Source organism: Heloderma suspectum, chromosome 2 (genome assembly GCF_057233095.1).
Source record: "Heloderma suspectum isolate Gila_16-S chromosome 2, 16-S_ref, whole genome shotgun sequence".
NCBI classification, from domain to species: Eukaryota; Metazoa; Chordata; class Lepidosauria; order Squamata; family Helodermatidae; genus Heloderma; species Heloderma suspectum.
In genome coordinates, this window is record NC_139459.1 from 47,433,752 (window position 1) to 47,553,203 (window position 119,452).

The 119,452-nt window shown below is 43.3% G+C and overlaps 1 protein-coding gene across 3 annotated transcripts; it reads right to left on the bottom strand.

Moving 5' to 3' along the window:
- Positions 1 to 1,423: 1,423 nt before the first annotated feature.
- PDE8B (phosphodiesterase 8B) lies at positions 1,424 to 102,182 on the bottom strand. 3 transcript variants are annotated; one of them, XM_084833405.1, is made up of 22 exons: positions 101,971 to 102,182; positions 61,809 to 61,868; positions 58,126 to 58,316; positions 57,134 to 57,193; positions 51,204 to 51,261; positions 41,474 to 41,562; positions 38,801 to 38,879; positions 38,435 to 38,575; positions 33,490 to 33,578; positions 31,611 to 31,671; positions 30,706 to 30,757; positions 28,848 to 28,925; positions 28,405 to 28,481; positions 27,471 to 27,635; positions 25,006 to 25,051; positions 23,823 to 23,958; positions 18,654 to 18,852; positions 14,770 to 14,987; positions 13,499 to 13,634; positions 7,268 to 7,435; positions 4,750 to 4,879; positions 1,424 to 3,516 (listed from the first exon to the last, which is right to left on the bottom strand). In XM_084833405.1, exons 1-22 carry the CDS (start codon positions 102,013 to 102,015, stop codon positions 3,395 to 3,397), a joined length of 2,400 nt encoding a protein of 799 aa, XP_084689531.1. In that variant the 5' UTR covers positions 102,016 to 102,182; the 3' UTR covers positions 1,424 to 3,394. The 3 variants fall into 3 exon arrangements, with proteins under 3 accessions (XP_084689531.1, XP_084689529.1, XP_084689530.1); XM_084833403.1 differs by lacking the exon at positions 101,971 to 102,182 and adding an exon at positions 91,597 to 92,491; XM_084833404.1 differs by lacking the exon at positions 101,971 to 102,182 and adding an exon at positions 91,597 to 92,291 and having other exon boundaries at positions 61,809 to 61,865.
- Positions 102,183 to 119,452: the final 17,270 nt, after the last annotated feature.

Sequence of the window (119,452 nt, forward strand, 5' to 3'; positions counted from 1 at the left end):
GTTATTTCTTGCATTGCACTTCTCCAACACATAGCATCTTGAGCTATGCCAACTTCTGCCAAAACCTAGAACTCAGGCCAAATTTTGGGATTCTGTCCAAGCAAAATCTGCAGCGAATATTCAGGTTAACTCACAATCATTCCATATTCTGCCTGGGTACGGAGGGTGCTCAGTTGCCAGGAAGCCTCTGCAAAAGCATGTAGACTGTGAAGTACAGATAGAGTTCTTCTTATCCCAGCAGAAGCTACTCCTATATACAAAGAGCCAATTTATCTGGCATCTCATGGGACTGAACAGAAGAGGGCAAATAATTTTGGGAAAGGGCTCTGCAGAGTGGCCACTGAAAAAATTGTCTAGGACAGCCAAGTTATTTTGATGAAGTAGCTTATGCTCCATTCATTCTTGAAAGTCTGCATTTATAGGAGACAATTCATGTGTATAAAAAAATGCCAAGCAATAGAGGCATCCACAAACTTCGAGGTGCAAAGCCTCTCTAAGGGAGGAGTTGAATACACGGGGCTTCTTTGCTAATTCAGTTCTACAAATGTAGAATACTCTTGAAGCCCAAGGCTTTTGTTGAACCTGTGATATTTGCATTGTTCCAGTCTCCATCACTGCTTATTTTGTGACTGATGAAAAGCTGCATTGAACAAACGCATGAACAGAAAATACAGTGTGCATAAGGGTTGGATCCAGCTTTTATTCTGCAAGCAGGAGCAGCTCCTGAACTGAGTTCTGCCCAGAACACTCCCAGTGGTGAAAATGGGGAGGCAATCTTTGCCGATTTGCCCCATCTCTCTGAAACCTCCATTGGTATCTCTTCTGCTGTTCTTAAGGGTCCCCCCAAACCTCCAGAGCAGACTGGGGGGCATAGAGACGTGCAGGAGGAGGGGGAATTGATAAAAATAGTCTTCCTCCTTCTAACAGTGATATTCCCCTGCTGGAACAGAAGCCTCCTGAGGATGGAAGGAGCCTTTCTTTCTATGGGAGGCTTATGCTGGATCCAACCCAATACAAATAAAACTAGAGCTAAGGCTATGTAAATAAAAATTAATTAAAATTTAATCAGATATAGGCCTTGATAGTAATACATAATGGATATGATGAATACTGCACTGAACACACCATTCTTTAAACTATACAGTGTAGCATTATAATACATAGCAACGGAAGTTAGGTTCAGTTAGAATTCTAACAAAAATATAGCTTATATACATTTCTCTGCGTGGAAATTATATTGAGTGTTTTACATTATTTTACATAACTTGATACAAAACATTGAAAAAAATGTTGGCACATTATGTAAGCTACAATCATTGTCATTTTTCATCAGTAGTAATACTCTGTATTTACTTTATCTGGTTTACCTTCCTAGACTCAGCACAAAACATAGAGCCAAAGTAATTTGCTTTTTGATGGGCAGTGTAATACTTTACGTTAAATTATATACATTTCAGCCTTTGAAGAGCCTGTTCTAATGCACAGTGTTAAATATTAGTCAAATAATTAATTTTGTGACTAATCGCCAATAATTTGATGATTGTCTAAGCCAGTGAGCTTATTTAATGAATACTGCTGGTTCAAAACCAGAAATCATGGCACTCTGGGGGAGGGGGAATAGCACAATTTGCTAGGCATACCTCCTACGTGGTCCCTACTGAAAAGAATGGCAGTTGTGTAAGAGCACAACATCTATTCATTGTGATGGGACTTGCACAGGACAATCCCTCAATGTGATTAAAATGAGTATAAAAATATTTGTGCTTTGGCAGCTGAAACATAAATTTCATACTTTAATGCAAAATTTACGTTCAGTTTCTTCACCACAATTAAAATGAATCTTGTTAGGTTTCTTTATATTATTTTTTAAAAAATTATATCCTGCTCTACTAGCCCTATTGGGTTTTTGAAGCAGCTTACCTCAAATAGTAATACAACTGGAACATTATTTTTCTGTTTTTTAATGTTCAAGGACTCTGTATTTAGCCTAGTTTTTGTGGCCAATTACTGTTAAGGTCAATGCCTTAAGAGTAAGTCCTATGGCTGCAGTCCAGGGCACCAAGGCACAAGGGGTTTCCTATCCTTTATTGGGGAAATGCTATGCATGAGCAGCCATTATGCATGAGCAGCCAGTTCCCTTCTCCTAGAAAGAGAACAGGAGGCATCTGCATGGGTGTGGATACTGGAGGCCTTGTTAAATATGGTGTGTGTGTGTGTGTGTGTGTGTGTGTGTGTGTGTATATATATAAGTAAGCAGGGGTTCTTTTCCTTATGGCTCAAGTGTAGAAAGCATCTGTCACACTTCGCTCCTAAGATCTGCTATACTAGCAATCCCCATTCTAGGCATGTAGATGTAAAACTGGAACTTTACAACATCACAGAGCATGATGTTATGCTGCTGTAGATGCAGACAGATGTTTTAGGATGGGGTGCCAGTCCTTCGTTTCAGTTGCTTTTCACAATATGGCTCACTTTCAGCTATTTGAAGGCAGAAAAAAGTATGGATTTACTCAGCTTTGTGAACTTTAGGATCTCCTACTATAGTTTTATAAAATGTTACTTTAACAAGCAGAACAGAAGCAAGGACTCTTTGCGTATGTAGAAACCACAGTGTGCACAGAGTCCTCACTTCACCATAGGCTTTAATGACAGAGCCGGCTCTGTGAGTGCATCCCAGTTTTGCACAAAAACTGCCCCCTGACATTGAAGTGCACAGGGAAGCCCTGCTTATGGAGGAAAGCGGTGTGCACAGACAGGTTTGGATCACAGAAATTGCATACCTATCAAAGATAACAAAGCTCACAGTATTGTCTGACAGAACTGAAGTTACATTTAAGTAAAGTTTTGCTATTAAAACAGTCAATTTTTCACAACAAAGGACAGCTGAATTTGCGGCTTTCCCCCTCAAATTACTTTCTTTTTTGTTTTGTTTTAAAGTTCTTGCATCAGGTAAACGATACTTGCTGTTAACAAGCCTTCCCTAAAATGACAAGTTTTATCAAATATTGTTGGTTGTTATTCCAAAGAAGTTAGCTTTTCATAGCATGATGCCCTCTTGTATGGGATTCATACAATCAATTTTGGTCTGCAAGCAAAATTATACCAATTATACATTTGACAAATTATAACAATTTTATAAAACTACCTTTAAAAGGATATATTGTGCCATAAAAAAGAGGATAGTTTTATAAAGTGTTTATTGGTCTCTAGATTATCACCTTTATAAAAACAAAGCTTTCTAGAATTTAGAGCTATTTAAAATTGAGAAACAATATTTCTCTCCTCGCTGCCCAGTTGGTTACTTCATTGTGAAGGAAATTCTGCCCCTTTTGGGTCCATACCAGTAAATGGTTCACAGTGTGAGTGGTAGGCTATGATGTTCTGTTTCCTCCCTTCAGCTTCCATTATTGTTCTCTGAAGGAAGCCGAAGGCTCCTACACTTTGACTCATCTAATGTTTTCCAGTGCTTGTAGTTATTTGCCAAGTGTTGCATTAGGACAGGCAGATGTGCAAATGCTGAAAGGAAGAAATAAATAAATTATAAAAGTAAAAAACCAAGTGTCAATCTCAGGAAATATTTCTTAATAGTGAGTATTCAGCCTTTGTTTTATTACAATGGTTAACTTTCTGTTAGTATTATACAAAGAATAATATATACAAAATAAAATAGCCAGAGGTAAAGCTGGGCAGCTTTGTAGAATGTTTTTAATGCTAGAAGAATACAAGTGCTTTTGCAACAAAATGTTGCAGTGGGAGTGCTCCTTTTTTAGGGTGCCAGCCTGCCATGCCTTTTCCAGGATGCACCATTTAGGGATAGGCAGATCAGTCTATTCCAGACAATGTCAGTTTTGTACACGTTCATTCATAAACACTTTCCATCCTATTTCTCCATTAATCTGCGATTTTAAAAAAAATCTACGTGGTATTTTTGAAAGTATTCTCTTGCAAAATATGCATTTCTAAACATATGGTCTGAAAGTATACATTTTAAAAGAATTTTATCTTAAAATATGCATTTTAAAACACATTTTGGAATATTCTTTGAGCTGAGAATTGTATTGTGAAATTTGGAGAACCACACAATCTGATGGGTAATTCTGTTCCAATCTACGCTTTAGTGTGCAAGGTGAAGATCAGGTCAGTTCACATCAGGATTCACAAAGACTGAGTTCTTCAACTAATTTCATTCCAGCCCCATCCTGTTTTCTTCCCCCTGCAATAGTCAGTCAGCATGCTCAGTTGCCCCCGAATGCTAAGTCCTCCTTGGGCTGTTTTGCTCCCTATTCTGCAAATTCCCCCCCCCCTTTTTTTCGTTCCTATGATTGTATGCTGCCTTGAGTGCCTTTTTCTTGGTTAAAAAGTTGGATTACAAATAAAAATAATAAACATCTGCAGGGCTACACATTTCCCATCCCTTATCTTAAGCAATGTTGTAGCCTTTACTGAACAGCCTTACGGTATAGTTAGCTCTTAAGCCTATACAACATTTGGGGAGACTCTTTTTCATCTGTATTTACCATGAGTACTACACAACCAGCAGGAATGAGTGATTCTCATGTCTCCTCCTGCATGAACAGCAGTGTTCTCCTCACTAGCATACTTCTCCCAGGATGCTGGGTAACAGAGGGGGAATATTCTTTAATGCACAATCCCTAGTCAGATGGATTTGGACTTGCACACGCTGCTGTCATTTGGGTGAAATAAAGAATTTGTTCCTCAACATAGAATACAAAAAGTGGAAGTACTCACCATCCCAAGCATCAAACATGTCCATTATGAAGTAATCAATGAAGGATATCTGAGACTTGGGGATGCTGCAGGTGTTTCGATCAAATACTGGCATGACAACTGGGAGACCCTGTCTCTTTTCTTCATCAGTCTATAGGAAACAAAACTAATTTTAGTTAAATAGTATAAAGTGAAGGTTAGGCAGTTAGATAAAAAGAATAGGGTTACCGTCCTATTGTTTAGTCAACTACTGGACTGTAAACTGGCCTACCAACAGTGTGCAGTTATGGTTCAATGAAAAAGAACAACTTTCACTGGCAATTACTAGTATTACCCTAACTGAAACTGGAGCAGGAGAAAGGAGCTTGTATCCCCATTTTTATGAGGTGGGGGTGTGTGTGCAAAATTATTTGGGATCTGTAGATCAGTTTCTCCTTTAAACCAAGTATCCTAGATGATAAACAGACATTTCACGGATCATGTGCACAAGTAGCAGTATTTGGTAAGTCCTATTAAGGATTATGATGCTGCTGATCACAGGAATAAGAGTCAGAGGGAACCCTTAGCCTCAGCACTAAAACCAGCTGGGCAGGGCAAGATGAGAGGATGTGGCGGCTCTGGCACTGGAGGCTGGTTTACTTACAAGATGGCTGAGGGGCAGATTGAACCACCAGAGCAGGGAATGGCTGTACACCAAGAAGCAGCTATGATATGGAGGCAGGGAGAATTTCACTTATATCCCACTGCACTGGTGCAGCTTTTCACTGACTGTTATATTATAACACTGACTGTTTATTATAATAATAAATAATATTATTAATTCACAAACTGGTTTCTTCTTCCACTTTTCTCCTGCTGCTGCCAATACGCAGCTTTAATTCTTGGCTGTTCAAATAATTAACCCAACTTCACTCATTATTCTCATGTTGCACTTCACATCCCAGGTTCCACCACCCAAGATTCATGACTCTACGCAAAAGTAATCTAAGTCTGAATTCACAATTTACATGATTTTCTCAAGTGTATACTATACTCTAGTTAAACAAGATTGGTTTTCTACTGAGTTTTTTCTGTTCAAAGCACTTCTGAGTCACTCTAATACAGGGGCACAGAACTTCGGGCCCAGGTGCCAAATCTGGCCCGCCTGGGGTCCCCAGACAGCCATGTCCTTTCCCCCAACCACCTGGAGGCTTCCTGCCTTTTGTGCAGTTTTTTCTCCCATTCTAAAACATTGAAATGCCTCTCTTAAGGCTTAGTTATTGGCAGAAGATCTTTAAGCTAAACTAGGCTGGTATTTTTGGCCCCACCCCTTTGCCGCAACCACCCCTGGAATGCAGCCCCTGAATTTGTCCCTCGGGCTGAAAGAGGTTCTGCACCCCTGCTCTAATAACTTTACATTAAAAGAACGTACATGAGTTATATGCTAGCTTAGACAGGTTGATTGATTTATTATGCATCCTGTTGAACCTTTTGGGCTTAAAGAAGGGATTACACAACTTCATAGATAGGTCTATCAATGTCTGTAGCCATGAGAGCTGCGTGGCACCTCCAAATTCAAAAGTGTACCTCTGTGTACCAGATACCGGAAGAAAAAGGTGGAAGATCTTGTCCTGCTTGAATGCTTCACGGATATATCTGTCTGGTCACTGTGGGAAACAATGCTGGACTGGATGGATCTTTGGTTTGGCACAGCAGTGCTCTTTGTATGGGATGACATAAAGGCCTGGTTCACACATAATGCTACGTCATGGTGTGGTTTGTTGAAATCTAGCTTGTCATTGTGTCTGAACCTCCATCCCCACAAACAAACCATGCTTTGTTAACCAGGTACAAACCACAAATAAAACCCATGGTTTGTTGTTGGGCTATGGAGACTGGTTTGTTTAAACCATGGCTTGTCATGATGTCTGAATACAGAACAGTCTTATCTTTGGCTTGTTTGAATTGCTGTCCACCCTAAAAATGAAACTCTAAAGGCTGGCAAAATGGGTGGAGAGAAACAAACCAGAAATAGGAAAAACAATCCATGGTTTGTTTGCTCGTCTGCAAGACAATTCATGGCTAAAGCAACAAACCATGGCTTAGCATTATATGTGAACACAGCCAGACAGGCTACAATGAACTGTGTGTCCACATAATTGTTTAGAAGGTAAAAAAAGCAACAAACCTCAGAACAATTATCTTAAATATGCTTAGTGAAATTGGATTTTATAATATTATATGAAACTGCAATTGATGGCACATGCAGAAACAAATATACATAGTATGTACTTTCTAGTAGTTTGCAAGGTCAGTTGAGGGAGGAGTAAAATGATTAAAATAATGTTTGCCTTTTATTTTAATTTGACTAATTGGCATTTACTGACTATGGGTGGGATTGAGATTTAGACCCACTGAATCAATGGGAGTTATGTTAGTCATGTTTGTTTCAATGGGTTTACTCGAAACATGACTACATATGGATCCAACCTATATTAGCCTTTAGTATGAGAAAATAAACGGTCTTATTATTCAGTTTCTAATAAGAATAAATCCATACCTGTGCAAAATATTCCTCTGAAATCCTCCCAGCCCATTCAATACACAATTCTAGAGGGCGACATGGATTCGCAACATCTGCACATTTAATCATCATACGTTTGATTAGCGTCTGGTTATCTGGAAAGTTCTTGAGATTGGTTGTACATTCACAGTCACTACCCTCATTCTGAAAAACAGATGCTCAGTTATGGTGTAGGTCAGTATCACTGCTCACAGCCTCTGTGAAATCATTATCATAACACTTTTTACAATTGCACGATAATATAAATAATCATCCTGCACATTTATTTGGTAGTCTAGGAGGAAATCCATGAGTTAAGCATGAACAAGTGAAAAAAGTTCTCCCCTTATCTAGACTTCTAAAAAAGTACTTGTTCAGTCGTTCAGTCGTGTCTGACTTTTCGTGACCCCATGGACCATAGCACGCCAGGCCTTCCTGTCCTGCGCTCTCGCCCGGAGCGTGCTCAAGTTCATATTCATTGCATCAGTAATTTTATAATTGGGAAAATGTTCAAAGCTATCAGGGAAATTTTGTTAACCTCCATTTATAATAATGGTCACAATGGATCAACAGAAACAGGAGGAATTAGTTCCTATTTAGATATGGGCATGTTTTCTTAGTGATCAGATGTGCATTCAATGCTCATTCAAGCCCTCTGCACTACAAATGCACTAAGGTCCAGTATGTAGGTTGGGCAGGAAGTGCCATCTGCACAAATGAATTCCGAGTGTGGTGTCACAGCGTGATTTTATTTTTCCTATTATTTTTCCAGTTGTCTTTTTAATGTCTCCTCATATCCAGTTATATTTCCCTTAAATATTTACTTCTAATATCTTATCACTTTTATTAATTTCTCTCATTTCTTAAATCCACCTTTACTTGATTTTGTCAATGAAGATTGCTTCCTTCTATAACTTCTCCCCCTGCTCCTAGTAGATAACCTTGTAGTCTTCAGGTGCCACAATGTACTCTTGTTTTCTTTGCAATGTAACAAATGTGGTGTGAAAAGAAACAGAATGCAAAGTTTGACCCTGAATACAAGCCTGAATTGTAAACATACTGAAATGTATTTTGTAACCCAAAATATTTAAGTGTCCATTGAGAACACTATGAAATGTAAAAAGGTCAACATTCTAAACCAGTCCATGTCATGTGAATAGCCCAGATCAGGAAGGGGAGGTGTGAATGGAGAATGAATGGTTTTATTGCAGGAGGTCCAGATGAGGGTGCTCTGGTATGTGCTGAAGATTGCCAAAGTATCCGTTACAGAAGATGGACATGGGCCAATAAAAGAGGGGTATCTGCAGATGTTTTTGATAACAAGGACGGCACTTTATGACCATAGAGATGTTGGGGAATCGGACGTAGGTGCCAGGCTGTCTACAACAAATGTCAGTCTTGGAAATTGCAAACATGATGTATTATCAACAAAGAGCATACTGAACCTCTCTTTGATCCCATGAGTCCTAATGGAGGAAAAAGGGTATAAACCTCCCAAGCTTTCCATTGTTCAGGAGGGGTGTGGTTGCATCTGGATCATTTGTATGTGGACATACCAACAGTACCCTCAATCCACAGGATGCGTATTAAGTGCTCTGGCCAAGTACTTGATAGCGTTGTGGTATGTGTTGGGTAAAATTCAGGGAAAGGATTTTACTGTCCAGGGCCTAGATAAGGCGCAGTTATCTTTGTTCTGTCATACTTAACTGTTTGGGTTTAGGATATAAGACAGCAGGCTTAGGCTTGGGCCTGGTTGACACTGTATCACCGGTGCCTCAGTGGGCCACTTGTGGCGTGGGCCGATCTGAAGCTGAACAACAAACGGGCTAACTGTATACTTAGTCATTTAGTGCACCAGAGTTGGGTAACTAAGTTTCTACCTAAGAGGCACGCAACCTCTTAAGCCTCAGAGAAGGGTGCAAATTCTTGAGGATTGTTAGTTTGGGGCTCTTACCTAAGAGGCGTGCAACCTCTTGAGTTTCAGACAGCCTGAAATTCTTGGAGATTTCTTTGTAACTAAGTTTGTACCTGAGAGGTGTCTAACCTCTTCAGCCTCAGACAGCATACAACTCTCTGAGGAGGTTCTGCTGTTGCTTATTTCTTTTATTTCAATAAATCTCCTTTTCTTTCATCTACATTGGTTGTGTGTGTGTTCTTCTCCACCTCATACGATCCCAAACCTCTCAGCCTGATCAACTGAGTGGTCCTGGGTAAATTGAAACCCACATTTCACAGTGGGAACCCTAGCCATCCTACTCTTATTTTTCAAGGATTACTTCTTACACTTCTTGATTTGCAAGCAAGGATTGAAGTGGCAGACAAAGGCACTGGATCCTAGGATAATGCATTGAGAACCCTTTTATCATGGCTCCAGATGGTTAAGACTGGTTAAGAGAGCCAGTGTGGTGTAGTGGCTAGAGTGTTGGACTGGGAGCCAGGAGATCTGAGTCCTAATCCCCACTCGGCCATGGAAGCTCACTGGCTGACTTTGGGCCAGTCACAGACTCTCAGCCCAACCTACCTCACAGGGTTGTTGTTGTGAGGATAAAATGGAGAGGAGGAGGATTATGTATGCCACCTTGGGTTCTTCAAAGAGGAAAAAGGGTGGGATATAAATGTAATCAATCAGTCCATCAATCAATCAGACTGTGCCTGAAATAGCAGTCCTGGGGCACTGTGCAGAACCTGCATGGTTCACCTCTGTTCCTTGATTGTGGCATTAACAACAATCACCAAATAGTATATTGGTGCAGTTCTGTCCATCTAATGCATGAGCTTAATATGTTCTAAAGACAATTATTCATTGGTTTCCCCCCACCCTCTTGGGTTTGTGTTGCTCCCTACATTTTAGGGTGCAATCCTGTGCATGTTTAGACAGAAAAAAGTCCTATGACTCCCAGCATTCCCCAGCCAGAATGCTGAGAGTTGTAGGAGTTTTAACATGCATAGAATTGAACACTTTTTTCAGTAGTCTTAACTGCAATGTTATGACTTCAACATGCTAGATTGCAAGAGTCAAATGCCATAGCAACTGCAGAAAAAAAGAAAGCACACTAAAAACTATACAAAATGCAAATCATCATAAAACCAAATCCATACCATGGGTTGTATCCCAATGGTGTCATTCCACTAGTGGAAATGACATTGTGGTAGTGGAGATGACGTTGCGCTAGTGGAAACCATGTTCCGAACTATACACAAAGGGAGAATCTAATGGAAATTCTGTTTTTGCACTCTTTTGCAGAAATTAGGTTTACAAAGTGGTCCACTAGTGCTTGTACAATAGGAAAAGGCAGCACAGCCCCACTGCTGCAGCAATTTCTTCCACTAACGGCACATTGGATTTAGGTCCATACAATAAAAGGGACAAAAACATAGGAAGCCATAGGCTTTCATGAAATGTGATACTCTCATAGGAATACATTTTATATATTTTACAAAATGTGCTCTAATCTTTCTAACAGCTAATGCATAAGAGGTAACTGTCCAGTTAATCATACAATACAAACCTCCCCCCACCCGCCCCGCTGCCACACACACAAATAAATAAGCTGGTTGCAACCCTAGACAGCCACAATGTAGGTAGGGGAGAAGTAGCGTGCACATGCATACCTGAAAGTCTTTTGCAAGTTTTTACTTCATCTGATCACCTGGATTGACAGGCAATCTAATTAGAAACAAAGAAGTGACTTGCCTGTTCTACCAGGTAATTGACTACAGTAAAAACCCTGAGAGCACCTTCAGCTGTGAGAATGCTTCTTCCCCACCTATGCAGAAGGCTATCTAGCACTGTTGCCATTCTCTTTTGAAAGAGAGACTAGAATGCCAGCTTGCTCTTTAACGGGGCCGTTAGTCTTTTTGATTTTCAGTACAATTATGTACACTGTGTGTAAGTATTGTACATGTAATGTGCTGATCAATGATCGTAATCTCTCTCTCTCTCTCTCTCTCTCTCTCTTTAGTGGAGATAAAACATCACATAAACACATGAAACTGCCTTACGTTGAATGAGACCATTGGTCTACCTAGTTCAGTACTGTCTATTCTGATTGGCTGTGGCTTTCCTGGGTTTCAGGCAGTAGTCTTTCCTAACCCTACCTGGAGATACCAGGGATTGAACCAAGACATTCTGCATACAAAGCAGATGCTCTACCACTGAGGCCATAGAATGAGCAAAATATCATAACAGGCGAGGTCCTTGCACCTGTCTCTCTTCCTCAGCCTAATGTATCTCACAGGGTTGTTGGGAATTTAAAATGGGGGTGAATCATGTACACCATCCTGAGCTCCTTGGAGGAAAGACCAGATACCAATATAACAAATAAATATACATATGGGGGAAGTGACCTTGAGTCATCATCTGTAACTGAAGGGATGTAAAGGTCATCTTTAAAAAGTGTGCTGTGGAGAGATAATCAGTTATCCCCACCCCAAACATTTTGTGATTACTCTTGAAAAGTTTCCACTAGTTTCCAACATGAGTGAAGGGCTGAGATATCAGTTTGAGACACTCTCTCTCCTGCTAGCTGTTTCTAACAGATTAATTAGCTGTAGGTGAGCCCAACCAGATAAAATATACTGACGGAATCTGATTGTAAAGAACATATTTTGTAATCTTTCCTATGGCTCCCTGTTTATTTCTAGAAATGGTTCCATGTGGGATTCTTCCCTTTCTCTAGGCATAGCTATGCAAAAAGTCTCCCAAGCCTATAGGGATATAAAACAGCTATTTCACCTGAAAATCTAAAATCTGTTGATGCATTCCCAACCGTGTATTGTTTTGTAATAAGTTATGAATCATTTTGGGATTTTTAAAGTGGGAAGCAGTATATGAATGTTCTAAAATAAATAATAATATACATCTGTAGGTTAATCTACTAAAAAAAGACCCACTTTGGAAATACTTGGTGTGCTCAGTATTATAAATGCCAACCTTCCCCAACCTGGTGGCCTCCAGATGTGTTGGACTGTGCACAGAAAAGCTTTAGAAAACCCCTCAAAACAGCCCAATGAGGACTGAGCATGCTCAGTGGCTACGGAATGCTACCTCCAGGAAAAAAACAGAAAACCACAGGGGAGGGAGGAATGGAGTGGGCTGCACTCCACACGGCAACATTGCGGGACTCCACTGTGACCATTTTATGCAGCAAGTCAGATATTGCACAATTCTATGGATACTGTAGCTATATAGTTATTGGGGGAGGAGGGTCCATAGCTCAGTGTAACAGTACTTGCTTTCTTAAGTTCAGTCCCTGACAGTTCCAGTTATCAGGTCTCGGGTACCAGAACTGGGAATGCAGAGTCTCTGCCAGTTAGATATAACAATGCTGGCTTGGACAGACAAATGGTTGGATTCATGACTTGTACAGTATAAGTCCATTTCATATATTCTCATATACCATTATAAAGGCCTAGAAACATCATTGTTTATAAGTTCCAAGCCACGTCTTTATTTAAGAGATATCTACCCAACCTTTCAATTTTGGTAACATTTCCAAGACACTTTCCAAATTATGAAAGGAAGTACACCATTTTAAAACATCAACATTTAAAAACACAAAGGTTGCAACAACATAAAAAGCAGAAGGGCGATTCTTTGCCAGGATTATAGGGACCACAGCCTTCTGTGTTTGGACTCCACCTAATAGCCTGAAACGTAGCTCCTGGTTGCGGGAAATCTGAATACCGCTACAACATGAATAAAAAATGTCCACAGCAATATACACAAAATACATCCAGTTAGGGTGCAATCCTATGGCTGCTAGACAGCGGCTAGACAGCCATAGGATTTTTTGTTGTCTGGGAACCAAGCTTGGAGCCAGCACTCTGAGGTCGGTTCCCCGAAAACTGCCTCCTCGCCTCCATCCCCGCCACCTTGTAGGTGGCGTGGTTTGACCTTGGCTCCGCGTTTGTAAGAGCAGCATGGAATGGGGGGAAAGGGGATGTTCCTGGGGGCAGGGAGGGTATGGTGGAAGCATTGGTACGATGCTTCCTATGCGCTGTCCAGCCTCCCACCCCCTGCTCTAAGCCGCCCTGGGTAGACAGCCAAAATTGGCCGTCTAGCCACAAATGCAAGGTGGCCAGACCGTGGAGGAGAGGATCCCCTCCGTGCTCCGCCCGCCCAGCATTGGATAGTCAGTCGCCTCCGAGTTCAGAGGCAGCTGACTATCCTCATAGGATTGTGCCCTTAAACATCTATGCTTTTTCAAACACCATTTTGGCACTTACACTGGAGTTGGTTTCCTCAGAGGCCATGGGCTTGGTGATACTGTTCACAAACTTGTTCACATGCTCAAAGTGCTTGGTCATTTCTGTTGCCAAAACCATGTCAATAATTGCCTGGCGAAGAGTTCGATAATGATTTCTGAAAGAGGAAAAACAATCCGTTCACAGGATATACACTCACAGAATCAACTCTCTTTCCTGATCTCCCATTACTACTGTGCATAACATTTTCATGACATCTATGTAGTCACTCGAAGAACATTGGTTAAGTTCAATCCCACACGATGCATTCAAAAATTCAATCTGTTTACATTATTACTGTGATTGTGCACAACAAATGTTGTATAAGTCAACAGGTATTTGATGTGGTCAAAAATTCTAAATCTGCAAACTACTCTATTAAAACACGATGATACTAGAAAGCTTGCAGATATCACCTAGTAAGTATATATCAATAAAAAGGTGTTGCCTTCCCTACTTCATGACACTTATAGGCTTTTAGAAAAGAGTATTCTTACTAGTGCTCTTAACAAGTGCCAAAAGAAAAAGCACGGGCATGTGGTTATTGGCCGATACATTAGTCAGGGTGAGGAGATGACAGGGATGGATATAAAGGAGAAGGGCAAACAGGGTAAGGGAAGGCCAAGTGGCAACAGAGTCACAGATGAGCACGTGTTTCTTCAGGATATGTTTTGCTGAAGAAATGGACTTTGAAGGGGATTTGAAGCTGGAGATTGGAGTGGATGGCTTTTGGCGTACTTCCAACAAGTTTGTCCCCATGATGTTCTGGAGAAGAAGGAAGTGGCTTGGTAAAATAAAGAGAGAGAGAGAGAGATCCTTCCATGGATAGGGAGAAGCACAACACAAGGTGTGTGAGGAGAAGTGGCAGAAGGAATAAAAGTGTGCCAACAGCAGATGACCTGAGGGAACAAAAGCGTGTGTGTGTGTGTGGGGTGGATATAGGAAGTGATGTTGGAATGGGGTCCAGTAAGTGCGGCAGTCCATGAACTGGGGTCCAGCAGGCCAAACATGGCGGAATCTGTCGGACTCCACCCCCCTCTCGGACTCCCGCAACATCCCTACTTGCCAACCTTCAGTGATGTATCTCTGAGTTTGGGGGCACTTATGTGAATTGATATTCAAAGAACTTCAGGCATTTATTGTCACATATATAACAGAATTGTGGAGGAGACAGATTTCACACACCACACACAGGTAATGCATTCAGACACTCTTCACATGCTCAAAATAAAGAGAACTCTGAAGAATTTAACCTGTTAAGATTTTTAAAAATGTTGCACTTATTGTCTTTTGCTGTGAGCTGAAATGCCAGAGCTGTGTGATGGCTTTCCAGTACAGCCGTGTCATTGTAGAGAACAGCGAGCTCACTGCCTGCATTGCACAGGAAAGAGTTGGTCCGTCCCGGGTGATCGACATCGTGAACTGTTGCAGCTATTAATGCAGCCACTTCATCTAAATGATCAAGGCTTCCCTACAAGGAAGAGTTAAATCTTATTCATCTATATTTATCAAAATAAAATATATCAATCATTAGTAGAGTAACAGAATGAATCCAAGTTTGGATGAGTTTGTATAACCCACATTTCCATTTTATGTCACTTCAAGGTGACATTTCTTTGTAATTCTTTTATAGTTACTTATTCTTGGTCAAATCCAGATACAGCTATGGGGACTGCAAAATGTATTTTTAATGGCTACATATAGGGATGGGCGGATCAGTTACCCCATTCCAGCTGAGGGGGTCTGCAGGCAGGGGCGGGGGCGATCCGTCCCTCCCCCCGGAATCCGTCCAGGCTGGCTCTGCTCCACGTTGATCCTGCAGAGCTGGCCGCCTGGTCCGCATCGCTGGCGATATGGCCGGCAGCCATTGCCATGCCGTATTGCTGTGCTAACTCTCTGGACACAAATTTACAGCTGCATTTAGGTTAATCTACCAGCTTTACGGCCACAAATGGCGCCCACTACGCCATTTGCGTCCTGAGACTTAGCACAGCGATACGGCATGGCAATGGCTGCCGGCCATATCACCAGCGATGAGGACCAGGTGACCGGCTCCACAGGATCAACGCACGGAGGGAGCTGACCCGGACGGATTCCGCGGGGAGGCGGAGGTGAATGCTCCGTTCCGCCATGGGCTCCAATGGGGCCAGATTCTTGGAATTCGGTCTCACTGGGGTCCGTGGTGGAATTCTCCCCCATCCCTAGCTACATAGTTGCAGCTCAGTTTCACCATCTGAGAATGCATTTAGAATAATGAGTAACCTCAGAAGAATTATTGGGAAATACCATCTCATGGACAACATTTCCCAATAAAACCGATTATATAATCACATCCTCAGATAGTAAGTTATTCAGTGAGGGACTCTGAATAAATAACCTGGAAATAAAGAGTTGGGATGCTTTCAAATGAGGCTTTTATTGTGCAATTACCCTGCTTCATTCATGGAATTTTTCAGGGGATGCAGATGTCATTGTCTTCCATATGTATCCCTTATGTGTTTACCCACTGCTTCTTCCTTCTTACCACAGAAAATCTATTAAGGAGGGAAAGATGGAATAGCTGCACAGTGTCATTTGACTGGTGTTGCTAATAGCTGTCTGGAAACACCCTTACTTTAAAAGAACTGGGATTCCCTTCTGTGACAGTTTCTTTGCTAGAATGTGTGGCATATACCCTGCTTTTTTCAAATCAACTCACAGCTTCATGGCTTTGCTTTAGGGCAGTGGGCAGTCAATATTCAGACTCAAGGCATTCCCAGATGGACAGTTTGTGAATGTCAAACACACTAAATCTGGCGCATGTGATCCATATACGGACTGTGATGATTTGTGTGCTGATTACAGCTAATTCAAATGGGCAGCACGGAAACTGTTGCATAAAACCATCCATGTTAGTGTCAAATCTCCATGCCACTATGCACCACCTCTGAAGTACTCATCCTGTTTTGGCTCTGACATTGGTGAGGAACTTGTCTCCTCGAAACACCCTAAAAAAAGAGCCTTCTCCAACCTGGTCCCCTCTAAATGTGTTGTACTACAGGTCCTATCATCCCCAGCCAGCATGGCTTCCAAAATAGGTGATCTATAGCAAACAAAACCTATACCCCATTATTTCTGGGTGCAAATCCTGATTATGGGATTAATCCATTCCAGATTATGGATTATGAAGTAGCAAAATACTTAGAAGTACGAAAAGAGAGCTTCAGCAATTGGGTGGTATAGAAACGTCATAAATAAATAAATGTAAGTGTTAAATCTTCCTAAATACTGGCATGCTCTAACATTAGCTAAGTTCAAAGTTTTACCCTCTGTACTGATAGAAGAAGATTTCAGGGTATTCCTATTATTCCTATTATTATCACTATTACTACCGCTACTATTATTCCTGCTACTACATTTATATCCTGCCTTTTTCCTTCTGTAAGGAACCCAAGGCAGCTTACATGGTCCTCCTCATCTCCATTTTATGCTCAACAACCCTGTCAGGTAGGTTAAGCTGAGAGTCAGTGACTGGTCCAAAATCATGCAGTGAGGTTGAGTGGGGACTAGAACCCGGATATCCCGAGTCCCAGTCCAGTACTCTAAACACTACACCATACTGGCTCTTTTGATTCACATTTATGTCCTTCTGGGGGCATTTCTCCACAACAATGGAAGGAGAAGCAAATGGAGGATTACCCAGAATTTTTCAAAGGATCGGCTTTGGTGCACTTGTGTCCATGCAGCGCTCCATGAGCAAGTGTACTGCACCAGTATAAGTTGCTTCACAGAAGATACTTCCAGGTGGGGTGGGGTTTGGAGTGAATGTCATCTGACTGGCAGGGTTGCTCAACCAATAAGAGAAGCTCTCCCCCTCCAGGCTTCCCCCCTTTCTCCTTCAATAAAATCCTAGGAGGTTTACTCCAGTGTCTTGGCAAAAAATCACTCTCCTTCTGTCTCTCCCCCCACCCCACATTAAGTACTTCCTTAAACCAACGTTCCCCCTGCCCTGAAGCGGCGAACAATCTCCTTCTCTCTCTCCCCACCGCATTACTTCCTTCCTTAAGTAAACAATAATTATAGTAACACAGTGTTCTCACTGCCCTGCTGCAATCAATTGAAGCTTTGACACTTTGACATTAAGGCTCTCTAAATGCATTATTTCAATTGATGGGAATCTCAGTAACTTGGGGAGCATGCATTTTGGGAACAAGCCTCATTGACCGTAATGGGAGTTACTTCTGAGTAGACACACTTATGTTTGTGCTGGGAAAGACAGGGAGGAGAAACAAACGGATGGGAAACCAGCCCCCTTTCTAACCCAATGCTGCGCATGAAAAAAGGTGTGAATCAGTTATTTCTGAAGAGAATAAACCAAACAATGGAGAACTGCAGCTTTGGGAAAGCACTTTACAGCCTTTAGGGAAGTAGTGCTTTAAAATGTGCTATTTCAACTGAGGGGGATCTCTGTAAATGCTGGTGTGTGCATTCAGGCGACAAACCTCACTAGCCACAATGGGAGTTACTTCTGAGTAGGCACTAATTGGTTTGTGCTGGGAAACACAGGGACAGGAAACAGCCCTTGACTGGGGTCACAGTGAAAAGCACACCCCTGGGCAGGGCTAGCATACCCAAGGTAAATGCGGGGGTTGGGGCACAACAACTATACCACGGAGAACTCGACTTAAGGAAAAGAATCGGACTTTAAGCAGTCTCAGGAAATCCGGTTTTTCCATGATAAGCTCTGGGGAGACACCCCCTGGGATTGGAAAAGTTGAGTCTGTTACATATGTCTTAGTATACTGTCCTTACACAGAGATCAGATTAAAATTATTATTAGATTTAAGGAAATCTTTAAATGAGCTAATTGGGTGTTTTATTTCTATAAATAACAAATATCAGACTGAGGTTTTGGCAAAATGTTTTCTAAATGCAATGAGAATAAGATTGCAGAAATGCTGATTTAATGTTCTAAATTTGGGTTTTAGTTGAATTTGTCCTGGCCTATGGCTGTAATAAAACTTTGATTTATTATTAAGATTCCCTAGCCTTATCTTCCTTCTCTCTTCCTTCTGATACACTTTTTAGTATTAAAAAATGAACGAATGAGTTAATAATTCACTGAGCAAGCGTATAGAAATCTCAGCAGAAATTGTACCTTTACTCTCTCTTTCCCCAGAAAGAATGCTGTGGCATGCAAAACGTCAGCTGCGTGAGTGGAGTTATGGTAGGAATTGGAGGAGTGGTAGTTGGCTTCAATCACCTGGAACCAGGAGCGTACGGTGGCTTCTGAACAGTTTAAAAATTCACAGACACCAAAGCGGGCAAAAATTTTCAAACCCAGGTAAACCAATGGCCTGGAATACAATTAGAGAAGAAAGGAGATAGGAAAGCCAGTCCTTGTGGTTGTACTCTTTGGTTAGGGACAGCCTCAAAGTATTAGATAAATTTTACCACTATCACTGCCTGTGCTGCTTTATCATAAGCAAAGGTTCAGGCCCCTATCCCGAAAATATTGTCATCTATATTTTGAGAGTGGGGAAACAATAGAGGAGGAGAGAAGGAAGGAGAGGAAGGGCCAAAACAGACATTTTATACTGAACACTTAGTTTGGCCTTGCATGGTTCTTCCCCGCCCCCCCTTTTAAAATATTATTAATTTTTCAAATGCAAAGATGAACGAACAAGTGAACAATGAAAGAAAAGAAGATTACTTCAGGTTTTAGTTGCTGAGAGAGGGTAGTACATTTAACATATTTTCCTCTTTAGTTTACAAGCAAAAATATGGGTGGAATCCATTGTATTATGAAGAAACATAGAATTTTCTACTATATTTAGGGCGCAATCCTATCTGGATAGTTGCCAGCCTCCAAAATCAGAGGCTGCTGACTATCCTATGTGGGGTGGCTGGAGCCCTGCATTTTTGCCTACACAGGTGATTTCGCCTGTCTAGACGCAGCTTTGGGGAGGAGGAGGGAAGAGCCTGGAGACCCTATAGGAAGCTGCATAAAGCAGCTTCTGTAGTCTCCTCCCCTCCCACCCCGGGACTGCCGCCTTTCCCCTGTTTCCACACTCTGTTTCCAAGCACGGAGATATAGCTGGCATGGAGAAAACTGTCCCCTTCATGGATCACTGCCTTGTTGTGGCGAAGGGGCTTGCGTAACTCAGTGAAGCCATAAGCTATGCCGTGCAGGGCCACCCAAGACGGACAGGTCATGGCAGAGAGTTCTGACAAAATGTGGTCCACTGGAGAAGGAAATGGCAACCCACTCCAGTATTCTTGCCAAGAAAACCCCATGGAACATATCACAAGGCTAAAAGATATGACGCCGGAAGATGAGCCCCTCAGGTCGGAAGGTGTCCAATATGCTACTGGGGAAGAGCAGAGGGTATTTCCAAGTAGCACCAGAAAGAGTGAAGCGGCTGGGCCAAACCCGAAAGGACACTCAGCTGTGGATGTGTCTGGTGGTGAAAAGAAAATCCGATGCTGTAAAGAACAATATTGTTTAGGAACCTGGAATGTCAGATCAATGAATCAAGGTAAGCTGGAGGTGGTCAAACATGAGATGGCAAGATTGAACATCGACATCTTGGGAATCAGCGAACTAAAATGGACAGGCATGGGCGAATTTAATTCAGGTGACCATCATATCTACTATTGTGGGCAAGAATCCCTTAGAAGAAATGGAGTAGCACTCATAGTCAACAAAAGGGTGGGAAAAGCAGTACTGGGGTACAATCTTAAAAATGATAGAATGATCTCAGTACGAATCCAAGGCAAACCATTCAACATCACAGTAATTCAAGTCTATGCCCCAACCACTGAGGCCGAAGAAGCTGAGGTTGTTCGGTTCTATGAAGACCTACAACACCTTCTAGAACTAACACCAAAAAAATATGTCCTCTTCATCATAGGGGATTGGAATGCTAAAGTAGGAAGTCAAGAAATCACCGGGATAACAGGCAGGCATGGCCTTGGTGTACAAAATGAAGCAGGACAAAAGCTAATAGAGTTTTGCCAAGAGAACATGCTGATCATAGCAAACACTCTTTTCCAACAGCACAAGAGGCGACTCTACACATGGACGTCACCAGATGGTCAATATCAAAATCAGATTGATTATGTCCTTTGCAGCCAAAGATGGAGAAGCTCCATACAGTCAGTAAAAACAAGACCTGGAGCTGACTGTGGCTCAGATCATGAGCTGCTTCTTGCAAAATTTCGGCTTAAATTGAAGAACGTCGGGAAAACCACTAAACCTTTCAGGTATGACCTAAATCATATCCCTGATGAATATACAGTGGAGGTGAGGAATAGATTTCAGGGATTAGACCTGATAGACAGAGTGCCTGAGGAACTATGGACGGAGGTCCGTAACATTGTTCAGGAGGCAGCAACGAAATCCGTCCCAAAGAAAAAGAAATGCAAGAAAGCCAAGTGGCTGTCTGATGAGGCTTTACAAGCAGCTGAGGAAAGAAGGGAAGCGAAACGCAAAGGAGAAAGGGGAAGATATATCCAACTGAATGCAGAGTTTCAGAGAATAGCAAGGAGAGACAAGAAGGCCTTCTTAAATGAACAATGCAAAGAAATCGAGGAAAACAACAGAATGGGAAAGACTAGAGATCTCTTCAAGAAAATTGGAGATCTCAAGGGAACGTTTTGTGCAAAGACGGGCATGATAAAGGACAAAGAAGGCAGGGACCTAACAGAAGCAGATGAGATTAAGAAGAGGTGGCAAGAATACACAGAAGAACTATACAGGAAAGATCTGAATGTCCCTGATAGCCATGATAGTGCGGTCACTGAACTTGAGCCAGACATCCTAGAGAGTGAAGTCAAGTGGGCCTTAGGAAGCATTAGTAACAACAAAGCTAGCGGAGATGACAGTATTCCAGCCGAGCTATTTAAAATCCTAAAAGATGATGCTGTTAAAGTGCTGCATTCAATATGCCAACAAATCTGGAACACTCAACAGTGGCCACAAGACTGGAAAAGGTCAGTTTACATTCCAATTCCAAAGAAGGGCAACGCCAAAGAGTGTTCAAACTACCACACAATTGCACTCATTTCACATGCCAGCAAGGTGATGCTCAAAATCCTACAAGCTAGGCTTCAGCAGTATGCGAACCAAGAACTACCGGAAGTACAAGCTGGGTTTCGAAGAGGCAGAGGAACTAGAGATCAAATCGCCAACATTCGCTGCATCATGGAGAAAGCAAGAGAATTCCAGAAAAACGTCTATTTCTGCTTCATTGACTACGCTAAAGCCTTTGATTGTGTGGATCACAACAAACTGTGGCAAATTCTGAAAGTGATGGGAGTACCAGACCACCTTACCTGTCTCCTGAGAAACCTGTACGAGGGTCAAGAAGCAACAGTAAGAACCAGAGATGGAACAACCGATTGGTTCAAAATTGGGAAAGGAGTACGACAAGGCTGCATATTGTCACCCTGCTTATTTAACTTATATGCAGAGTACATCATGAGAAATGCCGGGTTGGATGAATCAGAGGTCGGAATTAAGATTGCCGGGAGAATTATCAACAACCTCCGATATGCAGACGATACCACCCTAATGGCAGAAAGCGAAGAGGATCTCAAGAGCCTCTTGTTGAGGGTGAAAGAGGAGAGTGCAAAAGCTGGTTTGAAACTCAACATTAAAAAAACTAAGATCATGTCATCTGGCCCTATCACTTCCTGGCATATAGAAGGGGAAGAAATGGAAGCAGTGACAGATTTTACTTTCTTGGGCTCCAAGATCACCGCAGACGGTGACTGTAGCCATGAAATTAAAAGACGCTTGCTCCTTGGGAGGAAAGCTATGGCAAACCTAGACAGCATAGTAAGAAGTAGAGACATCACCTTGCCGACAAAGGTCCGTCTAATCAAAGCTATGGTTTTCCCAGTAGTAATGTATGGCTGTGAGAGCTGGACTATAAGGAAGGCTGAGCACCGAAGAATTGATGCTTTCGAACTGTGGTGCTGGAGAAGACTCTTACGAGTCCCCTAGACTGCAAGGAGGTCAAATCAGTCCATCGTAAAGGAAATCAACCCTGAGTGCTCATTGGAAGGACAGATAATGAAGCTGAAGCTCCAATATTTTGGCCACCTAATGCGAAGAGAAAACTCCCTGGAAAAGACCCTGATGCTGGGAAAGACTGAAGGCAAAAGGAGAAGGGGACGGCAGAGGATGAGATGGCTAGATAGCATCACGGATGCAATGAATATGAACTTGAGCATGCTCCGGGAGAGAGCGCAGGACAGGAAGGCCTGGCGTGCTATGGTCCATGGGGTCACGAAGAGTCGGACACGACTGAACGACTGAACAACAACAACAACAAAGAAAACTGTGCCAGCTACAAGGGGCAGGGGAGGGGGCGGGAGCTTGGTTTCTGGGCTTTGAGGCTAGAGCCCTGGTTCCGACCTCAGCTCCCAGAAAACAAACAATCCTATGTACCTCAGACACTGTCTAAGGGGAATAGGATTGCTCTCTCTGTCCCTTTTCCATCATCTGAGGAAAGGCTTTGCTAGTTTAACCCTATCCTCTAGTGCTGTGGTCTCAATTAAAATCACCCTACCCAGCTGCTATTTGGCATGGATGGGAAGCTGCCACTGGCCCCAATGGACTTTCCCTTCTGTACCAAGTAGCAGCTGGCAGAAGGGGGCAGTGGCTATTTTCACCAGGCTAACTGCACAGAGTGGAAGGGTTAAAAAATGCCAAACATTGTCTGGCATGAAGAGGCAGAGGTAATAGGGAAATAACAGTTATAAAATGCAGTTGTGTTCTCAATTTAATTTCCATTTGGGAGCGAGGACTATGGGGATATGCCAAAAAATTTACAGAAGAGGGGGATTTTGAGGGGGAATGTTAAGGAAGAGAGAGAAGTGACACTATGTAGCAGTCCTTTCTTGGAAGGAGCCTCAGACATAAAGAGTATAAGACAGAAAGGGAAGTGCCACAGGGTGGAGAATTGTCCTGCTTGTGCTAGACCAGACAGCAACAAATGGAATAAAACTGGAATAGAAAAAGGCTCCTGCCAGCTTCAGAAACTGCACCCACTTCACACATTAACCAGCAAGCACAGAAAACTGAAACACAAGTTGCTGACGGATGTCCTGTGTCAACATCCACAACCAGTGCCAGGGACAGGTTGTCACAACTAGGCAAATTAGGGCACAACCCTATGCATATTTAGACAGGAAAAGGTCCTGTAACTCCCAGCATACCCCAACCATACAGGCTTAATTCATGCCACAGCTTGTTAAGCAACTGTCTTCTGTGTGTTCTTCTATCCCCCTATCTAATATGCACAGAGAGAAGGCTTGCCTTTTGTTTGTAACAGCTTCCAATTCAAAAATATTGAAGTCCCAGCTCTCTTCGTTATCCAGTAAGCGTGCAATACAGGGTGGAACATCATTGACGGTAACTGGCACTGAAAGGTGACCATGGCTCTGGTTTGTATCTGTCCAAATGACAAACGAAGAGGTTATGGTGCACCACTTGAAGAATCCTTTGCAGAAAGTAAGTCTGGAACTAAATTAGATAGGATGGCAACGATTCCATGTGTTGAAACCTGGGACTGCCCCAATCTTGTCGAAAGATGAGGAGCAGGGTATATGCAAACGGAGCATGCAGGTAAGGAGTGCCAAACACTTCCTTACTGCAGGGAGGCAGTTTATGGTCCGGGGCTGCAGGGAGGCAGGTTATGGTCCGGGGGAGGGTGTTGCACTCTTCACTCATACGCTTCCTTTGCCCCACCCCCTCTTTCTAGGTGACTGGGGCACTTCTGTGTTTAGCACACCACTGCCATCACATCAAGCTTGGCCCTTGCAGTCTCAAAATTTAGAATTTACCATTTTGAGGCACCATAGTTAAACTTTCTATATGAAAGTGCATGGCCATCTTCTGTGTCCCAGAGCTGATATATCTGGCCCTACTCCAGTTCTAGCAATGGGAAATAGTTGCTGGTAACAACTGGTGGTCCTGAATGGGGATGTGCCAGCCGATCAGAAGATGCAGAGTGCCACTTCCATGGGGCCAAGATGAGCGTAACGATGTAGATGGATATAACCATGTACTGCGCTGGTAGAAGTGGACTTCCCTGCCCCCTCCTTCCCACGGCAGCCCCTCCAGCCCCCTGAAAATGCTATACAGGGAGTCAGGAGACCCTGCTGAATGGGGTGAGTGGGGGAGTGGAGATCCACCCAAATCTGTTCCATGAACAAAGCCCTTCCTCTCACTGAAGATCCCTTCCTCTCACAGAAGGCAGATCCTAGATCCAACCCAATATCTTCTACCATGCTTTCTAGGATGGGGAGAATTGAAAACAGATGGATATACCCATCTGGATGATGCATCAACATCAGCTACACAGACAGATAGCTACTTCCATGCTTAGTTCTCCCTTACTGTGAAGAATTCTCTACCTTTTGAGTAAGAGTAATTGCTCTGCAATGTTAGCAACAAATGAAATAGGCATACATAAAGAGAGGTGGATATGGGGACTTACTTTTAGAAAATACATACTCATTTCCTGACAGCCTTCTCAAGCCATCCTGAAATGAAGTAAAAACAAACAGTACAATGCAGGATTCCATGTACCAAGGAAAAAAGAAAGATACAGGGAGAAAAAGAAGTATGTTCTCAACAGATATTACAGTTAAACAACAAAAGGGAAGCGTAGGTATTACTATGTTTATGCACCATGCAATATAAATAATATGCTCCAAAATATCACAAAAGCATATATAATAACGTGTGTGAGTGCTTGTTTATACAAACATTCTACATAACTTGCAAGATAGTACAATTGATAATTTAATGCAACATTAATGCTGACTAGTATTTAACTGATATAAACATCCTTTACAAAAACAAATCAAACCTCTCTATTGTCCAATGCCCAGTGAACTCTATTTTCTTCTCTGGGTAACCCTCCTTTGATGTTTTACCATGGATCCTACATACCATCAAATGTAAAGAAAGGTTTATGTTGCTGTCTGAGGTTTCCCAGGGGCTGGTACCTAAAACTGGCACTAAGACACTGAAGGCACTGCATTTTCCAGCAAGTAATTATGAAGTCACCTAATGGGTTGGGCCTAGATTTGAGCTGATGGGAGTGGACGTCCCCCACCCCCTCCTTCCCATAGCAGCTTCTCCAACCCCCTGAAAATGCTAGACAGAGAGTCAAGAGACCCTGCTGAATGTGGTGAGCTGTTGTGTGTGGGAGGGGGGATCTCCCCAAATTGGGTGGAGGAACCTTCCACAAACAGAGCCCTTGCTCTCACTGAAGATCCCTTCTTCACACAGAAGGCAGATCCTAGATCCAGCCCAATATCTTCTACCATACTTCCAGGATGGATAGAATTGAAAACAGCGGCTACCATATTTTCTCTATAAGGTTACATGTCAATAGATTCCATGAACACACTGAAGGTACTTGTGAATAGATGGTGGCATCACATGGTAAGCACTCATTTCTCCTTCATGGCCGATCATCTAAAACGGTTTACTCCAGCAATAGCTAAGCCCGCTTGTTTTTATGCACTGTTTTTGAACATATTTTTATGCTCTGTAAACAAAGAAATCCACTTTGGTGACCCAGGACACAGTTGAAAATATTTTTATTACTGTGTATTCCGTATTCCTTAAGCTGGTTGTATAAATCTTAACGTCAGATAGAACAGACTTTCAGGGAGCTAAGGTTCAGTTTTATGGTACTTGCTTAATTACAGAAAACATTAGGATGTTTTTCAAGATTTTTCTACTTAACCCTGTTGCAATGTGTTCAGCAATGTTATGATAAATATTAAGAAGCTGAAATAAAATGCAATAAAGATATATAGGTTTCCAGCAGGACCTCAGGGCCACATCACCAGTTCTTCTGGGTTTAGGAATGCAAACATGTATATTTGTGAATGCTGTACATGTGTCTGCCATGCTCTGAGACATTAAATCAAAATGAACATGACCACGATCTATGACTAAACCCTAATGAAACAAACAGGAGTTGTGCGAGAACATGGTGTTCTTATGCAGCTCCCATTCATTTCAGTGGGACTTGTGCAAAAAAGTTCCCTGTTATTCTACCTCATGGTCAGGTCTGCTTGTCTCTAGCCTGGCCACATGTCCTACTTTACAGAGGACAGTCCCCTCTTAGAAGTTGTATTATTTGAAGGGCTGTCCAGTCGAAGTTCACTTCAAACTTACAGAACCATAAGAAGAGAGAGCTGAGCCTTGAAGCTGCCCATCAAGTTACCCCCTGGACACCAGATTAAGCAAACACACAGGCCATCTGATCACAGTCTTGTCCACTACGCTGAAATGCATTGTATTTCTATTAAAATTATAGTAATTTCCAAATTTGTAACACTCTCTCTCTATAGGGTTGGATCTAAATTTAGGCTGGATCAACTGCACTGGTGGAAGTGGACTTCCTGCCCTGTCCTTCCCATGGCAAACCCTCCAGATGTCTGAAAATTCTACACAGAGAGTCAAGAAACCCTTCTGAATGGGGTGAGCTGTGGTGTGACGAGGAGAGGGGGATCCCCAGCAATCGAGCAGAGGGATTGTCCTTGAGCAGAGGCTTTCCTCTCACAAAAGGCCTCTTCCTCTCACAGGAGGCAGATCCTAGATCCAGCTGATATAAATTATTGTGTCTTCTGTCCTCTTTTTTTGGTGATACGTAAGTGGCCACCCCACTTCTGTCTCATTCTGGCACTTTGAAAGGTGCCTTAACTCTAATGCCTTTGGCCACCTCCCTTGGCCTCATGGTACAGCTGCCTCATTATATGGAATGAGAACATCTTTCCCTGGCTCTTGAAAAGAGACAGGTCTTTTGCTAGATTGAGTTTTGTTTTTGCATGGTTGCTAGAGACTGACAGAAGGGATGTCAATACATGGAATCTAGATTAATATACTCATTTTTATATCATCTAGTGAAATTGGTTGTTTGATTTATGTGTTCTTACTCACAGTCATCAGACCTCCAACAAGATCACTAGTGTGAGGATCTTCATCTTTGGTACCTAGTTGCGGGGAGTAAAGTTCTGTTGTCCGTAAGATTTCCAAAACCCTATCTAAGGCTTCTGCTACAGTTACTGGGCTGTTTTCTTGAGCTGAATTGATTATATTAATGACCTGCAGGGTTACAAACAGAAAGGAAAAACATATAGAACAAAGCCATTGCTGTTTTCACACTGCTACAGATGTTTTGTATGCATGGAAGAATTAAGGAATTAGCATGTAGAAGGGCTGTCAACTGAATAAAGTAGTCGGCTTTTAAAATGATTGATAATTATCTACATTAAAATCTATCTGCATATTACTGAAATCTAAATATAGGTGCCATTTTGAGGATATTTCAAAGAAGTATTAGTTAATTTATAATGCATAAATAAAAGCAATTACTTATTATTTTAGGGAAAAGCTATTTTTATTATTTTCTTTTTCATTCCATTACAATTAGAGCAAAACAGCCATGAAACAAAAACAAACGTGCCTTTAATTCTCAGCCCAAGAACATGATTAAAATCAGCCTCACTGATTAATAGTTGATAACTGATTGAATTTTGCAGCTCTAATATGTGATAGTTCATAAAGATGAAGCACATGTTACTATTTGCGAAAATAGTAACTTACGGGCAATTATTAGTTTGAGTGAATAGATAGCACTAATACCATTCACAGGTCTGATAAGCAATACGTCATAATTAGCATAGCTTCAATTTGCTCATTCCTTTTATTCACCTTCTGTAGTAGAACTTTACATAGCTAGTAGGTGATGTGAAGCATACTTCGTGGAGTGAGTACATCACAAGGTATCTGAATGCCTTGATAAACCTTGCTGTGTCCATTTCCTGTAAAAGATGGTTGATGTGCGTGAAAGGACATCAGAAATGACTCTTACCTTTGTGATTGGGGCTTCTATTGTCATGGAGTGAATCCTTGCCATTGATGAATACCGACGATTCTGTAAACTTGGGGCTGCCATTAAATACAAACATTTTGGCTTTTTAAACAGATACAAATAAAACACTATACTCTCATATATTAGATGAGTGGGCCCACATAACAAGATATGGTCTTACGTTACAGAGAGTAAGATATTTTTTGCCAGCAAGAGATGAGGACACCTCTTCCCCAAAATATTTTCCATTGTTCAAAATTATTCTGTTTCCTCTTCTTCCTATTCAATAGCCCAGACAATTGGAAGCTAATTGAAGTAAAAACCTTAAAGGCAAATCAAATGCCACTTGTTCAAATCTTCAACAGTAAGAAAGATTGCTATCATTCACTTTAGCACAGATCCCTGAATTTCTAATGATATTCTCTAGAGATTGGTTTTCTTACCATCACTGCTTCGAGAGGTTATTGATTTGACATCAATGGATTCTTTCCTCCTGTTCTTGCATCTGAAGGAGTGAGAGTCTATAAATATTACAGGAAGGTATTATAAAAGTGCTCAGAATTTATTTATTTTCACAGCCACATTTATCCCTTCGTTAAGAGTTTAAATTTTAACTTGTCTCTCTTTTACAGATAAAGACGTTTAAAGCTGAATACTTTATGTTCTAACCAAGTTCGAAAAGGGGCGGGTGGGTGAGACGATTACAGGAAAAGAAGAGAAACAAACTTATTTTCATTCCCAGTTTTAGGGCTTATCTTCACTACCACCATACCAGATACTAAACTTCATTTGATATAAATGTAATGTGCTGGTAAACCTACAATAACTACAGGAGGAATAACTGAGAATCAGTTACACCCCTGTGCTTTAAGCTGTCCTGGAGGGGGCGGGGAGGGGGCAAATGAATAGAACAGAGGTGGGGAACCTATGGCCCTCCAGTTGTCTGACTTCAACTCCCACCACCCCTGATCATTGGCCATGATGGCTGGGGCTGTTGGAAGTCCAACATCTGGATGGCCACAGGTTCTCCACCTCTGCAGTAGAATAACCAGACAGAAAGGCGGGCAAGGCTCCTGTACTTTTAATAATTGTGTAAAAGAAGTATTTCCCTCTCCTGGGGAAGGAGGAGCCCTATCCTTTGCATCTGAGGGGATGGACCTTACCTCAGTTATCCATGCACTGGTGATGTCCAAGGTCGACTACTGTAATGTGTCGTATGTGGGGCTGCCTTTGAAGACTGTCCAGAAACTTTAGCTGGTGCAGAATGCGGCCACCCGAGTACTGGTGGGATGAGGCAATTTGATCATGTAACACCTATACTGAGCAGCTGCACTGGTTACTGGTGTGTTTCCGAGCCTAATTTAAAGTGCTGATTTTGACCTTTAATGCCTTAAAACGGGTTGGGACCAAATTATTTGAAGGAATGCTTTCACCCATATTAGCTTGCCCACACTTTAAGATCAGCAAGAGAGGCCCTTCCCAGAGCAGTTAGGCTGGTGTCCACATGAGAGGGGGCCTTTTCTGCAGTGGCCCCACACCTCCAAAACAAGTTGCCATCAGGGGTCTGCCAGGCCCCATCATTGCAGGCTTTTAAGTAGGCCCTGAAAAGTTGCTGCTTTACTCTGGCCTTCTCTGGATTATGTGTTATCAGACTGGATTTCAGCTGTAGTGGTCTGTTGTAAGTTTTATTTTATGCTGGTGTTTGACGTTTTTTAGAATGTTTGCTACTGTTGCCATTTTTATTGTGCTTTTACTGCTTTTATCGCGGCACTGGTTTTTATAATGTATTTTATTGTTGTATGCCATGGTTCCTGCTGTGAAAGGCAGGTAAGAAATACTTTAAATAAATAAAATACAATCTGGTCACTATATAAATCAGAGGACTGTCAGACATCAGGGTTGTTGTATGTATGCAACTAGTGTGATCTCCATACCATGCATTTGATCCTCAGCATCGTGCTCTCCCTTTTGCTTGCCATGCCATGAAGCTAACTATCTCTTTTGGTCTACTTAAATGGTGCTGAAAAATTCATTAGACTGAGAAGATTAGAATAATGTTGATTGAGGGCCTCTTCCTACTTTATGGAAGCAATCAAGAAAGTCTCCTGAATGGTGACAGCTTACAGCTTGCTAAGTGAAGAGTTCCCAAGCAATAGGTCCAATGCAGAAGTGACAGAGCTATTACCACATGTAGGGGTTTCTCAGCTGCCTCCACATGGCTGCCAAAATGTATGAAGCATCCTTCAGTCTGACAGCAGCACTGATTCTGCATTTTCATAAAAAGAAAGAAAATTTTCTAACCTGATTGAAACTGGTCTCCTGTACACTTTTCATCACGATGAGTCTTGTAGGTCTGGCGTTATATGGGGGGAAAAGAAAAGAAAACGGACACATAAAGCTCTGACCTTGCTAAACCTAAAGCATAGCCACCTTTATTTATTTATTTATTTATTTATTTATTTATATTTTATTTATTACATTTCTATCCTGCCTTTTTTCCTCTTTAAGGAACCCAAGGCAGCGCACATAATCTTCCTCCTCCTCCATTTTATCCTCACAACAACAACCCTGTGAGGTGGGTTGGGCTGGGAGTCTGTGACTGGCCCAGAGTCACCCAGTGAGCTTCCATGGCTGAGTGGGGACTAGAACCCAGATCCCCTGACTCCCAGTCCAACACTCTAGCCACTACACCACACTGGCATGCACATATCATAACACATTATGATATGTGCATGCCCTCTTCTTTATATACCTCAATTTGCACTTGTAAACAATTTAATTCTGTATATGGCCAAAGACATAGCTACTTTTCCATTCTGCTGGTTTATGTGTTCAGTGTAGTTTGCCAGACCATAACTCTCATCAACACAATCTTGCCCAACACAGCGTAATTTGAATACTCCCTTTCACTCTGTCAGATACAACACAGGCAAGGACACAGCAGCTTGAACAAGTGGCAGAAATTTGAAAAAAAATCCACCTTTGAAATAAATGCCAGCCGTCTTGCTTGATCCACTAAAGTTGCATCTCATGAGTTGAATTTTTCTATTATTGTTGTTGTTGTTATTACTGATAATCCATTTAGGTAGTCTGACTTGCCATTTTATTTTAAATATTACATAATGTACAAATGGTTTGAAGAAAACCAGATGTTAACAAGAAAGCAACAATTAGTCAGATTATATACTGCACAGGGAACATAGTACCTGTTTGTTACTGTCATTGGTGCAACACAGCTTCTTGATAGACACAAAATGTCGTATTTTCCTACCAATAAAAAAAATAATCCAGTGTTATTAAACACAAGAATTATAGCGCAACTGGTGATAAAAATCATTTCTAGCCAGTCATTTGTAAAGCAAAACCCTAGGTCTGACCAGTTTATAAAAAAAATCTATAATAATAATAATTAGTTGCTTATTAAGCTCATCCAGTGGTCAATGATATTTACATTTTACACTTGGGTTATTGAGGCAGGGAGATGACAGCTTAGTTAAGGGCACTCTGGGAGTTGAAGTACCATGATTATCAGTGGGATCCTATGCATGTAGTCCTACTGATTTCAATGGGGTAATTGCAATCTAGTAAAACTGCATCCAGAAACTCCCCACATCAGGGTGAGGGATGACACTTGATTTGCATCAGGGCTGCAGTATGCATGGGGAAATCCAATGTCTCACCCCCACCCCTGAATGGCTGCTTTTTTCACAGAAAAAGATGTTGGGAGTTCCAGCTATAGAATTCCCATGTCATGTGTAGTTTTTGACCCTCAGTAAACCCATGGATGAGCAGAGATTAGAACCCAAATATACCATGTCCCAATCCACCACTCATTTCACCAGGCTACACTGTCTCTTAAGGTATTTGCACATCAACACTCCTGTTACATTTCACTTTTGGTTATTTTCTCTGTGCAATAACGCTCAGGCATAACTGCTGCCATCTCCCATAAATGCAGGCTTTTCCCCCTTATGCACTCTCCGATAACTTTGCTAAAATGGGGTGGCGGGTGGGGAAGGGCCATGGCATTCACATGGTCCTGGGTTCGATACCGAGCATCTCCAGGTAGGGCTGGAAAGAATCCTGCCTGAAAACCTGGAGACACACTGCCAGTCAACATCGACAGTACCGGACTAGATGGTTCAACGGTCTGACTCAGTGGGCCAGTTCACGTGTCACGATAAGTCACCCTGGAAACGAACCATGGTGGGTGGTTGTTTTCTCCCAGCAGACAACTGGGCACTCTACGGGTTGCCGTGGCTTGTTTCCCCCTTAGTCCTCCAGCCTGCTCCCGGCATGTATCCCTATGTCCTTTGCAGCACAACCCCTTTCATATCCTTGCCCTTACAGAGGGAAGCTTTTCCAGCTTCCTGCCCTGCTTCGGTTACTACCCATATTCTGTGCAATTTTTCCATTTGCAAGCTTAAAAAAAACAACAATCAGCGCTTTGGAGGCATGCAAATGGGTTCAGGTTTTTTTTTGTACTTGCGAACAGCAGAAAAATGATTTAAAAACCCAACCCATTTGCACAGTAAATGCACCCATACTCTAGCAGTATGGGTGTATTTGCTCATACTCATGCTCCTGCACTAAAGATGCCCTCCTGCCTCAATAGCTCTGTGTCCTTCAGCCACCACTTTCAGAGTCTGGGACTAAGGGCAGTTGGGGAAGAAATTGACAAGTGTAAGTTCAAGGCATAACAGAGAATGAAATTGACAAGTGGGAGTTTATTGGCTCCCCCCGCCCCCGAGGCCTCTTTTTCGAGCAATTACTGCATTCGCAACTCCCCCCGCCCCTTTTGGGTCCTTCTCAAGTGCGCAAATGGGTTTATAATTTTTTTAACATTATCCCCCCCACCCCGCCCAGTACTTTGCAAGTGCGCAGATTTGCCTGTGCGCAGATTTGCTATATACAGTCTGCAGTAGTACAGTCACCTTGTCAATCTCCTTGTAAATTACCTTCTCCACTTTAGCACTTCCCTTGACGGTGAACTCCATTCACAGCCAGATTTGTGTTATTTATATATGTACATATAAGAGAGAAAACCGGTAAAATAAAGTGCATTTTTTTAGTTAACACACTTACCCTCCTTGACCAGTCACAGGTGTTATTTTCACATGCTGTTGAATACTGTCTCCCGATTTCCTCCGTGCATAATAAACTCCTTGCCATTCCTAAACAAGTCAAATGAAAGCCACACCCAACGAATAAACAATGCAAAGTGTATAACATTTCATGACACTACACCAGCCTTCCCCAACCTGACGCCCTCCAGATGTTTTGGACTACAACTCCCAGCATTCCGGACTATTGGCCATGCTGGCTGGGGCTGATGGAAGTGGAAGTCCAAAATATCTGCATGGCATCAGTTTGGGGAAGACTGCACTACACCCTTACAGATGTTTTATGTGGGAGAAACATGGGTACATTTCTCTGGAGGAAATAAAAGACATTACTGTTCACCTTTCTTCCCTGTGAAACTGACCACTTCAGCTACTCTCCCACTTCTTGACCCTGATCGACAGATACTCCTGCACAAAAGCACTGTCACATGTGAGTACTTCCACTTTAGGAGACTGTCCTAGAAATGTAATTGCCTTCTCCATCTAAGATCAGATGTGGACAACCCATCTAGGTGTACAGAGTGACGACCTATCAAGTCTACCTTTGTAGTAGCAAAGGAGTGGTGCTGGCTAGGACAGACACTAAGGCCAAGTCAGGTGTCAGCATTGTGTACTTGCTTGGATGGTCCAGTGTATGTGAAAATGAAGAAGCCCAGGAAAGAGGCATTTCTGTAGGATGCAAGTGTTCATTAGTATAATAGGGGGAGACCTGACCTACCATCCCTACATTACAGATGCTTGCCCACTTAGAATTAAGGAATAGGCCTTAGAACATGGTGTAAAATAGAAGACCTCATGGAGCCGAAGATATGGTGGAAAAGGGTTAAAAGTGTACTGCATGTTTTTAGGTTGTATTTTATTGTTTTATGGTAGGAGGGATCATGCAGGAAGATTTGCAGTTCTGGCCACCTGGAGTGAAGAGTAGGTTTGGGCACTCCCAGGACTGAAGGCACCAGGCCGGAGGTCTTATCAGAACTCAAGGTTGTAAACCAACTCAGCCTGCCAAAGGGCCAGCACAGCTGGAGAGGTGTGAAAACCCATCTCATCCTCCTTGGGAGAAGGGAGGGGAGACAAAAGAACTAGAAGCTGGGCAGAGACCAGATAAAAAGAGACAAGATGAATATGAGCCAACAATGTGATGTGGCTACAAAAAAGGCAAATGTTCTTTTGGGCTGCATTCATAGAAGTATAGCTTCCAAATCACGCGAAGTACTAGTTCCCCTCTACTCAGCACTGGTTAGGCCTCATATGGAGTAATGTGTCCAGTTCTGGGCACCACACTTTAAGAAGGATGCAGACAAACTGGAGTGGGTTCAGAGGAGGGCAACAAAGATGATCAGGGGCCTGGAAACAAAGCCCTATGAAGAGAGACTGAAGTAACTGGGCATTTAGCCTTGAGAAGAGAAGACTGAGGGGAGATATGATAGCGCTCTTCAAGTACTTGAAAGGTTGTCACAGAGAGGAAGGCCAGGATCTCTTCTCCATCATCCCAGAGTGCAGGACACAGAATAATGGGCTCAAGTTACAGGAAGCCAGATTCCAGCTGAACATCAGGAAAAACTTCCTGACTGTCAGAGCAATATGACAACGGAACCAATTACCTAGGGAAGTGGTGGTCTCTCCCATGCTGGAGGCATTCAAGATGAAGCTGGACAGCCACTTGTCAGGGATGCTTTGACTTGGATTCCTGCACTGAGCTGGGGGTTGGACTCGATGGACTTCCAATGCTACCATTCTATGATTCTAAGTAGCCCCCCTTTCTTTGTCCTTTGGTTTTATTCGGTCCGGGTGGAAGGTGTTGGAATGCTGGCTACGACAAAAGATCCTACTGTGAGTTATGAGTAGTTAGGCCAGGTGGTTTTTTACTGTTTTAACTTACGTTGGGTTTCCAAACAGGAATTGGTACTTGTGGGAAATCTAACGTACAATTCTAAATTGTATTTTGTTCTGTTTCTCTTCCCATTCCCTTACCCCTTAATTTGTAAATGAATATCTACCTTAAACTATTGCTGCATTTTCTTTCCTGGGTCAGTGCTAAATTCACTGGCTACTGTTTCCCTCCCAAAGCTGGGAGGAGGTTGGGGGTTCCTCTTTGGTCTGGCTGAGCCAGCTTGGAGAGGTGGTGGCTGCAGATCAAGGAGACTAGTAGAGCCCAGGGATCCCAACTTTCTTTACACAGGGGAGCAGACCCTAAGGCCTGGGTTCCAAATCCAGCCTTCCAGGGTTCCCCAAATGGCTCTGTTCCCTTTCCCTCAGCCACTGATCAGCACTTGTTCAGGTTTTTTTACCCCATTCTAAAAGGTTGAAATGCCTCTGCTAAGGCTTAGTTACTGGAAGTAAAGACTTTTTAACCTAAATTATGCTGGTATTTTTGGCTCTGGCTTTCGCTTTTGGCTCCAACTCTTTTGTCTTCGGCCCCACCCACCACTGGAATGTTGTCCCCCTTAGAGCTTCTCCAAATTAGAATTTGTCCACAAGCTGAAAGAAGTCCAACACCTGTAGCTGAGAAAGTAATGGAATTTCACTCACGCAGACAGAAGCCAGTGTCGCTGTCTTTAGAAATTAAGCACTGGCTCTATTGCCACTGCCAGCAAACTAGAACCAGGGAACTCATTGTTCTACACCTCTTCGTACAAAGAGGGATGAGTTCTGGAATAGGGGAAGAAAAGCACCTCTGAGTATGTGCAGAATGCCTTCTCTCACTGGTTAATGACTGCAATTTCCTGCTTCCCCACAGACTTAGCAATGCAGAACAGTTGCTTCTGGGCACGCATTTAGGCAGGATTTTCAGTATCGTTTCCTTCCAGAAAAAAACCAAATCCATTCCTGGTTTCCATTTGTCAGGAGCACCCTTGGTGCCTTCTGAATTCCTCAAGTAGCCAGAATCAACACACAGATGATAGGGCTCTTTTCCATTTCCATTCAACCTAATGACGCTTACAGATGTTAATTGCATGGGCCTAATGAGGGAAACTTAAGAGAGCTGCCTACTTGGGGTTCTAGCCTTAGTGAATCAGTTGATCTCCATTTGGAGGGTAAAGGCGGGAAGCCTCTGAACTTAAGGGCTAGGAGGCAAAAGTCCACCCCTTTCCCATGGGGCGTCGGGGCGCAGCTGTTGACGTTGTGCCAAGTGGGCTGCGTGCCTCCTCTTGGTGCTCTCCATCTCCCACTTGTCCCTGCGCCGGCGCCTAGTGTCCTGAAACTCCATTTGTCCCTCCCCCTGCCTGCCAGGGTCGCTACCACTCTCAGGAGTGTGATCAGGGAGGGGCTCTCCCTCCGGCGGCGCCTCTGAACAGCACGCGGTTTCCTCTCCCACGGTTTCTATCTCTTCCTCAGAATCAGAACTGCTTTGGGGCTCTGTGGGCTCCGATCCAACCCTGACACTATTCTCCTGTCCTGACTTTCCCTCTTCCTAGTCAATTCCCAAATAAAGATGCATTTTGTTCTTTTAAAAAAGGCAGCTCTTCAATTTTTCTAAAAATATATATTTATCTTGAGCATTTCATCATTTGATGCTCATCAAAATGGGGGTGGAAAGTTCCCTTGCCAAATTTCTTCTGACCTCCCTCCCACTTCAAACTTCCCTTGTTGCTCTGGGAGAAGCAGAGAGAGTTAGCTAACAGTAAAAGCAACTAATTTGCCTTTAGCACTGAAAATATTTAGGAGGAAAGGTTGGGGAGTGGGGGGAGACAGCAAGTGCATTTAAAAGAATACACTACTCACTTCTTTCCTTGCCTCAGATAACACAACTTTTAGCTATTGTAATTTGGCATCACCATAACTAGTAGAGTTTCAAAATGCAGAGAAATACATACAACTTGGGCAGGAAGTTTACTAATTTGTGACTCGATTAGATTTGAATTTATATGCCTCTTTTTCACTTAAATCACATACACACAGAGCAGCTCAGAGTAATGATACTGTGGATTTCAGCTTTAAGAATATAAGAATATAAAAGGAGCCATAATGAATCAGACCAAAGCCCAGTCTCATTCAGCATTCTGTACACACAGTAGCCAACCAGAGGTCTATGGGAATCTCACAAGCAGGACATGGGTGCAACATCAGAAGGAACCCTTCTGCTCATGTTCCCAGTAACTGGTATACAGAGGCATACTGCCTCCAATACTGGAGGTAATACATAGCCATCATGACTGGTAGCCACTGGTAGCCTTATCTTCCGTTAATTTGTCTAATCCCCTTTTAAAGCCAACCAAATTGGTGGCCATCACTATATCCTGTGGTAACAAATTCCACAGTTTAACGATATGCTACCATAGGACATAGTTTAGTACAAAAGAACAGCAACAACAAAAAGGCGGGGGCAATGTAATTGCTTCCTGAAAATCATGATGTTAGAAGGCTGAAGTTTTCCTCAAGACAGGGCTCAGAATAAAGTGGCAGTTCCAGCTGAAGCAGAAATATACACACACACATACATACATACATACATATATATATATATATATATATATAGACACTATATTTCCATTATGGGAAACAGAATAGGTAAAGGTGCCCTGTGATTCTGGGAAGGCCTCAATATTTCATGCAAGAAAAACCAGATTCTGTTCTAAATAGCAAAGCCTTATCTATACAGATTCCATGTACCACAACTATAATCACTGGCACCCAAGAAAGAGGGAAGGAAAGAAAGAAAGAGAGAAGGGAAGGAAGGAAGGAAGGAAGGAAGGAAGGCAGGCCGGCCGGCCACAAACGTCTTCTACCTTCCTTAAAGAGTCATAGACCTAGTGACCCATATGCTCCAACAAAGCAAAAGTTGAGATAAAGTCTTGTTCTAAATTTGTAATTTACCAAAAGAAAAACTGAGGAGATACATTTTGAACACTAACAGAAATTCAGCCCCATAGCTCAAGGATGCAGGTGCAGTTTAGCTAGTCACCTACTTTTCCTCTTTTGATGCATGTGTTGATTGTATCCAGTAAATCTGCACGGTTTTTGTCACTTTTTGGAAGCTCGGTAAGCTCCTTTCCTATTAGCTCTCCCTTTTGATAGCCCATCATCCGTTCAAAGGCTGGGTTAACATACTGTAAAACAATGAAACCATGTGAGCAACCGAGGAAAGCTTGAACTTAAAAATGCATTCAGCATGCTTATACTATATCCAGTATGCACATTTCTACTGCAGAAATTCTCACCAACAGAAAAACAAACAGGAAAGCAAGAGCATAGCACAAATGTATGCATACAGACCACAGAAACCAATGGTGAAAAATGTGTAAAATCTATGAAAAAATGTGTCTTTTCCATACCTGAATTACATGATCTTCACTAGTTATTTCTACAGCTTCATGACAGTGTTCTAGTGCTGTGAACACTGAATTACAAGCCCTGAAATTAACAAATTATTATATGCTGTTAATATCTGTAAGTGTACAGTTGCTGTAAGTTACATCAGTGCATGAATCACACACCAAAAAATGTGCAAATGTGGGAGATTTGCTATAAAAACATCTTTCCTTAAAAACCATTGGTTTAATGCAAGTTGGATTTACTGGTACGTAGAGTAATGCAAAGGGATTCCACTTCCAAAATAAAACTTTAGGTACAGCTGCATACTTCTGGGGGACAAAAGTCTGGAAGACTTGGACCCAATGCAATTCAACTTCCCAAAATGTTTCCCTTGATGCTCCCTTAATTAACAGGATTGTGGGTTTTCCATTTAAAGCTTTAAGAATACTTTGAGTAATATTCAGTTTGCATATGTTTATTTCCATCAAAGCTTTTCTTTAAAGAAAAACACCGTATCTATCTATATCTATGGACAGAGACTCATGTAACATGTATTCACAGGGTGGAACTCTGGGTGCTTAAATTTCTCCTGCCCTTTATTCTTCACTGCAAATGCCCTCCTTTGACCATTTTAAGTGACTTTCCAACCCAAGAGCCATCTACACGGCACCACTTTCAATGTTCACTCTGTCGTAACTGCACAGCATTGCAGCTGCGAATTAGCTTCTGCTGTGGTACATGTGCAATTTACTGTGGACTTTTCCAGTGGAAAAATCAACTGTGCCCTGACACATGGCCGTAAAAACAAAGTAAACCGTGGCAATCGCGCTGCTCTTTTTTTACCATTATATTTAAATGCATAGCTGCACAGCCACGTGAGGGTGGGGTTGTGACACTTCAGGTTTTAGTGGCTGTTTTGTATTTTTGGGGTTCTTTTGTGTCTGTCTGTTCCTCTTTGGTAAGATGTGGGTGGTCTTCTCCTTTGTTACCATGCCAACTGTTTGTACACAATCACACCGGCAGTCCTCCAGCCCCACCCTCTTGCGATGGTTTGTACATGCAAAGGGGCGTGCCCAAGTGAGAGGTACGTCCCTACCCATCATTCCAAAATGGATACTTCTCTGTTATTGCGCAGCTGCAAAGGAACAGGAATGGGGAGGAGTGAAAAGGCGTCACATAGTGATGCAATCACTAAGCATGCCTACCCCACGCCCACCACAAAGTGCAAAGTCAGTTCGAGGAAGGGACAGACAGTTCAGCAGCCATGGTAAACCTGCAGCAAGCTAAAAAATCACAGCAAAACGCCTCTGCGGAAATCCACATTTTCCCTGTGAAAGCCACGGTTAGGCTGCGAAATGGCAACTGCGTCGTATGTCCCAAAGGTCCTCGGATCACAGCAGCCCTGGAGTAAATGGCTCATGTAGATGGGGCCCCAGGCAGGTTCCATAACCACAAATATATTGGTTGAAGGAAAACAGGGTGGCCATGGCATTTGCAGATGAGGGAGAGGTTAAGTGATCCTCCTCTGTAAATTCCTGCCTGACTCCCCCATTCCTGTTATAATGGGCAAATATGGGTTTGAGAACATGTGTTTGCTGTGATAAAGCCTAATTTCACCTACAGATGCTTGTTCAACACAAAATGCTCTACTTAGATCAGGGATGGGGAATCTCTTCCAGCCTGAGGGCTGAATGCCATCATGGAGAAGCTCTTGGGGGCTGCATTCCAGTGGTGGGTGGGGCCAAAGGCAAAGTGGGTGTGGCCCAAAGCAAAAGCGCTGGGGCTAACATTACAAAAAAATACCAACACATTGTATCTCAAGGGCACAATCCTATGGCCGCTAGATAGCAGATAGACGGCCATAGGATTGGTCGGTTTCCAGGAACCAACCTTGGTGCCCGCACTCCGAGGTTGAATCCAGAGAACCGCCTCCCTGCCCCCCCTGCCTTGTAGGTGGCACGGATTGTCCCCAGGCTCCGGGCTCATAACAGCAGCGTAAAGTGAGCCAAAGGGAGCATTCCTGGGGGCAGGGAGTGCGGAGGTGCCGGTACGACTCTTCCTATGCATCGTCTGGCCTCCCCACTCTGTGCTCCAATGTCCCGCAGCTAGGCAGTTGAAATCAGCCATCTAGCCATGAAAGCAGGGCAGCTGGAGCATGGAGGGAAAACCCCCTCTGTGTCCCTCCCGCCATGCATTGGATTGGCAGCTGCCTCTGAGTTCGGAGGTGCCACATAGGATCACTCCCTCCAGCTCTTACTGCCAGTAAAACTAAGGTTTAGAATGGAGGAAAAACATGCATAAAAGCCAGGAAACCACAAAATGATGGGTGGTAGGGGGAAAGAGGTGAATAGGTTAGGTGAACAGGTTCTGGTTTGGAAAACTAGAGTCCAACATAGGATAGGATATAAGGAGTAGGAATGGGACATGGAAGTGGAAGCAAAGACAGCTGAATCCCAGTGGATTCACCTCCATATAATCTTTATTCCTGATAGTCATGTACTCATCCTCCCTAAATACTGGAACTAAGCTGATTTGGGCAACAACACATCTGCAATCCTAGCTTCAAGTCTCGGAAAACCTACTGTATGAGCCTGAGGCCATATAGAAGCACCACAGATAGAAGCATTAGTGCAGAATCACTTGAACACAGTATTATGAGTCCAGTGCATTTTTTTGCATATATGTTTACGTACCGTAGTTTGAACTGTGATAGTACCTCACCATGTTCTATTTGAATCAGTTCATTGTAGCAAGCAATGATGCTGCTGTTCTCCAAAAATCTCTGTAAGGGCAGAGGAACAAAAACAAAATGGAGAAGTACATGTAATTGGTTTTAGTAACTTACTCATACAATTAAGTTACCATACTATGCTTACCACCATCACAGTGAACATATGACAAACTGCCTTATATTAGCTCAGACCAGTATTGTCTACCTCTGAGGAAGCTCTAGAGCAGAGGTGGGCAACCTGAGGTGCTTGGCCTAATTTCAAAAGCCCTCTGCAAGCAATCAGTTCAGACCTCTGGCAAGAGCAACCTGTCCCAGCAGCCCATTGGATGGGCGGAGAGGGAGGGAGGGAGGGAGAAAGAGAGGGAGAGAATAGGTGCCCCCACCCACTTTGACCCTCTTTTCTGCTGACACCTTGCCAGCATGCAACCCTAACAAATTACCCCCTGAGAGAATCAGCCATCACTAACCTAGTGTTCTCCAGATGTTTTGGACTACAACTTTAGTCAGCCCCAGCCAGCATGGCCAATCGTCAGGGGTGATGGGAGATATAGTGCAAAACATCTGGAGAGCACCAGGTTGTGGAAGGCTGCCTTAGAAAGAAAAAAAGTTTCCTGCTCCTGCTCTACACAGTCTTAGGAAGACCTTTCCTAGTCCTGCTACCGGAGATCTTTTTAAAGGGAAATGGCAAAGACTGCAGCTGGGACCTTCATGTGTTCTATGACTAAGGAATTTCACTCTACTGAGATTATTAAAAACATTTTAATAATTAGAAGTGCAAAGGAGTGAGATTAATGTTCACATACGGTTACACTGACATGTGTAAAAGACACCCACTGAATTTACAGAAGAGGAATACTGTCTTGCTCCATCCAGTGGAGACTGGTGGCTCTGGTATCAGTGGAGCAGTGAATTCACTCTGGGTTCACACTTTGGATAGCTCCTTTTAAAGATCTGACTCATTCTGACTGAAACTCGGAGTGGAGTCACCGTTCCACTGACATCAGAACCACCAGCCTCCACTGGCTCCATCTAGGATTCTGTCATCTGCTCTGGGCAATGGCTCAGGCAAGGAGCACGACATGGAGCAGGCAGCTGGATCGCAGCTGGGACTTGAGTTGATATCAGAACCATGGACAGCGGTTCTGGAGTGACAGGTAAGATTTATGACAAGTTGCAGACTAGGGTGGGGGTGGGGGGAAATACAGCAGCCTCAGCATGCTCCCATTTCCTCTCTTAAACTGCACCCCACAATCCATGCATTATTGGGGAAGACCCACTTTTAAAGAGAGAGCTCTATCACCATCATGTCTAGTATAACCCTCAGAAAACCAAATTTTATATGGGCGTATATATGATGTTTATTAGGACATTAGATCACTGGAAATATGCATAATATGAATTCCAGGTCTGTTCATATTTCAACAAGATAATGGACATGAAATACTTTCAACACTCAAAAGCAGAGTAGTGATGTATTATTACTGTTAATAACTAGCAAACTGACCTGGCTTTGGAGGGGTTGGAACGGCCCTTAATTTGATACAGTGAAGCCTTCAAGCAAAGTTACACAGCTGTCGGAGTTGGGCACACTGTGCGCACCACATCTGAAGGACAGCTCGGCCTCTGCTACCCCTAGGCACAGTCCCTGCAGTCGTATGTCCCATTGGGGGATGGGTCTGTCAACTCCATTCGCCTGAGGGGTGTCGCACCACAGCAGAGGGGAGGCACCCACGGTACAACCGTACCCCTCAGACTCCCCGCCCCCGGCTTCAAGCTGTGTTCACTGCAAAGCTATGGACTTAGAGAAGTCTGCCACCTAGTGACCAAAGATGGTACTGCAGGCTGCAAATACATGGGCATATTTACATTCATTGAAATGAATTAGTTTTGAAAAGCAAACAATCCCGAGGTGCGCCCCCCTAGGGTCCTCTTAGCATCTACGCCATGCTTCAGGTGCTTAAGTTTCACAGTCTCGGTACTATGGCACTGACAGTCAAATAGACAGACAGACACATCCGCTTTTACTATTCCAGATAATATTAATTTCTTCTGTGGTTTTGCAGATCCTAAACAGGACCAACTCAATTTTTACTGCTCCTGTTGCCTGCCCCACTCCATAGCACTGTGTACCCCCAGCCATATCCCAATTTGTATCTTGGAACTGTACAACAGAACTCACAGGTCTCATGAGGACAACACACCATCTTCAATCTACCATTCTTGCCCCAGCTACTTTGTTCTAGGTTCCAGGGAAGATGGCTGGGAGATGACTGGAGCAATCTGAAAGCTTCCCCCACCTCATTTTTAGGAGGCTCTACAAGTTGGCGCTCAGCCCATGAAAGAAGAAACAAAATCAGATCCAGCCCTCTCCCTACATTTACCTTCCAACAGGGAGGTTTATAGTGGTTCTGTGCACTGTGGAAGTGTGAAGAATTGGACACCTTCGGTTTAATGAATTCCAATGAGCATTCATAAATTCACTGTATTTCTCTGGGCTTTTGGAAAAGGGCCCATACAATACAATTGTGAATGAGTGTTAGTACAATCCAGCTGTAACTAGTGAGGATACTAGAAGTATTTAAGCTGTAATGAGCAAGAGCTAGAAGGGTCATCTGGAGTGGAAATCTGTGGGAGCAGAATCTTAATGTTACACTATATTACTGAGATGCCCTTTCCTCCCCATAAATGCTTTTTGGGATTCAGGGAACTGATATTTTAATGACCAGACACAAAACTGGAGAAAAGAGATGTGCTAGTTTTGTTCTGGAATCCCCTCCCTCACCAAAGACTATGTGAATAATCCCTACAATTCTTCAGGATGATTAAGCATTCAATCTCAAAATCAATTAGTAATAAGTAGTCCTATTTAAAGATTTGGTAGGGGGAGCCCTCACCCTCCACGCTATCCTAGTCTCAGGCACATAATGACTGTTCAAGGTCACATAAAAGGTCACTGTGTACAAACATGGAAATGAGGAGAAAAATATTGTATATGGTACAGGAGCCACAATAATTATGGTTGCCTGATATTCACTGGATCCATTCTGTTCCCATTTATTATTATAGATTTTTGCCAGTGAAATTGCTAGTTGTGGTAATATACTGATTGTTAACTGAAGATGTGAAAAAGAAATCCACTTTTTGGAGCACACACAGACTTTGATGACAGTCTCAGCAGAGGATACCTTCTGATGTTACTCATCCTGTACAAGAATGAACAGTTCTGGGGTCAGCAAACAAACCTTTGAAGAAACCTCAAAGGCTTACCCTGAAAGAAATACAAATGTAAACGTGTGCCATGCCATCTCTTCCTTTCCCCCAGCCCCCAAGAAAAAGGAGCAATGTTCGTGTCATAATTCTAGCCTCTAGTTTTCACTTAGTTTTTTTTTTAATCCTTTTGACAGGATTTTAATATATTGGTTATAGGTGTTCTGCATCTTAAAAGGCATGCTAATATCTTTAAAACGGAGCTACGTGCATCATGTGAGACACACAATCAGGGATGTTCTGTTCCCATTTCATCTCCGGTACCCCCTACGCAGTACCTGCCCTTGTGCAGCTGTAGCTGTGGGAGGCACGCCTTCCTGTTCTGCTGCTGGTCAACATACTTTAATGACAAATGTATCTGTATGATATTTGTTTTAGGGACTGGATGTGCATCATACAGTGCATTCAGAGGCTGCAGAAGCAGATGCTTCTGCCCTGGATGGTCCCCCACCAGCCCACATGGTTCACAAGAACAACTGCAGGATTAGGGTGGCCTGTGCAATATTGCTGAAGAAGTTGATTCTGTGGTCAGTGCAGGGGAATCCAAGGGGAAGAGAGACCTGCCCTTTCCAGCAACACTCACTGAACTTCTGCTTGTGTGCAATGTATATCACACATAAAACTGCCCTTTCCAAGTAGGGCACCTCAAAGGTAAGATGTGACTTTGTATGTAATAAACAGCATATATAATAAATATATAAAATTATTTTCAGGACCAACAAAAACCTATTTCACAGAAATCCCAGCTGCTGATAAGAAAATGCATTTAGTGGGAGGAGTAGAGCACCTTGGAGGGCACCAAGAAAGGTGTCTGTGGGCACCTTCATGCCTGTGGACATCATGTTGCCTACCCAAGTTACTTCAAAGATGTCCTATTCAAAATGGCAACTACTTTGAATTATGCATTTAAAAATAAGAAGTTGCACAGGCTGAACAGCACACACTAAATCCCCATCAATACTAATGGAATTTACTTCCTGGTGAATGTGCTTTGAATGAAAGGTTCCGTCTCTGGTTATTTTCCTCTGAACAAACGGCAGCCTAAGAGGTAACCACTGAAGCGAAGTGCCTATGCTGCCCACTCAGTATTACATAAAAATCTATTCTTTGGTATGTTCATCCCTTTTTTCTATAGCTTAAGAACAATGCCAACAAGAAATAGTTATAATATACAATCTAATGATGGCAAGGAGACATTCAGTTTGTAATCATTATTGCACTGATGGCAAGTCTGCAAATATGTGAGAGAGATAAGGCAGAAAATGGAGTTGGCACTGAAAAATTACTGGACCAAGTCCATTTACAAGTGATGCCTATATACCACTCTTTCAAATGCTGCTAGTGTTGTTAAGTCTTCAATCCATTGCATTGTAAGCGGTGAGCTTTTATCCTTCCAGTATTGTAGTATCAGTCTTTTAGCAGCCAAGAGGGTGCGAAAAATCCATTTATGCTGACTGTGTATTACGTTCCAAGAAGCAGGTACTATCTGGATATTTCGTCTGCTTTTACTGAAGTTTATGTGCAATCTATTATTTTCCCCCTTTTTTATCCTTAGAATGTTGTAATATTTGAAACTGATGACTTTAGAGTATGTTGCTATATTTTCAATTTTTTTGGTTTTGTTATGTTTTTGTTTGTTTGTCTTGTTGAAACTCATCATCAAAAAAAGATTATAAAAAAAAAGTTTACTGGACTGAGTGAATCATGAGAATGGAAGGTGCAGCTTAGAGTTGATTCACAGGACCAAACTCGTGTGCCCATATGTGACCTTATTGGTCTGCACTACAGTATTATGAGCTAAAGTGATTGCTTGGCTTCAGGATGAGTCCAGCTTAAAACTCAACCCGACATTTACAGTGCCACCACACAGCTCTGAGATCTGAATTGCTGACAGCACAGTAGGTGTATGCTCGATTTCAAACTGAGTGCATGCTATGTCACATCAAGTTGCCAACTTCAGGAGGTGCCCAGCTGTAATACAGATCCTTTTGTGAATCAATAATCCAATTATCACTAAGCTTTGAGACAATGGTGTGGTTTGGACATAATGGCACATTTGCACATCACAATGACCCACAGTTTCGTTCAGTGTGGATGAGCTGCAGCAAACTTCGGGCTCATGCGCTCCCCATCCCTTCCTCCTCACATATGGCTGGAGGAGTTCAGAAGCTTTTGCTTAACTGGTATTTGTCACGCTGTCCATACTGACAAACTGTGGTTAACATTAACTATTGCTAATTCCAAACAAGCTGACCTCAAACTATAGTTGCTGAAGCTGGCTTGTTTAAACTAGCCACAGATCTGGATTGGACAACACAGTAAGGTGTGGTTACTCAAAAGCAGAAATGAAAGTTTCCAAACTCCTCTTACTGGATGCATGGGGGGAGGAGAGAAGGAAGGAGGGCCGTGTGAGTCTGAGGCTTGCTACGGCTTGTTCCTGTTCATATGGGTTAATGTGATGTGTGAACATGGCCAATGCTAAACTATGGTTTAGAGTTACATGCAAGAGGTTGCACAATCCTTGAGCTCACACGCTCCACACTCCTTCTCTTGTGTGGCTGTGAGGATCTTGGAAGTATCCACTTCTAAACCAAGCTCTCTATAATGTTCAAACTTGGGGAATTCTAGTTAGTTTAAACTATGAACAGTGAACAAGCCAGGATCATGACCCACAGTTTGATCCTGGTTTGTTTAAACTAGCCATAGCTTAACCAGAATTTCCCACAATCAGGAACTGGTTAGTTTAAAAGCAGAAGTGAAAGCTTCACAGCCATGCCAAAGAAGGAGAGGGGACTGCGGGGCTGCGGAAGCATGGGAACCTAAGGCTAGTGTTTATAATGCTAAACCATAGTTTTGAGTTACATCCACCCCCCCAATAAATCCAAAACTTCTGTAGGACCACATGATGCTGCATCATCATCATCATTATTGCCAAGAAATCCAGTTTCTGTTTGTGTTTTCGCTTCTTGTGAAAACCCCATTTCGTGAAGATGGGCCTGCACACGCTCGTGAAAACCTCCTGCGTGTGTTATCTTGTGCTGTTCTGGTCTCAAGGCCTCTCAAGTATTGTTTCCAAAGATTACTCTGGTTCTTGTATGCCTTTTTACTCATTCTCCCCTTTTCCTATATAGATTAGGGATGGCGGAGAAATCTGCCATGGATTCCAATGAGACCGGATTCTTTAGAATCTGCCCCCCTGTGGTGGAATGGACTACTCCCCCCCGTCACCCCCCGAAATTCTCCCTGGCTGGACCCTACCTGCTGCCGGCCAGTCTGGGTCCGTCTGCTGCCATCTGTCCACTGCCCCGGACTGCGGACGCAAATGGAGTCCAGCATAGCCGACGCCATTAGCGTCCCTGCTCTTTTAGGTGATAGGCTACATAAATATTTACGTAGCCTATCACAGCAAAGAGCAGGGACACAAATGGGGTCGGCTATGCCAGACGCCATTTGCGTCCGCAGCCTAGCAGCGGATGGAAGTCTGGCTGTGGACGGGCCCGGCCAGAAGCTCCATGGACTCTCTGCAGAGCGGAGCCGGCCAGGGAGGATTCCAGGGGGAGGGACGGATTGCCTCCCCCCACCCCACGGACGCCCGAACTGGTACGGGGTATTTCGTACACCCCTAATGTAAATAAACATAACAACTACCTTGAGAGTTGTGTGTGCTTCCTTCCACAAAATCTTCAGTACTAAATCCAGAGCATTCTGCTTGGTTAATTGCCACTGTTTAAAGTTTCAGGCCTTGGGAACAGAGAGAGCCAGCTTGGGCCCTTATTTCACAAGCCTTAGGAGTGTCCTATATGGCCTGAGAGTCCTCTGGCTCAGGCTGAGGTGGATGTAAGAGGTGGTGGCAGCCTGCTTCAGTAACTGCTTGTCCCTGCCTTCTCTGCTGGGAGCTTGGGCAACCCCCTCACTCCCTTCACAATTTTAATCTATACTTATTACTGTTTGGAGACCTATACTTATGTAGTGTACAAAAGAAAGGGGAAAAGCAGGTTCATAATCTATAAAACAATATAAAAGTAAGAAAAAAAAACAGATCTAGAAGTTAGAGTGGGAGCCAGATTTTTAAAAAACTATGTTAAGGAGAGGCTAACTGAAAAACTGGGTGCTTCTGGATGGGGGGCTTCTAGCACTACCAATCAAGAGACACTGGGCAGTTATTCTGTCAGTTATTCTGGACAGTTATTCTGTCTAAACCTCCTTAATTGATGTTTTTGTGTTAAGAAAACACAGGAGGGTAACAAATGGAAGATGTTATCTGGAGCCCTGTAAAATTCCATGTCTGAGTCAGGGTGATTGCACAATAAAAGCCTCATCTGGAAACACCAATTGTTTGTTCGTTTGTTTGTTTGAACAGTGGGAGTGGCTCAATTGAACAAAGATTCAAAACAACGAAATAAACAGATGGAGATCGGAAACTGAACAAAAATATGAGGTGCAACCGATCTGCATGACATGTCAAGTACGGGTGATGGTTTCTCCTTTTTTTATTTATTTAAAAAAGCATGTTTCTAAAACCAGTTCTCAAGTATGAGTGGGGGGCTGTCCTCACGGGGGATATGCTGCATATTGGGAGCATTTCAAGGTTGTTCACAGCAGATGACATCGTGGCCAATCTGCAGCCACCTTGGAGATTTCTGGTAGAAATGCCAGATTTTCTGAGACTACTTTTACTCAACTACATTTCTTTATTTTGGGTTCTCTGTGCTTCTGGTGCTGTGTGCCCCTATCCTCCACATTTACTTCAGCATGATAGCCCTGCCCAGAGCTGTATCTTTCACCTGGCTGTGGCCTCACTGAGCCTTTCCAGCCTTCAGAATCATCCTGCACTCCCATTTCGCCAGTAATTAGCCTCCATGATGATGCACTTCTCTAATGTTTGCATTACTTCGCTTCTCCATTGTTGTTAAATTGCATCTCCGATATTATCTAAAGTTGCTTCTTTAATGTTATGTAAAGTCACTTCTCTGATCTAGTGAGGTCTCGGGGACCTTACAAACAGGGAGGAAGTGCCCCCAGAGAAGGAAAAAGGGGTGGTGGTGGAAGCAATAAGGCAAAAGTGCACACACTGGGAACAGGAGAGAGAGGAATAACGCCATGGCAGTTTGCTGGAATGGGGCAAAATGGGGGGGGGAATGCTCTCAGCGGGAGCCTTCAGATGCTACACTCAAGAACCAGGATTTTGGCTTCTCAAGGCAAAAGTGCACACACTGGGAAATAGGGGACAGAGGAATAACTCCACAACAGTTTGCTAAAATAAGGTGAAATGGTGGGGAGGGGGAGTGTTCTCATAGGGAGCCTTCAGATGCTGCACTGGAGAATCGGGGATTTGGCTTCAGGGAAATCTACGCACATGGGGAAAAATTAGTTGATAATTCATAATACTGTAGTAGCAGGGAAGAGCCTGGACATGGGCCAGAAAATAAGCGTCTCTTGTTGGTTGAGCAGCCCCTGCCAGTTTGATGACATTCAGTTCTACTCCCCCTACCCACCAGGATCATGTTCCTTTCAAGTGCTGTGTGACCCCTGAAAAACCTGATTTTAAAGGTGGCAGTACTTTTCTTGCTTCGTGTGTCTGTGACAGGCCAAAGCCAATTCCATGAAAATCCAGATAATACTCCAATGCACTTCTCATTCCGTTGTCATGAAGATCCCCCCCCAGGTCTTTCTTAGGGAGCCTGGGCAGTTGCTACTGCAGGCATAGCCTTTCTTCCTGACCCTATACCCAGTCCCATTTTGTGTTTACACAGTGATCCTGAAGACAAGAGTGCCACACAGTACCACAGCCCTCTTCTGATCTGTACTGGCTACCCTGCACCAGCAAAGATGGAGGATCAGGCTGTTATACAGCCTGGGTGGAGTAGTGGTTAGGGTGTTGGACTAAGACTCAGAAGATCCCAGTCCCCACTCAGTGATTTTGGGCCAGCTACTGAACCTCACTCTAGCCTACCTCACAGGCTTGTTGTGAGGACAAAATGGAGAGGAGAAGTACCATGTAAACCTAAAGCTTGGGTCCCTTGCAAGAGGGTAACAGGTGGGATATAAATGTAATAATAAATAAATCAAATATATGATTTTAATGATACCATTAGAGAACCCTAATTTGAAAAGAAAACACATCTTTCTTGGCAATGGTCACAGTAGATCATGTCCAGGCTTGCAAAAATGTATTTGCCAGTATCTTTTCACCTCCTGAAACAACAGTCAGCCGTAGAGGATAATAGGTTTTCCTTAACTTCTCTGCTTCCTTCTCATACATTTTGAGTTAAAATGAGGAGGAGCTAAGGGAGTCTCAGAGTTCACATGTAACATAAATATGTGGCTGACAACATGAACAATTAATCACCTAAAGAAAATAACTGCTGAAGATTGATAAATTAGTTGTTGATCACTTTTAAAAACTTAGAAAAACTTCTACATACCCTATTAAAACCAGCATGGAGAAAGGGGAGGACAGAAGCTTCTTCTTGGCCAGCAGACCTACAGAAATGCAGAAAATTTTCACCTAGGAGACCTGAAACATTCTGATATCTCAGTGCAACAGAGAGACTCATGTATCTCAAAAATAATGAATAAGAAAACATAAAATATGCATTTATTATAGTTCTTTCAGTTTTCCAGCTAATATCAATTTTCCATATGCAGCCTTTCCTTATTTATTATGCGTTGCCAACATGAGCTTGGCAAGATTCAAAAATCTAAGTTGCACACTGTATATTGGCTAAAGAGTTGAACTCAACACAGCCTTTAAAAGAGCAAACAGGAGTTGGCCAGGGCATTTGCAGTGGCAGAAGAAACAAAGGAGACAAAGGCAAAGAGGTAAGTGGGCTGGAGGAAGCTGGAGGAAGCCCAGAGGGCTGTCCTTTGTCCTTCTGAGTGTCTGTGAGCTCACCAGGTGCTCCTGAGAGCTCCAACTGAATTGGGGGGGGGGGTGGCCTGAGTACTCCCAGCAGCTGTGTGGGCAGGAAGCTTCAGTCTGTTTCCCGCCTCCCAGCTGAGCAGAGCAGAGGAAGCTGCTCCAGCTGGTTCAGGGACTACAGAAGCAAGCAAGCTCCCAGAGAGTGAGCGAACAGGGGGAGCAAACAGGAGTTGGCCAGGGGAGTTCAGCAGGGGAGGTCAAGGGGGAGGCCCCTGATATTTTTTTGGACATTTTTTAAAAACATTTTTTTTTCATTTATTTGTCTTGTAACACACACTTCCATACCAGTGGACTCTGTTTTTAAACTCCAGTGAGTAGAGGACCAGGCACAGGCTACTCTAGAACAATCAGAAAGCTAGACACAAAAAGGAAAACAGACTATGGAAGGACAAGACTCTCCAGTGATGGTGACCTGCAAGGTGTGTGCCATGTTTGTGTTCTTGCCTGAGAACAACATGGCCTATACGTGCAACAAGTGCAAGTTGATAACACTTGTGGAAGAAAAAATAAGAGGACTTGAGCAGCGAGTGTTGACCCTCCAGGGAATAAGAGAACACGAAGAATTCTTGGACAGAATGGTGGAACTACAGCAGCAAAGCAAAGTACAGGAGCTAGAAGAGCAATAGCAAGCTGAGGCAGAAGAGGGAAATGCTGAGGTGAGGAAAAATGTAGAGGATACTCCTTGGAAAAGGGTGACAGTTAGGAACAGAAGAACTAGAAGCCACTCTGCACCAGTGGAGGCAGTGGAGCTGGGGAACAGTTTCCAGGTACTTGACGATGAGACTGGAGGACAGCCTGCAGAGGAAGAATTACAGGGGAACCTGCATGAGAGCGAGCAAGAGGCTGAAAGTCAGTCAAGCAGAGGTGATGAAACCAAGGCCTACAACAACAAGAAGAGAAGGATAGGAGTAGTGGGAGAGTCCTTGCTCCGTGGGATCAAAACCCAAGTATGTCGCGAAGACCTGTGCACTTGCCAGGTATGCTGTCTCCCGGAAGGACAGATTAGAGAAGTGACTGAAGGGTTGCCTGCACTCATAAAGCCCATTGACAAGTTTCCCTTTCTTCTCATCCATGTGGGAACAAATGATACCGCCAAGCGGAGCTACGAAGAAATCACGTCACACTTTGAAGCTTTGGGAAGGAAACTCAAGAACTTTGGGGCCCAGATAGTTTTTTCATCCATCCTTCCAGTACTCAGAAGAGGGATAGAAAGGGAAAGAAAAATACTCCAGGTGAATGACTGGCTACAAAGGTGATGCCGACGAGATTGATTGGGATTCTGGGACCACGGGCTATCCTTCCTGGAAGTGGCAAGGGATGGGTTGCACCTCACAAAGGATGGGAAGAATGTGTTTGGCCACAGCATGAAGAAGTTTATCAGGAGGGCTTTAAACTGAATCCTGTGGGGAAGGGAGATGTAAAGTTGGGGGTAACAATGGATGAAGGCTCATGCACCGCAACAGAAAGAACAGCTCTAATAGCGCCCAATAATAGTCTTCACAAACATGTAGGAAGAAAGCCAGACCATGAAACACACGGTCTTCGATGTCTATATACTAATGCCCAGAGTATGGGAAACAAACAGAATGAACTTGAACTCTTAATACAAGAGGAAATTATGACTTGACAGGTGTAACTGAGACTTGGTGGGATGAGTCTCATGACGGGAATACAGCAATTGAAGGATATAACTTGTTCAAAAAGAACAGGAGGAACAGAAAGGGAGGTGGGGTTGCACTACATGTTAAAAATACACATCTCTGCACAGAAATACAGGAGGATGAGCTTGGTAGCCCCATCGAGAGCATCTGGGTTAAAATAAATGGAGCAAAGAATAAAAGGAACTTGGTGGTCGGAGTCTACTACCAGCCACCCAATCAAGGAGAAGACAAGGATGAAACTTTTGAAAAGCAAATAGCTAATGTTTCAAGGAAGCATGTGGTAGTAGTAATAAGGTAAAGGTAAACGTGTCCCCAACCAGTCGTGTCCGACTCTAGGGTGTGGTGCTCATCTCCATTTCTAAGCCGAAGAGCCAGCGCTGTCCGAAGATGCTTCCGTGGTCATGTGGCCGGCATGACTGAACACTGAGGTGCACGGAACGCTGTTACCTTTCCCGCCGAGGTGGTGCCTATTTATCTACTTGCAATTTCTTGCTTTCGAACTGCTAGACTGGCAGGAGCTGGGACTGAAGACAGCAGCTCAATCCGTCACGCGGCACTCGGGTCTTGAACTGCTGTCCTGCTGACCTTCCAGTCTGCAATTCAGCGTCTTAACCACTAAGCCACCGCGGTGCCCTGGTAGTAGTAACAGGGGACTTCAATTTCCCCAATATTTGTTGGGAGACAAATTCTGCAAAACATGGCCCCTCCAGGAAATTCCTGACTTGTGTGGCAGATAACTTCCTCCTACAGAAAGTAGAGGAAGGAACTAGAGGACTGGCTATTCTGGATTTGATCCTAACCAACAGAGATGACTTAGTGGGTAAAGTAGCAGTTACAGGAACTCTGGGGGAAAGCGACCATGTTATACTTGAGTTCTTGGTTCTAAAGGAAGCAAAAGCTGAGGGTAGGAAAACCCGTACCCTGAATTTTAGGAAAGCTGATTTTAATAAACTCAGAACAATGATCAGTAAGGTCCCAGGGCAAGTGACTAATGAGAAAAGGAGTCCAAGATGGGTGGGAGTTTTTAAAAAAGGAAATTCTGAAGGCACAATTACAAACAATTCCAACAAGAAGAAAAGGTGGAAGACAATAGAAGAAGCCAATGTGGCTTCACAACAAGCTTAGAGATGACCTGAAAACAAAAAAGGACACATATAGGAAGTGGAGAGAAGGCCAAGCAACAAAGGAAGAGTACAGGCAGGTAGCACAGAATTGCAGGGATGGTGTCAGGAAGGCTAAAGCTGAGAACGAGCTGAGGTTAGCGAGGAATGCTAAAAGCAACAAAAAGGCTTTCTTCAGCTACATGCATAGTAAAAGACAGAGGAAAGAAATGGTGGTTCAGGTATTAAATAAAGATGGCAAAATGATAACAGATGACAAAGAAAAGGCAGAAGTGCTCAATTCCTACTTGGGCTCAGTCTTCTCCCAAAAGAGGGTCTATAACCCCCCTGGCAAAGGTGAAGTACAGGCTGGATTGCAGCTTGAGATTGATAGGTCAAGGAACACCTAATTACTTTGAGTGAGTTCAAATCTCCAGGGCCAGATGAACTGCGCCCTAGAACAATAAAGGAACTGGCAGAAGAACTCTCAGAGCCACTGTCTATTCTCTTTGAGAAATCATGGAGGACGGGTGAAGTGCCAGATGACTGGAGGAGGGCAATGTTGTCCCTATCTTCAAAAAGGGTAAAAAGGAGGAACCTGGGAACTACAGACCAGTCAGTCTGACATCAATCCCTGGGAAAATTCTGGAGCACATCATAAAGCGATCCATCTGTAAGCACCTTGAAAACAATGCAATGATTACTCGAAGCCAACATGAATTTGTCAAGAACAAATCCTGCCGGACTAATCTGATCTCACTTTTTGATCAGGTAACTTCCCTTTTGGACTGTGGGAATGCTGTGGACATAATTCACACTGGAGGCATTCAAGATGAGGCTGGACAGCCATCTGTCAGGGATGCTCTGACTTGGATTCCTGCATTGAGCAGGGGGTTGGACTCGATGGCCTTGTAGGCCCCTTCCAACCCTACTATTCTATGATTCTATGAATACACCTCGACTTCAGCAAAGCTTTTGACGACGTGCCCCATATATCCTGATGAGCAAACTAGCTCAAAGTGGGCTAGATGAAACAACGATCCGGTGGATCCACAGTTGGCTACAGAATCGGACTCAAAGAGTGCTTATCAATGGGATCTTCTCAAACTGGGGAGAGGTAACAAGTGGGGTACCACAGGGCTCAGTCCTGGGCCCAGTGCTCTTCAACATTTATATTAATGACTTGGAGGAAGTGGTGCAGGGAATGCTGATCAAATTTGCAGATGACACAACATTGGGTGGGATAGCTAATACTTTGGAAGACAGAAACAAAATTCAAAGTGATCTTGATAGACTGGAGCACGAGGCAGAAAACAACAGAATGAAATTTAACAGGGATAAATGCCAAGTTCTGCACCTAGGAAAAAGAAACCAAATGCACAGTTACAAGATGGGGGATACATGGCTCAACAACACTACAAGTGAGAAGGATCTTGGAATTGTTGTCGATCACAAGCTGAATATTAGCCAACAATGTGATTTGGCTGCAAAAAAGGCAAGTGCTCTTTTGGGCTGCATTCATAGAAGCATAGCTTCCAAATCCCGGGAAGTACTAGTTTCCCTCTACTCAGCACTGGTTAGGCCTCATCTGGAGTACTGTGTCCAGTTCTGGGCACTGCGCTTTAAGAAGGATGCAGACAAGCTCGAGAAGGTTCAGAGGAGGGCAACAAAGATGATCAGGGGACTGGAAACAAAGCCCTATGAAGGGAGACTGAAAGAACAGGGCATGTTTAGCCTTGAGAGGAGAAGACTGAGAGGAGATATGATAGCGCTCTTCAAGTACTTGAAAGGTTGTCACAGAGAGGAAGGCCAGGATCTCTTTTCAATCATCCCAGAATGCAGGACAGGGAATAATGGGCTCAAGTTACAGGAAGCCAGATTCCGGCTGAACATCAGGAAAAACTTCCTGACTGTTAGAGCAATATGACAATGGAACCAATTACCTCGGGAGGTAGTGGGCTCTCCCACACTGGAGGCATTCAAGATGAGGCTGGACAGCCATCTGTCAGGGATGCTCTGACTTGGATTCCTGCATTGAGCAGGGGGTTGGACTCAGTCTTGTAGGCTCCTTCCAACCCTACTATTCTATGATTCTATGATTTGGGCCCAAGTAAGTACTTCTGCAAGCCTTTTCAGTGATAGCACTACATTCTACATCAAGCTTCCCCAACATGGTGGGCTCCAGATGCACTAGACTACAACTCCCATCCTCACCAGCCAGGAGGCTACTGGCCATACTGGCTGGGTGTGATGGGGGTTGTAGTTCAGCACAAAGAGGGCACCAGGTTAGGGAAGGCTTTCCTTATGTACTGGGATTTTTGGATGAGAATGAAATTTCAATCATGAGTTGACCAACCACATTTTGAAGTGAATGGATCTTCCCAATATATAGATTGACTGTAAGATTTTAATGAGAGACTTCTATTTATTCCCTATAATTAAAACATCATATGATTATGCTCTTTAGGATTTTTAAAGTAATTTAGAAATTAGAGTTTAGACCACACACAAAATTCTACATTGTAACAGAACCTAATTCTACAGCAGCTATGAACACCAATTTTATGGATGCTAAATCTAACCTTTGCTAAGGTACTTTATTCATTGGCTAACCGTACGATTTACAGCAAAAAAAAAAAAATCAGGAAAACACACTTTCCAAAAATACTTACATTTGTGGAATGACAGCTAGTATTACAGTATGTTCAGCGGGCTTTGTAGCACGGATTGACCTGAAATGAGCAAATTCCATGTCATAACTGATTGAATGGTTTTCAGCTACAGAAATTCACAAGCCCAACACCATATTGTAACATATGCATGGCATCCGGTATGTATATACATAGGAGAACGCTCAGATTGTTGCTTTCTTTACATCAGTTATTATTGCTGAAGGGACAAGCCACTTTTAAAGCAAAAACAGTGTCTCTTCTCTTCAGCAGTGAGAACAATTAATGAAGCTATGGCTACCCTGTGTGTCTCTCCCCTGGGTAGTGCATACACATATTGTCATCAGATCCTGGCCTTTAAATCAGAAACTGGAAAAATATAGCTGATAGAATCTGCAACTTGTAAAAACTGAGATAAAGCAGGAAGAAACTATTAGTTTCACTCATCTTTTACATAAACATGATTTTTACCAGGTTCTTTATGGATGAAATTTGGAGGATAACTGATTGCTCCACCATGCAACTGGTGGGAATATGCATCCACTTGTTCCTATATTAGCTCAAACAGAGTGTTGTTAAGCTAGCTCTGAGTTTAGCTGCCTATAATTCTTAGCAGAATACTGGGTTTGGTTTGTAGAGAACCATCTCCCAGTTTCCAAATCCACCTTTATGCCTTTTATTCCTATTGTTACAGGCCTTGCTCTCACTGAGGTGCTAAACTGTGTCTACATCAGACTGCCGGAAGGAGCTCATGTGACCAGGTGTTCTCTCCACATAGAAAACTAGCCTAACCTTCTCCTTGACATACAGCTTTTTATAACCAGGGATGTATATGTTTATTTTATATGGCATTCAGTCATATGACCTGCCTACCTGTGATCTAAAGTGGAACAAATTCACTACCTGTAAGTAAAGTAAGATGGACATAGTAATATTGCACAACTATTTTTCTCTGTACTGCAAGGTTCATATAAAACACAAAGACAATTAATTACCTACAGATGGCTTCTGCATCAAAGTATCTGGAGTTTCTATGATCTATGACAATTATTTCATGGTGTTTATCAAGAAAGCATTCAAGTGCTGATTCTGGTGTCCGAGCAATGTTACACCGATATCCAGCTCTATCACAAGCCCACCAGAACCCATCACTCTGTTTGTCTTCTTTCGCAAAGATCAACAACACCTATAAGACACAGAAGACAGTCTAACAATAGACTTAAAAAACATCTTCTTAACTACAGGTTTCAACCTAATGTTTAGCATTAAAATATTACAGTGTCTGTTTTAAAATTACAGCCCCCCTCCCCCCCACACACACTTCCAAAAAAATAGCAGAATTTAAAACAGACTTTTGTATAGCTGTATGCTGGAAGTTTAGATAATTAAAAGCAAAAGTAGTATTTCCCAAATTTGGAAAGAAACTCATATTGATGAACCTATCGGCAGTAAATTATGGGGCAATGTTAATAATGTCCTTATTGGTCCACGGGTTAATACTGCAAACTATGTCACCCCCTCTCCCACAGTACAACATAGGCATTGCTCAAACAGCAATGTTATATTTTTGAGGGGGTTCTGCTTCCAGGGGATGTCTCCTGGGCATCCTAAAAGGATTCTGTGGGCTTGGGCTCAAATGCCCCATCATCTCTCTTTTCCTTTGATCTCCCTATCTCAAGGCAATGACAAAAGTGAGCGCTGCTTTCTGATGTGCTGAATCAGAAACTGATGCTGTTAATAATTCATGCTTTTTAATGAGAGCTCTTTAGGAAAGGAAAGTATTTGTCAGCTTTATAACATTTATTAGCATTTTTCAAATCATACAGCCAGGAGCACAGGTCATCGAACTGCTCTGTTTTGCAGTTAAACATAGCAATCCATCACTAACTGTGTCACAAATTAATAAAAAAGAAAGCTTGCTTTAGAATAAATATAATCAAACAAAGAAAAGGCTCAGTTTTTATAAAGTTTGCCAAGAATCATTCAAACTACTCAACTAGAACTCCTGTAGCATAAAATGTCAAACGTTTCAAAGCCCTGTTTATTTAATATGAATAAACTGTCCTGTTCGTTTCCCTGGGACATCCTGTGTAGGTAATGTAAAGTAATATTTGTTCTAAAATGTGAAGGAAAAAAAAAAGGAAAAGCCCAGCTTCCATCAGTGTTATTATTGTGCACAGCCATAGTGTCACCATGTGAAAGTCAATGTACGTTGGCAAGGCGATCCTGATTTAATGTTATCTGAAGCTATCTGGAGTGCTGACTTCCCAACAATAAGTGAAATGATGATAAATTCTACCTTTGCAGCACCGCATATATCAGCATATGACTAATAACAGTAAAATGTTAAGTGTTTGTGGCTGTATACAATTAATGTGCTTCAGCCTTCTACATCAGGGCTGTTAAACCTCTTTTGGCCCAAGGGCGTAATTCCATTTCAGAGAAGCTCTGGGAGGTCACATTCTGAAAGTGGGCGGGGCTGAAAGGAAAAGGAGGTGGAGCCAAATGCAAAAGTGGTAAGCCAATATACCAGAATTCCCAGCTTGTCTGATCTTAAAGCTTGCTGCCAGTAACCAAGCCTTAGGAGAGGCATTTCAACCTTTTAGGATGGGGGTGGGGGAAATTACATAAAAACTGGGAAACCACAAAACAAGCAGTGGCTGGGGGAAGGGGGCATGGCCTTCTGGGGATCCCCAGAGGGCTGGCTTGGGACCCCAAGAGCGCCAGATTTGGCTGCCAGACCTGAGGTGCTGCACCCCTTTTCTACATAAAGATGGTGCCTAGCCATCTACCTAAAATAGTTCTGTTTAACAAACTCTGCTGAACTGAGCTTATCACAGCACTAGTCTACACAGACCAGCTACTCCTGAGAAGTGGCTCTTGATGCTGTGGAATGGCAGAATTTCTCTAGAAATCTTTGGTCGTTGGTTAGAACTGTTTCAAATTCAATAACATCATAGCCATTATTTCCTAATGTGCATCTATAAATCTAAATTGTTTTGTATGTAAATGGTTATTATATTATTTTTATGTTGTATTTTTTTAGGTTTTAATCTTTTGTAAACTGCCCAGAGAGCTTTGGCTATTGGGGGGTAGAGAAATGTGATGATGATGATGATGATGATGATGACATCATGGTACCAAATGCTTGGGCTTGAGGGGATAGACAACAGCCAAACTCTTCTCTGGCCTCATCAATTTATTTTTAAATATGGATGCATACATCTAGCTAGAAACTTTCTAGCTGCGAACCTTGTATTCCTTGTAATTCCACAGCTCTAAAAGGGTGAGGCCTTCCTCCCTATAGACACACAAGACATTGTGAAGAGCAGTGTGAACCAAGGTACCTTTCCACAGCCCAGTTTTTATGTTATGCTGAACTGGCCTAATGGCTACAGTTGTCTGGCTGCTTTCCTCCTCTGTTAATGGATGACACTGACATTCAGCAGGACATCCCCCTATTGGAGAAGGACTGTAGCTCAGTGGTAGAGCACATGCTTTGCATGCAGAAGGTCCCATTCTTGGCTTCTCCAGGTAGGACTGGGAAAGACTTCTGCCTCAAACCCTGGACAGCTGCTGCTAATCAGTGCACTGTAGACAATATTGATGGACCAATGGTTTGGCTTGGTATAAGACAACTTCCAGCATTCCTATTTCTCAGGCTGTCTTCTTCACCTTCGTTTTTCTTTGTTTGGCTGGAATGAGCACTAGAATTGATCTACACATTCAAAAAAGATATGTAATACACCCCTCCAGAGACTGCACCACTTGACAGATTAGGTGAATGTTTAATTCCTGTCACATACAAAAAGCCTCCTTCCCATAGAAAGTTAGCATGGGAAGGCATGCTAACTTTTCACAAACAAGATTTACAGGAGAGGGGTGGGATTCAAAGATGTGATTTGTCACCGGCATTCTGAAATGGTGCTGTCCCAGGAGGGCTGTGCCATTTGTTTTTTCTGAAAGTATAGATTGGTTCTTATGTTTCTTAACTTAGAGCTCATTGTTCTTTTTTGGCTTAGAAGGATAAGTTAAATCAGAATTTGATAACTTTGAGAAAAAGGGGAAACGTTATTTACTCCCTCTGAATATAAGGACTTCAGGGTTCTCCACTGAAACTGAGAGGCAGACAGTTTAAGTACTTTTCCATACCATATGCAATTAATGTATGAAATTCACTGCCACAGAATGTTATGGCCACTAAGAAAAAGGTATCAGATAGGGCAGTCTTTGGCTACTAGCGCTGTCTGATAGCTAGAACTATAACTTTGTAGAGAACATGGCTCTGACTCATGTAGGAGACTAAGAAGTGGAGATGACAAAGAATACAAATTTACAGTTGTGCAAACTCTAACAACCATACTCATGGAAAATAATTTTAGTGGGTATATTTTGTTCAATTTATAATTCTAGAGTGAGGCAACTGGTTCAGAATTTGATTTTCATTCAGTTTCTTGAAAGTTTGTGACACAGATTTTGGACCACGTAATGCCAGCTTCTAACTCAGCCATCATAAGAATGCTTATGTTTAAAATGCACACATCTCACCTCTTCTTTATTTTACATATGCAAAATGTGTATTGACTTGTGTATTTTCCTTGAGCTGAAAGACTGCAGATGCTAGTTGAATTATAACAGTGAACTTCATAGTTATTGCTGAAGTAAAATGAAGTCTTACCTGAATAGGATCTTGTGTCAGTCTCATGGGCCCAATTTCTGTCTCAGTAGCTGATGCCTGCTAAATGAAAGCAGTGTGTAAGATTTTCCCGCCCCTGCAGCATCAGGTCATGTTAACAGCGTTTTGCTAAAGCTGAGCTCTCCAAAAATTTAACTGGGAAGCTCACATGCTCCAAAGCAAAGTGTTGCCCTCCGGTGCCATCTTTATTTTGGTTCAAAAGAGTGGTTTTGTGTTTTGGAGCCTAGACCCCACCTCTGCCCTGTACTTAGAAGATACTTTGCTTTTAGTCTCACCAGTTCGCCTTTTGAGAAATGAGTGTTTTGTGACCAGCCATGTCCACCACGACAGCCATGTTATGAACAGGCAACTACCACCATGGCAGCTATATTGTGGGCGTACCCATGACACACTTTCAAACTTCCAAATGCGCCCACTGGCCCCAAATGATTGAGGGCCCCTGTGCTAAAGAGATTAAACAAGACAGCGAAAATGTGAACTGCCCAGAGAGCTTTGGCTATTCGGTGGTACAGAAATGTGCTATAAATAAATAAATAAATAAATGTATACCCTCCAAAAATCACATGAGTTTGGTATGAAGGACTGGTTCAGACATAGCATTAGTGCTTAGATTATCAATTTGCTTGGATTATCAACATATTGAAAATATGTGTCTTCACACCCTTTCTAAAGGCCAAGAGACTGGGAGCCTGATGGTAGTTCTTGAGGGAATGCATATTATAGTTTGGGGGACAATGCAGGAGAAATCCCTTTCACAAGCCCCCTCTGCCGGTAACGGTGCCCTCAAAAGGGCCTCTCCTGCAGAAGGTAACACCCAAGCAGGTTCATAGCAAGACAGGCGAGCCAGGCCCTAAGCTATTTGGAGCTTTAAAGGTTAAAACCAACATCTTAAATTGTGCCCGCAAAGCACCTGGCAACCAGTGCAAATCTCCTTCCTAATGTCAGTCAGAACAAGGGCACAACTTTACCGTATAAGGCATCTTATCCTTACAGCTTACAATTTACTAGCTTTCAGTGCCAAACAAGTGGCTTTTTCCTGAAGAGCCTAAATTTCCAGTGTACAATTCTACGATGACCTTGAATGTCTTTTAAAATGAATGTACTTTTAACGGTGTGCTTCATAGCCACATGACAGACTAGGCTGCAATCATATTTAGGGTAAGTCCCACTGAACTCAGTGGTACCTATTTCCAAATAGCACACAAAAACAAAAACACTGAGTTGCATATATTCATTCCAAATCAGCACAGCTGGAACTACTCTGGGCTTCAGAAACTGCACTTTATTTTGCAGAATTCTGTGAACTGCACCTGTGTTTATATTGTATTATTTTGTATGCGAACCTGACCCACTAGTGCAGCATGGATAGGCTGTGGGGGAAAAAACCTTAATGAATGGAAGTTAATATTAAAAATGCTGTAGAAGTTATGACCACGGATATCTATGAGACTCGAACTGCTCCCACTGTGCTCAGAAGCAGAGGCATGAACCACTTCAGTTTCCATAGGGTTAAACCATTCCATTGTTCTAGCGTAACATATTCTTCCATAAACAGTTCTCAAACACATCTAGTATAAATACTCAATATTTGATCCCGTAACCTGACTACTGATCTCTGTTCTGTCTAGTTTTGCTCCCCAAGTGGAATCCAGGTATAAATATATATTATTTATTTATTCATTCTAATATTTATATCCTACTTGATTAGTCCAACCCAGGCTCTAAAAGTGAGTTACAACATAGAAACAATACAAATAATTTCCATGGGGCTGAAGCACTTGATCAACCTGGCGAACAATATATAATAAAGTATTTAAAACAATTACAGCTCGCTAGAACAATACTTCATAGGGCTGTGGCTGCACCACACATAGCAATGATACAAAATTATAAAGCTGCCAAATATATGTTGACTTTTGCCCAACCTTTTAAGTGAGTTTTATTGTGAGATTACCTGTACCAGCTTTTCGGTTAAAGTCAAACTTTACTTACTTGTTGCAGATAAAAACACAAATGTGTACAGACTAAGATTCAGAGCAAACACTCCATAAAATTACTCTAAAGAAAAATCACATGCCTTTAAAGCCAATATGTCGGTTGGCTTTTTAATGCATTATAATTTATATAAAAAGGAGAAAATAATTTCAATCTCTAGCAGTGGAACAGGAGGCCCTACCTTGCTGCTATTGCCCCTGAAGATTTACAGTAAAGAGCAACTCTGCAGGTAAAAAGCAGACAAGACTGCATGATGTTTAACAGAAAACCAGTGTGGGTCCTGAACCAGAGCATGTTCCTGGTAATGGGGGCCCAGGGCTGCTTTTTATCCAAAATAAAAGCAGCCAGGTCAAATACCCGTGTTTAAATATGTAACTAACATAAATTTCTTCTTTGTTTTTTGGGATTTAATGGTGGATCAAGGCCAAAAAAGGCCCCATGACTGCCACCTACTGGAAACTGGAAAAACCCACAACTAATTCCTACTAGTGAGCTTAAGTGGCAGTAAATTCAACACAGCTACATAATGTTTTGAGGACCACACTTCTAAGATTCTTCAGTTGGAGAACAGACTCCAAAAAAAGCCTGCAACCTCTGAGCTTTGACTAACATCATGTAGTTGGGTTCTCTCCTTTAAAAAATGGTCCTGTAGCCCACTTCCGGTCGGAGCCAATGTCGGCCTGGCGGCGTTCTGTGGACTCTCTGCGGGACACTATCTCAAACAGCTTTTAAAAGGTTGAAAACCCTTTTTATCTTCCCCTGGAATGAAAGGGAGAAGCAAAAGCAGCATTCTGGATGAAGGTTTGGAAAAACAGCTCTTTTTGCAACATAGCAGAGGCTGGACTACAAGGCAAGTCTGCCAGAGCTTAATCACCACTCAAAGTTGTTTTGAAAACTCCTATCTAATTAGGAGGTAAACCAGGGCTGACATGCCCCAATGTAATTTTTAGTGTTTATGGACTAAGGAATACCAGCAATATTTGAGGACCTACACGATTTGTTTAAAAAGGATGATAACACCAAGGAGGAGAAAAGTGCCATTGACCCTTCCCACACCTCCCTTGGCAAAGGCTTCGAGAAGTGATGAAAATATAGAGGAGTTACTTGCTCTGATAAAAGCTTTGTCTTTGCAATCTGCTGAACAGGCTAAGAGACTGGATTTAATCCAAAATTCCATCACCAGCCTGCAAGGGGCTGTGGATTTAATTAACAATTCTAGGCAAAAAATGGAAGCGAAGGTTAACGAGCTGCAAGATTGAGTGGCAGCGCAGGAGATCATCTTGAAAGCTTTTCATAATAATTGTTCTGCAAGAATCTTGCAATTGGAGGCTTTCACACGCAGAGTGTCAAGGGCTCCTTGGAGGCCTCTCTCAGTCTAATCCAGTAGCCAAGTCCAGACACAGACAAAGGGATTCCTTTCAAAGCTTTATTCTTCTTTTACAACTTAACAACTCTACCGTTTGCAACTAGATCTGAGCAGCACAGTACCTATGCCCTAAGTTGGAACAGTTTGTCCCTGTTTGAAAGGGAATTACTGGCAGACCCCTGAACTTAAGGACTAGGGAGAGTCCCTCCCCTTTTCCCTTGGATCCTCTGGGCGCAGCCGTTGTTTGCGCGCCAACCGGGCACTACGCCTCCTTTCTGCGCCCTCCATTTGGCGCCGCTCTCTGCATCGGCGTCCACCAAGTCTATCCGCGCTCTGTCACTCCCTGGACTGCTATCTAAGCTAGGAATGCTGGTGGGAGGAATCTCCGTCAGCTGTTGGCCCTGGGAAAGAGGAGCGCACTCCTCTCCCAGAAGCGACTGCTCTTCCTCAGAATCAGAACTACTCTGGGATTCTATGGGCTCAGTGTCCACCCTGAGACAGAGCAAATGTGCATATTACTGGTATCAAAGATTTATCTACTGATATAAATTCATTTACTTTTGTAGATAAGCTCCTGCATGAGATACTTCCTTTGTCATCTGATTATGTACTTGATATTGAGCATACATTCTGTGTGCCAAACGCTAAAGAGACTGACTATACGATTATAATTCAATTTGCAAGAGTGTCCACAAAAAATCATATCCTGCGTTTGGCAAGACGGGAGGAAATCTTTTTTGGGGGATCAAAACAGGATAGAATTATGTTATTTCTGGATTACACCAAAGAAGTTGTTGACAAAAGAAGGCTATTTATCAAGGTGAGAAACCTGGCAAAACAAATGAATCTACGTCATTTAAAATATCCTGCTACATTTTGCATTTTCTCTGAAGGTCAGATGAAGAAGTTTCAAAACCACGAAATGGCGAAGGCGTGGCTAATCGGAAAAACACGCGAGACTTCTGCTCCAGCTCCATGAACTGGAATTTACAAACATGTTTTGTCAACTGGCTGTTTAGTCTGTAAGGCCAGAGATGGCTGATTATGAATATCCGTTCTTTTTCTTTCATCCTTTTTCTTTTCTCCCCCCGCCCCTTCTTCTGTTAAAATCGATATAAGACTGTATTTAAATCTTCCGTGTGAGGGTGTTCAGAAATGTGCACACTCATTTATATATTTAGAAATGATACTATCTAAAATATAGATAGTATAAAATATATTAGTGATTGTTTTATTTTTTTTGTTATTTTTTTAGTCTTTATAATCTCTTTTCTTTTTTATTATTATTATCAATATTATACTAGGATTAGTAAATATTTTTCGCTGGTTGTTCTTAAGCTTTATCATTATATAGTAGCTAAGAGGCATGATATGGCCAATGGAAATGAATTCTAAGCTTCCTTCTTTGTTATAAACCTGAAGACACAATATTGAAATTAATGATTTATGCTGTATTGACCTGTAATATTGGTATAATCTTTAAGTAGAGTGATATTTGAAATTTATGTGTAATGTAGTTAAATTTAAGTTTGTTATGTAAACTTCTGTTTATATTTTGCTTTGTTTTCCTCTCTTTTTGTGTTTTTTCTTCTTTTTATTTTGTTTCCTTCCCCTTTGCTCTTCTCTCTCCTTTTTATATTATCTCCTTTCATCCTCTCTCTTTTTTTCCTTATTTCATTATTGAGGGGTCCTCTTAAGAATACTGTAATGTTTGAAACTGTAGAAGATGATTATGTTGTTGGTGTTCTTTGGTTCATTTATAAAGATAAAAGTAGAATAAAAAGTATTAGGAAAAAAATGGTCCTGTAAAGGCCGTTTACTGGAAGGGAAAAGGAAATAAATAGTGACAAACAATGGCTGATAGAAAACTTGTTGTGTACCCACAATAATGAGATAATTGGGGATCACTGAACACATTACACCTATAAAGAAGCAGGACCTGCACTTGGGTGGTAGTAAACTTGGAAGTGTTTGGAAGCTCATTATGACAGTCACCATAGCCACGCCCTCAAAATTCAGGCAGCAGTATTGATCCATATCAACAAACCAGTTCTAGCAGTTTTAATCTCCACCAGGAGCAGGCCTTTTGTAATGCCGATGGGTTTGCATTGCCCATTCAAGACCAAGCCACCCCAAAACTTTCTGCTTTACAACAGGGAACAATATTTGTTGCTGGGAAAATACATTTCTCTCAGCTACTATGAGGATTGCAGCTTAGCTCAGAAGGAATAGGGAATTCTGAGGAGGAGCGGGGTGGCAGATGACGACAGCATCCCTGCTATTAAAAAAAGTCCTGGTGCGAGTCCCTGTGAGTCCTGGATCCACTGTACCATCAAGGACCTCAGAGACACTTCTGTGTCTAAAGCCTAAACAGACATTGGGCCTGTTTGCACATCACGCTAAGCCACCGTACGCTAATGAACCCCGGGGCCTAGCAGCACTTAGGCTGTTTTAGGGTTGTGGGGTGGCTAATTAACCATGGCAACAAGCCATCCTCGCCAGGCTGACACAACACAGCAAGCCTCATCGGTGAAGGTAATCATACAAATTCCCCCAGGCATGCAAACAGCTCATATGGTGAAGGAAATAAGTCACCATGGCTTATTTTCCCCTCAGTGGTCATGTAAACAGTCCCATTGGCTCTCACCACTGCTGACCTTCTGCCATCAGGCACAGAGGGGTTTTTTTTTAATTCAGGCAGGCCTTTGGCCACCTTGGGTTCCTTAGGAGGAAAAAACACGGGATATAAATATAATTCATCATCATCATCAACATCATCTAAGCTGATCTGTTGCTAAAGGGGTTCTTTAATTGGTTGGTCCTGTTTCTTTTATTTTTAATGTATTTGTCTTTATGTTATGTGTTAATTAAGATTTTATTTTTAATCTGGATTTTGTTAGCCACCTTGAGCACCATTCTTTGGTAGAAAGGTAGGATATTAAATAAGTATGTAAATAAATAAGTCTCAGATGATATAAGGCAACTTCCTGTGTTCCTAACCACACATGTTCTGAGCTTTTACTCATTACTAACATGGAGCCAGGTCATGGCATTCTTTCCAACAAAATTTATGACATTGGGCTAAATATACAAACAGGATTCTGTTTATTTCCCTTTAAGCCAGCACTATACCACTCATTCAATCCTACTTTTTTTTTTTTTTAGTACAAAAGAGAAGCAAGCCCCCACCCCCTTTCTAAGCATTTTATGAACATTTTGTTTTCTATTTTTTCTTTTTATTATCTGTGGCTCTGTGTGGGTAACCCCCCTCCCCTGTGCTGAAGCATGCATCTATCCATATTTTAAACACCTGACTAAAATTAAAAATAATTTAGAACAGGCAAGGAACATTGATACTAAATTGCTAGCAATTTATGGCAAAACCCTGAAATAGCAAGCTATCTGCAAGATGCCTTTAATGGATCTGATGTGCTCCTTTTTGGTGTCTGGTATGAAACGACAAAAGAAAGAACACAGCGTTATATTAAGGACTATTGTATTAAATGTAAACAGGGTACTAGAAGTACATTATCATAATAGTGCCTAAGCATCTTAGGGTGAAAAGAACTACCAGTATGAAAGAACTATCAGTATGAAAGAACTACCAGTATGACTATGATTTATTTTCTTAGTTTAGGACTATTTAAAAAACTGTCCATTAACTTGGCTGAAACGGTAGACCATTATCAAATAAGGTGCCTGATCTAGAGAAAGAGAGAGAATCCAGGTCCTTTGTACCTGTTAAAATCTAAATGCATACAAACCCACTGAGGCTCAACGAAATAAAGTCAACCACCAACTAGCTGTAAAACTAGCCTTCAAGGCGAAAGATTTATATAAGAATCCAGAGTATTGTAAAACTAAACAAGCAGCAAATTTTCCTTTAGACTTCGCTAAAAGTCTCAAGATTCAGATTTAATTTGGGGGCATTCTCACCAAACATGTGCATATGTTCCCTTTACACTGCATTTTTCCCAAGAATTGCCTTGACCTAGTTGTTTTACATCTCCAAAGCATATGGTAACACCTACTAATAATCTTAAAATAGGATTACTTTAGGTGACAAAAAATAAGAAGAAAAATCCTGGGACTGAATCCTAACTATGTTCACTTTTGCTCACAGAATGGAGCTTTTGCATCTCTCCCTCTCTCTTCTTGCTGCAGCACTCTGTGCCCCGCAAAAGCCACTCCTGAGGGTTGGGGAACTCTCCAGAATATTGTGTGTTGTGTGTGGCACAGAAACTGCAGCTGGAGGGAGACTCAGCAAAAATTGGGTACACTCCTTATGTGAGTGGAATTGACTTTTTCATGCAAGAGACCTATAGCCCCAAGTACCTGCTTTCTTCATGGATCACTGCCTTGTTGTGGCGAAGGGGCTTGCGTAACTCAGTGAAGCCATAAGCTATGCCATGCAGGGCTATCCAAGACGGACAGGTCATGGCAGAGAGTTCTGACAAAATGTGGTCCACTGGAGAAGGAAATGGCAACCCACTCCAGTATTCTTGCCAAGAAAACCCCATGGAATGTATCACAAGGCTAAAAGATATGACGCCGGAAGATGAGTCCCTCAGGTCGGAAGGTGTCCAATATACTACTGGGGAAGAGCAGAGGGTATTTCCAAGTAGCGCTAGAAAGAGGGAAGGGGCTGGGCCAAAGCCAAAAGGACACTCAGCTGTGGATATGGTGAAAAAAAAATCCGATGCTGTAAAGAACAATATTGTTTAGGAACCTGGAATGTAAGATCAATGAATCAAGGTAAGCCAGAGGTGGTCAAACATGAGATGGCAAGATTGAACATCAACATCTTGGGAATCAGCGAACTCAAATGGACAGGCATGGGCGAATTTAATTCAGGTGACCATCATATCTACTACTGTGGGCAAGAATCCCTTTGAAGAAATGGAGTAGCACTCACAGTCAACAACAGGGTGGGAAAAGCAGTACTGGGGTACAATCTTAAAAACGATAGAATGATCTCAGTACGAATCCAAGGCAAACCATTCAACATCACAGTAATTCAAGTCTATGCCCCAACCACTGATGCCGAAGAAGCTGAGGTTGATCGGTTCTATGAAGACCTACAACACCTTCTAGAACTAACACCAAAAAAAGATGTCCTCTTCATCATAGGGGACTGGAATGCTAAAGTAGGAAGTCAAGAAATCACCGGGATAACAGGCAAGCATGGCCTTGGTGTACAAAATGAAGCAGGACAAAAGCTAATAGAGTTTTGCCAAGAGAACACGCTGATCATAGCAAACACTCTTTTCCAACAGCACAAGAGACGACTCTACACATGGACATCACCAGATGGTCAATATCGAAATCAGATTGATTATGTACTTTGCAGCCAAAGATGGAGAAGCTCTATACAGTCAGTCAAAACAAGACCTGGAGCTGACTGTGGCTCAGATCATGAGCTTCTTGTTGCAACATTTTGGCTGAAATTGAAGAACGTAGGGAAAACCACTAAACCATTCAAGTATGACCTAAATCATATCCCTTCTGAATATACAGTGGAGGTGAGGAATAGATTTCAGGGATTAGACCTGATAGACAGAGTGCCTGAGGAACTATGGACGGAGGTCAGTAACATTGTTCAAGAGGCAGCAACTCAATCCATCCCAAAGAAAAAGAAATGCAAGAAAGCCAAGTGGCTGTCTGATGAGGCTTTACAAGTAGCTGAGGAAAGAAGGGAAGCGAAAAGCAAGGGAGAAAGGGGAAGATATACCCAGCCGAATGCAGAGTTCCAGAGAATAGCAAGGAGAGACAAGAAGGCCTTCTTAAATGAACAATGCAAAGAAATTGAGGAAAACAATAGAATGGGAAAGACTAGAGATCTCTTCAAGAAAATCGGAGATCTCAAGGGAACGTTTTGTGCAAAGACGGGCATGATAAAGGACAAAGAAGGCAGGGACCTAACAGAAGCAGATGAGATTAAGAAGAGGTGGAAAGAATACACAGAAGAACTATACAGGAAAGATCTGAATGTCCCTGATAGCCATGATAGTGCGGTCACTGAACTTGAGCCGGACATCCTAGAGAGTGAAGTCAAGTGGGCCTTAGGAGGCATAAGTAACAACAAAGCTAGCGGAGATGACAGTCTTCCAGCTGAGCTATTTAAAATCCTAAAAGATGATGCTGTTAAAGTGCCGCATTCAATATGCCAACAAATTTGGAACACTCAACAATGGCCGCAAGACTGGAAAAGGTCAGTTTACATTCCAATTCCAAAGAAGGGCAACGCCAAAGAGTGTTCAAACTACCACACAATTGCGCTCATTTCACACGCCAGCAAGGTGATGCTCAAAATCCTACAAGCTAGGCTTCAGCAGTATGCGAACCAAGAACTACCGGAAGTACAAGCTGGGTTTTGAAGAGGCAGAGGAACTAGAGATCAAATCGCCAACGTTCGCTGCATCATGGAGAAAGCAAGAGAATTCCAGAAAAACGTCTATTTCTGCTTCATTGACTACGCTAAAGCCTTTGATTGTGTAGATCACAACAAACTGTGGCAAATTCTTAAAGTGATGGGAGTACCAGACCACCTTACCTGTCTCCTGAGAAACCTGTACGAGGGTCAAGAAGCAACAGTAAGAACCAGACATGGAACAACCGAGTGGTTCAAAATTGGGAAAGGAGTACGACAAGGCTGCATATTGTCACCCTGCTTATTTAACTTATATGCAGAGTACATCATGAGAAACGCCAGGATGGATGAATCACAGGTCGGAATTAAGATTGCCGGGAGAATTATCAACAACCTCCGATATGCAGACGATACCACCCTAATGGCAGAAAGTGAAGAGGATCTCAAGAGCCTCTTGTTGAGGGTGAAAGAGGAGAGTGCAAAAGCTGGTTTGAAACTCAACATTAAAACAACGAAGATCATGGCATCTGGCCCCATCACTTCCTGGCATATAGAAGGGGAAGAAATGGAAGCAGTGACAGATTTTACTTTCTTGGGCTCCAAGATCACCGCAGACGGTGACTGTAGCCATGAAATTAAAAGACGCTTGCTCCTTGGGAGGAAAGCTATGGCAAACCTAGACAGCATAGTAAGAAGCAGAGACATCACCTTGCCGACAAAGGTCCGGCTAATCAAAGCTATGGTTTTCCCAGTAGTAATGTATGGCTGTGAGAGCTGGACTATAAGGAAGGCTGAGCGCCGAAGAATTGATGCTTTCGAACTGTGGTGCTGGAGAAGACTCTTACGAGTCCCCTGGACTGCAAGGAGGTCAAATCAGTCACTCCTAAAGGAAATCAACCCTGAGTGCTCATTGGAAGGACAGATACTGAAGCTGAAGCTGAAATTTGGCCACTTAATGCGAAGAGAAAACTCTCTGGAAAAGACCCTGATGCTGGGAAAGACTGAAGGCAAAAGGAGAAGGGGACGGCAGAGGATGAGATGGCTAGATAGCATCACCGATGCAATGAATATGAACTTGAGCATGCTCCAGGAGAGTGCGCAGGACAGGAAGGCCTGGCGTGCTATGGTCCATGGGGTCACGAAGAGTCGGACACGACTGAACGACTGAACAACAACAACCTGCTTCCTAATCCAAGCGTAGGCAGACGTCAGGCTTGTGGGATCTCCATTTTTGTTTTACCAGAAACCACAGATCCACCAACCAGAGCCCGCTGCAAAAGACATACACTTAGATTTAAAGAATTCTGATCCCAGGAATGTGTTTTGAGTATCAGAACTGAATGGAGCTCACAGTTCTTCCACACAAAAACCTACTCTCAAGCTTTCTGCATTTCAGCAGTATAATTTAGGGCAGGAGGGGAATCATTTTGTTGCTGTTACTGTTAAAAATTGGGAGTTGGAAATCCTTGCCAATGTACTGCAGATCACCCAAAGATCTACCTTCTCTGCCCATCCCTGTTAATCTATTGTGAACATTTCTTCACAGTTGATTGTGCCAGCTCTTTGTCCCACTGTTTCATATAGATACCACCCTCAAACAATATGGATACTTTACAAATCACCCTGTTCTTCAAAAGGAAATGCTTTTCAAACAGTGTTTGAAACTATGCTTTTTAAACTAATACTTTGAAATATATTCTGTATAAAATGCCATAACTGGGGAAAAAAACTTGAAATAGAAGTAGCTTATTATCAGTTCCATCCGATGACAATTCCTCACATTGAAAGTATTTTCCATTTAAAAATAATTCTAAAATCCTGAAATCTAACTGTTGACATTTTTATCCAATTAGTAAAGCCTTCACAGTATCGTCGAAACTGAAAACTCCTGGGGGAAAATCCAGCCGCCAATGATAATATAGATGGACTGAATATAGCTTTCACTTTATTTCAGACCTCTATGGTAGTCATTACATCATAGAGTTGGAAGGGAGTTTGGAGATTGTCTAGTGACTAGATTCTAGTCTAGGGTTAAGCAACATGGCACCAGTGTGCCCCCAGATGCTTTACTGGCACCCACGAAGGTGCCCCTCCCATCCCTTTTTTTAAATTAACACCTTTTCTTACGGGCACCTGAGATTGCTATGAAATAGATTTCTGTTGGTGCTGAGAACTGTGGATTCAAAGGAATTGTTTAGTGTGTTGCAGCTCAGACCTTTGCCTTGTACTCAGTCTTTTTGTACAAAAGTTACTTCTTTTACTTCTTCTTTGATGCACTTCCCACAGCAGCCATCTTGTGGTAGTGCCCAGGACAGTTTTTGAAATTGCCAAATGTGCCCAAGGCCCAAAAAGGTTGCCTACCCCTGTTCTATTACAACCCCGTTCAGTGTAGGCTCTGCAATGCAGGGTGCAGCTACAGCATCCTTGACAGATGGCCATCCAGTTTCTGCTTAAATACCTCTAGCAAAGGAGAACCCACAACCTCCCAAGCCTATTCCGCTGCCAAACAATCTCACCATTAAGACATTTCTCCAGATGTTTGGCCAAAATATGCTTCCCTGCAACTTACAACCATTGATTCTAGTCCTGCTCTCTTGAGCAAGCCATCTGGGTTCTCTGTTTTGAACTAGTTTTGAACTAGAAAGCTCTTCATAGCTTGGGACTTTGGTACATGATGGAATATCTCTTCCCATATATGCCTACCTATGCCCTAAGGTCATCTATGGGAGTCCTTCTCTGAGTACTCCCACATTCTGAAGCTCAGAGAGAGGGCCTTCTCGACCCCCCCCCCTTTATGGAATGCTCTCCAGAGGGAAATTCAATTGATGCCATCATTGTTTTCTTTCAATCTCCAGATTAAGACTTTTCTGTTCTTCTGGGCCTTTTAAATCTTTGGTGTTTTAATCCCTATTACATGATGGTTTTAACTTCTGTTTTATTTCTTGGCGGGTTTTAGCTAATATTTACTAAATGTATTGGGTTTGTATTTTTATTGTGTTGGCTTTTGTATATGCATCTGCATTTTTATTGTGTTGGCTTATGTTATGGTTTTAAAGCTTTGTATTTTATTGTATTGTTCTATTTTAAAGGAATAGTATGAATTCAAGATAACTTGTTTTATAGGTGTCTTATAAACAATAAATAGAAACAAATAATGCATATCTTCTTGTAGCCGGTTTCTACCTATATAGCAGAGCACAAACATCAAAGGATTTTAAAATATCTTTGTTCAAACTAATTCTATTGCTTCTCTTCCTCAAAAATCAATTGTTACAATTAATATAAGAATAACACATGACAACTGTGTTATTGAAAGCTAACACCCATCCCTAATTGATTTCATAAGAACATGTCTTACAATTATCCAGTGATTGTTAGTCCAAACAAAAGCCAGGAACATTTCATCCCATTCTTTTAATTTAGTCCTTTGTATCTCAGTAGATAAATACTCAACAAAATAGAAATTCTTCATATCTGTGTCAGCTTCAATGATAATTACTTTTCCAGGTAATTAATCCTAAATAAATTCTGTGTATTTTTCACAATGTTGACTCTTTAATACTTTATCTCTGTTGCTTTAATTTGCAAATCCCACATCCCTGAAACTGATCTTTTTTTCTTTCTCTGTTAAACCCACTTCTAAAATTTTTTATTTGGTTTTCTAACAATGCAATCCTATACATTTCTACTCAGAAGTAAGCCTCACTGAGTTCAATGGGACTTACTCCCAAGTAAGTGTGTATGGGATAGTAGTCTACTCAGTGGCCTGGTTTGCATGATCACCATGGCTTAAATAAATAACCCAGGGCCTGTTGTTGGGTTATTTGAGGGTTGTTTCCCTCTCAGACAAGCCATACTGCCTAGGTTGGGACAACATGACAAGCTGTGCCGGGCAGGTAATTAGGCAAATAGAGCCCAGCACACACCGCAGCTTAAACAAACCACTGTGGCTTGTTTAAGCAGTGGTGATTCTGCAAACCTGTTCAATGAGGCTTACTTCTGAGTAGAGTTGGTTAGGATTGCACTGTTAACTCTATAAACTCAGACCTTTCCATAAGACTGAAGAAGATTCCAAGAAGCTAACAAAGGGTGCTTTCGGATGAGGCTTATATACCTGAAAAATCAAAGATGGGGCTAGAGCCTTCTGATATTTTCATCCTCAGAGCATGGATGTGGGATGGATCAACACAACATCTTCACCTGGAACTCTTTAACAACAATGTATGTATTAGCTACACATAAGTGTTTACAGTGGTGATGTCATAGGGCAGTATCCAAAGCTACATTATCACTAATGTAAATTACATTGCACTAACAGAAATGACCTCTAGTGCAATACCAATAGTGCTTACCAGCACTACAGGTTTTCTAGGGAAACCCAGTGCACCAGCAAGCACTATTGGTGTTGGCCAGAGGTTGTTTACGCTAGCACAACATAATTTACGTTCATGGTAGTGTTGCATTGGAGCCTGTGCATACTCTGCTCATTCAGCAATGTCCAAGGAATGAGACTCCAAATGTTTAAGGCTGTATATTCTATACTACATGTTGCATAGTTTTTTAAATTGTCAATTTCTGGTCTGTGTTAATGATAAATTTCTTGTAACTTGTTCTCTGGAAGCAAAGCATGACCTCAGAGAAAACTGCTTCCCAGAACCTGCAGTGTATAATACATTTAAATATTTTAGTCCTGTTCATGACATTTTTATTAACACCATGAGTATGTTGTTTTCCAGATTGCTCTTAAAGAGATACTGAAAAAACAGTCACCACTTAAGTAATGGATTTCAAAGTAAAAGATGGCAAACATGGTGCCATGCAGAACTACTGGGATAAAACAACATTAATTAGTGGAACATCAGTAATGAATTTTGGACAGAGGAATACAGCAGTTCTAATGGCAGGAAGAAAAAACAGAAGTCAAGGCATGTTGTTTGTATGTGTGCTTTTAGGTGAACACGTTCCTGTTTTATTACCCTGCGAGGGAATTCAATCAAGCCTAAATTACTTCACATACAAAGCAGCAATTGTCACCTGCCTATCTGTGATCAACTACAGTAAAGGCTCCAAAATAATAAGTCTATCACATGTGAATCCACCCTCCCCCAATGAGCTCAGGGTGGTATTAATCCAGGCTGGGCAGCCTGTGGTGCTCCAGATGTTGTTGGACTCCAACTTCCATCAGTCCCAGCCAGCATGTCCAATGGTCGGGGATGATGGAAGTTGGAGTCCAACAACATCCAGAGGACCATAGGTTGTGTTGTCCACCCCTACTGTAAATGGATTTAGGCTACCTTGCTGTGTCCTCATAACAACCCAGTGACGTAGTTTAGGCTGAGAGTGCAGGACTGCCTCAAAAAAAAATCCAGTGAAGTAAGTGGGCATTTTAACTCTGATCTCCCAAGCCAAAGTCCCTCACTCTAACTACTACACTATATAGGCCTCATACATGGATGTGGATTTCCTCACTTTATACTCACAACCCTGAGAGTAGATTATGCTAAGAGTGTATGACTGTACAATCAAGGTCACCCATGCACTTTGCACCATGAAAGGATCATTCAAATGGCCACAGTCTGTGATAATTTAACAAAGGTTACTTATTAACCTTAGGATTAAAATTCTAAGGTCTTCAGTCATTCTGGATTCCTTATCCCTCTGTGACAACAGAACTCCCAGTTCAATGGCTGTGGTACCATGATCCCTGCCTGACCCTTAGTTCCAATATGGCATCAGAAGTGATCAGCCAGCTAGCAGCAGCACTCACAACTCCTGTGTTATGCAAATATGCTAATACAAATGATAATAAGCCAGCATGCAAAGAAAAACATTTTTCTCTATTTCTTGATTTTTATAGCTTCCCTTTGATGAAATCCTTAACTTGGTAGGACTCCTACTTAAATAATTATTTGTCTTTTCTCCTCCTGTTAATTTTTAATTGCTTTATCAAAGCTCAGTAGTAGCACATACCATATACTATTTGTTTTTAAAGACGTTTTATAGTCAGGTGTGCCACAATGGGCCTGTTTTCCCAGAAGCTAGGAAGTATTTGCTAATGATTCAAGTGTTACACTGCATACAACAAGTCAATTTGAATTGCTTCTCCTACCATGAACAAATATTACTGAACCATATCAAAAACAAATATTAAGGGCATGATACAACCAAACTGAAGCATGTTTAACTCCTGCTGATTTCACTGTAGAGATTTAACCATATACTGTGTTTTCCCACTGAGATAAATGCTTAACTTTGGTTGGATTGTGCCCTAAGGCTGCTGTACACACTTACCTGGGACTAAGCTCCATTGAAAACAATGGAATTTACTTCTGGGCAGACATATGTAAGAGTGCACTGTAATCCCCTCCACCCCCTCACATAGGATCAATCTGACTTGGTTACTGCTAGTTTTCCCCTTTGTGAATCTTCCATTTATGATCTCCTGGAACACAAATCTTCATATTTTATGCACAATGTCAGGAAATGAAAAAATGAGCTGTCATGTAAAATGGCACATGCATTAGGAAAGATGTACTGAAGGCTATTATTTCTGTGGTACAAGTATAATGAATTATAGCTAAGTAATATGCAGAACAAATTTAAATATGTGTAGTACAACATGTTAACAATGTACCAAACTCTACATTTTCCAGATTCTGTATCACTACTGCATTATAATTCTGTGAAACAGCTGCCATCTTTTCTTAAACCTGAAGCAACTGAAACAACACTAGTTTATAATAGTCCTAGTAGCATATTTCTAATGGAGAGCTCCTAAAGGCCATCCAAAATTGAATTGATAAAACTCATAAGCAACTCAATAAAACTTTTGCCCAAAGAGTTATTCATGTATGTCTATGCTTTGCCATTATATGAAGCAGAAGCCTGCCCTGGATAATATGGCTTTTGGAAAAGGGGAGAGTCACAGAGATTATACATGCCAATTTTGAGTATAACATTTGGACTCAAAGCTAACTGGGATAATGCATCATCACACAATTTGCACTCTGCTCTCTGCTACAGTCTTGAAGTTGAGGTCCTTTGAGCCAAACACATTTTTCAACCTATGGGCAGTATCCAACGGAGCGCTTACACCCCCACCAATTCCCTTCTGCCCCACCAATTCCCTTCTGCAAGCAGTGGGTCCCACCAATTCTGTTTGCGCAAGCGGGACTCACTGCTTATGCCACAGAGATTTAGCGCTTCCTAGAGTGTCTGGAGGCTGTTTGGGGATAGATGAGGGTGAACAAGCCGAAACTTAATCCAGACAAGACGGAGGTACTGTTGGTTGGGAAACCAACTACTTCAGATGGAGGTTTACAACTGGTCTTAGATGGGTTGCACCCCTCCTGAAAGACCAAGTGTGTAGTTTGGGAGCCCTCCTAGACTCTGAGCTAACTGGGGAAGCCCAGGTGGCTACAGTGTCCAGGAGTGCTTTTTACCAGCTTAGGATGGTACGTCAACTGTGGCCCTATCTGGAGAGGACGGACCTTGCCGCATTTATCCATGCACTAGTCACATCCAGGCTGGACTACTGTAATGTGCTATATGTGGGGCTGCCTTTGAAGACAGTTAAGAAACACCAGCTTGTGCAGAATGTGGTCACCCGAGTAATGGTGGGAGCAAGGCGATTCAATCATATAACACCTATACTGCGCCAGCTGCACTGGTTACCGGTGCGTTTCTGAGCCCAACTCAAAGTGCTGGTTTTGACCTTTAAAGCCTTAAACGATTTGGGACCAAGTTACTTGAAGGACTGCCTACACCCATATCAGCCTGCCCGCACTTTAAGATCAGAAAGAGAGGCCCTTTTCATTTGCCCACCTGTGAGAGCAGTCAGGTAGGTGAACACATATGAGAGGGCCTTCTCTGCAGTGGCCCCACATTTTTGGAACAAGCTGCCATCGGAGGTCTGCCATGCTCCATCACTGCAGACTTTTAAGAAGGCCTTGAAAACAGATTATTTTACCTTGGGCTTATATGACTGCCACTGTTGCTGCTGCTAACATCATTGTTGGTTTTAATTGTTTTTTTTTTTAATTGTTGGCTTTTGTTGTTGTTTTTATTGTTTTTATCACTTTTAATATTTTAACTGTTTTTATGTAGTTTATTTTTGTAAGCCACCTTGGGAGGGCTTCTGCCCTGAAAGGCGGCTAAGAAATATTTTAAATAAATTTAAAAAACCCAAACAAGCAGAAATGCTTGTTTCTGGATAAGCACCAGTCAGCAGAGTTTCTTTATGCAGGGTGCATAAAGAAATGAGCATTTCTGCTCATTTCGGGTTGTCCCCGGAAGTGCTAAATCACCATTGCCCAAGCAGTGGGGGCTACTTGTGCAATGGAATTGGCAAGGCACAAAAGAATCAGTGGGGGCATCATCGCCCTGTTGGATACTGCCCTATACATCTAATTAGTAAACTGACAAATTTCAGTTTCAGAAGACATAATGGTATTGGCAGTGCTGTAAATATCCATTCTTTTATCCCAGCATAATTTTTTCTGTAATTGTGCCCCATCCTCATCTAAACTCTTTCCAAACCCGTTACATGATAAAACTCCCTCAACAAGCAATAGCTGAAATTCTAATTTTATTCCATCAGAAATGGCACAATCCTACTATTCATATTACTTTTCTCAAAAAAGCTTTCTAAAGCCAACACATGGAGCTCTTTTGGTGTCAGAAACCAAGTTACTACTGTGCTGGTGGCAAAATGAGCACCTCAAATAGTTCATCAGGAGCCGAGATTAATACTAAACTAAACCCATGCTGGAGCTGATTGAGAGTGAAAAAACTCCCCATTCCATTAAATGGGTTTCAGCTGAGATGAAACAAAGGTTGTGAACTCTGTTCTACTCTAATGGCACAAGGAACATGAGCACAGCAGCCCAGTTTCAACAATTTAAAACGGTCGTGGCCATTCAAATTCTTTGAGCCAATTCTGAAGGGACTCTGGTGTTTTGTTAGCATAAAGCACTTGCAGTCATTAGGCTGGAAGCAAGAACTCTTGTTGTGTTCTGTCTCCTTACAAGTCTGCCCTCAGCAACCTACAGTAAGGGAACCAGGGCTTGCCCTGTCATGAGGTAGAGATTACTGCCTCTGGCAGCTGATTTTTGGTGTCATGAAAGTTATTAGTTGTTTCATTTATGATTAACTGTTAAATTTATTATTGCATTTTTACCACCAGCGAGAGGCGTTTGTGGAATGTTTTGCCTCAGGTGCCAAAATAACTTCATTGGCCTTGGGTATGATGCACCTTGACTTGGACTTTGGAAGGCCATTTGCCTTTTTGCCATGGGTAGCAAAATACCTTGGGCTGGCACTGAAGAGAATGGCTCATTCCTGATGCTTCTTTGTCCAAGGCTTCCATTCTCTTTCCCAACTGCTCTTCTCCTCCAGAACCTGAGTCTCTTCACTTTGGTCCATTAGTCCAAAGGACCCAGATGATATATCTGGGTCCTCCCAACCATGGAGAAAGCCCATCACCTGGAGACAGTGTATGAGTGGCAGGGAAAGTAAATGTGGCATGAAGAGGTGAAAGATGGAAGACATAAGAAAATGCAGGTGTGTAGGTATAGCTGGAAGGCACTAGGTGTCTGTGCTTTAGAACCATTTCATGCTTTCACAGCATTGGCTCACAGCATTATCTTCCGGAATCAATTGTCCAAGTAGGAATGGAGCCACTGCTATGCAGTACCTTCAATGCCCAGCTCAGACAGTCTGTTCAGGATACTATGGTCGATGGTATTGAAAGCCACTGAGAGGTCCAAGAGGATCAAGAGGGTCGCACTCTGATTGTCTCTCTCATAGCAGAGGTTATTCCACAGTGCAACCAAGGCTGTTTCTGCTCCAAAACCAAAATCCCAATTGAAATGAATCTAGAAAATCAGTTGCACCCGAGAGTGGCTGGAGTTATCTATCAACCACCCACTCAAACACCTTGCCAACTTTATATGTCCATGAAGCAAACCCCAAGAAAGCTGTGCTGCTGTGTAAAATAACTTTAATAAAGGCAAGTGGGACCTGCAACACAATTTTGCAGTATGCAATACTCTTGTCATGTGCTTCAGTGAGTCACCAATACCTTTCTTCATGATACTTCATTCCATTTCCCCACCCTCCCAATTTCCTTTCCCAATAATCAGTCAATATTTCATGGCCACTGAGCATATTCAGCCTTCATTGGCCTATTTTGGGGTTCCCTCTTTGGGTTTTTCTCCCTAAAAGTTTATTGCACTTCTGCAAACCTTGGATCTGATACCTCCCTCTTGTGCATAGATACTGCTGTTTGGGCTACAGAAGGATCCACACTCACCTCTGAACTTTGGAAATACAGGGAATGGGTGGGGCCCTGCAACAAAATATTGCAGTGTAGAGGGTTTCTCTTCACGGTTCCAGCTAACCCATTCCATTTCCCCTCCTCATCCCCCATTTTTTTTCCACCACCCCACCTCCACAGATAGTCAGCATTCCATGTCCACTCAGCATACTCATTTGGCTGTTTTGGTGGCTGTGAGGGGGTTGCCTCACATTTTGTTTTGGGGGGAATGTGGATACACATATGCCCACGCCCAGCTAAGTTAAAATCTTTGATTTTTTCCCATTGATGTTTGTGGGCAACTCTCACTTTTATCCCTGGGGATAATTTAAAATAGCTTCTGAGTGTGAACCAGGAAACGACCTCTTCAGACAATGACAGGGTTCATTCGATCACTGAGTCCTTATGGGTCTGTTTTGGGGGTGTGGGTTTTTTCTTAGATTTTTGGGGTATCGGCAAACCATGGGGTTGTCCCAAGTCTGTTGACACCGCCCTCTTTTGTATGTGTGGTGCTGTTTTGGCCAGAGATCATGAGCACAGGAAGATTTGGAAATAGAGACGATGATGATTAGGTATGCCTTCATTTCTGATGAGCAATTTTTATCCCTTGCTCCAAGTTTCCTTTAGGTTACCCTGACTTTGTGAAAACTATTTGAAGTTATGAGATAATAAAAAAGTAAAGATGGAATGGGAAACTTTGATAGCAAAAGTAGTAATAGCTGCTATTGCTACATTTTATAGGTGTGAGCTATTTTCATTTCATTTTGGCAGCGCATATTGCAAATAAGGTTCTAAAGCCATGCTTGGATCCAAACAATATACTACACATAACATGAAGTAAGAAGCAAAAGTATCATTGTTCTCTTCAATGCCTGGTGAAAATACAGAAAAAGCCTAACTACATAATAGTCTGTGAAGACATATAAAGTAGCAATTCTAAGCTCTCAAGGAGAGCAGCTGAGGGGACCATTGGATGCCCCAGATTTCCCTTGCTGCAGCAGCGGAAAGCTCTGCCACCACCTCTCTCTCCAGTGGCAGGCCGGAAAATGGGGCATATCAGGGATGGGACATGGATGCGCCAGAGGAGGCTACAACATCCTAAGCCCTAGATGCATCCCAAAAGCACCCATTAGCTACACCAGCCCTGGGGCTGGCATAGTGATTTCCCTTTCACTGATCACAATGGAAGGGAAAAAGAGAAAGCAAGAGTGGAAACAAGGTAGGGAAAACCTGCCCTCCCACCTCCCACCATGGCTGCAGTGACCCAGCAGGGGTTTGGATTTAGTGGTAGGTGCACCAGGAACCTTCAGGCAGCAGAGGCAGTGGTTCTGATGTCAGTGGAGTGGTGAATCTGCTCTGGGTTTCAGCTTCGCACTGGTTCTGACTGAAACCCAGAGCAGATTCACCACCCCATTGACACTGGAGCCTCCAGCCTCCACTTCCACTAGGACTGCTCTGTGTATGTCCTAACATAAACGTTGAAATCTGTAGTGGGGAACATGTGGCTCTGCAGATGTTGGACTGCAATTCCCATCAGCCCTAGCCAGCATGGCCAAAGGTGAGGGGTAATGGGAGTTGCAATCCAACAACATCTGCAGGGCCACAAGTTTCCCATCCCCGGTTTAATTGTTTAAAAACAACACCTCCTCAGAAAGTGAATCAGTACCAATTGTTTTGTCATCTAAGATGATCAGGCTTAATGTTCTTCTGTGTTCCTATTAAAAGAAAGACTAGACGCATCCTCTGTTAAGTTATTACTTATAGCTGAATGCACTTGGTATGAAAGTACACAAGAGCCGAATTTTATGTCTGGTAAAGCACTCCAATGATTGCTCCTCTACCCTACACTTTTCATGATGGCACTAAATGAGGAAATGAGCACTTAAAATACACAGGCTTTCTAGTATGACTGGGTTCTTCAAAGTACAGCCCATAATAAGGTCAATCTGGAGAATTAAGCAATGCCACATTAAGGCTGCAATCCAAAACACACTTACTAGAGAGTTATACTCCACTGAGGTCAACCGCACTTACTTCTGAGTAAACATTGTACTGCACACCACCTCAAATATTTAACTAGTTTCTTTTAATTTAAAGGTGAATGTGCTCCATTTTATGTCATGGTGTTGCTGTTGTTGTTTTCAAATTCAGATGCCTTAATGAACCCACAATGAGTTATAAAACATGGGTGTCAAGGCCAGATTATTACAGAGATTATAAATAGGTACTGGCCCTTTTTCCTTTGTACATCAATATCAATGTCCTAGCTTGCCTTTTTTAAAGATGTGCGACTCTCTAACCTTGAAAGGTACAATCCAGAGAACCTGTAATGTCTTACCGCATTTTTAGCAAGAGTGTTTATGGCAGAATGCTTCAGGTCATGCAGTTTTGCAGCACTTTGATTCAGTTAATTCACACACTGCTTTCAGGCAGTTGTCAGAGCTGCACCATCATCTCAAGGACATAGGAGCTAAGACAAAGCTCAGGCAAGATAAGTGTTTTGTTGTTTTGTAACTCATCGGTCTAAGTCTGTGTCCTGCCTTTTCCAGAGCATTTTGTAATAAATAGATAGCTCCAATGTATGCACAGGAATCCTACATATCGTTTCTGCTGTTCCCACAGCACAATAAAACCATGTCATTAACTTTATGCCTAATGGGGCACTGGGGTTTATAAACTCTCCTCACACCAACCTTAACAGCAGCCCATTTCACTGCATTCAAGCCATATTTGAAACTCCAGGAAATGTCAAAAATACTTTGCCGTGTGTGGGGGGCAGGTGGGTGGGGGAGTGCTACGCAAAGGAAAAAAAGGCAAAAGAGTCTCCCAGGTATATAGTCACCCGGACAAACCTCAAAGAACTCTACATAGTGTTGTCTACCTATATCGCCTTGCTCGTTTGTTCCATTCTTCTTCTTCCTCTCCCATTGGCTGTGCAAGCTGGGGGATGATGGGAGTTGTAGTCCATACACATCTGGAGAATGGGGAAGATCACTCTATGAGTTTGTTCTGCGTGGGCCCAATTTGGAACAAGATCTAGCCAAACTTTGTGTGGGCCCGAACTGGAGCACGATCTAGCACTTGGATTTCAGTGGGAAAAGTAAGCATGTGCTTAAATCTTTCTCTTTGAAATCAGTGGGACTTAAACTGCTTTAGCTTTGGCTGAACTGCACACTTTGTTTGCTTCTCGCACTCTTGTTTCTTTCCAGTCTGCCAAGCTGCTTCTCCAAGGGCCAGCGCAACAACCTGTGCAAAAATCCATTTGGTGCCTGGTGTGGACTGGATAAAAAAGCCAAAGGAAGATGCTTTTTTATCCTTTTGTTATTTTGATGGTGAAAACCGCAGGGCGGAGCAAATGGCATGTCCTGTGCATAAGCATGCCCTGGATTGTGTCTTGGTTATTCATGCTCTGGTGTCATCCAGTACAGCTGGGCTACTGTAATGTGCTCTAAGTGGGGCTGCCTTTACAGACGCTTCAGAAACTTCAGCTGGTGCAGAAAGTAGCACCCAGATATTGGTGGGGGCTGAGTAGTCTCCTCATGGGACACTGATACTGCTGTCTGAAACCCTGGAGCTACGCAGCCAGTCAGCGTAGACCAGCAGTGTTGAACCTCTTTCAGACCAAGGCCGAGTTCCATTTCAGAGTAGCTCTTGGGGTGGGCACAACCAAAGGCAAAAGGGGTGGGACCAAAATTCCAGCATATTTTGGCGTGAAGCCCTTCCTGCCAGTAACTAAGCCTTAGGAGAGGCATTTCAACCTTTTAGAATGAGGAAAAAACTGCACGAAAGCTGGGAAACCACCAAACAATTGGTGGTCGGGGGAAAGCAGGCATGGCCCTCGGGGAAACCTTGGAGGGCCAGGCTGGGACTGCTGACCTCAGGGCTTAAGGTTCTGAACCCCTAGTTTAGACAATAATGAGCGACATGGACCAATGGTCTGATGTAGTACAAGGCAGCTTCCTATGTTCCTATGAGTCTGTAAAGAATTCCTATCCCCTAATTTATATACGTACTTGAAACATGCACCTGCTTTCACTAAAATGAAGAGTTCTTGTTCTGTCATATTTTCTTCAGAAGGAAGGTGCATCATACTTCTTATTACCTCATTGTTCTTTTCTGTTCCTTTCTTCACTCTACTGGCTCATTTTTTAAACAATAGAGGCAGGCCTGCACAGAGTTCTCAGAATGCATGCAGAATGTTTACAATATTTTCTGTGCTATTTTCTAGTGCCACGCAGTCCAGCACTATGTAAGTTTACTTGGAAATACATCCCACTTTGTTCAAGAGAACTTACATCCAATAAAAGTACACAGGAGTGCAGCCCTAGTGCGTTTTTAAGATTCTCTCCAGCTCTTAATTCTGCTGTGGGTGATGTTTTAACGTTTTTCCAACTGTTTTACATTGGGCAGGTGGGTTGAGTATTACATTTTTAAAAAAAAGTTTTTACATTGTTTTAATTATAAGTCACCTTGGGGGGGGGGACTATTCGGGCTGAAAGTCAACTCATAAATCTATAAATAAATAACATTTTAAAATCCTTCCACCATGATTCCCAAACTATATGGCCACTTTGCTGTAACAGTGGATGAAGCTGCCCTGCTTGAGATATCTACAGCTCTAGGTTCCTTGGATTGGGTGGGCGGGGGTCCCATATAGTACTGATCCTTCTTGCTTTCCTCCAGTAAAAAGGAAGGAAAAGAAATGCAGTCATACTATACCTAACGAGTACAGGGGAATCTCAGGAGCATCACCATTGCTCAGAAGATATCATCCCATCCAGGAGTCCTCAATAGTCAAAGGAATCCTGGGATGCCTAGGAGGCAATATGAAGTGAGCTGTACTGAACTTGCAAGGAAGAAGGTTGGCTGCCTCTTGTTCTGGGAGCCAATGGAGACAAAATACGTATCTTGAAGCATGCTTCCAAGTTTAATCTAGAAAAAAAAACCCTTTGACCTGGATATTAAACATTTGGGATATGTTGTCTTACACTAGGGGTGGGGAATCTGTGGCACTCCAGATGTTGTTGGACTAAAGTTCCCACTATCTTTTACTATTGGCCATGTTGGCTGGGGCTGATGGGAACTGGATTCCAACAACATCTGGAGGACCACAGGTGCCCCACCCCTTCCTTACACACTACATCACCTTTTTCAAACTGTAATGCAGAGACAGTCCCTTTAGATTTTCCATCCCCTCTCAGCTGTCTTTTGAAAATAAAAAGTTTCTGGTCCTCACCTTAAGAAAACCTTGAGCCAATACATTTCATAGAATCATAGAATAGTAGGGTTGGAGTTTTTAGACTCCTAACCCTGCAAAGTGTGGAATATTCATCAGAATAATGAAACATTTAAGAAAACCCGCTCCCCATCCACGCTGAGCAGCAGTCATTGCCGGGACAGCATTTGAGTTTGGCCCTGGAAGAGATGGCCCTTTGGCCTACATGCTACTGCATGCAGCACCAGCATGCTGCTGTAAGGGGGCAGGGCTTAGGCTTTATAAGCCAGCTCCACATCCCACCCTCTGCAGTTGCATTTTGTCAGCATAGCATAGGAGGTAGGACAGCCTCCGCTAGGCGCCGGAAGGAGCTGCGTGGGAATTTTTAACCTAAAAGCCTGACTGGCTGGTGGGTTTGGGTTTTTCACCTACTCTGTACTATCTGCTGGGAGGAGGGAACTGGCTGATGGGGTGGAGGTGGGTTAATTAGGTTAACTGGCTACAACAGGCAGGCAGCGAGGGCAGGGTAAGGTTGAGGAAGCACCAGTGAGCGCTTGAAGGCATCTTTAAGGTGAAAAGGGGACTCCTGGTACTTGCTGCCTAGAGTCTTGGGGCAGCAAAGGACCCCTTTTCTTGACCCACCCTTAGGGCCTGGGTGGGTCAACCACATAGCATCTGGGGAATAAGGTAGGCACAGCAGCTCAGGTACCTCCGCCCTAGGGCCAGGAATGCTTGCCCTTTAGGAGATCAGGATCTCGCACTGCCTTTCACCGTTGCAGATCAGACTATATTAACTTGATGTCACTTAATAAAATTGTGGCCCTAGTTTACCCAGCCTTCTGTGTGTCGTCTCTTTATTTTGGGGGATGCTCACGTTGTTTCTTGATCTGTCGAACTGTCTCGTTTCAGTGGTGTTCCAACTGTAGCAGGCACTGCTTTAGCACACAGTGGCTAGGGTGGCAATGCATGCTGCTCTAAATTCTTCCCATCCTTGGTTATAATATGACATGGGAAATGTTCAGACTGCTCTCTGTTCAGCTGTAATGCTGCATAAATGACTTTAATATTAGAGCAGAGAGAGGCAAATTTGTCTTTTTTTTCCCCTCACAAAGACTATATTTCTAATCGAGTTATATAACTGGTGGATAGATATGTTCAGAATGAATATAACTGGCAGCACTGAAATTCGACCAGCAACCCTATTTATGGAAATTCTACAGAAAGCCATCTACATTATCTGCAAAGCAAAATGGTGGATTTCAAAAGTGTAAAACTGGATGTTTGGAAGAAAGCCCCAATGCTTTTTGCAAAACTGGCTATAGAATCTCTTTCACTTCTGAGTACAATATGATGGGGTGTGTATGTCTGCTATTTGAACAGGTCTATTAAAAACTGTTTACTGATAATTGTTTTTAGCTATTTAAATTTTTTTAATTTTGTATGTTAAAAAAAATTACACGACGTTTTTATCATAATGCCGTATTGTTGTGTAATCCTGCTCTTGTATTTTTTATCAATTGTTGTGAACCACCCAGAGAGCTTCAACTATGGAACGGTATAGAAATGAAATGAATGAAATAAATAACATTCAACAGGCCTATGTTTTAATTTGCCCTGCCTGTAAAAGATGGGGCTTCTAATTCAACTATAGTTGAACAGGAATAATAAATCACCATATGTATATATGCTGGTTAAGGTGGCTGACACACTTCATTGATTTATAGGGTTGTACCCAGACAAGCCTATTTTTCAGGATAGTTATGAATGTATTTGCAGCAGCAGCAGCAGCGGAGTCAGATGGCATTGCATTTGTGAGCCTATCCCATTGGAGGATACTTTGCCCAATACAATTCTTTGCAAAGTGCCACATCTTCTCTTTGCAGGGAATGGGGTGAGAGTGGTATCATCGCAGGATCTTCCTGCACCTTAACATTCCTCCCTGTACTAAGCAACTTGCAATCAATTTTTTTGCAGAATGTGACACTGAAAAAGGCAGATACACATTACACTATAACCTATGTCAGGAGTATAACACAGGTTGCAACTTGATGTCATTAGTCGGTAGAACATGTCAGTTTATATCCACCTAATCAGTGCTTTCATTTTCAAAAAGTGATCTGGATTAAGCTACTGTCAAGTTGCATCTTTGAGTACAAGGGTTTCCTCCCAGTAAGCACAGTGTGCTGGATCACCGGATGGCCCCTTGTACCCACTTACCTAAACAGTGGGAAAACACCATGTCTGCAAATACATAGAGAGACATAAGTGTGCATGTCAGGTCGTAACATTAGTTAGCTGGACTCAGCTGGTTCCCATTAATAAGAAGAAATTCTGAATGTATGCTTTTCATAAGTAGCAGCTGTCCTAGCTGGGACTTTAACTTGCCCTTTGACAAGTTCAGTCTTGGATTGATCTTACACTGTCTAGATTCATTGCTTTTAATCCTGGCATCTCAATTCATGGGCATGGGGAATGGTATTTAAGAATATATCATGCTTCTACCCAGAAAGCTGCTCAGGGTCCCTTTTTGCATAGTATGTGAACTCTTTTCCAGCCAGCAACTGTAGTTCTATCTACCCAATATCTGTGGTTGTTCTGTGAGTGGTCCATGTCTCAATCCATCGCTATGGCACTGCCTCCTTACTCCAGCCCTCCATAGCTCTTTCAGTTAGACTGTCTAATTGGTGCTGATCCTCCATTCTGGCCATTCTTTCCTGTCCTTCCATTCTAATTCTAACACTTATTTTTTAAAAATGTTCATATTGCCCTTTATGGATCTGAAATAGCTAGAAATCCAGTAACTACACATGATGCCTGGTTCCCACCCTTATTTATTTCTCACAATTATATCCTACCTTTCCTCCAAAGGGTTCAGAGAGGTGAACATGTAGTTACATCCATTTTATCCTCAGAACAGGCCTGTGAGGTGGGATGGGCTGAGAGATGGTGAGTTGTCCAAGGTCACCCAGTGAACTTCATGGTAGCCAGACAGGGACTTGAGCTCTGGTTCTCCTGGTCCAAGTCCAATACCTGAACCACTACATCACCCTGATGATGTATATGTTTGATTCTGCTAAATCTTACAGGTTCTCAATCCAGCAGGGTCTCTGGATAACATTTCTAACTGCTCACAGCCTAGTCACCTATTAGTGTAAGGAAACTAGCGGGTTTTCAGGAACAGTATAGCATGGTTCAGTGTAGTCCCAATGGTAGGGGATGATGGGAGCTGTAGTCAAAACATATGGAGGGCACCATTTAGGGGAAGGGTGGTGTAAGCTCTGCCTGTTGTTTAACCAGAATATTAAAAAGACATACACTAACCTCCAACCCAGCATGTAATTTAGTTCACGCTTTGGTGCTTTTAGAATGCAGCTTTGCTCTAAGCCATCTTTCTCCCACCATAACTCAGAAGACTACATTCAAATAAATGCTGGCACATTTGGGGTACATTCTCATGGGTAAAGCAAATGGATTGATAAAGTTAAAGAAATGGACGCCTCCAGGATGTGCAGAACCTTGACTCTGAACTTCAGCACTGCTGCTGCCTGCCAATGTACGTGAGTGTGGTGGACGATGTGCATGTACCAGAGCTTGGCCAGAATGGGAGGGACCTGAAGCAGAAGTGAGTCACCCAGTGCCATGGCAACAGTTCCTTTCAGCTGCGTCCCATGTGCATCTGCAGCAGCATCTCTGCTGAGCACTAGCAGCAGCTTTTCAGCTCCATGCTCCCTCCCTAACAGCTTCTGTTGTGCATGGGAGGCTTTGCCACTGCCAGCCAAAACAGTACCATGTGGGAGACAAAACACACTGCCTGCTGTTGATGCTGCCTTTTCCTTAGTCCCTTATTGTCCCTTTGTGGTTGTTGCTGTTCATCTCCTGGGAAACAGATGGAAGAGGCAGCCATAAGCGGCCCGAAGTGCCTTTTGAGGCCTCCATTTCAGTGCGCTCCCACCACACACACACCCAGAGTTCCCCTTTAGCACTCAGGCAGCTTCTACAGCTACCAGAGGGATCACAGGGGTAACCTTGGCAAAGCCTGAACTTTCAGGGATCCACCCGCATTGAGTCCCCTTGGTGGATCCCAGGCCCTTCTTGGCTGCTCGTTGCCTTGAATGGGCTGACTCAACTATGGGCCAACATGTACTGAGGGAGTCCCACTGGGGGAAAGCAAGCTTTGCCAGTCCAAAGTTTCATCGTCTGGTGAACAGGGTCCATGGGGTGACTTCTACAGTCTTGGCCCTAAGGGTCCAGTCCTGGTTAGGGTGCCCTACTAGGCTAGTTCCTTCAAGAGAGCGCCTTGCCCCATAGGGCGAGTCCTTGCTGAGGGCGCCTTGCATGCGGGGTGGGGAGGGAGAAAAAAGGCTCCCTTGCCTCCACCTCGTGGCTCCCTTCAGCCTGGTCTCCCTCCTCCCCTCCTCCAGGGGCTGCTCTGCTCGTCTGCCCGCCCGAGGAGAGGAGCAGACCCGCCGTGCGGGGCCGCCACCGACCCGCGCAGCCGCCTCTCTGTACCTTGACGCTGCTCTGGCTGGTTTGGGTCTCCACCTCGACGCCGCAGCAGTGGTGCACTCCGGCGGTCCTGCCTTGTCGGCCGGCGGGCTCCCTGCGCTGGCGGGCCGGGCAGTGCGGCGCCGGCGGCTGGCGGCTTTGGTAGGCGAGCACCGAAGGGATGGAGTCGGCCGCGTCGGTCTTGATGAAGAGGCCGTGCAAGGTGGCGGCCGTGCCCTGCGAGATGGTGGTGGTCTGGTGCGGGGAATTGGACTCGTCCGAGTCCCGGCAGTAAATCACGCCGCTCTGCGAGACGTGGATGCTGGGAGCGCAGCCCATCCCTCTGCCGCTCCGCCGACGCCTCGCCACGCCGCCACCCCCTGCACCAAGCAAGCCGGTGGGGCCCCGCAGCTGCCCCCGCAGCTCTGGGGCTCCGAGGACGCCGAGCCGAGCGAAGGGAGGCTGCCTTCCTGCACAGCGCAGCCCCGGCTACAGAGCCGCCTCCGGCGGCCTTGTGCTGCTGAGCATCTCCTCTCCGCACGCGCTGCCTGCCCGCCTGTCTCAAGGCGCGGGGAGTTTCTCCCTAGGGAGCCCCATGGGCTCCCCGCAAAGCCTGCTGCCCGCGGCGGGAGCCCCCTGCCATCTCCTCCTGCCAGGCAGAGAAGAGCAGCCTGAGCCCGCTGCTGCTGCGCTCCATCAGGGCATCGTTTTTCACACTCCTGTCAGGGAGGAGGAACCCGGCGGAACGGAAGGCTGCCCTTCTGGGGAAACTTTGCGCGCTGCTGCCGCCGCCTGGAGCAGAGCGCGCCTCTCTCGGTTTGCGCGGCCGGCGGCGGCGGCCCCCCTCGCCTTTCGCGCGCCTTCCTTCGGCTGCCTTAATCCCGCGTCTGCCGTCCCGGGTATCACTGGTTTCTCCTCCTCGCCTCTTGCACACGCCGCCCGCAAACCGGCCTGGACACAGCCCTGGCCGCCGCCTCCCTCCGTCCGTCCGTCCCTCGCGCGAGCACGCTGACTTCAGCAGCCACAGGTTAGAGCGCAGCCTGCTGCAGCTGGCTTGGCTCTCGAGACCAGAGACCAGAGGGCGGTGGTGTGTGGATGGATGGATGGATGGATGGGAGGGGACCGGGGAACCCCCACCCCCCACCCGCGGGGTGCAGTGGCAACAGTCATTAAGGAGAAAGGCAGGGCCAAGCTGCAGTTAACGGTGTATGTGTAGGGGGTTGTTTGTTTACATAAAAGCAGATGTGGGGGTCCCCCGAGTAGAATTGGGCAGCAGCGGTGGAGCTGAGGATGCTTCATCCAGGCTGTTTTCCCCGATCGAAATCGCGCCCTCTCCCAAGGGGACGTTTGCCCCATTTGGGAAAATATACAGCTGCAGTATAAAGTATACTTTTTCAGCCCTGGGTTCCTCTTCATCTGCCATCTACTTCCCTGGCAGTTCCAGTGGTTCCCTCCCCAACTATGCTCCAAATTACAGCTTATTTACGTTGACCCATGGAACAACATGGGGGCCTTTGAGAATCGAATTGGCCCTATCTGTGTAGCCCCACCCATTCAACTGTGTCGCCCCATCCTGTGGTTTCTTGCTCATGCTAGACCAGAGGTAGGCAGCGTGGTGCCCACAGGCACCAATGTGCCCCCAGACATCTTCCTCAGCACCTACCAAAACACCCATCTCCTCCTAATTGTTATTTTAAAAATATTTTTGCATTTTCTTACTGGCGGCTGGGATTGCTTCAAAGGAAAGTGGGAGCCTCCAGCTGCCACCATCTTAATTTCCCACCAATGCCTCTGGGCGGGTAACTTGTCCTTTGTGACTGGCCATGCCCACCCATTTTATGGTTGAGTCCAGGGCAATTTCTCAAATTTTCAAATGTGCTCATGGGCCCAAAAGGTTGCCTGCACCTGTGGTAGACTGTGACTGAACCCAGGAAAGTGATTTTTAACTAGATTGATGGAGAGATTGTGTAGAACAGAACCTGCATTGTTGAGGGTACAGTTTCATGTGTAGACCTTTCGGGCAAACGGTTGTAGAGACACACATACAACCAATTCAACATGAGTTAATTCAGCTGAAACTGTGTACGTAGCAAAGCTGTATACGGGTAGACCATAACACGTGGTTAGAGTGAATGTCTTCACTGGAAAACCTGGTTTCAGCAATATGTCATATAAGATATTTATTATTCTTTATTTATTACATTTCTAATCTGCGCAATAACTAATGTTCTCTGGGCAGATTACAAACAGATATTTATTCATAATGTATTTATTTTAAACATTTCTATCCCACCTTTCTACTGAGGTGCACAAGGCTATTTGCATGTCAGTTAAAAGGGCACAGTATAAATTACTAATATTTTTGCAACTCAAAATGGAACTAAAACAGCAAAGTTAATATGGCACTTTTAAAACAGCAGCACAATTCAAAGGAGAACCTATGTTTTGCGGAAACCCATCTCAATAACATTGTCTTCACTGCCTCCCTAATAGCAGGCAATGATGGTTCTAATGGGCTTCTGTCAGGAGGCCATTCAAATCTTGCATACCACAACTGTAAACACCCTCTCCAGGGTGCTCACCTGCCATCTCAGAAGGCAGCAGGACCCAAAGGAGGGCTTCTGATGTGGAGCAGAGATCCTGGTCAGGCTCATATGGGGACAGGGGATGTATATCCTAAAGTATTCTGGTCTTAGGTTGCTTAGGGCTTTAAAGGTAAAAGATAGCATCTTGAGCCCAAAACCAAAGTGATAATAAGTGAAGGTGGCAGAGGATTGGTGCGTGTAACATGATATGAATGGGCAAGCCCGTATCTGAATCTTTCCAGTCACATTCTGGACCAATGGAAGCTTCTGGACTGTCTTCAAGGGTAGCCCCACATAAAGTAGATTATAGTAATCTAACCTGGTTGTGACAAGAGCATGAATCGCTGAAGCCAGGTCTGTTTTCTCCAGAACAATTGGCATCAAAGACGGGGTTGGTAAAAAAAAGTACTTCTGGCCACTGCTGTCACCCTGGTGTCCAGGTGCAGGTCTAGAGAGTGCTTCCAGATGGTGAACCCGCAGCTTCAGGGGGATATGATGAATTATCTTTGACATCTTTAGACATTTAAGAAGACATTCATTTAGACAGAGTAGCAACATGGCAGCTGGATGATGTGCATTCATTATAGTACATGCAGAGGGCTTTTTCTGTGCAGGGTTCCTGGTCATGGAAAGGGAGCCTTCTCCATGTGCACGAGGGCATATTACACAGTGAATGAGCATAGGTCAGGTCAGGAGTGACTACCTCGATGCTGCTCCCCGCCCCTTCATTCTTCCTGAATGTCTGTCTGATGAAGGTTCACAGTCTGAGAAAAGGCTGCCCCATCTCCATCCATGGCATACCTATCTATGTCTGGGTCAGTGAAAAACGTTAATTCCTCCACATAATTAACATGGCTTCCTGGTAACCAAGCTCTCATGTAAACAACCCAGCTGTATTTGTTTCAAATCACTGAATGCGGAGAGACAATTCTGACATAAATAACCCAGAGCAGACCACATGGAAGATGTAACGTTTGACCGGGTGCACACCCGAATATTACCACACAGCTTTTTTGCAAGCCTACAAGCCATGGGTGGGATGGTGCTGAGAAGGGGAGGCCACAAGCCAGATCCAAAGGTGCAGCAGGCAACATTTGGCCCATGGGCCAGAAGTTTTCTACCCGTGCAGTAAATTAATCCTTTAAATTTAAATAATAGGTTACTGGCAACAATACCTCCAAGTGTCCTCTTTGTTGTTCCTTTGACTTAGCTTTTTACAGTAGGCACGTCCTAGTTTTATTTTTACACACATTTTAAAGGCACTTAGATAAGAGTGCTACATAAGTACTGTGTTCCTAATAAGTGAATAATTAATGAAGCAGATCCAGACATACAAATATAATAATGATGGTATGTCAGCAGCCATTCAGAGAAAGATGTCGTGTTACAGTGCATGACAAATTGAACAAGGAGCAACATTGTGAAATGGCTCAAAATACCCACTTTAGTTTTTATTCTATACAATAATTTTCCAAGACTTGGAAGGTATTAGTACCATGCTGGAAATACTACGTTCAGAACACTGTGATCTGTTTAAGATGTATATTGATAAGATGGAAAGAATACAGAAGGGAGCTGCAAGGATAATAATGCAACTAGAAGATAAATCATATGACAAAGTACTGACTCAGTTTAGACCAAATAAAAGATAAGGGGGAATATGTGGATGGCTTCATATATTTAAACAATGGGGAGTAGTTGTCCACTCTATCTACTGAGAGTTTAAAGAAGAGCAAGGTAAATTTAGATTCCAAGAATAATACTGCCTAGAATAGTTTTGAGATGTTCTTCAAGAGGAAATTGAAGACATCAGGTGGGAATCAGTGGGTTAAAGAGATCCTTTCCTAGGATAAGCTTTCCTGGCTTTGGACCAGACTAGATACCCAGACTAAACTCCAGCTCTTTGATTCAATGAATAATTATTCTGGAGCTTATTAAACTAGGCCTGAACACTGGGTAAGACAAAGACTGGGTTTGCACAACACGCTAACCCACACTCAGTGGTTGAATGTGGGCTGTTGTTGAACTATGGGTTGTTTGTTGAACTGTGGGTTAGTGTGTTGTCTGAACCCAGGACATTTTCTGCAGGGTGGCTTATTTTTCTGAAACAAGCCACCTTCGAACCATGGTTGTTGGGTGATTCAGGGTGATTAACAAGCCACCCTGCAGAAAATGTCTTGGGTTCAGACAACACGCTAACAGTTCAACAAAGAATTCATGGTTCAACAAAAACCCACACTGAACTACTGAGTGTGGGTTAGTGTGTTGTGTGAATATCCCCATTGAGCTTGGTTTGTTTTTTGAGAAAGTATTTATTTATTTATTTATTTATTTATTTCTATACCGCCCAATAGCCGAAGCTCTCTGGGTAGTTCACAAAAATTAAAACCAAACAGCACACAATAAAACAATTTAAAATATATAGAACATTAAAACCACAATATAACAATACAACCACAATAAAACCTAGCAGCAGTGCAGGAGTTTAAAATCTTAGATCTGCTATCACTGCAGTTACAACATTGCACACCATTGCGGGTTTGTTCTCACAGAGGGGGAAATAAGCCACAGTGGCTTATTTCCCCCTCTGTGATTGTGTGAACCCAGTCTATATATTGTTACGGGTTTCCTATCAGAGTTTTGTATCAGTTTGGGCTGCCCTGAGGCAATACCTCTTAAGACCTGACAAAAGTCTATTGGTAGACTGTAATATTTAGGTGATGTGTCTAGATGGAGCAAAAATGGCCCAAGAAGGCATAAGTCTGCCTTCCCCAGCTTGGTACTGGCTGGGGATGATGGGAAGTGCAGTCCAATACATCTGGAGGGACTGGTTGGGGGAGGTTAGCATAGGTGATGGGTGGGGATGACTCATCTTTATTCCCTCACTAACTAGAGGGAGTGGGGTGGGGCATCAGAACCAGATGTCTGTGCAAAAGAAACAAAAATACAAGATAGCACTTTTAAGTCAGACAGAGCTGAAGGCCTGGTTTACATGTAATGACAACCTTGTGTATGAGTGGTCATTGAATCATGGGTCTTTGTTGAATTGTGTGTTGTTATGTGTGAACCCTACACTGGTTGGGTTGTTAACCACAAACAACCCAGGAAGGGAACCCATGGTTTGTTGTTGGGTTATAAACTCTGGGTTGTTCATGGTTAACAACCCATAGTTAAACCATAGTGCAGGCCTTGCACGTAACAACAACCCATGATTTAATGACAACCTATACTGAACCCATACTCCGGTTTGTCATTACATGTGAACCAGGTCGAAGACAGAATCAAAGGACCAAGGTGGAGCTCTGGAACATCTCAGGGTGCATGTTGTCTCCCTGGAAGCTCTGATGTGGCGGCAGCAGACTTTGGAATGTTAAGTAATGGGCTGGATGAGCTTGATCTCATCTGATCTTGGAAGCTAAGCAGGGTCAGCCCTGGTTAGTACTTGGATGGGAGACCACCTGGGAATCAGGCTTCCTGCATTGAGCAGGGGGTTGGACTCAATGGTCTTGTAGGCCCCTTCCAACCCTATGATTCTATCTAACTTATATGATAAGTTGTGCCCTTCTGTCTATGCTCAGCCTGTATATTTCTAAATAAATGCAGATATTACAAAACATCAGATGACTCCAGTGACCTTGTTCCAAAGGGGACACCAAACCTGGGATAAGTACTGTGCCCTTGGAAATTCTCACGTGTAACAATATGTAAAGTGATGTGGCATCGTGGGTTAAGAGTAATGGAGGGTAAGAATTTCACTTCAGCTTGGTTTTGATCAGAATTTACAAAAATTCACAAACTTCTTCACATTAAGAATGGAAAGGATTTGAGATTAAAAACACTTGAATGTGGGAGAAACAGAAACTGACAATCATCCCTCTAGGCAGAAGGCTTTGGGTGTTTCCTTGCCATGCAGCAAAAGAATGCAACATTTCTAATTGCTTCTGTGATAAGATCTCACCCAAAATGGAGCAGTTTGCAGCTCCTCCAATTAGGAGATGTACAAACATCTGATGTGGGGAAATCTTGCCCTTTCCCTGGGCAGGGGAGATGCAACTGCCTTTTCACTGACATAATGTGGTTGTAGAGGAATGGGAAGCATGAGATATTTTGATGCATCCTGTTCCTGTGTGGCAAGATAACAGCTGAAGCCACTTTGGGCAAAGGAATGAATGGAAAAGAAAGGTTCCTCCTGTGCAAGCACTGGGTCATTACTGACCCCTAGACAGCCGCCTGCTTACGCTGGCATTTTCATGGCAGACTATAGCATGGTGGTTTGCCATTGCCTTCCCCAGTCGTGACTACCTTTCCCGCAGCAAGCTGGGTACTCATTTCACCAACCTCGGAAGGATGGAAGGCTGAGTCGATCTGAGCCGGCTACCTGGGAACCGGCTTCCACTGGGATCAAACTCAGGTAGTGGGGAGAGTTTCGGTTGCAATACTGCCGCCTACCACTCTGCGCCACATGAGGCTCTTGCAAAAAGAGCAGGGGGGAGTTAACTGACATGATGAATGAATAAAGGTGACAAGATGGTGCTCCAGAAATATCTGCAGGTAAAGCGGACTTTGGAGGAGAAATGGGAATGAGAAGGAAATAAGCTTGACTGATGGAGAGGGAGAGAGAAGTCTGGAACAAGCAGCAGCTGCAGTGTGGTAGAAGTCAAGAGAGAGAGAGGCAATGGTTGGATTTTTCAACGCAGCTATGATTTTCCTATAATTTCATGTAGGGTTGCCAGGTCCTCACTGAAAATGGTGTCTAAATCTTTAAATGCTCTGACATACCAGGGAACTGAGGTGCTCTGAGGAAAAATTCGTTGATTGATTGTATTTCTTTGCCACCTTTCTGAAGCCAACCAAGGTAGTTTACAAAAATTTCAGAAAATAGAAACCACAATCAGATAAAAACATAAAACATTAAGAACAACCTTTAAAAAGCCATAAAAACAATTTTAAAAGCCAAGTTAAAAAGATGTGTCTTGGCTCCTTTCTAGAGAGTGAGGACTACTCACAGCTCCAAAGGGAGTGCGTTCCAGAGTTTAGGAGAAACACAGGAGAAACTAGAAGAGGATGCAGTGCTTTTTGCTTGATTTCTTCCACCCTTGTACACCCCTCTTCCATTCCTACTAGGGGGCAAAAATAGAACCCTGCTGGCTCCAGCCAACAGTGGAGATGGATATGCAAGGGGACCAGTAGAAGAATAGGACAGAATGTTTGTTACAACTACAGCATCTTTTCTCAGTGCTTTTCAGTGTTCACAGGCATTGGCACCATCTCCAATTATTACCTGGCAACAACATTACTGTATCATGTGACATATCATGGAATAAAAGCTGTTTCCTCAAATAAGGGACATATTCTGGCCTGCATGGAAAGTCTGGATATGCAAAACAGTCTTATGAGTCTGCTGACGAACAACCATGAATGGGTCTCATCCCTATGATTTTGTGAAGCCTGATTAGGGTCTGGGATCTGACAAACAAATGTTAATGTTTCTTAATGGCTGTGGCTGATATGTTGAAAGTGGGATCTGCCTTGCCTTGCCTTGCCAAGGTGGGATCTGAGCCAGTACTTGGCTGATTGTGTGAGAAATGCAGGTCTGTTAACCATGAATCCCAAAATCTGATAGCCCCTCAAAATGGGTGCCAAAGCTTTGTGCTGGTGTTGTGCCACAAACCTGGAGTTTTGTGCTGCCATCTCTTTGTGTAGCCTTTCCCAACCTTGGTGGGACTACAACTCATCGTGGCCATGCTGGCTGGGGTGATAGGAATCATAGTCAAACAACATCAGCTTTATCAACCATCCCAGTCACTGAGGTCAACAGATAGCATGTTCCTGATGGACATGGACCTATGGGACAATTGGGGTCCACCTGGAGAAAAGCCTTCAGTATTGTGGCCCACTGTCTATGGAACTTTCTGTTGGTTCCTGCCTCTGGAAGTCAGGCAGGAACCAACATTGTGTTGGTTCCAGTGCCTCCTGAAAACACCTTTATTTCAGGAAGCCTTCGTTGACTGACAAGCCACAGTTTTTACTGGTATTGTTTTTTAAACTAACAAATGTTTAATAAGGTGTTTTATTCTTTTAGTATTCTATTATTTTATTATTTTATTTATTATTATTTTATTCTATTTAGTATTCCTTCAGTATTGTGGCCCACTGTCTATGGAACTTTCTGTTGGTTCCTGCCTCTGGAAGTCAGGCAGGAACCAACATTGTGTTGGTTCCAGTGCCTCCTGAAAACACCTTTATTTCAGGAAGCCTTCGTTGACTGACAAGCCACAGTTTTTACTGGTATTGTTTTTTAAACTAACAAATGTTTAATATGGTGTTTTATTCTTTTATCTTTTTATCTTTCATTGTTCACCCCTCCAGAATCTGTTTAGATGTGAAGCGGTATATAAATGTTGTAAAGAAACAAACATCTGGGGATGCAAGGTTGGAAAAAGCTATTTAGTGTGTACCTCACAGATTTCAGGGTTTGTTGTTAACAGAGCTGAGAAATAACATTTACACAGTTTTATAAATCAGAGACAGCAAGGGAAGAGGAAAAAGCTGTGAGATGGCTGAAGGCAAAGCACCTTGGAGTGCGCTCGCTCGCTCGCTCGCTCTCTCTCTCACACACACACACACACACACACACACACGGGATCTGCAGGGAAGTGGATGGGCTACCCTATAGGGAGTGATTCTTTGCTTCCACAAGCTCTGCTTGTACATATGTAAATAAAGCAAAGATTGGAAAGATGCTGTAAGTATCCTTTGTTCACTCATTCAAAGGAAACAAAACCTGGCAGTCACTGCCCCTGGAACTTCCCATCCCTTGGGGAAGTGGGGAGTGTGTAACAATGGTTTATGGAAGAGTTTCCTATATGATGAGACAGACTGAACAGAAACAAAGAAGCAGCAATGAATTAAAGGATTTTCATGGGCCAAAGCCCAACATTGTGCAAACAAAGCTCACAGCAAGAGAAGCATTCAATCAGTGTCTTTGTTGTTTTTAAGAGGTTCTATTGATCATTGGTTTTACAGCCAGAAGCTGCAAGCACAATGCAGAAAAGCAGAAGCAAAGTAATGACAGCAGCAGCAGCAGCAACAACAATAATAATGGGTTATATCCAATGGTAGCTTTGCACTAGCAGAAAGTGCTTGCACTTGTGTGAGATGGGATATAATCTTTCCCCCAACCTATCTACTGCAGCCCTCTCAGCCCTATCCCATACTGTTCCAAAGAGTCCTCCATCCCCCAGGAGCAGCTTATAGGGATATGTGGGGAGGGGGGAGCTATAACGGCTAGGGGAACCAGCAAAAATTGTGTGCCCTGCCTTGCACCAGCAAAAATGCTTTCCCCTACCACAAAGACACCATTGGATACAGCACCAAAATAATTAAAATTAATAATAATATGGAAACATAGCAGATTCACACACAACCCATAGTGCTATATATTGTAGCACTTGTGTAGTGTTATTGCTAGGCATTTTCTTTTTGACAGCTGCCAAATTCTAATAGCCTAAAACAGACAAATAAATAGATACCAGTTTTGGCTTTTCTAGTATATAAAATACATAATGCAACCTTATATCTGAGTGATACAGAAATCAACCTGGAATTCACCTTGGGAGTCCTAATCCTATTCATTACTTGACCCTTTCACTGAAATACTTAGAAAAATAAAAAGTGTTGGGATTAATATATCAAATTTTGGATTTGAAGGTGTTATATAACATTTCCTTGCCAACATACCCAAATGTCTGTCACTTTAGGGTTCCTTCCTGCTTAACAGATCTCTAGCAGCTCTGTCTCATTCACTCTTTACCTTCTTCTGTTGTACATTCCCCATCGTGTGGCTACTTCCATTCATTTTAAAAGGAATTCCTATGCTGATGTGGCACTCCAAGCAAAATTTCAAGACTTGATGGAAATGGCTCAGTTTGAGTCAAAGTGGATCTATCTTTTCTTTCAGTGTTGATTCATTTTAGAGTTGGTTTGAGCTACCTGATTGCAGCTCATGTTGCAGTTTTTAATCTCGGGGGAGAGAGAGTAGAAACTTCTCTTATATGCTTCTAGCCAGTGTTGGTTATCTCTGTACCTCCTCCTACCATCTCTCCAAACGTTTTTTCCCCTTTGCAACTGCTGGTGCTCAAAGCCCCTCCTGTTTATGTCGCAGCTATGTTGCCCTTTCATGCAATCACTGTTTCCAAGGGATCCAACAGCACACAGCAACGTTTTATCAAACAATAGTACAGGGCAGTTTCCAGATTATGGTCTGTCTGCATAAATTAAAAACAGCAGGAAAAGCAATCTGTTCTGAGCCATATTATGCCTCACAGGCAAAGATTCCCATATAAGGACCATGTGAGGACTGGAGAACATGTGTTACTGCTAAGTGAGCTCCAACCATAGTATGGTTACTGCTTTTGCATGGCTCGATGTGTTAACATGGGGTGGTTCCAGACAGAGGGTTCTTAGCACTAGAATGGCCACTTACACGTTGCCAAAAAGAGGACATGCATCATCAAAAAAGGGATACATATTTGCATAACGTTTGCATATGTAAATTTGATTGATAGCACTAGGTAGGGTGGCGAGGTGTCCTACTTTGCAGAGGACAGCACACCATTTTATTTATTTATTTAAAACATTTCTTGGCCGCCTTTCAGGGCAGAAGCCCTCTCAAGGTGACTCACAGCAATAAAATGCATAAAAACAGTAAAAATATTAAAAGCGATAAAAACATAAACATAATAAAACAGCAATAAAAATAACAATAAAAACTGACAAAACCAGCAGCAACAGCAATAACAGCAACAACAGAAGTCATATCAACTGAAGGCCATGGTAAAATAATATGTTTTCAAGGCCTTCTTAAAAGCCTGCAATGACGCAGCATGGTGGACCTCCGATGGCAACTTGTTCCAAAGGTGTGGGGCCACTGCAGAGAAGGTCCTCTCATATGTGGTTGCCCACACAACTGCTGTCATGGGTGGGCAAATGCGAAAGGCCTTTTAGAAGTGTCATCTGTCTGAAGAGGTTGTCCAAGTCTGGTTTAAAGTCAAAGAATCATAAGGAGGAAGAGAAGGGGCCTTGTAGCTGCCCATCAACTGTTAGCACCTGGACAGCAGACTGAGCAGGCACGCAGGTCACCTGTTCACACTCACAGTTTCCCCACTACGGTACATTTACTACGGTAAAATGTATTGTAGTTCTATTTAAATTATAGCTATTATTTCTAAAACTTTGCCTGTAAATCCATCTTTGCATATGTAAATGTTGTGCAAATTAGGGTGTCTTCTTTTGTTGCAATGCACAAGTGGCCCCACTACCTGGGAGGAGGCAGGCAGTCCTTCAGCTAATCTGGTCTCAAGCCATTTAGAGCTTTATTGGCAATAATCAACACCTTAAATAGTGCCCCAAAACAAATCGAAAGCCAGTGCAAAGAACATGTAATATGTTCTATGCAGCGAGCACCAGAAACCACTCTAGGTGCTGGAGTTCCTGAACACTCTTCAAGGAAAGCCCCACTTAGAGTGCATTGCAGTAGTCCAGCTGGAATGTGATGAGGGCATGAGTGACAGTGATCAAATCTGCAAGGTCCAGGAACTGGCCCAGCTGGCACACAAAATGAAACTAAACAAAATTGCTCCTGGCCACAGGCACCACCTGGGCCTCCAGGAGCAAGGCCAAGTCGAGTCCAGGGGGACTCCCACACTGGTGACCTGATTCTTCAAGAAGAGTACAGCCCCATCCAGCACAGGACATATCTCCAAGCTTGGGTCAGTTCTCCTACTGACAAAAAAATACTTCGGTTTGTCCAAAATGATCTGTTGTGTGCAGTTGTACTTCTGTTTTCTGTTCAGAACCTCCTGACAATCTGTTTCCTTAAAGCTCCAGGTTCTTATGATAAAGTCAAATATTGTGGAACTCTTTCCCCAAGGAAGTCCATCAGACCGCATTGCTTCATGTTTATGAAAAGCACTATATAATTTCTCTTTTGGGTATGTCTTTCAGCGTTTTGGCCTAACTGATAAAACTTTTCTTTGTGATGATTGTTGGATAGATTTGGGATTAGTCTGACGTCAAGGGTAGGTATATTCAGGCACTTGTCAAGGACCCACACCCCACCATTGACAAGAGCCTGCCAGACTTGCTTCTCCTCTTCACCATTGCAACCTGCTTGATCCCCAGCCTCTTGCTCTGGCCCTGACTACAGTGGTGCTGAGAAGGAGGAACAGAAGATGCCACTGCCTATTTGTTCTCTGCCTACCGAGTAAGCAAGTGGTAGCAGTGATGAGAAGGAGGATGTGGAGCAATAGCAGCTGGTGACAACAGTTATGAGAAGGAAGACTTACTGAGGTAGGGAGCCCATCAAGGGTGCCTTGCCAAGGGCCCTCAAAAATCTGGAGCCAGCACAGTTTGGGATATTTTTATTAAATATCTGTTCCTCTTGGCTCTTCTTTCACAGCCACCAGAACATTTCAGATTATGACAACAATGGTTTCATGCAGCCTCCTTCAATCTGATGTCCTACAGATGTTTTGGCTTTAACTCCTATCATTCGCAGCCAGCATGGCCAATCATCAGGAATGCTAGAAGTTGTAGTCCAAAACAACTAGAAGGCACCAAGTTGGGGAAAGCCGGTCTAGCAGCACCTTAAAGACTAATTGATTTACTGTAGCATAAGATCTCATGGATAAGAGCCCACTTCATCAGAAACATCTAGTCCATGAAAGCTTATGCTACAATAAGGGTGCAATCCTATGCATGTTTAGACAGAAAAAAGTCCTGCAACTTCCAGCAATGCCAGCCAGCATGTTAGGAGTTCCCCATCTAAACATACACAGGCTTGTGCCCTAAATAAATTAATCTTTAACGTGCCACTAGACACTTAGTTGTTTTTGCCACAACCCACATTGACAATGCCTTGCATAAGTATTCACCCCCTTTGATTTTCCACATTTTGTTGCATTACAACTTGGAATTAAAATGGATTTAATTAGGATTTCTTGTCACCGATCTATACAAAATAGTCCATAATGCTGAAGTGGAGGAAAAATCTACATATTTCACAAAATGATTTAGAAATAAAAAACTGAAAAGTCTGGATAGCGTAAGTATTCACCCCCTTTGCTGTGACACCCCTAAATAAGCTCTGGTGTAACCAACTGCCTTCAGAAGTCACATAATTAGTTGACTGGAGTTGACATTGCATTGTGCAATGCAAGTGTCATGTGATCTCAGACTAAATACACCTGTTTCTGGAAGACCCTAGAGTTTGTTGGAGAGCAAACAAACAGCATCGTGAGCCTGTTTCTGCCCCTGCCAAACAGGTGCCTAAAGCAGGTCTGCCAGAGGCTGCTCAGGCAGGAGCTTGGGAAGAGGACCAGCTGCACCAGGTGGACCCTGAGCCTGTTTCTGCCCCTGCCAAACAGGTACTTAAGGCAGGGCTGCCAGAGGCTGCGCCTCAGCGTTGCACCCAGTGGAGAAGCAGGGAGGAGCACATGAGGACCCACCCGCTGCCTCCCCAGAGATACCAGCAACCAGTTACTAGCAGCAACTGGCAGCAGCAGAGGGCAGCAGCTTTAAAGGCCAGGAAGAAAGGGGCAAACACAGATCTTACCTGCCCCTTCTTGGCTGTTGCTCTCTCTTTTATACTGTTTTATATGTTGCTCTCTCTTTTATACTGTTTTTTTATGTGCCTGGGAAGTCCATTGAGCAACTCAGGGGGTCAGGGAGATGCCACCATAACTGTGGTCACAGGTAGGGGGAGGTATGATGTTGGGGGATTAACAGGCCAGCTGAGGAGAAGAGGGGCTAGACACCTTACAGCTGTCCCCTCTTCCAGATCTTCCCCCAACCTGATGGCTCCTGGCGGCCTTACAAGTTTGCCCTCGGGTCTGGTGGTGTTGCTGATGAATGCCAGGTCGGTCGAAAATAAAATATCCCTTATCTATGATTTGATTGTGGATGAGGGGGCTGACCTGGTATGTACAGTATTACTGCGACCTGGGTAGGGGAACTGGGAGGGGTCACTCCCAGCTATGCCCTCCTGGGTACTCGGTGCAGCATCAACACCGACTTGAAGGTTGGGAGGGGGGTTGCCATGGTCTATAGGAATTCAATCCCTCTCTCTAGGCTTCCTGCTCATTCAAGTGCAGATCTTGAGTGCTTGTACCTTGTGTTGGATACCCAGGACAGATTAGGGATCCTGTTGGTGTACTGCCCACCCTGCTGCCCATCAGAGTCCATGCCTGAGCTGACGGAGGTGGTCTCGGACTTGGTGTTGAGGACCCCTAGGATGATGGTCCTGGGGGATCTCAACTTCCATGCCAAGACCACTGATTTCATGGCCACCATGGCAACCATGGGGCTGTCCCAACATGTCATTGGCCCGACACATATAAAAGGACACACGCTTGATCTGATTTTCTCAACTGGGCAGGAGGATGGTGATCTAAAAGTGGAGGAATTAACATCTGTCCCTTTGTCATGGTCAGATCACTTCCTGTTGAGGTTTAGACTCTTGGCAGCCTTCCCCCTCTGCAAGGTTGGGGGACCTATTAAAATGGTTCACTCCCGGAGGCTAATGGATTCCGATGCATTCCAGAGGGCTCTGGGGGATTTTCCTGTTGGTATGGCTGGTGCTCCTGTTGAAGCCCAGGTTGCTTTGTGGAATGCAGAGATGACTCGGGAGGCTGACACGATCGCGCCCAAGTGCCCTCTCCCTCTGAGCAGAGCCTGGCCAGCTCCTTGGTATACACCTGAGCTGAGGACAATGAAGCAAGAGGGGAGACCGCTAGAATGCAGGTGGAGGAAAACTCATGCTGAGTCTGACCAAACACAGGTAAGAGCTCATTATCGAGCCTTCTATACAGCTATTGGGTGGTATAGAAATGAAATAAATAAACAAACAAATAAATAATATGAAGACCAAGGAACTATCAAAACCAGTCCAGGAAAAGGTTCTGGAGATGCACCAATCAGGGTGGGGTTATAAAAAAAAATGTCAAAACTATGAACATCTCCTAGAGCATCATTAAATTGATTATTACAAAATGAAGAGAATGTGGCACAAGTTCAACCACAACTCTGCCTAGAGAAGGCCATCTACCAAAACTCAGTGGCCAGGTAAGGAGGGCATTAGTCAGAGAAGCAACCAAGAGGCCAATGGTAACTCTGGAGGAGCTGGAGAGATCCACAGCTGAGAAGAGAGAAACCATCCATGGGACAACTATCACCTGGATGCTCCACAAAGCTGGACTTTATGGAAGAGTGGTGAGAAGAAAGCCATTGCTGGAAAAAAAACCCGTATCAAATCCCATTTGGATTTTGGCCTTACTGCAAAATGCTATGTGTGGCACAAAGCCAACAGTGCTCATCGCCTGAGAACGCCATCCCCAAGGTGGAGCATGGTGGTGGCAGCATCATGTTGCGGGGATGCTTTGCATCAGCAGGGACTGGACTGAGGGCAAGGGGGATGGAGCCAAATACAGGGCAATTCTAGAAGAAGACTTGATTCAATCTGCCTGGGACTGAGGAGGAGATTCACCTTCCAGCAGGACAATGACCCTAAACACACAGCCAAAATCCACACTGGAGGTTTAAAAACAAGAACCTGAATGTCTTAGAATGGCCCAGTCAAAGCCCAGACCTCAATCAGATTGAGAAACTGTAGCAAGAAATTGGAAATTGCTGTTTACCAACAGTCCCCATCCAACCTGACAGAGCTTGAGCAATTTTGCCAAGAAGAATGGGCTGAAATTGCAGGATCCAGATGCACAAAGCTGGTAGAGACTTAACCCAAAAAACTCACAGCTGTAATTGCTGCCAAAGGTGCTTCTAGGGGGGTGAATAGTTATGCAACCAACAAATGCCAGTTTGTTTTTGTTTAATTAACTTTTGTGCCACAATAAAAATATTTGCACCTTGTTAAGTAAGTTGTATAAATCAAATGGTAAAAATGCCAACGAAATCCATTTTAATTCCAGGTTGTAACACAACAACAAATGTGGAAAAGTCAAAGGGTGTGTGTGTGAATACTTATGCAAGGCATTGTAGTTTATCCTTCTAGAAGTTGTTTCAGGTAATGAATCATGTTTACCCCCTCATGATCTGATCCTGTAAGAATTTTTTAGAGATTTACTTTTCACAGTTGCACCCAACAGAGGGTTGTGGGTTGCGGTTTTTTCTTTTTTTTTTTTTCAACTTCTAACTTGCTCCAATTTCTAACTTGCCAAATGTCCAAAGGAATACGTATGTGGGTATGTGAAAAATTTATATCATGCTTCAAATGTAAGCTATTAATTTGCCTTTGTTAAGGAGTGGCATTTGTGCCCTGCTGCTGTAACCATGCATGAAAAAAAAAGTGCCCGGCTCAATGAAGGGCAGCAGCAATCAATAACAGCTGTATGTGTAAGTCATTAATATTTATAAAGCCCAGAGATTGGGGTAGGGAAACAGAGAGGGAGCACTATGCAACAGCAAGCTACTGTTATCACCAAAGTCTTCAACTGAAATTTTCTATGTATGTTAGAAAAGTCAGATCAACACTGCACACATTCAGTGATGGCACTTTGTGTCCAACTATTACTATAACTCACACCATCCATCTCTGTGTGCAGTTTGGAAAAGAATTTTTCAAAAGATCATCTCTACACCAGGGTAGTAGCTTTTTATTTTCACAGGCCTTTTAAATTCACTTGTTCTAACATTTTAAGGCACAATCCTATGTATGTTTAGACAGAAAAAAAGTCCTACAACTCCCAGCATTCCCCAGCCTTTTTTCTGTCTAAATATGCATAGGATTGTGTCCTTAATCTCTGTATTTCATTGGGGATGGCCCAGAGAATTATTTTTATATATAACTTAATAAATAACTAAATAAATCTAATTAAGTGACCTGTCGTGTAGCAGGACCATCCACATGCCAGAGCGGCCCCTTGCAGAAGGAGAGGGGCATAGCTCAGTCGCAGAGCTTCTGCTTTGCAGGCAGAAGGCCCCAGGTTCAATCCCCGGCAGCTCTAGGTAGGGCTATGAGAGAATTCTGCCTGAAGCCCTGGAAAGTTGCTGCCAGTCAGTGTCAACAACAATGCCAGGCTAGACGGTCCTGAATTCAGTATAATGGGCTGAATTCAGTATAAGGCAGCTTCCTATGTTCCTAACCCACATAATCCAGGCCACTACAACTTCCATCAACCCCAGCCAGCACAGCCTAATACAAAACAACAGAAAGGGAACCCTTTAAAACAGAATATATAAAACATATTACTATGGAAAACTGATATCAAAACTTCCTGCATAAGTACTAATTGATGTCAAGGCAAATTAAAAAGTTGCAAACATTCAGGATCACATCAGCATTAAAAGAATAGTCTAGTAATTTCATATGCCATAATGAATTTCTAGTATCTAATAATAAGATGTAGTAAGAAGGGCTACACTGAATAGTTGGAGATAACATTTTTCGGCGTGAAAAGGGGGCTTGGGAGGGGCTTAAATATTTCCTGAAAGACCTCCCCCTCTCCATGCATAACCTTTTCATGCTTGTTCGCTGCTGTTTGTAGGGATGTACGAAATTGGCCTTGCCTGGCTCCGCTGGGTTCCGCTGGGGGGGGGGGGAGGCGCTCCGTCCCTCCCCCTGGAATCCTGGCCGGCTGGCTCCACTCCGCAGGGATTCTGCGGAGCCGCCGGCCAGCTCCGCCAGCAGCCGGACATCCAGCCGCTGGCTAGCAGGGACGCAAATGGCGGTAGCTGTAGCCGCTGCCATTTGCGTCCCTGTAGTCAGCCGTGCCTGTTTGCCTCATGTTTTCACCACATTTAGCATTCAAGAAGGGAGCAAAGGAACGCTGCTTAGAGCTAGGAAAGACACAGGAATAGCAGCTTTTTGTCTACCCTGTTTTTCAGTTATCATGGCCCTGTCTGTGTGGTGCTCTGAACAATACATTTTGGAGGGGGCAGCATGAAAAGGGCACTTGAGGGAGAGGGCGGAAAGGTTTGTTTGCATTTACTGAAAATGGGCAGAGGATGCTTGAGATTGGCAGAGGAGCAGACAGACACTCATGTCCTCAGGTTGAAGAAACTGAGTGAATTGAAAAGGGCACTTTATTGGATTGTGTGCGTGTGGTGGTGGTGATGGTGGGAGTTTGGGTTCACTAGTGGGAACTTCATGGGTGCTTGAGGGGGAGGAGGGAGGAATTTCCCCACTTTGTTACATGTTTAAAATGCCCAGAAGCCAACCCTCCTCCTCCTCCCGCTGCCCCTATGGTGTGACCACACTTGGAATACTGTGTACAGTTCCGGTCACCACACCTAAAAAAAGATATTGTAGAGCTGGAAACAGTGCAGAAAAGGGCAACTAAAATGATCAAGGGGCTGGAGCATCTCCCCTATGACAGAAGGTTACAACAGCTGGGATTGTTTAGTTTGGAAAAAAGGAGGGTAAGGGGGGACATGATAGAGGTGTACAAAATTATGCATGGGGTGAAGAATGTGGATACGGAGACATTTTTCTCCCTCTCTCAAAATACTAGAACCCAATGGGGTCATCCCATGAAGCTGACTGGTGGGAGATTCAGGACAGACAAAAGGAAGTACTTCTTCACATAGCGCATGGAATTTGCTACCACAGGATGTAGTGATGGCCACCAATTTGGATGGCTTTAAAAGAGGGTTGGACAAATTCATGCAGGAGAAAGCTATCAATGGCTACTAGTCCTGATGGCTATGTGCTGCCTCCAGTACCAGAGGCAGTGAGCCTATGTACACCAGTTGCTGGGGAACATGGGTGGGAGGGTGCTGTTGTGCTCATGCCCTGCTTGTGGGTTCCTGGTCAACAGCTGGTTGGCCACTGTGTGAACAGAATGCTGGACTAGATGGACCCTTGGTCTGATCCAGCATGGCTCTTCTTATGTTCTTATGTTCCTCAAAGGTCATCAGCAAATCTAACCTAGGAAAAATGCTCTCTCAGTCCCAAACATGCTTGATTGGTCAGCTTCTGAGCATAACCATATGCAGGGCTTTCATATCACTTTTAATGTTCTTAAACCAGATGTGCAGAGCCAAATTTGGCCATGGTATTTTGGCCTCTAACCTGTTTGTCTCTGCCCCTGCCCCTTTTGCCTTCAGTTCTACCCACCACTGGAAAGCAACCCCTGGACAGCTTCTCCAAAATGGCTGAAAGAGGCTCACAATTCCTGTCCTCTCTTAAACCCATCTTCAGTGAAAGGGGAGATAAATAAGGCTTTTGAGACCAGAAAAACAAGCGGAAGCCGGTAAGAAACAATACTTGGCCATGAAGCAGTGCAGGCCGTTAGTTACAGTGCACGGTACACTAAGATGAGGTCATTTGAGGAGTGCCAGTTAGTGACAGAATGGCCTGACTGTAGATGTAAATGACACCAAGCAACACCCATGAGTGACCCCGCTATCGCCTTCCCCCACCTGGTACCCTCCAGATGTGTTAGACCTCAGTTCCCACCATTCCCAGCCAGCATGGCACCAGGTTGGAGAAAGCTGCTCTTGTTAAAACCAAAGCCAGGGTCCAAGCAAAACTCAATGACTTCCAGGTTCTCAAAGGAGGGACAGTGGCTTAGGGCTTTGCAAACAGTAGTAGCCCCCTGCCCTGCCACATCACAAACTGCTTTTGAAACTGGGGTGACCATCCAAAGGAGTTCTTGACATAGCATTGAAGCCTGCTGCTTGATGGTTTTAAAAAATAGAACCAGTGTGTATCCCTGCCCAAATCTCTTAGGGTAGAGACAAATCAGCCTATTAGTTCTTCATGTTTTCTTGGGTGCCTTCACATTTTCTTGGGTGCCTTCAGACCCCGGGATTTAAATCTTCTGTATTTCTGTAATGGACTATTTTGTTGTTTTTGTTGTTCCTGTTGTTCATATTCACTACCTCATTTCCAGATTCATTGCTTGCAAGGGATGGGCATAACATGAAGGGGAGAAAGATGCAAGAATGTGTGGCAAGAAACCATTTATTTATAAAACAGAGTAAGGGATTCTTTTGCACCAATAACCAAGATGCAGGCTCCAGCTACAGAATGGTAAATGCACAAAGTAATGCACGCAGAGATCAGATGGAAGAGAGATAGACAGCAAAGCAGAATTAGGAGCACTGATTATTTCATGGATGAGGATAAATTCTTAAGAGGCAAGGGATACATGCTTAATAGGATGCTACTAACACTGCAGTACGGGCGCCCTCTTGTGGTAAAGGCATGTCAGTGAAACAACAAGCCCCACTAATCGGGAAACTGGGTTGTTGGCTGATTATAATCTACAGGATCAGTAAGTAATACTTCTGTGAGGCCCAGCCAACGTTCAGAATGCAGTGTGCGAGTTCTCAGGCTACACGGAATGCTTCCTCAGGGTGAATGTTAAAGAAAAAAAAGGGAAGAAGTAAACATTTCAAAGAAATGGGATATGGTGCTAAGCTGTTTCCTGCACACTGCATGTATAAAGAAATAGTCAGTGCCTCATTTTTATTAAGAGCCTCGTGTGGCGCAGAGTGGTAGGCGGCTGTATAGCAACCAAAGCTCTCCCCACGACCTGAGTTCGATCCCAGCGGAAGCTGGGTCCCAGGTAGCCGACTCAGGTTGACTCAGCCTTCCATCCTTCCGAGGTCGGTAAAATGAGTACCCAACTTGCTGGGGGGAAAGGTAGTCACGACTGGGGAAGGCAATGGCAAACCACCCCGCTACAGTCTGCCACAAAAACGCTAGCGCAAGCGGCGTCCCTCTAGGGGTCAGCAATGACCCAGTGCTTGCACAGGCGGAACCTTTCCTTTAAAGGGGCCACGGTGGCTTAGTGGTTAAGATGCTGAACTGCAGACTGGAAGGTCGGCAGGTCAGCAGATCGAGACCCGACTGCTGCGTGACGGAGTGAGCTCCCGTCTTCCGTCCCAGTTCCTGCCAACCTAGCAGTTCGAAAGCAAGAAATTGCAAGTAGATAAATAGGTACCACCTCGGCGGGAAAGGTAACAGCGTTCCGTGCACCTCAGTGTTCAGTCATGCTGGCCACATGACCACGGAAGTGTCTTCGGACAGCGCTGGCTCTTCGGCTTAGAAACGGGGATGAGCATCGCACCCTACAGTCGGACACGACTGGTTGGGGACACCTTTACCTTTAATTTTTATTAGTGAGTTTTCAGAGGATGCACAAGCAGAATTAAAGACAGTTCTTCTAAGGGTCTTAGAAGGACCTACGATCTCATAATCAGAAAAACACTAACCGTGCACCCATTGGCTATGGAGGCCATAGCAGTGGCATATCTGGTCCTGGCATAATGTGAATATAGCAGCCTTCCCAAACCCAGTGCTCTCTCTGTTGGACTGCAGCTCCCATAATTCCCAGCCAGCATGGTCAGTTATGGGAGTTGCAATCCAACACATCTGGAGAGTACTAGGTTGGGAAAGGCTGGAATATAGGATTGCTCTGTCTTGTCACCCAGGAAACTTCAAATTTACATTTGTCAATATAAATGAAGAACCAGGCCCAGGGATGACTTGAAGAGATACTGGCAATAAAAAAAAGAAATAAAGGAATACAGTTGTGACCTGCCATCATAATGTATGTGTGTGTATACACACACACATACATATACACAATTAAAACCAGCTCAAGCGGCAGTTTTTTCTAGCTGTAAATTAGCCCTTTCTTGGTCTGTGCACTAGAATTAAAAAGCAAAGCAGTCCCCCAAGAGCTGTTAACAGCTGTTGTCTAATGAAAATGAGAACCCTAAATGAGAGAGGATGGGAACAAAAGGAAAACATGCAGCTGTGGAAGCCTATTTTCCCCCTCAAGTATTTTGCGAATCGAATGATGTGTTGCGTAGGCACATCTAGCTGATAAAGATAAAGACAAAGGAACTCATTTTTGATAAATACTGCTAACAGCTTGTTTGCCCAGCCTCAGCTGTACTCATGCAGCCTGCCAGCATGTCCTGAGGTGATTGGTCCTCCCCCCTTGTCTGAGGCAGCAGAAGCTCAAAGGAAACTTAACCATAGGGAGCCATAACTGGTTGGCTTGTGTTTGCTTTCCCTTCAGATGCAGACTCAGCTCTTCTTTAACATACTCTTTTATGTAAACCCTATCTTCCTGTCACACCTTCTAAGCAACCACCTTTTCTGTATGTTTCCAAACCTATCTGCCCCTCCCACAATGTACTAGAAAGCCAGTAGAGATCGTGAAAAATACATGCAAACTTTAAAATAATTGCAACAGAATTTATTTTCTGAGATAACTTATTTTTGAGAGACTAGCATTAGAAACATCATACTAAGAGTTGCACTGTCGAGCTCGATGAAAAATCTGTTTTTTTCCCCTCCACCTTTTTATCCTCAGTTGTTAGGCTAGCCTTATTACAGGGTGGATGGGGTGACCACTCCAGGCACTATAGGCATCCCTCCAGTTGGGTTTTCCAAGGCCTCAGATGGTTGCTGAAGCCTCTTCCCAGTTGCTGAGAATAACGGGAGGGGGCATATGCTCCAGCCAAACAGGTAGTGATGTGTTTCCACTTCCTCTTGGATCAGAGCATAGCCATTCCTGTTCCCAAAGCCTGGGAAGAGGCTTCTGCAATCAGCACAACGAATTTGAAGGCCTCGCGCAACACAACCCTATGGCTGTCTCCTTGGAAGTAAGTCTCACTGTGCTCAGTGAGCCTTACATCCATGCATAGGACTGCAGCCATAGTTAGCTGAAGGGTGATGGGCAGCATGGAGGAGCAGCCAGTCAAGTGCAAAAGCAGTAGGGGAAGGAGTGTGTGTGTCTGTTTGTATGGGTGGGTAGGTGTGAGAGAGAAAGGAGGCGCATAGAGGGAGTGTTTGGGGGCAGAGGGACTGTGAGCGTGGGCTAGAGATGTTTAGCAGCTCCCAAGCTCATCAGTATGGTTTTACACCCATCACGATGTTCGACCAGCCACTCGTGGAGCAGACTCGTGGCAAATATTGTAATGAAGCTTGGTGGCTTTCATTTTTTGATGTGTTTCTTGGGATGGATAGGTCACATAATGGATGGATCTGAACTGCACGAAGTAATGGAACTTATTTATGTGGAAAATACCGTGCTAACTTTCCAATGTGAAAAGCAGTTTCACATTCTATCAGACCCCTTAATATAATTGACTCAGCCCTTCATGAATTAGTAATGTTTAACATGTTCAAATTTGAAGACTTCTCAGCTGGTGGTAATGGGATTATGGGAGTTGTAGTCCAATTCATCTGAAGGATGCCAGGTTGGAGAGGGTTGTCTTCCTGGACTGGTAGTGATTCCTCAAGGTCTCAAGTAGAGATATATCTTCCAGTCCCAGCACTGTTACTCAAGATACTTTAGCTGGGGATGCCAGGGACCCTAAACATTGAGTCCCAGTATTGGGGAAAAGATAAAAATAATTTTATTTTAGAATATAAATAAATAAATAAATAACAACATACAAAGCATATGCTTCACCACTGGGCTACAGCCCTTCCTAATCATGTAAAGTTCCATTATAAATTAACTGCTCCAGTTTTTTCCCCTTTTATCAGCAATGTGAAGGCTGTTTTTTCAGGAGGACAGGTTGAATTTGGCAAGTGCTTATGCAGTCCTATTGAGACTTACGGATTCCTCAGGGATGCTCAGAATGCTTCCTGGATGATCAACTAATATTTGTGTTGTGTAGATTGCAGTTGTAGTTTAATCAGGGGGAAGGTTCCAGTGAATATAAGCCTCGTAATTTAGTAATCCAGATCATTTCTATTGCACATTAAGTATGGAAAAACACTTTACAATCCTGTACATCAGGAGTGGGCACCATGCACTCCCCTTCTTAGGCCTCTGCCACATATACAGCGCTGCTGTATATGTCTGCCATGCTACGTGGCGGCAAAAAAAATCACTGGTTTCCTGCCAAATTCGGCAGCAAACCACTACGAATCCTTTAAAACAAATTTGTTTGCCCTTTTTTTCAAGCTCAAATTGTCATTTTCAGGTCCTATAACAGGTCGCCAAATCAGCTATTTTTTTTCTGCACCCACATCTCCTGATTTGCCGGCACAGCAGCCCCCATATCCCCCAGAGTTTCCCACCCCTGCTTTACATCCTGACCCTTTGAGATCAGTGCAGTCCTATACATGTCTACTCAAAAATAAGCCTCACTGCTCTGTGGGATTTACTCTCAGGTAAGTGAGTATGGGATCGCAGCCTAAATATTTGCATTTTGCAAATGCGGAATGGAGTCTGTGAGAATGAACAGCCAGTGAGCTAATGACTGAACAAGGATTCAGTAAAGGATTTTATGAACAAGGGTTTTATTGTTCACCACTCTGGAACCTCCCCTTCATGGATCACTGCCTTGTTGTGGCGAAGGGGCTTGCGTAACTCAGTGAAGCCATAAGCTATGCCGTGCAGGGCCACCCAAGACGGACAGGTCATGGCAGAGAGTTCTGACAAAATGTGGTCCACTGGAGAAGGAAATGGCAACCCACTCCAGTATTCTTGCCAAGAAAACCCCATGGAACGTATCACAAGGCTAAAAGAGATGACGCCGGAAGATGAGCCCCTCAGGTCGGAAGGTGTCCAATATGCTACTGGGGAAGAGCAGAGGGTATTTCCAAGTAGCGCCAGAAAGAGTGAAGCGGCTGGGCCAAACCCGAAAGGACACTCAGCTGTGGATGTGTCTGGCGGTGAAAAGAAAATCCGATGCTGTAAAGAACAATATTGTTTAGGAACCTGGAATGTCAGATCAATGAATCAAGGTAAGCTGGAGGTGGTCAAACATGAGATGGCAAGATTGAACATCGACATCTTGGGAATCAGCGAACTCAAATGGACAGGCATGGGCGAATTTAATTCAGGTGACCATCATATCTACTATTGTGGGCAAGAATCCCTTAGAAGAAATGGAGTAGCACTCATAGTCAACAAAAGGGTGGGAAAAGCAGTACTGGGGTACAATCTTAAAAATGATAGAATGATCTCAGTACGAATCCAAGGCAAACCATTCAACATCACAGTAATTCAAGTCTATGCCCCAACCACTGAGGCCGAAGAAGCTGAGGTTGATCGGTTCTATGAAGACCTACAACACCTTCTAGAACTAACACCAAAAAAAGATGTCCTCTTCATCATAGGGGATTGGAATGCTAAAGTAGGAAGTCAAGAAATCACCGGGATAACAGGCAGGCATGGCCTTGGTGTACAAAATGAAGCAGGACAAAAGCTAATAGAGTTTTGCCAAGAGAACACGCTGATCATAGCAAACACTCTTTTCCAACAGCACAAGAGGCGACTCTACACATGGACGTCACCAGATGGTCAATATCGAAATCAGATTGATTATGTCCTTTGCAGCCAAAGATGGAGAAGCTCCATACAGTCAGTAAAAACAAGACCTGGAGCTGACTGTGGCTCAGATCATGAGCTGCTTCTTGCAAAATTTCGGCTTAAATTGAAGAACGTCGGGAAAACCACTAAACCGTTCAGGTATGACCTCAATCATATCCCTGATGAATATACAGTGGAGGTGAGGAATAGATTTCAGGGATTAGACCTGATAGACAGAGTGCCTGAGGAACTATGGACGGAGGTCCGTAACATTGTTCAGGAGGCAGCAACGAAATCCGTCCCAAAGAAAAAGAAATGCAAGAAAGCCAAGTGGCTGTCTGATGAGGCTTTACAAGTAGCTCAAGAAAGAAGGGAAGCGAAAAGCAAGGGAGAAAGGGGAAGATATACCCAACTGAATGCAGAGTTCCAGAGAATAGCAAGGAGAGACAAGAAGGCCTTCTTAAATGAACAATGCAAAGAAATTGAGGAAAACAACAGAATGGGAAAGACTAGAGATCTCTTCAAGAAAATTGGAGATGTCAAGGGAACGTTTTGTGCAAAGACGGGCATGATAAAGGACAAAGAAGGCAGGGACCTAACAGAAGCAGATGAGATTAAGAAGAGGTGGCAAGAATACACAGAAGAACTATACAGGAAAGATCTGAATGTCCCTGATAGCCATGATAGTGCGGTCACTGAACTTGAGCCGGACATCCTCGAGAGTGAAGTCAAGTGGGCCTTAGGAAGCATTAGTAACAACAAAGCTAGCGGAGATGACAGTATTCCAGCTGAGCTATTTAAAATCCTAAAAGATGATGCTGTTAAAGTACTGCATTCAATATGCCAACAAATCTGGAACACTCAACAGTGGCCACAAGATTGGAAAAGGTCAGTTTACATTCCAATTCCAAAGAAGGGCAACGCCAAAGAGTGTTCAAACTACCGCACAATTGCGCTCATTTCACATGCCAGCAAGGTGATGCTCAAAATCCTACAAGCTAGGCTTCAGCAGTATGCGAACCGAGAACTACCGGAAGTACAAGCTGGGTTTCGAAGAGGCAGAGGAACTAGAGATCAAATCGCCAACATTCGCTGCATCATGGAGAAAGCAAGAGAATTCCAGAAAAACGTCTATTTCTGCTTCATTGACTATGCTAAAGCCTTTGATTGTGTGGATCACAACAAACTGTGGCAAATTCTTAAAGTGATGGGAGTACCAGACCACCTTACCTGTCTCCTGAGAAACCTGTACGAGGGTCAAGAAGCAACAGTAAGAACCAGACATGGAACAACCGATTGGTTCAAAATTGGGAAAGGAGTACGACAAGGCTGCATATTGTCACCCTGCTTATTTAACTTATATGCAGAGTACATCATGAGAAATGCCGGGTTGGATGAATCAGAGGTCGGAATTAAGATTGCTGGGAGAATTATCAACAACCTCCGATATGCAGACGATACCACCCTAATGGCAGAAAGCGAAGAGGATCTCAAGAGCCTCTTGTTGAGGGTGAAAGAGGAGAGTGCAAAAGCTGGTTTGAAACTCAACATTAAAAAAACTAAGATCATGTCATCTGGCCCTATCACTTCCTGGCATATAGAAGGGGAAGAAATGGAAGCAGTGACAGATTTTACTTTCTTGGGCTCCAAGATCACCACAGATGGTGACTGTAGCCATGAAATTAAAAGACGCTTGCTCCTTGGGAGGAAAGCTATGGCCAACCTAGACAGCATAGTAAGAAGCAGAGACATCACCTTGCCGACAAAGGTCCGTCTAATCAAAGCTATGGTTTTCCCAGTAGTAATGTATGGCTGTGAGAGCTGGACTATAAGGAAGGCTGAGCGCCGAAGAATTGATGCTTTCGAACTGTGGTGCTGGAGAAGACTCTTACGAGTCCCCTGGACTGCAAGGAGGTCAAATCAGTCCATCCTAAAGGAAATCAACCCTGACTGCTCATTGGAAGGACAGATACTGAAGCTGAAGCTCCAATA

What these genes read in the sequence shown, in the direction of transcription:
- PDE8B (XM_084833403.1), bottom strand. Translation starts at nt 91,911, where the DNA reads ATGGGCTGCGCTCCCAGCATCCACGTCTCGCAGAGCGGCGTGATTTAC. An exon ending in AGGAGACCAGTTTCAATCAG is followed by an intron (nt 28,926 to 30,705) that starts GTTAGAAAATTT and finishes TAATATTTATAG; the next exon opens with ACTCTCACTCCTTCAGATGC. An exon ending in CAGAGGAATATTTTGCACAG is followed by an intron (nt 4,880 to 7,267) that starts GTATGGATTTAT and finishes TGTTTCCTATAG; the next exon opens with ACTGATGAAGAAAAGAGACA.